The 144,179-nt window shown below is 45.3% G+C and overlaps 2 protein-coding genes across 4 annotated transcripts; one reads left to right on the forward strand and one right to left on the reverse strand.

Moving 5' to 3' along the window:
- The first annotated feature begins 7,451 nt into the window (after window positions 1-7,451).
- Window positions 7,452-59,987, forward strand: LOC144681886 (microtubule-associated tyrosine carboxypeptidase 1-like). The gene is made up of 7 exons (XM_078543991.1): window positions 7,452-7,783; window positions 33,690-34,304; window positions 36,938-37,081; window positions 49,751-49,883; window positions 50,808-51,113; window positions 54,722-54,819; window positions 57,127-59,987. Exons 2-7 carry the CDS (start codon window positions 33,747-33,749, stop codon window positions 57,289-57,291), a joined length of 1,404 nt encoding a protein of 467 aa, XP_078400117.1. The 5' UTR covers window positions 7,452-7,783; window positions 33,690-33,746; the 3' UTR covers window positions 57,292-59,987.
- Window positions 59,988-62,378: 2,391 nt separating this feature from the next.
- LOC144681887 (endonuclease/exonuclease/phosphatase family domain-containing protein 1-like) lies at window positions 62,379-98,406 on the reverse strand. Of its 3 annotated transcripts, none has more exons than XM_078543992.1 (8): window positions 98,189-98,406; window positions 90,640-91,499; window positions 83,156-83,207; window positions 76,542-76,652; window positions 73,376-73,510; window positions 69,358-69,478; window positions 66,046-66,240; window positions 62,379-64,562 (listed from the first exon to the last, which is right to left on the reverse strand). In XM_078543992.1, exons 2-8 carry the CDS (start codon window positions 91,479-91,481, stop codon window positions 64,447-64,449), a joined length of 1,572 nt encoding a protein of 523 aa, XP_078400118.1. In that variant the 5' UTR covers window positions 91,482-91,499; window positions 98,189-98,406; the 3' UTR covers window positions 62,379-64,446. The 3 variants fall into 3 exon arrangements, with proteins under 3 accessions (XP_078400118.1, XP_078400120.1, XP_078400119.1); XM_078543994.1 differs by lacking the exon at window positions 76,542-76,652 and adding an exon at window positions 76,701-76,742; XM_078543993.1 differs by lacking the exon at window positions 98,189-98,406 and adding an exon at window positions 97,215-97,306.
- Window positions 98,407-144,179: the final 45,773 nt, after the last annotated feature.

Below are 144,179 nucleotides of genomic sequence, written 5' to 3' on the forward strand. Positions count from 1 at the left end.
GAGAGGGTAACTGCTTAACAGACAGTGAGATAGTAACTGGTTAACAAACAGTGAGAGGGCAGCTATTCAGTTTTTAAAGCTTCATTGCTTTTCTCTGATCTCCATAGTATAACATCATTGGAAACTTGCAGAAATGCCCTATGCAATAGTTAGCTGTGTGGCTCCCACTGATATAAAGAGAAAACTAGCATTTCTGTAGCACATTTCACTATCTCGGGACATCCCAAATTGCTTTACAGCCAATGAAGTATTTTTGAAGTATAGTCATGGTAACAATGTAGGAAATGCAGCAGCCAACTTGTGCACAGAAAGATCCCACATGTGGCATTGAGATCATGACCAGATATATTTTTTTAATGAGGGATAAATATTGGCCAGGATACTAGGCAGATTCTCCTGCTCCTTTTCGAATCAGGCTGTGGGAACGTCTTGGTTCACCTCACAGGGCAGATGAGGCATTGGTTTAACATCTCCTCTGAAAGAATAGATGATGTGCTCAAATCTCTGAAGTGGGACTTGAACCCTTGACTTTGTGAACAGATCTTTATGGTTTACTTTGATTATTAAACAACAACTCTGCCTGGTTTTCTCTGAAAGATTGCTATGTTTCACTGGGATAAAACCATTTGCATCCCTCAACAGTCTGTTTTAAACATTACTAATACTGCTACCTTACACTTCATGCCATTTAATTCAGTGTGAAGTGTTTTCTTAGAATTGAACACACAAACCCAGCGCCAACTCACAAGTGACAAAGTACCAATACAACACAGGCACAGATATCAGTGGATGATACTCAGATGATATTAACTGAAATGTGATTGAATGAGAAAATATTTGGAAACCACATTAGAAGTTTTGCAGATAATTATAGAAAGGAATATATATATATATTATAGCTAAAACAAAAAACTGCAGATGCTGGAGATCTGAAATAAAAACAGAAAGTGCAGGGAAAAAACTCAACAGGTCTGGCAGCATCTGTGGAGAGAGAAACAGAGTTAACATTTCGAGTCTGTATGATTCATCTTTGGAAATTTAAATAGGCTGATGTTCCACTCTACCATAACAGTGCATTGGCAGAGTGGATGATACACTGAGCTACCCAATCATTTTTTCACCTTAGAAACCTGGATTTGAGCCCGACTCAGACCGATGGGATGAAAGATTTCTGTTTGGCTTTAAAGGTGCAAAATAATTTGGAGCAATCTTGTCTAGCTCCTCATGGGTACTGGCTCTACCTCAAAACTGCCTCGTAAATTGGGGCAATCCAGGTTTAGATCCAGCCAAGACTGATATAATGAAAGCCTTGTGCTGGTTTTAAGGCTTGCATGTGAAATGCAGTGAATATTCAAAGAGCTCAGATCTTTGTGAGTGTTGACACATAACACAATACGGTCCTTGATTCAGAACTAATTGGTGCTAAATGGGCCATCTCACACGGGGTGAGCAGGTGATGACTCTGGGAAGTGGATCATGTTAGTGCTTTTCTGATGTGGAAGGTAAGTCATGCTATTAGTGTAGAAGGAGTTGAACTGTCACTGATCATTTCCCCATCTGGTGTGAATGCATTTGTAGTTGACACTGGTTGCATCAGATTAGAAAATCCCCAGCATTGACACCCCTAACCTGGATGAGCACAAAGCATTCGCTAAAAAAAAAACTGTAGTGCTACGACTGACCTCAGCAGACAAAGAAAATACAAACAGTGCTTAAATTTACCCAATCAATATGCTTAATAACAAATTTAAAATGCTGATAAGATCAGGTAGAGGACAGCCTATTGGTCCAGCCATCTAAATACTGTGGCTACAAGAGCAGGTCAGAGGCTGGGAATTCTGCAGCAAGTAACTCACCTCCTGAGTCTCCAAAAACCTGTCCACCATCTACAAGGCACAAGTCAGGAGTGTGATGGAATACGCTCCACTTGCCTGGGTGAGTGCAGTTCTAACAACGCTCAAAAAGCTCAACATCATCCAGGACAAAGCAGCCAATTCGTTAGGCGCCCCATCCACCACCTTAAACATTCACTCTCTCCATCACCGACACACAGTAGCAGCAGTGTGTACCATCTACAAGATGCACTGCAGCCGCTCACCAAGGCTCCTTCAACAGCACCTTCCAAACCTGCGATCTCTACCACCTAGAAGGACAATGGCAGCAGACACATGGCAACATCACCCACCTCCAGGTTCCCATCCACACCATTCTGACTTGGAATATATCACCGTTCCTTCACTACCGCTGGGTCAAAATCCTGGAACTCCCTCCCTAACAGCATTATGGGTGTACCTGCACCACGTGGACTACAGCGCTCATGAAGGCAGCTTATCACCACCTGCACAAGTGCAACTAAGGATGGACAATAAATGCTGGCCTAACCAATGATGCTCACACCCTGAGAACGAATTTAAAAATGCCAAAAATGGTTGCTGGATGATTTACATTGCTCTAGCTTTAACCTTGAAAAATGGGAGCTCACCATTAACCTACCCATGAGTATCAAGAAACAGTGAGGTTTGTACCATAAATACAAATACACCTCAGCGTAGACATTTTGGCTGATATTTAATGTTGTAAGGACCCTGTTAATGACATGATTTACGGCCCTGACAATGAAACTCAACCTTGTAGGCCTGTAAAGGGAATAATTGAAACTATAGAGTCTCACATCAGCAGGTAGTAAGCTGTTCATAAGGGGGTTCTTCTTAATGTTAAATTGTAAATTCTTAACACTTTGTCTTTACTTTTCCTTCCTTCAGAAACAGGTGAATTTATAATGGGGAACAAAGAAATGGCTGACTAACTAAATACATACTTTGGTTCTGTCTTCACAAAGGAGGACACAAATAACATACCAGAAATGTTGGGGAACACAGGGTTTAGTGAGAGGGAGGAACTGAAAGAAATCAGTATTAGTAGGGAAATGATGTTGGGGAAATTGATGGGATTGAAGGCTGATAAATCCCCAGGGCCTGATAATCTACATCCCAGAGTACTTAAGGAAGTGGCCCTAGAAATAGTGGATGCATTGGTGGTCATCTTCTGAGATTCTATAGACTCTGGAATAGTTCCTACAGATTGGAGGGTAGCTAATGTAACTCCACTATTTAAAAAGGGAGGTAGAGAGAAAACAGGGAATTATAGACCAGTCAGCCTGACGTCGGTAGTGGGGAAAATTCTAGAGTCCATTATAAAAGATTTAATAGCTGAGCACTTGGAAAACAGTGGCAGAATCAGACAGAGTCGGCATGGATTTACAAAAGGGAACTCATACTTGACAAATCTACTGGAATTTTTCGAGGATGTAACTAGTAGAGTTGATGAGGGGGAGCCAGTGGATGTGGTTTATTTGGACTTTCAGAAGGCTTTCGACAAAGTCCCACATAAGAGATAGTGTGTAAAATTAAAATGGCATGGGATTTGGGGTGGTGTATTGAGATGGATAGAAAACTGGTTGGCAGACAGGAAACAAAGAGTAGGAATAAACGGGTCTTTTTCCGAATGGCAGGCAGTGACTAGTGGGGTACCGCAGGGGTCGGTGCTGGGACCCCAGCTTTTCACAATATAGATTAATGATTTAGATGAGGGAACTAAATGTAATATCTCCAAATTTGCAGATGACACAAAGCTGGGTGGGAGAGTGAGCTGAGAGGAGGATGCAGAGATGCTTCAGTGTGATTTGGACGAGCTGAGTGAGTGGGCAAATGCATGGCAGGTGCAATATAATGTGGATAAATGTGAGGTTATCCACTTTGGTAGCAAAAATAGGAAGGCAGATTATTATCTGAATAGCTATAAATTGAGAGAGGGGAGTGTGCAACGAGACCTGGGTGTCCTCGTTCACCAGTCGCTGAAGGTAAGCATACAGGTGCAGCAGGCGGTAAAGAAGGCAAATGGTATGTTGGCCTCCATAGCGAGAGGATTCGAGTACAGGAGCAGGGATATCTTGCTGCAATTGTACAGGGCCTTGGTGAGACCACACCTGGAATATAGTGTGCAGTTTTGGTCTCCTTATCTGAGGATGTTCTTGCTATAGAGGGAGTGCAGCGAAGGTTTACCAGACTGATTCCTGGAATGGCGGGACTGACATGTAAGGAGAGATCAAGTTGGTTAGGGTTATATTTGCTGGAGTTTAGAAGAATGAGGGGGGATCTCATAGAAACTTATTAAATTCTAACAGAACTAGACAGGATAGATGCAGGAAGGATGTTCCCGATGGTGGGGGAGTCTAGAACCAGGGGTCACAGTCTGAGGATATGGGGTAGACTATTTAGGACTGAGATGAGGAGAAATTTCTTCACCCAGAGAGTGGTGAGCCTGTGGAATTCACTACCACAGAAAATAGTTGAGGCCAAAACATTGTATGTTTTCAAGAAGGAGTTCGATATAGCTCTTGAGGCGAAAGAGATCAAAGGATATGGGGAGAAAGCGGGAGCAGGCTATTGAGTTGGATGATCATAATGAATGGCGGAGCAGGCTCGAATGGCCTACTCCTGCTCCTATTTTCTATATTTGTCTTTTTCTCTCTATTTTAATCCACTTTCTTTGCCTTGCTTGATTTCTCTTTCTGTATCTGACTCTAATTCATCCTATTTCCATCCATGCCATTTGCTTTGCTTCTTTCTCTATTCTTAAATTTAATTGGTTCAGGCAGAAGGGTCATTGGACTTTATGTTCAGGGGGCTCTAGATGCCCATTGACCACGATCTGCTGTTATCAGAGAGAATTTTCACCAACTTGTGGTCAGATAAATGGCCCAGATCTTCCAGTCAGCAGTGATGCTACTGTGGTTACAGCTGACCAAGATTCAAAGTGCATCCTTACCTTTTTCTGCTTTGCATCTGGGACTTCCTGAAGTCACCAACTCCAGTAACTCCCCTTGAGGTCAGCATGCTTGTATTGTTATTTTTAAAGATCTAACATTTTCTTCAACTATTTCTAATTTCTAAGACTTTTAATTGCTGTATAAGTTTGTGGTGGGGGGGATGGTGAGGTGCGCATTATTGAGAGGGGAGGTAAGCATTGTTAGGAAGGGGAGTGATGGGGGGGGCGTGAATATTATTGGGTCTGCGGGGTGACCATTGTTGAGAGGGTGGGTGAGGGGGGCTGAGCAACGTCAGGAGTGTTGGGGGGGGTTCAGCATTGTTGGGAGGAGGGTGAGCATTGCAGGAGTGCGAGGGGGTGAGCAGTTTCAGGGATGTGAGGATTGTTGGTGGTATAGGGGGGATGAGCAGTTCAGGGATGAGGGGAAGGGGTTGAGCAATACGAGGGTCCGGAGGGGTGGTGAGAAATCTCAGGAGGGGGCTGTGAAGTGTGTGTGTTGGGGGGCGGGGGGGTGGATGAGCATTAGTGCAGGGGTGTGAGTATTGTCAGGGGTGCTGAAGGGTGGGCACCATGGGGAGGGGGTGAGCTTTGCTGGGGTAGAGGGCTGGTGAGCATTATCTGGGGTGCAGGGGTGGTGTGTGCAATGTCGTAAGTGCAGGGGGTGGTGAGCATTGTCGTGAAGGGAGGGTGATGGGGTGCTGAGCACTGTTGGGGGTGTGACAATTATTGGGATACAGGAGTGAGGTGAACATTGTTAAGTATGGGGGTAGTGAGTATTACACTGGAAGGGTGTGGCACGGGTGAACATTATCAGCGGTGCAGGGTGGTGAGCATTGTCTGGGTGGGGGGGGGTGCCGGTTAAGCAGTTTTGGAGCTGCAGGGGGGAGTGGGGGTGATGGTGGACGTTGTCTGGGGTGCAGAGGGGGTTGAGCAGTGTTGAGGTGCAGGGTGGTGAGCATTGTCTGGGGTGCGAGAGGGTGAGCAGTGTTGAAGGTGCAGGGTGGGTTGGCGTTGTCTGGGGTGCAGGGGGAATGCGTTGAGCAGTGTTGGATCTGCTGGGGGCGTGAGCAATGTCAGGGGGCAGGAGGTGAACATTGTCAGAGGTGCGGGAAGTGAGTAGTGTCGGAGGTGTTGGGGGGTATGAGCATTGTCAGTGCGGGGGTGTGAACGTTGTCGGAAGGAAGTTTTAGTGTGAGGGAGTGAGCAGTGTTGAGGTTGTGGGGGTGAGCATTGTCGGAGATGTGGGGAAGGGGGGGTAACCATTTTCGGGTGGGGGTTGGAGGGTGGACAGGATGTTTTTTAGGTCTTCATTAACAGCTCCTGCTGTTAATCACTCTCCTCTGCTGGGAGAATAAGCATAGGGTAAGTAAAGTAAGAGTAAGAATAAATATAGGGCATCAAGACCAAGTGTCCATCATTAAGGTCAGTGTCAGATACTTTCTTGGAGTGGCCTGGGCAGAGTAATTCTACCCATCAGAAGCTTAAATTTTCTGAGTAAATACAGTGCATGTGTGTGGGTCAGGTCTTCCTCAGGGTGCCAACACACGATGGTGAGCGTCTGAACATTCACCGCTGTTGCCATCAGAAATTCCAGGCCAATGGCTCAAAATCTGCGGTCAACAGTGAAGCAATGGCACTCGTCCCTGACCTTAAAGAAAGCTGCATTGCCAGAACTCTCTCAACATGTTAGTGATTGTTGCTTGGTCAATGGGGGTGGGGGGGGGTGGGCAGAGGAGGCCCAAACACAGCCTATGGCCCAACAGTGTATGAAAGAGCAGCAACTTTAGGATCTTCCTCTTAACCAGAGCTTGTTGTGGCCAAACTCAGAGCGGTAATAACGGCGCAAAAAAACTTGCAAATTCTGGACCAATTAATTATCTGAAGGTTGAATGCCAGCCAATTCATGGCGCTAAGCCAGGAGATACCTGGCGTCATTAATTTCTGGGTCATGGTTTTTTCTGACCTACCTGTGCTTGCAGAGCGGAGGTAGTGGTGTAGTGGTGCACTGGACTATTACTCCAGATGCCTCAGGTAATTCTCTGGTCAGGGGCCCATGTCCAAATCCCACCATAGTAAATTTGAATTCAATTAAAAGTCAAATAATGACTAGGAAACCATTGCCAATGGTTGTAAAAACCCATCTGGTTCACTAATGTCCTTTAGGAAAGGGAATCTATTATCCTTAACTGGTCTGGCCTACATGTGACTCCAGACCCACAGCAATGTTGTTGACTCTTAAAAAAATGGCCTAGCAAGCTGCTCAGTTCTCAAGGGGGATTAAGAATGAACGAATATAAAACAAATACCTGGGCGCCTCGAAAAGAAACATCACTCATAACGCAGAGTGGCAGGGAAAATCGGACTCGGAGCCTTTCCAAACTTTAGTGAATATTTATTGCCTCTTAATATTGGCCAGCGCGTTAATGAAAGATCCCATACATGTTATAGAGGAGATTGAGTCATGATGATCAGAAATGAGCCGACTCAGCAGCAGATTGCTGGTCCCCAGGATCTGGCGCTGGGGAAGCCGCTCTCCATTCATCCGTCAGCAGCAGGAGTAACATTCCCCGCCCTCCCAGCTCCGGCTGCAGTGTATGTGTGGGGGGCGGGGGGGAGACAAGGACCTCAGAGCAAGTCCCCCAAGTACCGCCCGTTCTCCATCGGGAAGATGCAACGAGTGCACTGCGATGGTCTGCTCGCAGTCTGAGTTAATAATAGCGAGCGTTAGCTGTGGCTGTCAGCCTGTGTGTGATCAGCTGCTTCCCTTTATATCCATTCCCTTAGACTGTCTTAGATTAGCGCCTCCACCAGCCTGCATTTGGGTTCCTCCGCAGCCCTTGGAGAGAAGATAAAAACTGCAAATGGAAGGTTTTTAAACCAAGACACCCTCCACCGTGTGTGTGTGGGGGTGGGAGTTCATTTATTGGGGAACACACTCTTGTAACGACTGATTTATGTAAGTGGGACGATTTTATTTTCGCTTTATGTGGATAAAATCTGATTAAAGAAAGTAGCTCAGATCGGAAAAGCAATTGTCCAGACAAATGTTCCACAGTTGTTGATTTTTTTTTGTTCTTGTTGTAGATATTTTTAGGTAATTGCCGCAGTTTGTGCCCATATAGGGAAAATTCTGTGGCAGACGGGCGACCGCTCGATTACAAATGTCAAAGTCGACTAAGGGAGAGTTACCACCAACCTTTGACTGTGTGTGTGTTTGTGTGTGTGAGAGAGAAATGGTGAAATGTTTATTGTGGGAGCGAGTCCCGTTCTGCGCTATACAGACCGACATTGTCCAACAATCTGTTAGCTGAACAATCGGCAGGCGGGCCATTGCGAGGAGGGCGCGTTTAATACAAAGCTCTTGTACACTTGTGTCATCTTGTGTAATCTTGCACGGGAGATCGCTCTGATTATTTTTATACTGACGTTGCTTTGTTAAGTAGCAGTTCAAATGCTGAAATCATCTGGACAATTAAGCCGTGTAAATTTTGTTTTGTTTAACACAATGTGTTTTTATGCTCTCCTTACCTGTCTCCCTTTAAACCAGGAGTAGACACCCTCCCTGTACCCTATGATTATTCTATTGTCTGTTACTGACCCACCCACTGCCGAGAATCCGATCAGGTGGTCTCGGTGGCTGGAATGTGTAGCAGTTGTCAGACTGCGGGGGTGGGGGCTATCGGAGATGGTCAGGAGTCCCACAAACTAAAATCTTTGTAGTCCAAAGTCGACCAATCCGAGCCCCCAAATCAGCTCAATATTATGTCGTCTATCCAAGCTTTAGAACAATTCAATAAGTCCTGTATTTTAAAGTTGCTTGGTATATTATTTTATCTGATATCTCGACAATCAGATCTCAGCAATGCATAAACTACGGATAGCAGCGTGGCCAGTTTGGGTTCGTGGATTTGAAACTGTGAGAAAAGATCTCCAAATGAACAATGTGTTTTAGTCAATATTGAAGCTGCACAAATGTTTTTATTCGACATCTAAACCCTGTTATAGTTTATAAGACATATCAACACATCTTTGCATTTAGAACGCGCAATCTTCAACATATCTGAATTTATTGGAATTTATGTTTGCAAATTATGAAAAGAAATGTTTTTTATATTAAATGAAGTAGTCAGGATTTCTGGAGAGAGGGGTCTCCAGAATCACCACCCCCGCCTCGAGTCCTGTGCCGGATTTGAAGGTATTACAAAGAAGCAGCATTTTAAAGAGGAACAGAACAAAGGGGCGCGGGCGGGGAGAGAGAACACAACGTGGACACAGGAGAAGGCATTTAATTACGGAGAAATGCTTCTGTGGGGTTCAGGAGGTGGTTACATGGCAGATGTGATATTAACAGGAGGCTGTAGGGTGCATATTGAGGGCATGGAACAGCTGTACGAGACAGGGCGAGGGAATAGCTAAAGATTGAAAAGGCAGATTGGGAGTGGGATAGAAATTTGAAATGGTTGGAGAGCGGGGAGCTTTGGTTCGGACATGAGGGCAAAGCCAGTTGTTTAGATAAACAATTCACTAATCTCTGTTTGATCTCGCTGATGTAGAGGAGACCACCACCTGCAGCACCTACCCCAAGTACTAGATTGGAGGAAGTACAAGGTCAATGGGTTCACTTGCATGGGAAACTGCCAGGGCGAGAAGAGAAGCTGTGAGAGGAAAATGATTCAGAGTGTCATACAGGGACTGCTGCTTCTGGAATGCTGGAGTGTGGGGGAAAGATGTAGGAGTGTGTTGGAAACAATGGAAGATGATTTGCCGAATACAAAGTTTGACGAGCTAGAAGAACCCTTGTCTTCATCTTCTGGCATGAGATGCAGCAAATACCAACTCCCCTCCTCCCACTGCCTTGCATCCTAAGTACCCCTTCTGTGTGAGATGGTGATCAGTATTTCAGTGCATTAAAACATAAATAGGAGAAGATGAAGACCATATGAACCATTGAGCCTGCTCTGCCATTCACAGAATCTTTACAGTGCAGAAGGAGGCCATTCAGTCCATCGAGTCTGCACTGGCTCTCTGAAGTGCCATTCTACCTAGTCCCACTCCCCTGCCATATCCCTGTCACCTTGCACATTCTCTCTTTTCAGATAGCAGTCCAATTCCCTTTTGAATACCTTGACTGAACCTGCCTCCAACCGCCCTCTGGGTGAAAATATTTTTCCTCACATCACTTTTACTCCTATTGCCAATCATTTTGAATCTGTACCCTCTAGTTCTTGATGCTCCCTTGATTGGGAACAGTTTCCCACTATTTTAACTCCCAAATTTTATCTGCATGCCCCACTTCAGTTACCCACCTAAAATGGGCGGGAGCCAACAACTGCTGTGCAGGCAGGAGTGGAATGTCAGACAAATAGGAGGACAGGACCAAAGAGATGTTTTTGGCCCATAAATAAGCTGTAGAGCGGGGAGAGTCTCCCAGGTAAGAGGGTTTGTGATCATGGCAGATCTTGGGCTTCAACTCCCCTTTCCCGCCAACTCCCGATATCCCTCGATTCCCTGAAAGACCAAAAATCTGTCTATCTCAGCCTCAAATATATGCATACACAACATCCTGGGGTAGAGGATTACAAAGATTCACAACCCTCTTGAGTGAAGAAATTTCTCCTCATCTCCATCCTAAATGATCGGCTCTCTATTCTGAAAATGTGGCCCCTTGTTCGAGCTTCCCCAGCCAGGGGAAACAACATTTCAGTATCCACCCCACCATAATATTGAAAGTTTCAATGAGAACACCTTGCATTCTTCTAAACTCCAGAGAATATAGATCCAATTTACTCAGCCTCTCATCATGGGGCAACCCTCTCCTCCCAGGGACCAATCTAGTGAACCTCCGCTCTATCACCTCCAATGAAAGTATATCCTTTTTTAATTATGAAGACCAAAACTGCACACACTACTCCAGATCTCACCAAAGCTCTATACAATTATTGCAAGACTTCTTTATTCTTGTACCCCAGTCCCCTTAAATAAAGGACAGCATGCCAATTGCCTTCCGAATTGCTTGCTGTACCTGCATGATAACTTTGTGTTCCTTTGTACCAGTGCACACAAGTCTATCTGCACATCAACAAGTTGTGTGCCTTTTAAAAAAATATTCTGCTTTTCTACTCTTATGACCAAAATAAATAACCTCATACTTCCTCCATACATTTATTCCATCTGCCACCTTGTTGCCCACTCAGGTAACCTATCTATATCTCTTTACAGCCTCTTTGTGTCCTCCTCACAGTTTGCATTCCCACTTAGCTTTGTGTTGTTAGCTGATGAATTACTCTCTGTCTCTTTGATTAAGTAATTAATATAGATGTTAAATAGCTGAGGCCTGGCACTGATCCTTCGGCACTCCACTAGTCACAGCCTGCCAACTTTAAAATGCCCAATTTTTCCCTATTTTCTGCTTCTTGTCCATTGACCAATCCTCTATCCATGCTGATATATCACCCTCAACTCCATGAGCCCTTATCTTGTGTATTGACCTTTTTTATGGCACCTTATTGAATGCCTCTTTGAAATTCAAGTACACTACATCTACTGGTTCCCCTTTATCAACCCTACTATGTACATCCCCAAAAACTCTAATAAATTTGTCAAACATAATTTCCCTTTCGTAAAACCATATTGTCTTGTTCTCATCAAACTATGCTTTGCTAAGTGCATTGTTAAGACTTCCTCAATAACACTTCCCCAATGACTGATGTCAAACTAACTAGCCTGCAATTCTATTTTCTCTTTCCCTCTTTTCTTGAATAGTGGTGTTATATTTGCTAACTTCCAAACTGCTGGGACTGATCCAGAATCTAGGGAATTTTGGGAAATCGTAGCCAGCATGTCCACTATTGCTACAGCTATTTCCTTTGGAATCCTAGGGTGTAGGCCATCAAGTACTGGGGATTTGTTGGATTTTAGTCCCTTGAGTTTCTCCAGCACTTCTTCTCTGTTGATATTAATTACCTTAATTTCCTCTTATTAGCCACTAGATTACTTTCCATTTCTGGTATGTAACTTATGCCTTTTATTGTGAAGACAAACACAAAATATTTGTTCAATGTCTTGGCCATTTCCTCATTCCCCATAATTTCTCCTGTCTCTGCTTCTAAGGGACCAACATTTACTTTAGCTACTCTCTTCCTTTTTATATTCTTATAAAAGCTCTTACAATCTGTTTTTATATTCCTACCCAGTTTACCATCATATTCTATATTTTCTCTTTTATCAACTTTTTGGTGGACCTTTGCTGACCTCTAAAACACTGCCAATCCTCAGGCTTATTGATATCCTTTGCAACATTATAAGCCTTTGCTTTTAATCTAATACTATCCCTAACCTTCTTAGTTAGCACAGGATGGATCTTTCTCGCTGAGTTTTTGTTCTCCAGTGGAATGTATTTTTGTTGAACCTTTTGAATTATTCCATTAAGTGTTTCCTGCCTGTTTATCTTCCACAAAACAATTTAATCTATTTACCCAACCAACCTTAGCCAGCTTTCCCTTCATGCCTATGTAATTGGCTTTGTTTGAGTTTCTTGTTGGAGATTTGAGTATTCTGTTTTCAAAATTAATGTGGAAGTCAATTGTATTATGATCATAATGATCACTATTTCCCAGTGGATCTTTTACTATGAGATTACTAATTAACAATGCCTCATTACACAATACTAGATCTAAAATAGCTTTATCCCTAGTTGGTTCCAAAACATATTGTTCCAGGAAGCTGACATGAAAGCATTCTACAAATTCATCCAGACCAGCTTTGCCAATTTGATTGGTCCATTATACATGAAGATTAAACTATTACATTGCCTTTGTTACAAGCTCCAATAATATCTCATTTAACACTCTATCCAATGACATAATTACTGTTAGTGGGCCCATAAACTATTCCCACCACCATTTTCTAACATTTGCTGTTCCTAATCTCCTCCCTTACTGATTCTACTTCCTAATTTTATGAGCCAAGATACTTTCTCACAAATGTCCTTATGTCATCCTTTATTACCAGGGCTAGCACTCCTTTTCCATTCTTCCTGCCTTTTTGAAATGTTGTGTACCCTGGAATATTTATTTCCCAACCTTGGTCACCTTGTAACCATTCTCTGGTGTGGCATTTAGATCTAAACCATTTATCTCTATTTGTACCACTAGTTCATCAATCTTATTGCGGATGCTCCACACATTCAAATAAAGTGACTTCAATTTTTTTAAAACGAATATTCCCTGTAAGGACCTTACTCTCTGCTATTATCGTTAACTTTCTGTCCCTTCCTGTCGCACTCAGCTTGTCTTTACCCTCATCAAAATACTTTCCTATTGCCTCAGCTTTTATCTTTGGATTTCCAAAGCCCTCGACCAAAACCCTCCTCCCCCTCTATTAGTTTAAATCTATTTTCCCACATTCTGACCATATTTGCTGGTTCACTCTTATGTTTGTATGCTGTCTCCCTTCCTGTCACATTCTGGTTACCATTACCTATATTGCCACCCTAATCCTTCTACATCACATTCCAAACCTATGACCTCCATCACTTGGAAGAATAAGAGCAGCAGATGCATGGGAATGCCATCACCTGCATGTTCCCCTCCAAGCTACTAGCCATCCTGACTTGGAACTATATTGCCATTCCTTCACTGTCGCTGGGTCAAAATCCTTAAACTCCTTCCCTCACAGCACTGTGGGTTCCTACAACACAGGGACTGCAGTGGTTCAAGAAGGCAGCTCATCACCACCTTCTAAAGGGCAATTGGGAATGGGCAATAAATGCCAGCCTGTCCAGAGACGTCTGCATCCCAGGAACGAATAAATTTAAAAAACTATTGCCTTGACCTATCTAATTAGCTTTCCAAACCTCCCCTCACGTGAACACTGCCCCTCCCCACCCACTGCCCACTGCACTATTTAGTTTAAACCCCACTGTACAGTGTTATGATCCCAGCTGATGTTACCACTGCACAAGCCTGATCCCAGAGTCAAACCCAACTTGGTAGATCCTAACTTTTAATTTGTTTGTTTAGATACATGGAGAGTGGCTACTGAACAGAGTCAGATGATGAACTTTTAACAAAAAGAATAAAACATTTATTTAACAAGAAAAGATGAACTATATTACAATACTCCTTCACCCACAATGTACCTTTACAGATATATATAGATTTGTAAGGATAGCACAAGTTACAAAAACTATCTTACACTCTTAAGATAAAAGCAAAATACTGCGGATGCTGGAAATCTGAAACAAAAACAGAAAATGCTGGAAAAGCTCAGCAGGTCTGGCAGCATCTGTGGAGAGAGAAACAGAGTTAATGTTTTGAGTCAATATGACTCTTCTTCAGAGCTCTCAGATTCCTTCCGCAAGGGTTCACCTCCAGTTTCAAACTTTCCTTCCGATGTTCCTCTCCCCTGGGTCACCATATGCATTCAAGCTGTCTTCCACACCCTCTCTCACCGATTCAGCCGTCAACAGTACCACTGCTTCACATGCCCATAGCAAAGAGTTGCAGACCTTCAGTTGTCTCTTTGGACCTTCTGACTCCTCACAAGTCTTTACCTCTTTAAGCTTGAAGCTTGGAGCCTTTCTCTACTCCTCACTCTTAACTTCACTTAATTGGACCTTTGCCAGGTTTCTGTCCTTCCTTTGACTAGAAGGTCTTCTTGGGACTATCTGACTCTTTTGCTCCAGTCTCTCTCTGACAGCTACTTTCAACCAACTTTAGCTTGGGACTGGCTATCTGCCCCTTCTCGGTTTCTTCTGTAAGCTGTCTTCAAACTAAACTCAACACTGCTGTTTCTTTAGTTTTTCTGTGTATGTGTGCATTGGTGGGTCTTGCCTCTCTGGACTCCTGTTGCTAGGCAACAGCACAGTTTTTATACTCTTGTTTTCTCAGTTTCTCTTTAGGAGTCATAAAACTCACTAGAAATGCAGGCACCTTTTAAAGTGAAACTAAAACTCAACGTGACATTTTCTTAACACACAAATACAGAAATACAAATCAAACTTAAACTTTAAAGTTAAAACTCATCCCTAACACCCACAAATACAAATATAACTTACTTAAACTATCTCTGTTTCCTAAAAACAGCTCTACTTATACAACTTGCCAGGACATTGGTCCTCTTCCCCCAGTAATGGTAACACTGCTCTGTGAATTGAAACCCATTTCTCCCACACCAATCTTTGAGCCAAGCATTCAACTCTCTAATCTTATTTATCCAATGCAATTTGCTTATGGCTCAGCTGGTAACCCAGAAATTATTTCCTTTTGAGGTTTTGCTTGTTAATTTAGTCCCTAGTTGCTCACACTCCCTCAGCAGAATCTCTTTCTTAGTCCTACCTATGCCATTAGTGCCCACCTGGACCATGACTAATGGATCCTTTCCCTCCCACTCCCAGGTTCCTCTCCAGCCCAGAGGAGATGTCCTTAACCTTAGCAACGGGTAGGCAACACAGCCTTCAGGGCTCATGCTCTTAACTGTAAATAACAGTATCCATCCCCTAACACTACTGTCCCCTACTACAACTAAATACCTTTTTACTTCTTCCATTTGAATGGCTCCCTGCACCATGGTGCGTGGTCAGTTTGCTCATCCACCCTGCAGTCCACACTCTCTTCCACACCAGCTGGAAGGACCTCAAATTTGTTGAACAATTGCAGGATCTGAGGCTTCTCCATTGCTACCTTCTGGGTTGCCATACCTACTTCATGTGCAGTCGCACTCTCCTGACCCTGACCACAGTCCAGATCAGAAGTACCTAGCCTGAGGGATGTGTCTGCCATATGGAAAATTGTGTCCAGGTAATTTTTCCTCTCCCTGGTGCATCACAGCGTTTGAAGCTCGGACTCCAGATCATCAACTCTGATTCAAAGTTACTCGAGCTGCAGACATTTATGCAAGTGTGGTTGCTGTGGATCACACATCACCAAACCCACATTCTGCAGCTGCAACACATCACTTGCCCTGCCATATTTATTATCTTTTATTTAACTAGTTAGGTTTCAAGTTCAGAAATATCACTGAACTGTTATTTATGATTATATTAAGTAGTTTAAGTAGTTAAGCTATAAATTTAATGCAATACTTGCATCTCCCCAGCATCAGTGTCCTCAGATACTGAAGCAGTCCATGTGCAAATGCAGCAAGACCTGGACAATATCCAGGCTTGGGCTGACATGTGGCAAGTAACATTTGTGCCACACAAGTGCCAGGCAATGACCATTTCCAACAAGAGAGAATCTAACCATCACCCCTTGACATTCAATGGCATTACCATCGCTGAATCCCCCACTGTCAACATCCTAGGGTTACCATTAACCAGAAACTGTACTGGACTAGCCATATAAATACTGTGGCTACAAGAGCAGATCAGAGGCTAGGAATTTAGGTGAGCACTCACCTCCTGACTCCCCAAAGCCTGTCCACCATCTACAAGGCATAGGTCAGGAATGTGATGGAATAGTCTCCACTTGCCTGGGTGAGTGCAGTTCCAACAACACTCAAGAAGCTTGACACTGTCCTGGGTAAAGCAGCTGCTTGATTGGCACCCTATCCACAAATATTCACTCCCTCCACCAACGATGAACAGTGGCAGCGGTGTGTACCATCTACAAGATGCACTGCAGGAACTCACCAAGGCTCCTTAGAGAGCACCTTCCAAACTCACAACCACTGCCACCTAGAAGGACAAGGTCAGCAGACACATGGGAATACCACCACCTGGGAGTTTCCCCCCAAGCCACTTATCATTCTGACTTAGAAATATATCTCTGTTTTTTCGCTGTTGCTGGGTCAAAATCCTGGAACTGCCTCCCTAACAGCACTGTGGGTGTACCTACACCACATGGACTGCAGCTGTTCAAGAAGGCAGCTCACCACCACCTTCTCAAGGGCAATTGGGGATTGGCAATAAATGCTGGCCCAGCCAGCGACACCCACATCCAATGAATGAATAAAGAAAAACAAGTTTAATCTACTGCCCCTATTTAGAGCTGTAAGGACTGGTAATTTAGCTGGTTAAACTCCAGCACAAAACCAAGACATACTTGGGAGTCCACAAGTGTTACCTGTGCCTAAACCTACCCTGTCTGTTGGGGCCTGTCTCTATGGGATAGAGTATGATCTCCTTTGGAAAGCAAAAAGTCTACTCTGGATGGAATAATCAAAGTTTGCTTTGGAGACTCTCAAATAGAGTAGTGTCAGAACAGAACACCAAAAAAAGATGGTCAGTAGACTACTTACTATTGGAGGCATCAGATACTGTCCTCCTCCTCCCAGTACCTATAAATGTGCGTAATCTAACAGTGGTGATGGAGCAGCAATCATGACGAAGAACTTTGACTGATATTCCCACCCCAGTGTGTGATTTGAAGACTAACGCTACCACTCTGACTACAGCCTCTATGGGACTTTTATTATGTAGAATCTAGAAGTGACTGCATGTGTGCATGCATGTAGGTATGCATAGCCATGATGGAAGGCCCATGGAGGACCTTTCCACCTTGCCATCAATTGAGGCTCTTAAATGGGCAATTAATGTCCACTTAAGGACCTCATCCTGCTGCCACTGGTAATAATCCTGCATTAGGTGGGCCTGTCACCATGTGGGGAGCGCCATGAGCAAACCTGTGCAGGGCTACTTGTGGTCTCTTGGGGATCTTGGGGTTGGGGGAGTGATCTCTCATTTTAAGGCTCTAGGTGCCCGATTGAATTATTTGGCATTGGGGTGGAGGACCCATTGAGAGCCACTCCCCTGCCCTTGGGGCCAACCCCATACACTCCCCTCCCCCATAACGCCCGCCCTGTGAAAGCTTTCCTGCCTTCACTTACTTTTGGCCTGGGTTGCTCCATTATGCTGGGCCTCTGGCATATGTCGTTTCCCCAGTGGCACTGCTGAGCAAAAGAGCTGCAGACCTCTGATTGCCAAGCAACAGATTTAGCTAGTTGTTTCACGCTGCTTCTATGCAGTAGCAACACGAGTGGTATTCACTACTAACAGGATGCTGCCATCAAGCCAAAAAGACGTTCTGCCTATCACATATATGAGTAATGTGGTATATGAATTTCAGTGCCATTGTGATGCTAGGCTGTATGTCCCAAAGACTGGTGGATCATATCAGTCAGCATGTCCCTTCAACAGGCAAGATACAGACTCTCCTAACCAGCCCATGCTTGCAAAACTCAAAACACAGTGTCCGACATTCCACGATTGGACAATGTTTGCTAAACAATCCTCAGAGCGCTAAGAATTACACTGACAACAAATTTAAGATTGTCAGTCAGGGTCGCAGTGTGGCATATTTGCATGTACCTGGAAGCTACTTTTATTAATACACATGGCCCTGTTTTTTGCAGACAGAAAGAAGATGTACATTGCGCCCGTTTCAGTTAAACAAATAAATTATAGCCATTCGCTGGTTCATTCCTCAGGGCAATGCCTTGTTCAACCAGAGTAAAGCTGCCTGGTTTAAATTTTAAACAATGTTTGGCAGTTAACTGTCAGTCACTATCAACTGGTGCATTCTCCATGGCAGTGCCTCTACCAATCAGAGTCCACTTGCCAACCATTTACCACTCTTCTCAAACAGTATAAATCGTTGTTCCCTTCATATTTGGTATTCTTGCGAATTATCCTGATGAGTGCAAGATGAAAAGCTTTGACAAAAGATCTCTTTTTTTCAGATCCTTTGGCATTACTTGAAGAAGTGCAGGGGAGCTCTCTGCTATCCTGGGCATTATTTATCCCTTAATCAACACCTAAAACGGGTGTTTTATTAATTTCATGATTTTATTATTAGTAGTAAATATTTATTTTATTAAATATAAATTATTAAATAATTTTACTAATTTTGCCAATTGCTATGCTTCAAAAGCATTTCACTGGGTGCAAAACACTTTGCAATGTCCTGAGGTCATGAATTGCATTATATAAACACGAGTCCCTACAGTCCTTCCTCTCATCCAACACTCAATAGACTTTTTGATTCCATTTAAGATAAAAGAACACTTGACAATTCTGAGAGTATTGAAGCTGCTTTTGGGAGCTGTGGTGTCACACTGTTTAACATTCCATGGATGGTTAAGAAGTTTTTTATAATCATTGAGGGGTGGGGAACGGGGGTCGCAGGAGTGGGTGGACGTGTGATGTGCAATGAATGACTTAGTGGATAAATGTATGGTGCTGCTGTGCCATATCGGTGAGAGGATTGTGCCAGATTCAATCCTCGCTCTGTGCTCAGGCAAGGGAAGTATTTTGGGCATTTCAAATGGCATTAGCTGTCTGGAGGACAAACGTCGGGCAGGGTTCCTTGATTACGGTTCAGTGATTTTTGCTCAAAAGTACAGATGTACAAAATCAGTCTCAGCCCCAGTGTTTGAATAGCCTCCTGGCATCCATTGTCTGGGCTAGGCCATTAATTGCAGCATCAGGAGACTATAGGTAAAGCAGAGAAAACAAAATATAAACTGGAAAGAGGAAATAAAATCAAATGAGAGTTTACAATGATTAGAAGTGTACTGACAGTTTCACAAATGGATGGTGATACCACTATCTGACTGTGTCTGCTCTGTATAACCAGGGAGCAGATCTGAGGGGCTTTACCTGAGAGAGGGAAGGGGTCATGTGTTTAGCATAGATTAAATAACACAGTGGAGGTCTTGTGGCACAATGGGTGGCATCCCTCCCACTGAGCCAGAAGCTCTGGGTTTAAGTCCCACTCTAGCAGTTGGTGGCCAAATAGGTGCATTCATAACACAGCCAAAAAGGTTGAGTATCAAGTTGTAAATCCTTCCTTCCAACATATGCCAAGATTGGGAGAGATTTGTGATCAGCCAAGCGATGAAAAGGGAATTGGTATCGCTACCATCACTATTCATAGCTCCGGACAACAACTTGCTTGTAAAATGCATGTTGCCACAGCAATTCAACTCTTTGGGGTTTCAATTGGCTGGATGGCCAGTATGGATCAGATTGGTGACAATGGCACAGGATTCGATCCTCGTTCCAGCCGGGGTGCATTTGGGACCGCCTCCTTGCCCTACCCGTGGTGGAGGTCATGGTGCTGTGGGTTGGACCTGCCCATGGGCAGAGAACTAAAGAGAAAGTAGCATAGTGGCTATGTCATGGAAGAAGTCATCCAGAAATTTGGATAATAATCCAGAGACTTGAGTTCAAATCTCACTACAGCGGCTTGTGAATTATGAATTCAGCCAATTGACTAGATCTGGAATTAAAAAGCTTATGTCAGTAATAGAGAGCATAAAGTTATCAGATTGTCATAAACACTCAAATGGTTCATGGACTTTATGGAAAGAAATCTGCCATGTTTGCCTGGCCTGGTCTCTAAGTGACTCCAGACCCACAGCAATGTGGTTGACTCTTAACTATCATCTGAATAGGCCTTGCAAGCCACTCAGTTGTATCAGACTGATACAGAAAAGTCCAATAAGAATTAAGTCAGAGGACCATTTGGCTTTGACCTAAGTATCAGGTTTGGACATGGAAAAGGCACATCCTGGCAAGTTGACCTTGCAATGTCCTCCTCACTAACATCTAAAGACTTATGCCAGAATTGGGAGAGCTGACTCACAGCCTGACGTGGTCATACTCACAGAATCGTAGCCATTAGCCATTGTCCCAGACTCTTCAATCACTGTCCCTGGGTATGATCTATCTTACCGGCTGGACAGGCCCACCAAAGGCACACGGCAAAGTGGTATATAGTCAGGAGGGAATAGACCTGGGAGTCCTTAACATTGACCATGGACACCATTAAGTTTCATAGCATTAGGTCACACAAGGGCAAGGAAATCTCTTACTGATCACCACCTACCGCCCTCCTTCAGCTAATGAATCAGTATTACTCGCATGTAGCACACCACTTACAAGAAGGAATGAGGGTGGCAGCAGCACAGAATGTAATCTGAGTGGGGGCTTTCAACATAAGAGTTGCTTGGTAGCACCACAACTGACAGAGCTGGTCACACTGGCCTTTGGCAGGTGGTGAGAGAACCAACATGAGGAGAAAAACCTCCTTGACTTTGTCCTCACCAAACTACCTGTTGCAGAATCCTTGTGGTGAGGAAGTGTGTTCCTCATACTGAGGACACTCCAGCATGATGTTTGGCTCTGACATTATGTGAAATGGGATAGATTCAGAAAAGACTGAGCATATTAAAACTGGGCATTCATGAAATTCTGTTGTCCATCAGCAGGAGTAGAATTGTATTCAACCACAATCTGTAACCTCACTGTCTGACATATCCCTTACCCTACCATTACCAGTAAGGAAGGTGGCCAACCCTGGTTCAATGAAGCATGGAGAACAGCATACTGAGAACAGCATCAGACATACCTAAAATGAGGTGCCAACCTGGTGAAGCTACAGCATGCATACAAAACACATGCCTTCCAAATGACAGTAGCAATAGAGAGAGCTAAGCGATCCCACAACCAATGGATCAGATCAAAGCTCTACAGCTTGTCACATCCAGACATGAAAGGCGGTGGGCAATTTAAAAAAAACTAGCAGGGAGAGGAGGCATCATAAACATCTTCATCCTCAACAATGGTGGAATCCTGCAAGTGATAAGGCTGAGACACTTCTAACCATCCTCAGCCAGAAGTGCCAAGTGGATGATCCAGTTTATCCTCCTCCTGTGATTTTCACCATCACAAATGTCAGTCTCCAGTCAATTCGATTTTGTCCATGTGATATCAAGAAACTGCTGAACTCATTGGACGCAGTAAAGGCTATATGTCGCAAAGACACCTGGGCTGGAGGGCTGAAGACCTGTGCCCCAGAACCAGCCAGGCCTTTTAGGCAAGCTGTTCCAGTATAGCTCCAAAATTAGCATCTACACGGCAAAGTGGAAAATAGCTCAAATATGTCCTGTCAACCAAAGGCAGGACAAATCCAATCTGGCCAATTACTGCTCCATCAGTTTACTCTCAGTTGGCAGCAAAGTGATGGAAGATGTCAATGATAGTGCTATCAAGTGGCACGACCCCAGCAGGAACCTGCTTATCATGGTAAGTTTGGGTTCTGCCAGGACCACTCAGCTGCAGATCTCATTACAGCCTTTGTCAAAATGTGGACCAAAGAGCTGAGTTCCAGTAGTGAGGTGAAAGTGATTACCATCAATTTGATTGAGTTTTAACTCTTTCGAGTTATCAAGAGTCACAGATTGTAACTCTTTCGAGTACATTCACAGTTCTTGGTTTCCGGGAGTGGGACATGAACCCACAACCTTCTGATTCAAAGGCAAGGGTGCTATGAACTGAGCCACAGCTGAGTAAAATTGAAGTTAATGAGGTTCAGGTGGAAAGCTCTCCATTGGTTTGAGTCATATCTAGCATAAAGGAAAATGGTTGTAGTTATTGGTGACCAACCATCTCAGCCCCAGAACATCACTGCATGAGCAGCAGTATCCTAGGCCTAACTACTTCAGGCCCATCTTCAGCTACTTCATCAGTGACCTACTCTACATCATGAGGTCAGAAGTGGGGATGTTCACTGATTTTACGGTATTCAGTTTCATTCACAATTTCTCAGATTATGAAGCATGTGCACACACGTTCAGCAAGACCTGACATCCAGGCTTGGGCTAGTAAGACGCAAATAACATTCATATGAAGACGCAAGTGCCAGGCAATAATTGTCAAAAGCTAGTCTCAGTAATGGTGACCATGAAACTATCATCGATTGTCATAAAAAACTCTTTATGCCCTTTAGGGAAGGAAATCTGCCACCCTTACCTGGTTTGGCCTACATGTGACTCCAGATTCGCAGTACTGTAGTTGACTCTTAACTGACCTCTGAAATGGCCTAGCAAGCCACCCAGCTCAAAGGCATTAGGGATGGGCAATGAATGCAGGCCTTGTCAGCGACACCCACATCCCATGAATAAATTAACTAAAAAAAGATCTCCTAGCAAGAGATAATTTAACCATCTCCCCTTGACATTACCATCAGCAAATTCCCCACTATTAATATCCTGGGCGTGGTGGGGGAGGGGAACCAGAAACTTAAAGGGGACAGTCACATAAATCGCTACTGTAGGTACAAAGAGCAGGTCAGAGACTGGGTATTCTGCAATGAGTGACTCAACTCTTGACTCCCCAAAGCCTTGGGACAATCTACAAGGCACAAATTGGGAGTGCAATTGAATACTCTCTGCTTGAATGTAGCTTTATCAACAATCAGGATGCTCAACAATATGCAGGGAAGAAGCAAGCCACTTGTTTGGGGCCACATCCACCAAATCAAGCATTCACTCCCTCCACCATCAACACACAGTGGCAGCAATGTGTACCATCTACAAAATGCACTACATTAACTCACTGAGGTTTCTTCAACAGCACCTTCCAAACCCATGACCTCTAACACCTAGAAGGACAAGGGCAGCAAGCATGTGGGAATGCCACTAGCTCCAATTCACCCACTGTACTGACTTTGCCATTTCTTCATCATCACTGGGTCAAAATCCTGGCATTCCCGAACAGGGAGTTCCTTCACCAGATGGACTATAGAATTTCAAGAGGGCCATCATCTTCAAGGTCAACTGGGGATCTTCTAACTTTTTCAAAAATCTGTAATTACAGGCATCTTTTGGTTTTGTGATCAGGTTCCTTTTATCGTTCTTTCTTCCTTCCCTTAATAGCCAGTTAGTATCATGGATGAACAGGTAAATAAGCAGCCCCCTGACTCTGCTCTGAGATCAGGAGTGAAGAGGCCAATAAGTAGTGTCTCTGACACTCGTTCCAATCCTCTTTTTGTCATTGGGGAAGGTTTGTTTCTATCCACTGCTTTTCCAGGGATACAGTTGGGAACAGTGACTCACTACTTGGATGACTGTGGTCGTCAATCAACATCAGGTCACCCCAGGTGTAACCTGTTGGCGTTTAAATGGAGCGCACTATCCAACTGTACTAGATTGTAGATCTATAATATAACAAAAGAACATAAGAACATAAGAAATAGGAGCAGGAGTAGGCCATTCGGCCCCTCAAGTCTGCCTACCATTCAATAAGATCCTGGCTGATCTGCCCCAGGCCTCAACTCCTCTTTTGTGCCAGCTCCTCATAGCCCTCAACTCTCCAATATTTCAAAAATCTATCTACCTCCTCTTTAAATACTTTCAGTGTTCTACTCTACACAACTCTCTGGGGTAGAGAATTCCAGACATTCACTACCCTCTGAGAGAAGAAATTCCTTTGCATCTGTTTTAAATGAGTGTACCCTTATTCTGTAACCATGTCCCCTAGTTCGAGATTCACCCACTAGTGGAAACATCTTCTCAACATCTACCCTGTCAAGCCCCCTCAGAATCTTGTATGTTTCAATAAGATCATCCCTCATTCTTATAAACTCTAATGAATAAAGGCCTAACCTGTTTAGCCGTTCTTGATAAATCAACCCCTTCATCCCAGGAATCAGCCTAGTGAATCTCTTTTGAACTGCTTCCAATGCCAGTATATCCTTTTTTAAATACAGGGACCAAAACTGTACATAGTACTCCAGGCACAGCCTCACCAACACCCTGTACAGTTGTTACAAGACTTCCATATTTTAAAACTCCAACCTCCTAGCAATACAGGCCAAAATTCCATTTGCCTTCTTAATTACTTGCTGCACTTGCATGCTAACTTTTTGTGTTTCATGCACAAGAACACCCACTCTGTGCTGCACTTTTTTGGAGTCTCTCTCAATTTAAATAATAGTCTGCCTTCTGATTCTTCCTACTAAAGTGCATGACCTCATACTTTCCTACATTAAATGCCATCTGTCGAGTTTTTGCCCACTCACTCAACCTGTCTATATCTCCTTATGTCCTCATCACAATATGCCCCCACCACCTATTTTAGTATCGTCAGCAAATTTGGATACATTACACTCTGCCCCCACCTTCAAGTCAATAATATGGATAGTAAATAATTGAGGCCCTAGGACTGAGCCTTGTAGCACTCCATTAGTTACATTTTTCCAACCTGAAAAAGACCCATTAATCTCGACTCCCTGTCGTCTGTGTGTTAACCAATCCTCAATCCATATTAATACATTACCCCCAATATCGTGAGCTCCTATCTTGTGCAATAACCTTTTATGTGGCACCTTATCGAATGCCTTCTGGAAATCCAAATACACTACATCTACCGGTTCCTCTTTAACGACTCTGCTTGTTATATCCTCAAAGAACTCTAGCAAACTTGTCAGACATGATTTCCCTTTCACAAAACCATGTTGACTCTGTTTGATTGCGTTAAGCTTTTCTAAATGTCCTGCTATTTCTTCCTTAATAATGGGCTCTAGTATTTCCCAATGACAGATGTTAGGCTGACTGATGTATAATTTCCTGTTTTTTGTCTCCCTCTCTTTTTGAACAGGAACATCACATTGACGGTTTTCCAATCTGCTGGGACCCTCTCAGAACCCAGTGAGTTCTGGAATATTTTGACCAATGCCTCCACTACGTCTGCAGCTACTTCCTTTAAAACTCTTGGATGTAGGCCATCAGGTCCTGGCAATTTGTCTGCCTTTAGTCCCATTAGTTTGTCAAATACTTTGTCCTTCATGATAGAGACTGTTACAAGATCTTTCCTCCCATTAGCTCCTTGCTTATCTGATATCTTTGGGATGTTTATAGTGTTATCCACCATGCAGACCGATACAAATTTTGGTTTAAGTTATCTGCCATTTCCCTGTTATCAATCCTCCAGTCGCACCCTCCAAGGGTCCCACGCTCACTTTAGCCACTCACTTTCTTTTTAAATACCCGTAGAAGCTCTTGCTGTTTGTTTTTATATTCCTTGCCAATTTACTTTCATAATCAATTTTCTTCCTCATTATTAGCTTTTTAGTCATCCACTGCTGGTTGCTAAAAAATTCCCAATCCTCTGATCTACCGTTAGGTTTCGCCACTTTGTATGCCTTCGTTTTTGATTGGATACTCTCCTTGATCGCCTTCATTAACCACGGGTGGGTCATCCTTCTCATCGGGTCCTTTTTTGACAGGGATACATTTTTGCTGAGCTTTATGGAATATCTGCTTAAATGCCTGTCACTGCTCATCCACTGACCTTCCCCTTAGTCTATTTTCCCAGCCCGCTTTAGACAGCTCTTTCTTCATACCTCTGTAATTGCCCTTATTTAAGTTGAGGACACTGGCTTGAGACCCGAGTTGCTTGCCCTTAAACTGAATTTGAAATTCTACCATGTTGTGATCACTACCCCTAGAGGATCCTTAACTACGAGATCTCTTATTAATCCTACCTTATTTTACACATTACTAGATCTAAAAATAGCCTGTTCCCAGGTAGGTCCTTAAACGTATCGCTCTAAGAAACTATGCACTGATGCATTCTACAAATTCATCTTCCATTTTACACCTGCCAATCTGATTTGTGCAGTCAATATGCAGATTAAAATCACCCATGACAATTGTAGTGCCCTTCTTATACTCCTCCATAATTTCCTGATTTATACTTTGTCCTAGAGTGAGGCAACTCTTCGGGGGCCTATAGACAACTCCCACCTGTGACTTATTTCCCTTGCTATTCCTTACTTTCACTCAAACTGATTTCATGTCACAATCTATTGCACCTATATTGCTACTCACCACCGCACTGATACCTTCCTTTATTAACAAAACTACTCCACCTCCTTTTCCTTTTTGCCTATTTTTCTGGAACGTCGAATACACTTGAATATTGAGTTCCCAGTCTTGGTCACCCTGCAACCATGTTCCTGTAATAACTATCAAGTCATATTCATTTATTTCTATCTGTGCCGTCAACTCGTCTATCTTGTTACAAATGCAGCGTGCATTCAGATAAAGAGCCTTAAGCTTTGACTTTTTACAATTATTACTAATTCTGGCTCTAATTTCTGCTGCACTCTTCTGCTTATATTCCCTGCCCCTTCCTGTCACGCTTTGATTATCATTCGCCTCTTCACTACGCTGCACCTCTGCTCTCTTGTTTCTTTTTGATTTTTTAAACTTCCCTTCAATTGAACCCTCCCCCAACTAATTAGTTTAAAGTCCTATCTACAACCCTAGTTATACAATTCGCCAGGATACTAGACCCAGCATGGCTCAAATGAAGCCCGTCCCAACGGAACAGCTCTCTCCTTCCCCAGTACTGGTGCCAGTGCCCCATGAACCAGAACCCATTTCTTCCACACCAATCCTTGAACCATGTATTTACCTCTCTAACCTATTTACCTTACGCCAATTTGCACGTGGCTCGGGTAGTAATCCGGAGATTGTTACCTTTGTGGTTCTGCTTTTTAATTTAGCCCCGAGCTGCTTGTAGTCCCTCAGCAGAACCTCTTTCTTAATCCTACCTATGTTATTGGTATCTATGTGGACCAAGACAACTGGATCCTTCCCCACCCAGTCCAAGTTCGTCTCCAGCCCAGAAGAGATGTCCTTAACCTTGGCACCAGGTAGGCAACACAGCCTTGGGCTCTCTGTCTTTGCTGCAGAGAACAGTATCTATTCCCCTAACTATGCTATCCCCTATTACTATTACATTTCTCTTTTCTCCCCCAACTTGAATGGCGCTATGTACCACAGTGCTGTGGTCAGTTCGCTCATCCTCCCTGTAGTCTGTCCCTTCTTCCACACTGGGAGCAAGAACCTTGTACCTGTTGGACAAGGACACTGGCTAAGGCTCCTCCAAAGCTAAGTTCTGGATCCTCATACCTGCCTCACCCTCCTGTCCCTGACCACAGTCCAAATTTGATGTAATTAATCTAAGGGGTGTGACAGTCTCCTGAAACACAGTGTTCAGGTAACACTCCCCCTCCCTGATGTGTCGCAGTGTCCACAGCTCAGACTCTAGCTCATCAACTCTGAGCCAAAGTTCCTCGAGCAGCCAAGACTTGTTGCAGATGTGGCCAGGGCGGATCGCACTGACGACCACCAGCGCCCACATACTACAGCTGCAACGCATCTCCTGCCCAGCCATCTCTATTCTATTTAATTAATTAATTTGTGTTAAATATTTTAAACATGAATTTCTTAACTGTATTCTTCAGCTGTAATAACATCTCCTGAGTTAGATCACTTGGCCAATCAAAAGAGACATGGGTCAGAATTTTACCTTTGGCATGCAATCACGAGCCTGACACACCAGAGCGCAAAATGACACACAATGATGTCGGGCGTGCGTTCTGACGTCACCGCGCACCGTCACGATATTTCATTCGCCAGGTGCACACCGGAGTCGGCTGCAAGCCCGCCGATGATTGAAAGGCCTATTCAGGTCATTGACACGGTAATTAAGTTGAAGTTTACGCTGCCCATCCAACTTAATGGTTGGCGGGCAGGCGAAAGGCCAAGCGGCCTTTAAATTTTTTAGGTAACCTCATCCACGAGCAGGATGTGGTTTCCTGAAGCTATTCAAATTAAATAAAAACTTTCTCTTGAAATTAAAAACATGTCCCATCTCATGTGACACAGCCACATGAGGGGACATGTTTCATTGAATTTTTATTGCATTCACTATTTTTTTCAAAAAGCGCTTCAATCTCCCTGAGGCAGTTTCATACCTCAGGGAGATTGAAGAGCTCTTTCGCGCGCATGTGTGAACTGCGCGCCAGGCCTGCTCTCCCTCTTCCCCCCCACCCGCACAGGTAGCACTCAGCGCTACCGCTCGCGATCCACGCAGGGCGGGCCTTAATTGACCTGCCTGCATGAAATCGCAATGCGGAGCCGATCGCAGGTGGCGGTCGGCTTCCTGACTGCCCCTGCCCGCTCCCGCCGAGCCTGCCTGATGCAGGAAAAATTCAGGCCATGGAAGAGATACCCACCAATCACCTACCTGTTTTCCTGTGATGTCACACTTTGGCTCCGACAGGTAGGAACAGGTTGAAGGGGCCTTCTGTTGCTGGTCTTTACCTTGTGCCACCACTGACCTTCATTGGACTATCTCAGTGGCTCATAGCGATCATCAATCATAATCTCTTTCCATCAATGTTATTGGCTGGATCTAATCATGTGATTGTTTTGCAATAGACTGCCAAGACTGTGGACTAATGGCAATAAATGTAGATCAAAAACAAAAGGAAAAGAAGACTTGCATTTATGTAGAGCTTTTCACAACCACCAGACATTTCAAAGCACTTAACAGCCAATTATTATTCTTGAAGTGTAGTCATTGCTGTGATGTGGGAAACGTATGTCGGTCAGGTGGGGAAAAGGCTTCAGAAGGCTTATTTTGTACACTAATCACCCATTGGCCTTAGTCAAACATGACTGTTTCCCTAGGAACTGCTGCCCATTGGTTTCCACTATGATGATTGATCCTTGGGCACAATGTATCTGCCATTAGCCCTTGGTAACCATTGTTTATTAATCCCTGTTAACCATGTGACTGTAACACGGAATGCCATCACAAAGACAAAGTGACATCTCGGAGCAGATTGAACTGATTACAGTGAAAAGTAATCCTTCAACTATTGCCAGAGTCATAGCTTACAATTTGAGAGGAGTGGGGTTACCATTTTCTTCTCAGTTCATACATGCAGTATTGGCAGATGAATAATGAAATAGCAGGAAATTAACAAAACACCACATGTTCAAATGGAACACCATGAAGGATTAACCATTGATTTAAATAAAAAACCCTGCCTGTTTTTAATGGTCAATGTTTGTCCGGTTCTTGACAAGTTATTGCCCTGACTCTGGCTCCACCTTGTCAAAGTGGGAAAGTGATCCCCTGTCAAACCACTGTCATTTCCATTCTTAAAGTGAACGCTTGGATTAGGCAGACTCATTCATTTTCCCCCTCTCCCTCTCTCTGACTCCCCTGAATGATAATGGCTGTTTATTATGACCTTGTTATCTGCAGTGGGGGTTGGTGTTTATGAAGGAAGGTGACAAAAAAAAGAAATACTTCCAGCTGTAAACTCCTCGGTTGGGCAAGTATGCTGTTTTTTTTAAATGGTGAAAATAAATATAAAAACGAATCAGAGAAGCGCGGAAGTTGATATATGCTAGAGTAATGTGAGGCCTAGGGCAACGGGTACTGTGACTAGAAATCAAAACTTTCTACAAAGATCACAGATTTATGGAATTCAGCAGAACAGTGGGAACAAGATCAGATAATAGAACCAAGGAGATAACAGAGGCTTTCTTGTGAAGGTTGAGAATGGACGTCTTGTCTTTGAGATGATCACAAGGCCCTGGAAAAGCAGAAAATTATCCTTATTAGCAGCCCCAAGCAAGGCTGCCCAGCTCCGTCTTACTCTGTCACATGCTTGCTTTCCATTATTAGACAGATCAGCAAAGCAATCATACAAGGAGAAGGAAGGAAACCTTTAAAAGGAATTAAAAATACCTTGAATGGGATCTTTCTGACACAGGGCATTTTATTGCAGCGTACAGTTAGGGAATTTCATGTATTAACACACCATTATTTTTCTAGTAAGATCCAGCCCGTTATACAAAACAAAGAGATTTTCTTTGGAAATCATAGAAACTTCTGATAGTTTGAGGGATGAGTACCAACCATCGCTAGCGTTTCACATAAAGAATAATTACTCACTGTCTGTTCCTCTTTCTGCCCCTGTTATTCACACCTGGCTGGCTACATTTTACCATTGATCCCAGCAGCCTGGCGTTATATTAACTATTTCCTTAGCTCTGTGTTATTCCTGTAGTCTCCAATTATGTTCCTAGTCTAGAGTGTTTTTTTGCAGGAACTAATTGACAGCTTTTGCTAAGAGTTTGTTCCCCATATTCCCTGAATTGTAGCTGAAAGGAAATTCTTCTAATACCCACTGTGCAACTTGAAGACTAATTTAAGCCCTCATTTCACCCAGTGTTTTCTTAACAGCAATTGGACTTTGGGGCCTCAAAGGCGCACAGTTTCATCTTAGCAGCAAATCACACATTGTGCAATGCATAACGGACTCAAAGCATTAACTCTGTTCTTCTCTCCACAGATGATGTTAGACCTGCTGAGTTTTTCCAGCATTCTCTACTTTTGTTCCTAATTTCACTGAGTTGGAAAGGGATTTGGCCCAGGTAGACTAGAATTGAAAATCAGCAGGTAAAACAGTAAATGAGCAATGGGAGGACCTTAAAGAAGATAACATCCTGTGCATAAGACTTTGGGAAAGATGTCAAAGCCTTAAGAGCATGTGCAGAGGGTATTTGCTACAATGGTACCAGGGATGAGGGACTTTGGTTATGTGGAGAGATTGGAGAAGCTGGTGTTATTCTCCTTAGAGCAGAGAGGGTTCCAGGAAAATTTGCTGCATGTTAAAAATCATGAAGGGGTTTGATAGAGTTAATGAGGAGAAAGAGTTTCTATTTGCAGAAGGGTCAGTAACCAGAGGACACAAATTTAAGGTAATTGGCAAAAGAAGCAGAAGTGGCAGGAAGACGGAAAAGAAGTGCATTGCTGTGATTTGAAATGCAATACTTGAAAGAGTGGGGGAAGGAAAAAAACAATAATAATTTTAAAAGGGAGTTGGATAAATACTTGAATTGGATAAAAACTCGCAGGCCAAAATGAGAAAGCAAGGTAGTGGGACTAATTGAATGATCTTTTTCCACAGAGTGGGCGTAGACATAATGGACTGAATGGCTTCCTTCTCTGCTGTATCATTTTAAAATTCAATGAGGTAATTCAAATAACAAGGAGATAAAGGGTAATTATAACCTAACACACTGCAGAAAACTGATTGGATGGGTTGGGCCATCTGCGTTTTACATCTTGCTCGATTTTTTGTTCTGTTGAAGCCAATGGGAGTGGACCTGATCCCATCACATTGTTGTTTATTCAGTTTTCAGCCATTTTAGTACCATTATTTGATTCATGTTTTGACTTCCAATGGATGTAGGCCTTCATTACATCCTCACAGAATTATCAAGAAGTCAGTGGATTCCAAGACAGTCCCACAGTTTCACCTGGGACACAGGCCTCTCTCTGATTGTTTATGTATCAAAGCCGCACTAGCCCAGCAGTGAGAATGCCAGGAAGCGATAGGAAATGTTGTCATAACAGCTGCTGCAGTGTGAAAGCCAGCAACGCCCATCCTCCACCAGACGTAGACATGTCAGAGTAGAAGCAGATTTTAAATTTAGACCACTGGGACAGCAGCCAATTTAATCCGCACACCTGCTATTGTAACATGTGTTCCCCTTAACTGGTTAGTGACTGCATACTGTTTGTGCCTCTCTGTCTCTCTTTATTCATGACCTGCCTCTTTGATCAAGATTTACCTGACCTAATATCTCCTAATGTGGTTTTGGTTTGGTACCAGATTTTTACATGGGACACAAAGCACAGAAACAGGCCATTCAACCCAACTCTGCCACACTTGTAGACTTTGTCTGATTACACTCCTGTGAAGTGTCTTGAAATGTTTTGCAACAGTAAAGCTGCTGTATAAATGCAAGTTGCTGTTGTATAATACAACACAGTAAGACTCAACCAGGTGAAAGAATTACTTTTTGATAATCCTATAAATGTATATATAATATATTATAAGAAGCCGATCTCCTGATATTTGAAATTGCTGACCTCTCCTTGCATTGGAGAATAGGCCGCTGCCTAAGCACAGGAGGATTAAACGACAATGCAAATTTGTTACCCGTTCCTAATTGCCCTTGAACTGAGTGGCTCGCCAAGCCATTTCAGAGACCAGTTAAGAGTCAGTCTGTCTGGAGTCACATGTAGGCCAGACCAGTTAAGGACAACAGATTTCTTTGCCTGAAGGGCATTAATGAACCAGATGGGTTTTTACAACAACTGGTGATAGTTTTATGGTCACCCGGTTGCCTAGCAAGCCACTCAGTTCGCAAGGGCAATTAGCGATGGGCAATAAGTGCTGGCCTGGCCAGTGACACCCCCATCCCAAGAACGAATAAAAAAATACCATTATTGAGACTAGCTTTCAATTCCAGATTTTTAGTTAATTGAGTTTAAATTCTACCAGCTGCCATGGTGGGTTTGAACCCATTTCCCCAAAGCATTAAGCCTGTGCCTCTGGATTACTAGCCCAGTGATATTACCATTATACCACTGTCTCCCCCTTTAATGGCACTGTCTTCTCCTGGGCTCATGGGGTTTCAGCCAGAGACTGGCTGAAGTTACGCATCCCTTGGGGATTTCCAGAGCCAGCTGTGTTCAATCTGACCTATCCTTATGAGGCTAAACATTCTAGTTGCTATAAAGTGGGCATCTCGATGTGCATTGTAGAATGATTGCTGTTATGCACAGCTCAATGCCGATTTAAGTTCTGATTAAAGGTCACAGACGTTAACTCTGTTTCTCTCTCTCCACAGATGATGGGAGACCTGCTGAGCATTCCTAGTATTTTCTGTTTTTATTTCTGATTCCCAGCGTCTGCAGTATTTTGGTTTTGTCAGAGAAAATAATTTCTTTGTCCCTTTTTCTCAGAATGTTCAGTCGTGATTGCCACCTTGCCGGACAGTCACTTGGGCCTCTAAACCAGTGGCACTGATTCCAATTGTGTAGCATTCCTACTGTCACCTTGCTAGAGATTGAACCAGGGACCGTACTGATCTATGTGGCTCATTGACTCTCGGGGTAATGCATGGGCAGGCTTGTGTCAGAAGGCCGTATTAAACCCCCAGTTTTACTCTCTGTTGAATTCAGTGGATCAAAAAACCAAACGGTGTAAATTGGGCACTAAAATGTCTGGCTATGTGGGCCATCAAAGGAAGCCTTTGTGTTTTTTGAAATGTTTTAATTTAAACCTTGGATTCGGACCTAATGTCGGACTCCTTTTAAAACTGGCAATTCCACTTCCTTGGGCAGAAGTGAGGTGTCAAATTAAAGTGGAAGTTGACCCCAATTGATATCATTTCTTCTTTCCATTGCGCAGAAGGGTAGATCGAGGGTAAATTTCAACTTCCCAGCATACTGCTACCTGGCTTCGAAGATGGTGCTTGATCCAGGAGCGCAGACTTTGGCCGGGCCTCAGGAGAGCAAGAGGGCGGGCCCGTCCAAAGTACTCAAGAAAGCGGCCGAGAGAAAGAGCGGTGAGAAGAACGGGATTCGGTCGCACAGCAGCCTTGCTCCCACGCACCCAGAGGTGCCATTCAGAGCTGTATCACAGACGTCGGGGCCACTCACTTGCAGCTTGAAGGTCAGCAGGTCGCTAGGAGCTGGCTCAAGCCTGGTCAGTAACGGACACTGCAGCTGGATGAGGCGGAGCGAAAGTTCATACAGCGTGAACAGCACTGGCTCGGATTGCTCCCGGGCCCGGATGAGGAATGCCACCTCTCTCCCTCACATAGCCAGGTACAATGCACGAGAACCACCGCCTGTTAAAAGCCCGTGCCTCTTGGTTGCACTAAGACCAATAAATGTCGACAAAGAGAAAGAGATATTCTTCCAGTCCAAGTACGCCTACAATCCTCAGTTTGAGTATTCAGAGCCCCTCAGCAGCAGCATAATGAGCAAGTACAGCGTAGCCTCTGACCGCTTCATCGAACAGGTGAGAACAACTTCTCGAGTCACTAGATTCTGTTACTTCTGTGCTTTTGTTACCTCCAGGCTCGAAAATGCCAAAGCCTTCCTGGCCGGCCTCTGATCTCCCATGTGTCATAAATTTCAGCTTATTGACAAATTCTGCTGCCCAATCCCTAACTCTCGCCAACTCCCATTCATCCATAACCCTGTGTTCTCTGATGCATGTTGGCTCCAACTCTGGCAATGCCATAAGTTTAAAATTCTCATCCTTGTGTTAAATTCCTCCATAACGTTTGATCTTACCTATCTCTGAAACCTCCTCCAGTCCTACAATCTTCCCAGATCTCTCTCTATTCTCCTCCAATTCTGGCCTCCTGTGTACCTCCAATTTTCATCACTCCACCATTTGGACTTTGTCTTCAACTTTCAAGACTCAAAGCTCAGGAATCCTCTCCCTAAACCTTTGCATCGTCCTCTCTCCTCCAAGAAGACTTTTCTTCCAACCTGGCTCTTTTAGTTTGATCACCTGCCCTAACATCTCTTTTTGTGGCTCGGTGTGTTATTTTGTTTGCTGTTGATCCAGTGAAGTACCTTGGGATGTTTTACTGCGTTAATGGTGCTGCATAAATGCATCTTGTTCTTGTAACAGAGTGCTAGTCACCACCTTTATAATGAGCTGGGTGGGCATCCCAGCAAAGCAAGGTCCGTATAAATGATTCTGACGGCAAAGTGGGTACATTGCACTGCATGGCATGGTGCTGGATCATGCAGATCAGGAAAGCTCCAAATTTAACCCTTGTTCCATGCTAAGTTAGCTTGTCTCAGTCCTGCTAGATGATAGGTGAGGAGAATGAGGTTGGGGAGGGGGGTAGTGATTACAATTAAGCTGCAGTTTAAATGCAGTTTCTGCCTGGGAATTGGCTTATTTTAGTAGCACATTTCTCTCATGTCTTGTGGTTCAGCTGCTGCTGTCGATTTTCTAATCCACCTGCGATGATCCACAGTTTCCCATATAATTCAATTTAAGGTTTAATTTTAAACTGCAGCATGCAGAAAACTTTGTACTGACAGGAGAATTGGATTAGCTGCCTGAAGCTTACTGATCACAGTTGTGTTTAATGAAGTTTAGTTTGATCATTTTAATTCTCTTTGGGCTGCCCTGATGGCTCAGTGGATTTGATCAATGGGTGGCCAAGGTTTACAGCACTGAAAGCGCCAGATTTGGCCATTGGTCTTTGCTCAGTTCAGTGGACGTGGCAGGACTAGGTGGCGCAACTGCAATTGGTATCAGCGCCCTTTGGTTGCCACATGTAGTCCAATCCAAAAGCAGATAAACAGCAAGGTCAAGGGGCACAGATTTAAAAAAGGGAAACCTTTACTGAGGTTCAGTTATTGCATGGCCTCAGCTTTGAAATGGTGGCACAGGTCTTACATTTATTTCAGCTTCGTATGTGCATGTGCTTGTGTGTTTCTGCCTAAGCATGTGTTTCCATTTGTTTTTTACTATCTCTGTCCATTTGTCTCCATTTTCTTCTGTCTTGTATCTTATTGACTATCTCTCGCTCTCTCTCGCCCTCCCTCCACCTCTATCTCTTTATCATTCTAGTCTGCATGTCTCTCTCTCTTCCCCTCTCTGCTGTAGATTTCCAGTTTGCCATTTGCCTACTCTTGGTAAAATGACTGTAAACTTAGATACAATGTCTCTTGCCCTTAATTCCTGACTTGTATTTATTTTCCTAAAGCGTTTGTCCCTTTTTTTTTTAGCTACAACTGTATTTGAGAGGGCCAATGGAGGAAATGGTGGTGTAATGGAAACGTCACTGGACTAATCATCCAGAGACCCAGTCTAATTCTCTGCGGACATAGGTTTAAATCCCACTATGGCAGCTGCTGAAATTTAAATTCAATTAATAAATCTAGAATTGAAAGCTAGCCTCAGTAATGGTCTCCATGAAACTATTATTGATTGTTGTAAAAATTCAACTGGTTCACTAATGTCCTTTAGGGGAGGAAATCTGCCATCCTAACCTAGTCTGGCCTACATGTGTCCCAGAGCAATGTGGTTGATTCTTAACTGCCCTCTGAAATGGCCTAGCAAGCCACTCAGTTCAAGGGTAATTAGGGATGGGCAATAAATGCTGGCTTTGTCAGTGATGGCCACATCCCATGAAAGAATATTAAAAAAGTTTTAACAATTGTTCCAAAATCTGTCATGTCTGCTTGTACAGTACACCCTCAGTATCGCCCCACCCTGCCTCCCTCCCAAATACTTGCACATGTTTATTCTGTCCAGCAATGGGGAAAATCTTGGCTGATCTTATTATCTTTTGCCCCTTTGAGCTTGAGGACACCATTATAGCGCTGCCCCCCTCAATCTAAATTGATAGAGTGTACCCCTGCATGAAGCTGAGACGTTCTGTTTTGTAGAGCTCACTACCGCAGCTTGTAGATATTCATTGAGCTGCAGATTAGCAAGGATAAATGTTTTCACTGACTCTTTATTGACTCATTCTTAGAAGAGTTGAGTAAGAATTCAGGAGTCCTCTATCAGATAGGCAGAAACTCACGCAAGGCCAGATGGGAGGCCAATAACTGGATAAGAGCCCGAATGAGATGCTGTGGAGTAACCACAATTCGATTCCCTTATTTTTCTTCCAGGCTGTACGGATTATGAAGAGTGTGGTGCAGATGTATGGCAGCTACGAGAACTTCGAGGTGGCCACAGGGGGCGCTATGCTGTCAAAGAGTAAAATATGGACCTGCATCAGAAGTTACATGCGAAAGGAGGGGTGCTCTGGAGAGGTGAGGGAGATGAAATGCCTGTGTCCTCGCAAAGCCTGCATGTCTATGCACAAATATTTCTGTTTCTTCTGCATGTGTGCACATTCTGATGTTCAGCTTCACCTAAAACCACACATCTTATTTGCTTCCCCATACACCAGTAAATTTGACCCTTATTTTTCACACTGTTTCTCTTCCCCACTGTGTGCTTTCATCCTTGGCTATGCTACCTTACCAAGGCCGAGATTTATCATCCTTAGTCGCCCTTAAGAGCGGCCATCTTCTTAAACTGCTGAAGTCCGAGGGGAAGATAATGCCATTAGGTAGTGAGTTTTAAGATTTTGACCCAGTGATCATGAAGAAACAGTGGTTATATGTTCAAGTCAGGTTGGTGCATGACTTGGAGGGAACTTGGAGGTGATGGTGTCCCTGAGCTCCTGCTGCTCCTGTCTTTCTAGATGGTGGAACTCACAGTTGTGGGAAGTATACAGGAGGCCCTGACTTCTTGCTGGGGTGCAGTTCCACAGGGGCCAGCAGCTCTCCAGTACACTGTCTAGGGGCCCATTCTCCAGATGCAGCCCGGAGAGCCAGCCAACGGGGGCTTTCAAAGAATGATAAATGTTGGAACAATCGACTGAACAAGGCAATGGCAAAGATGCACTAAAAGGAGTAGTTTGACTGAGAAACCATTTTTCCCCGCGATTTTTCTTACAGCCATAACATCTCCTTTGCAGGAAGGGCGAGTGGATAGGATCCATCAGCAGGAAGCCTGATTATGTTATTATTTTTTCCGTAGCTCTCTAGAACATCAAGGACTATTACAGCGCTGCAGCTGGCTCTGAGCTGGGATTGGCTGTTTTTGTTCTCTTAGTTTCTCAGGTGGTATGGAAGTTGCTGTCAGCTGGTTTGTGCTTAAATGGTCAGGATAGATTTTTAAAAGAATTTAGTATTAGTATTTCACCGGCAGTGAGATATCATCTCTGCCTGAGATTCCTTAAATGTGAATTAAATACAATACAATAAACAAAGCTGTTCCATTGAGTCCCATTGAGAATGTGACATCGACGAAAGCTCCTATAAGCCAGGCCCTCAAAGGGATGAGAGTAGAGCTGTAAAGATACACCTGGTCAAACAAGGCGTATCTCCCTGATCAGCCGCTCTAGGCCCAACCTGAGGTGGAATGAGAAAAAGTTCATACCAGGATTGTCGCTTGGGGATAACAAATAAAGATAATTTTATTATTTTTTTATGTTTGGAATTCCCCTTTCTAAGACTGTGGGCAGATCTCTGTTGTTTCCAGCTGGTGGGAGACCCTGTCCCCTGCACCACCATGCCCCCCAATGTACCCCATGCCCCGAACACCTCTGCCTTCCTTCCTGTAGCACTGGTATAGATTCCAAACTGACTTGTGGAACAAGCCGAGGTCTGAATTTGGAATGTTCCTTGGCCCAATTACCCTGGCCTGCTCTACGGGTCAGTTAGGAATCTGGTACCGGAGCTACCTTTTAAAGAAGATTTTTTTTTATCCTTTCATGGGATGTGGGCATCGCTGGCAAGGCCAGCATTTGTTGCCCATTCATAATTGCCCTTGAGAATGTCCTGCATTTATATAGCACCATTCACAAACCTGGGATGTCCCAAAGCACTTTAAAAGTAGCCAGTGATGTACTTTTAAAGTGCAGCTGCGGGTGTAATGTTGGAAGTACAGCAGTCAATTTGCACACTGCAAGGTCTCAAACAGCACTGGAATAATGACCAGATAGCCTGATTTTTTAAATAGCTATTTTTAATGACATTGATTGAGGGATAAATATTGGCTGGAACCCCTATACTTCTTTGAAATAGTGCCATGGGATCTTTACATGACAGGCCAGATGGGTTCTCAGTCTACTGTCTCAGAACGACAGCACCTCCAAAAGTGCAGCACTCGCTCAATCCTGCACCAGTGTGCCAGCCTTCTCAAATAGATGCAAAAGATCTAATGGCACTATTTCAAAGAGTGAAGGGAAGTTCCCCCAAGTGTCCTGGCCAATATTTATTCCTCAGCCAACATCATCTGGTCACGATCACACTGCTGTTTTTAGAACCTTGTTGCGTGTAAATTGGCTGTTGCATTTCTAGTGTTACAGCAGTGAGTATACTTCAAAAGTATTTTATTGGCTGTAACGTATTTTGCCAAGTCCTGAGGCCATGTAAGGTGTTACATTAATGAAAGTTTTTTTTAAAATTTCCTTCCTTAGAGTTTCTTTTACATTCAGTTCTTCATTTTCCTCTTTCTGTATGACTCTTTTCTTTTCTCCTTTTCATCCCCTCTCTCTCACTCTGCATCATCGCTTTCAAGAAATACATAGTATTTCTTCAACAGGGCCTCAGTGGAATAAGACATTGCCAACTTGAATTTGAATCCAGGAGCTCCAGACAAAGCAGCCCCGAGGGTTGCTCAGATTCTTTGCTGTATAAATTACTGTCTGCTGTTGTTGAGTTACCAAAGCACGGGGGCGTATAGCAGATGTGACTGCCCCTTCTGGCATCACAAGTAAATGTCGATGTGCATCGTTGCTGCAGTTCCAGCAATGAAACTGGGAGTCTGACAACAAGCCAAAATGCTGCAACTTTCCATCATTCTGATTAAAACAAAATCTGCTCAATCCTCTTGGATCCTTTCGAGATTACTTAGCCAGGAACACCTCGGGTGACAAAGAATTACCCCGCCTGAAATCAGTGGTGTTTTTTGATTGTTGTTGCTGAGATTCATTAACCATCGCCTACAGGTTCTGCTCCTCTGCTAATGTCGCCCTTGATCAATTGCCAGGAAACATCCACCAGGGAGCAGGCAGAAGCAGACAGCCACATTCAACCCTCATGCACCTGGATCTCCATGGTGCAACTTTGTCTGATTTAGGATGCTCTGACTGACTTGAACTTCTGCTCTGCTGCTGTCTGCAGAGTGGGGCTGCCCTGTATTTTAATAAACTGCTGTTGCCTCACTGACCTCCACCTGAACCTCATCATCAAATGGCAAAAGAGTTCCCTCGCACCAGTCCTTCTGGTGAAGCCATTCTCGCTGTCAGAGAAAATCTTTTTGGAATGTTTATAATGCGTAGTGAACAAAACAAGTCTAGCTGACTGACAGGATACTCCAAATCCCCAATTTTCTATATATTATATCATTCTATATATAAATATATATTAGCACAAATAAATATATAAATATACTTACAAATATAAATATATATTGTATATAAGTATGAATACCGATAACAGAATGATTTTTCCTTCCCTTGGTGTCTTTAACTGCAAGGCGCTGCTGGCCTTCTCCCTGGTGTTGGGGTTGCATTCCTGATTCCAATTCCTACCTTTACTATAGTCTGATGCATTTTCTTTTTGCAGGTTCTTTAATGATAACATGCTGACATATATTCTGTGTGCAATCAGACAGCATGCCCTCTCCAAGTTCATCTTGTCCCTGAGATCCTTTTCCCACTAAACTGCTAATAGACCAATTTCCCTTCCTGACTACCAAGTTAACAGCTATTCACAGTTGTCTCACTTCAGGTGTTGGCCTCTCCATCTCTCTAATCTGTTGCAATCAGCCTTCTCAGAAAACCAACCTTGACCCCACTGTTCTTCCAATCTGCAGCCCCATCTCAAATGCCATTTCCTCTCCAATTTCCTTGAACGTGCTGTTGCCTCCCAAATCCATATTTATATTTTCCAGAACTCCAATTTTGAATCCCTCCAATCAGGTTTCTGCCCGTCGCAGTGCTGAAATAGCTCTCAGCAAAATTGCTGAAAAAAGAGACATGTTGAAGCCTTTCATCTTGCACTCATCAGTCCACTTCACAAGAATACCAATATAAGGAGGAAAACAACAATTTATACCATATGAGAAGAGAGTGCTGATTGGTTGGCAAATGGACTTTGATTGGTAGAGGTGTTGCCATGGAGACTGCACCAGTGATGGTGACTGACAGTTAACTGCCAAGCATTGTTTGACATTTAAACCAGGCATCTTGACCCTGATTGGTCAAGGCATTGCCCTGAGGAATGTGTCAGCGAATGGCTGTCACTTATTTTGTTCAGCTGAAACAGGTGCAGTGTGTGTATATGTTCTTTCTGTCTGCAAAGAAGTGTGACACATTTACGTGCACTGAAGCTCCATATGTTAATACACAGGGCTCTGTTCTTTGCAGACAGAAAGAACATGTACACACATGGCATCTAAACAAAATAAGTGACAGCCATTCGCTGACACATTCCTCAGGACAATGCCTTGACCAATCAGGGTCAAGCTGCCTGGCTTAAATTTCAAGCAATGCATGGCAGTTAACTGTCAGTCACCATCACTGGTGCATCCTCCATGGCAATGCCTCGACAAAAAGAGTCCACTTGCCAAACATTCAGCACTCTCTTCTCATACAGAATAAATTTTTGAATTCCCCCTTATATTGGTATTCTTGTGAAGTGTCCTGATGATTGCAAGATGAAAAGCTTTGACATTTCTCTTTTTTCAGCAATACTCAAGTTCTGTACTATCAAATGATTATTTGTCTTACCAAAATCACAACTGACATCCAATATGACTGTGGCAAAGGTAAATTTTCTCTCTCCATCCTTCTCTGTCTGCAGCCTTTGGCTTGCTTGACCACACCATCCTCCTCCAATGCCTCTGCACCAACATCCATCTGGGTGGGACTGCACTCTCCTAGTTCCGTTTTTATCTAAACGTAGCCAGAGAATCAATTGCAACTACTCTTGTTCTCATTTCCACACCGTTACCTCTGGTTTCCCCAAGTGATCTATCCTTGGTACCCTCCTATTTTTTATCAGCATCCTGTCCTTTGGTGACATCATTTGAAAGCATAGCATCAGTTTTAACATATACAGTGATGACACCCAGCTCTGCCTCACCATCACCCCTCTTGACTCCTCCACTTTCTGAAAATTATCAGGCTCCTTGTCTTTCATTCAATACTGGACGAACAGAACTATTGGAAAGACCCAAACCATTGTCTTTGGTCCCCACTACAAACTCCATTCCCTAACCATTGATTCTATCTCCCTCCCTGACAAGTATCTGAGGCTGAATCAGACTGTTTGCAACTTTGGTGCCATATTTGCCCCTAAGATGAGCTTCTTGCCATCACTAACATTGCCCATTTCCACCTTTGTAACATGGTATGATTCTACCCCTTTTTCAGTTCATCTGCTACTGAAACCCTTATTTATTTCTTTGTTACCTATGGACTTGATTATTCCAATGCACTCCTGGTTGATACAAGCTATCCTCTCCAAACCTAAGGTCATTCAAAACTCTGCTAACTTGCACCAAGTCTGGTTTACTCATTCCCCCTGTCCTCACTAACCTACATGGGTCCTGGTTAACCAATGCCTCGATTTTAAAATTCTCATCATTGTTTTCAAATTCCTCCATGACTGCTTCCCTCCCTATCTCTGTAATCTCCTCCAGCACCACAACCCTTCAATGTACCTGCACTCCTCTAATTCTGGCTGCTTGTGCATTCCTGATTTTCATTGTTCCATTATTTGGTGGCAGTACCTAAATCTGCCAAACCCCTAAGCTCTGGAGACCCTCCCTACACCTCTCAACCCATCTTTCTTTCTTTAAGGCGCTCCTTTAGACCTCCCTCTTTCACCAAGCTTTTGGCCATGTGCCCTAATATCTCCTTATGTGGCTCAATGTCAAACTTTGCTTTGTAATGCTCTTGTGAAGCACCTTGGGACTTTTATTATGTTAAAGGTGCTATATAAATGCAAGTTGTTGTGTGCAACTGTGTATTGTGATAATATACAGTAGCAATGATGCATTGTGGTAGTATATATGAAGCATTATAGTAGCCTATATTGTACATGTTACATTGTGATAGAGTATAGTTCACTGTAGCAGCATACAGTGTTGATGGAATATTTATGGCAGTACAGTACTTGGTACAATGTTGTTGTACAGAATATCGGTGGCATATTGTGGTAATATACAGGATTATACAGTTTATTATAATAGTGTACGATGTATTTAAGTATTGTGTGGTAGTATACAGTGTCCATGATGTATTGTGTTAGTTTTAGTCCATTGACTTAAGAAGAACCACAAATTTTGTGAGATTTAAAATGAGCAGCCAATCTACTCCAACCTGTGTTCTCTCTTGCATTAGAGTGAAATCCATTCCTGATATCAGTGACAGTAATCCATCACTTTTAATGTTTTAACTATATGCTCACTCGTGAAATAATATTTTAGATTGCATTCAGCATGAGTAACAGGGCATGAATCACTGAGTCTGCAGAGTGGATACAGTGGAACACTGTCTCCTGATCAATGGATAAGTGGTTTAAGCTTTCCTCAGAGCTCAGCAATTACTCACAGGTAGGCAATGTATACAGACAGCACTTAAACACTGAGTTCAGGGCCAAGCCTAGGAGGAGACATGAAGAAGGCGAGGGAGTGCAAAGTTTACTGGGTAATCTTATATCATTCCGATCAGTGGAAGTGGTAAGTTGGGGGGTTGGTGGGGTGTGGGGAGAGGGGAGAGAGGGTGGACAGGCAGAGAAGGTGGGGGAAGAGAGTGAAGGGGCGGGAAGCAGCACTGTTCAGCCTATCTGTACTTTAACGTGGTATGTTTCACGACAAAAAGAAAAACTTGCTTCATATAGCTCCTTTCACAATGTCAGGAGATCTCGAACTGTTTTATAGCCAATTATATAGGATTGCATAGGACAAAAGGCACAGGAACAGGCTATTCAGCCCTATCAATCCATGCCAGCACTTATGATCCATTTTTTTTAATAGGATCCAAGCCGGTTGATGAAGTCAAAACCAAGACACAGAGCTTCTTTTTATCAAGAGAGTTTACTGACTTTGTTCAGTCTCATGACTCTCCTCCCACACACCCAGTGTCCCAGCTGCCCCCTATTTATATGTGATTAAAGTACTTAATTAAACAATGCCCTTTACCTGTGTATCCTAACAATGCAATTAACATACCATTAATACGCATGAGCCTCCTCCCAACCTAAACCTACTATCGTAAACCTCTATTCCATTCTCCCTCAAAGTCTTGTCTAGCTTCCCCTTAAACGTACCCATACTCTTCACTTCAACCACTCCCGATGGCAGTGAGTTCCACGTTCTCGCCACTCTTTGGGTAAAGACATTTCTTCTGAATCCCCAATTGGATTTCTTGGTCTTGCTTCCTTTTTTGAAGTGTTGTCACTGTAGTGATGTAGGAAATGTGGCCGCCAATTTTTGCACAGCAAGATCCCGCAAGCAGCAATGAGATAATGGCTAGATGGTTTGCTTTAGTCCTGTTGCTGAGGGCATAGACAGCTGTAAATGAAGAAATAGATGTTTGCTGCAACCTTGGCTGAATTAGTTGCTTCCAGCGGGGGTAACAGTTTGTCTCTGCATGAGCTCAGTTGTGATGTTACCATTGGTAGAATGGTTTCACCTCTGGACCAGAAACATAAAGAGGCACTGGTGTCCATGTAACAGTACCCCTGTGTGGGACACCCCCAGCAGAAGAGAATCGGAGGGAGGAAAAGGCAAAAATAATTTGCTGAGCAGATCTGATGCAAAATAATCAATAAAGCACAGTGAAAGGAGTAAGTTTCAGTTTATTTCAGATTGAATTACAGTGAAGTGGATGCATGGATTGGGGTCTGTGCATCAGGTCTTCATTCTTGATTGGATGTTGGCGTGTTGCTGTTAAATAAACTCGAGTGTTTGGTTCCCAGGAGTGGCGGTGCTGCAGTAATTCAGGCACGGCCAGTTCAGTAACCAGGACCCACAGCACTCTGCTCCAATTACAGTTCATCCAGAGGTCATTGCCAGGAAGAATGTGTTTCTAATTGAATCCATGGTTCAGTACATAGCAACACACACTCTCAGGGCCCCGTGTAAATACTGACACACCAGCAGGGACCCCTTACCTCCCCTGTAAACACTGACACACTAGTAGAGACCCCTGTAAATACCGACATTCTGGAGACCCCAATGACAAACTCCTGGGATCTCGCTGTAAATAGTGAGATACTCCTTTGGACCCCCTGTAAAAACTGACACTCCCCAAGGAAACTCTGCAAATGCTGACATTCTGGGGACCCCCAGTAAATAGTGACAAACACCTGGGGATTCCCTATAATTACTGACACATTCCTGGGGAGCACTAAGATCCCTCTAATTTTTTTCCATCTGTGCACTGAATGAATTTTGTCACCAATATCAAGATAATGTGCAGACATGCACCAGCAAGGGAACATAGGAACAGGAATAACCCATTCAGCCTGTCGAACCTGCTCCGCCATTCAATTAGATCATGGCTGATCATCTACCTCAACACCACTTTCTTGAATTATCTCCATAGCCCTTGATGTCATTAGTCTCGTTTTAAACATGCTCAATGATTGAGCTTCCACACCCTCAGCACTAGAAACAGAAATCCTATTTGCCTTTGTTTAGATGTGGCTGTTAAAAGGATATGCGGTAAGTAACCTTCATAGGTTTATTCAAGCCAACAAAATCCCACTATTAGCTCTTTTAAAGCCAACCTAATAAACGAAATTAACAAAAAGTATTAAGTCAATTAAGTTAGGTTAGCTGTAAAATCAAAGACAAAGTTTAAAGAAAACTTACAAACATCAAATCAAAATGTGATTAAGAGGGTCGATAAAGCACCCCAGACCCCGCGATGCCCACCGGGCATGGAAGGCCTCGACGGTGCCGGCAGACAACGTGTGTTCCTTCTCCAGGGACACCCAGCCGCGAACGTAGCCATGGAAGAGGGGCAAACAGTTGGGTGGGACGACCCCCTCGATTGCCCGCTGCCTGGACCTGTTAATGGCTAACTTGGCCAAGCCCAGGAGCAGGTTCACAAGGAGGTCCTCTTCCTTCCCGGCCCCCCTCCGCACTGGGTATCTGTAGATCAGGAGTGTGGGACTGAAGTGCAAACAAAACATTAATAAAAGGTTTTTAAAATCCCACTATTACCCAGCTGAAATACATTCAAACTTAATCAGATTCAAGTTAACTAATTAGCTCACCAGTTGACAATCTTCTGCAGCGTTTTAAGGGTGTGAGCACTTCAGAAACTCATTCTATACAAAAGAAAGAGTTTACATTTATATAGCACCTTTCAGGACATCCCAAGGTGCTTTCCAGCCAGTGAAGTACAGCTATCCCTCATTTGGCATTCCTACTGTGTTCCTAAAAAAAAACAACTAAATAAAAATGTGCTAAACAAAAATCCCTTTCCCATAAGAAAACGTGTAATAAAAATGTGTTATGTTTTGACTGGTAATTTTTACGTTAAAAGCCAATTGACTGCCTTGAACCTAACTGGCCCCAAAATTCTCCTACAAACTCTTAATAACTTATCAACTCTTAGTAACTTACCTCCTGCTCGCTGCTTCCTGCCTCCAGCTCACCGCCTCTCCCGCTCACCGCCTCTCCCGCTCACTAACTTTACCGACTAGCCGCCTCTCCCGATTGTCACTTCCCTCCCAAACCTTCCCTCTCACCTCCTCTCCTGAGCACATTTGATTCTGTAAATCCTTGCATCTCTGCAGGGGATAACCTCAGCCAAATTACATCAAATAAATAATTGCATCAAATTGCACCTCAGAAACAAATATTTGCACCCACAGAGCTCACAGTCCCTCAAAAACTACTCTCAGTTCGCAGTGATTCGGACAAACTTCTCAAATGGCGGCTCCTTTTCTCTACCATCTCCCACTTCCTGGGCACTCTCTCTCTTTCTGCAGTAATTGGGCAAGCTGTCAGCCAGTCAGCTGTTGCCATGTGGCCGGCTGCAACAAGTGGGATTGGGCACCAATGGAAATCTGGCCAAGCATGGCATCACAGCTTCACGAAGCATTGATTGGTGGAGCAGCAGAGCACTTTCCACATGCCATGTTGGCATGTTGGATTGATGCATGGCTGCTCAGGCACGCAGCTTAGAGGGAATTTAGCCAGGGACCATCAGGAATTAACCCTTACTAGACCCCAGTAAAAGGAGGTGAAAGATAGAGTTGTTGTGAATGAATATAAGTAAGTTAATAAGTTCAAATATACATTCCCTCAAATCATTTCTTTGTGAAAGATCCCATGGCACTATTCACAGCGGATGGGAGTTCTCTCTGTTCTGACCAATACTTACCCCTTAACAAGCACAGAGGTGATGACTAAGCAGGACTAAGTGCTGAATATGAGAATTTTGGATGAGCTGAAGTTTCTAGAGGATTTAGGAAATGAGAGGCTGGCCATTGGAATAGTCACATCTGCAGATGACAAAAGCAAAAAATGGTGCAACAGCAGATGGAATAAGGCAAGGGCAGAGGCGGGCATTGTTATGGAGAGGATATGGGGTCAAATGCTCAACTCAGGGTCAAATACAGGATCAAGGTTGTAAAAGCCTCAATCAGCCTGAGATAGTAGCTTAGGATAAGGATGCAACTGCTGGCAAAGATATTGAATTTGCTGCAGGGACTACAGATAATGGTTTTAATCTTATCAATGGATAACCAGGAAATCACCGTTCAGCCACAACCGGATGTTGGTTAAACATGCTGACTACATAGGTCAGGGGTGGCCAAACTGCATTTCTTTGACACACAGAGCGTGGCTCATTCCTTGTGCTGTAAAACCCGTTAAATCATATTTTGAGGGAGGTAAACAGCAGGTGCAGCTTCAGCCACAAACTGGTTCACAGGAGAGAACTGGAGAGCAGGCAGCAGCACTGGGAGGAGGAAGTCGGGGGGTAGGGTTAATATCAATGATTCATTCCAGCATTGTTGCAAAATTTTTTTTGTAGTTTCCTGTCAGTCTTACATAGGGCCTCATGACCCTCAGTGCCATTTCTCCGGCTCCCTAACTCACCCTCTCACTGCTGACCCTCAAACTTGCGGCCTGTGTCCGGAAAGGGAGGAAACAGTTTAATACAGAACAGGAATGTAAGAATCTACTGTATTTAGATTCAGGGACTCTGATTCAAATTCATTGTTCAGTAGGTGACTACAACATTTTTTCCAAGTAAAATCAATCTTTTTTATCCCTTCACCGATTTTCCACATTGGAAGAGCAAAGGCGCCAAAGTCAGTTAAGCAGTGAGCTTGTGCTCGTTCTGATTAGTGTCAATGAAGCAGATTTGTCTTTGCCATAATTGGAATTGTGTGTGAAGGAAGCCTGGAAGTTAAGAGAGGAAAAAGCTGAAGTTTTCCTCACAGAACTGTGTGCAATAGTAATAAAATTGTGTCCGTAAAGGTGGTCCGTGTCTTGGCTCTCAAATGTCTGAAGATTAACATATGCAGCTCTAAGGCTCATAAGGTTTGGCTACCCCTGACATAACTGTGGAGGGTTCAGGAGAACGAGAAATGTTGCTGAGATCCACACGGAAGCTGACCTCATGCCTGTGAATGGAGCTTTCAAGAGGAAGCATGTAAATGAGGATGAGAAGTGGACCAAAGATGGATCCTCAAAGGACTCAGGAATTAATACTGCAAAAGCTGGAAGACAAGTCATTGCTTATTCAAGAATTATTCTGGCTATGATCAGATAGGTATGGTTGCAACCAAGCAAGGGTAGTTCCACTGAGCTGGACAATGGTGGAGAGACTTTGGAAGAAAATGGTATGGTCGATTGAATTAAGGGCCGCAGAGGAGAAGGAAATCTAAACACCATAGTCACAGTCATAGAGAATGTAATTTGTGACTTCCTTTAGAACTGTTCGGTGTAACAGCAAGAAATGAAATCTGATTAGAGATATTCAAATTGGTTTGCAATAAAGATGGACATGGATTTGGGAGGTGACAACGCACTAGATTAGAGATGTGACAGTACTGACAATATTTACAATGTTAACTAGCACACTGGCTAGGAAGGGAAGGTCAACATTTTAGTTTAGAATCCACGGTTCGGCTCCTCCCTGTCCCTGTAATCTCCTTCAGCCCCAAACCCACCGAAATATCTGCACTCCTCTAATTCTGGCCTCTTGAGCATCCCTGATTTCAATCACTCCATAATTGGTGGTTGTGCCTTCAACTGTCTAGGTCCTAGTTCCCTTCCTAATCTTCTCCGCATCGCTACCTCACTTTCCAGCTTTACAGCACTTCTTAAAACCTAACTGTTCGACCAAACTTTTGGTCGTCTGCACTAATGTCTCTTTATGTGGTGCGGTGTCATATTTTATTTTATAATGCCTTTGTGAAGTATCATGGGACATTTTATTACTTTAAGGATGCCATACAAGTACACGTTCTCATTGTTGTTGTTAATCGCTTCATAAAGCAGATTATCTGGTCAATTTTATCTTGTTGCTGTTTGTGATAGCTTGCTGTACATAAATTGGCTTCCCTGTTTCTTACCTTACAATGATGCCGACACTTCATAAGTACTTCACTGGCTGTAAAGTACCTTAGGATGTCCTGAGGTGGTGAAAGGCACTAGGGAAATGCAAATCCTTCTTTCATTGAAGCAGATGGTATAAGGAGGTTCAAGAATCAAGCTAGGTATCTCTTTTTGGAGAGAAAAGGGGTTGAGAGATGTGGTGAGAAGACAGGCAGGGAAGGTTAAAATCAGTCAGAAAGGCCGGGACAGGCTTGCTGAGCCTATTGACCATTTCCTAATGCCTCTGCATATGATATGGCTGGCTAACCGGAGCTCTCTGTCTCTCTTTGCAGGTGGTGGTGCGGCTCAGTGAAGATCTGTTGTCTCAAGCAGTGATGATGGTGGAGAACTGTCGGCCCACGCTGACCATTAATCTCGCAGGGGCTCGCCAGTACTGGCTGGAGGGGATGTTACGCCATGAGATAGGTCAGTTTTACAAACAAATCAGGTAGGACCAAAGGGGAATATTGTGTTTTATTATTTTTTCCCCTTTCCTATAGATTTTGTCTGCCCTTTCTCCTGAAGATTTTGACTCCTGACTGTACATATGGCTCATTGGGCAGCGTCCACCCTTTATCACTAGGCCCAAGACTCCATGTGTAAGCCTGGGCAATCAGAGTCTATTCCACCAAGGGCATTATCACAGTTGAACCTGGCTGCCCATGTCATGCATCTACACAGGCACCAGTGATGGAGTCACTGGAATTGAGGAAGGAGCCTAGGTTGCTGTTTATATCATTTCTTCGCCATAGTCCAAAGGCATCCAGACCAATTGCAGAGGCCCTCCTGCTGTCCAAGCTCAGTGCAGCATAGACCGAGTCTCAAGCCTAGCCTCTTCCTGATGTTTAGTTCCTGTTCCATGCTGAGCCAGTGTACAGAGCCATTCTAAAGAACATTTCTTTACTGGCCAGTGTCAACATTCACAGTAGTTTACAAGGACAGTCACTACTTTTCCACCAGATCACTCTGCAAGCCACAAGGGAGAGTGTGTTCACTACATTTTGTCTTCATTACAAAGTGTTGAACAAACCTTTATTTATTTAAAGCACTATGATGTAAGTTGTGCCAAGCCATATCATCACTTTGTGAACACTTTTGTTTTCTCTGCTGTTGCCTTATGGTGGGCTGGGAGATGCCCCTCTCTTTTAGTTACCCAAGGTCTCCTCTTGGTTCCTGCAGGTGATGGAGATGGGTGCACCCAACTGGTGACACCCTGGTATCTGTAAAGTTCTGCTGTTTTTGACTGAAATTGTGTTCTCTGTTTTGTTCTTGAGGATGATGCCAATGAGGGAGCTCTCCCTGTGATGTGAAAATTTGCCTTCCCTTTTTTAAAATATTGTTTAATATCAGGCACGCACTACATTCGCGGCGTTAACAACAGCCACCAGCCCTGGCACAGTGCGGCGGGCAGGAAACAGTATGGCCTGAAGCCAGCCAACCCGACCGAGGAAGGCCTCGCCAGCCTGAACAGTGTTCTGTACCGCAAGTACCCTTTCCTGTGGCGGGCAGCCCTGCTCTACTACACCGTCTTCCAGGCCAGTCGGATGCCCTTCTGCCAGCTCTTTGAAGATATCGCCAAGTTCGTCGAGGACCCAAACACTCGATGGGAGTATTGCGTGAGGGCCAAGAGAGGCCAAGCAGATACTTCACAGCCAGGTCATATGTATTTACAACTTACTTCTTTTAAGCTGAAACAGGAGTGGTGACATAGTGTTATATTATTATTGGGCTAATAATCCAGCGTCCTGAACTAATTATCCAGAAATCTGAGTTCAAATCCCACCAGAGCAGCTGGGGAATTTCATTCATAAAAGTGGTATCAGGAATGGTGACCATGTAACTATTGTTGTTAAAACCCATTTGATTAGGGATCCGTACCCAGTTTGACCTATATGTGATTCCTAGATCCACAGCAATGTGGTTGACTTTTAACTCCCTTCTGTAATGGGCCAACACATCGCTCAGTTGCCAAGGAGGTGGCTCATCACCACTTTCTCAAGGTCACTTAGGGATGGGTAATAAATGCTGGCCTTGCCAGTGATGCCCACATCCTATGAATGAATAGTGAAAAACAATACTTTAAGGAACACTTGCATTCTTTGCAAAGGGAGGGTAGGAGTTACCACTGATGAGTATTTCCTTATTTTGGACATGCCCAGATCAGGTGTCACAGAAACACTTGCAGAGTGAATCACTGTATCTCTGCTTCAATCTCAGAAGAGCATCCCCTACTACATCTGAGTAACCCTTGCTGTCATCCTCTGTGTGGCACACACAACGTTTACTTGTCTCTTGCATGCAAATTGATGACCTCCAATTCTACTGCCTTGCCCCTACCATTGATCCAAATGCTGTCATGAATACATTTCACTGTTTTTTTAAAAATTGAGGCATGAATAAGTTGAAAACTTTTCTGATTCAGTTTGTCTAAACCTTGCAGGATCTGGTTTGACCCTGAGCTGACCTTTATAGTCCACATAGCAACAATTAGTAAATCTGATATTCTTTCACTTTAGGAACATTACATGGTTTTTCTTCTATCTTTCTCTTTGCCACTAAAAGCCTAATCCTTTTCCTTGTCAAATCGAGGTTTGACTTCTTCATGCCCTTCACACTCGCCTCTCCTCCTTCCTTTCACAATCACTCTAAACCCCTGCGATCCACGCCTGTTCCTATTCCACATCATCGTGCCGGGCTATAGTGGTTCCCTGGAGCTTCAGAGTATTGATTTGAAAATCCTTGATCTTGTCCCTGTTTTGAGTGTAATCCTCCACTCCACCCACGGCTCCCATTGTAGGGAGTGATATGCTCCCCACACCCTTTTTTCTTTATCAACGGCTGATTTTTCATCCGGTATACCCTGGCCCATTGGAACTCTTCTAAATCAACCCATCTCATTGTTTCTCTCGCTTAATTCAAAATCATCTTAAAGATGCTGATCATTCTTTCAGCCTCCTCCGCCATTTTGTCTTGCTTCTCTGTTAAATGCCCTAAGGTATTTTAAGTATGGGGGGCTGGAAGCAAATTTAAATCGCTGCTGAATTAGGAGCAGTTCTGTGTTGTGACCCTGCTTCATTTTCCTCTCCTTCTAGAGCAGCTGAGGTTGATACTATGGGGCAAATGGCTTCCTTTTGTGCTGTTAAAATTCTGTGACTCTGTGAATGATGCAGACCAATATACAAAACAGATGGACAGGGAAAGAGCAGCTTGTCTCTCAAGCCTGCCCCACACTACAATGGTCAGAACATCATGACTAAGCATTTAGTCCCATCCTGCCCTGACCCTCCCCACCCTCAGCCAAGCAAAAAGAGAGAAAATTCCCAGAGCTAATAGGAAAGACAATACTCTGGAAAATTCCTCTCCAGCTCCCTCAGGTGATTGAACAATAGTATTGCTACAGCTATCTGGTTGAGAATAAGTACCTGAACACAGACTATGATTTCCTCTGAGGAACGACAGTATGACTCAGTGATGCATCGGCAGGGATTTTTTCAGGCCAACAGAGGTCTCCGCCCACTGGTTGGAAAACCAGTGGGGAACCCTTGTTAGCTCTGTGGAGGATGCCCAACAGAATCAAGTGCCTTTCAGGTACTTAAGTAGCCGCCATTGGGCTTTCCCCACGACTGAGGCCCACAGCAGCAGAAATCCCACCGCCTGAGACATGCTGGCTAGTCAGAGGCTGGCAGCTCCTCATGCCCCCAGCACCAGCAGGAGCATCAGGCTGCTGATGGCAATGCATCCACCAGAGGCCCAGGATCATCATGTACCCCAAGCTGAAGGTGAATGATGGCAGGATGGGATTGCAGAGTGGGGGGTCACAGGAGAGGGGGGTGTTAGGGGTGTTGGAAGCTACGGCAGGGGGTGGTTTTCAGTGGCCACCCCTCTGCCCAATGCCAGGTCCCTGAGTACCTGATAGCAAGGGTCTTCCATCCACCGGAAGGCCGCAGGCAAACCCAACAGGGAGACCAGTGGAGTGAGTGGCTAGGGGGCAGAGTTTGTGCAGGGACCAAAGACATTGACTTTGGTATTCCCAATATTTAGTTGGAAGAAATTTCTGCTCGTCCAGTACTGAATGTCAGATAAGCAGTCTGACAATTTAGGGATAGTGGAGGTCACAGTGGCATAGAGCTGGGTGTGAAAACTGACACTGTGTTTTTGGATGATGTTTCCTAGCATGTAGATAAGAAATAGGAGGCAGCCAAGGATAAATCAATGGGGAAAACCAGATATAATGTCATGGGAGCAGGAAGCATAGCCATTCTAGACAATTCCCTGGTTATGATTAAATAAGAACGGGACCAGGTGAGTGTAGTCCCGACTGTGGAGAGCAGCTGGAGGAGAATGGTGTGTTCAATCATATCAAATTCCTGAAGGGTTTAACCTGAGATCAGTGGCACCTATAGACTGGTATTAGAAGTGCGATATTCTCACTGAAGGTTACAGGGCATCAGGTGGCAGTAGATTACAGGGAGGAGACTGTAGCTGCAGGGTTTTAATTGAAATTAGAAACATAGAATTTACGAGACAGTAAAAAGACCACAGACATCTAATTCATCTTCTACAATCCTGGCTGTCCCATGATATAAAATAAAGATGTTGTTGACTAATCATCACCACCAATCTCTTTGAATGACAACAGACCCAGACAAGAGGTGAGGAAAACCCCAGTAGTGGAGAGCTTTGGTCCAAAGTCACTTGTTCTTTCCCCAAGCATTGCTACACTCGCCATGTGTCTCAAAATGTTATTTTCTGAAAGAAATCTATTTATGAACATACAATTGTATAAATTAGGAGCAGGAGTAAGCCATGCGGCCTCTCGAGCCTGCTCCGCCAACCAATAATATCATGGCTGATCTGATAGTAACCTCAAAGCCACATTCCTGCCAACCCCCGATACCCTTTCACCCCCTTGCTTATCAAGAATCTATCTAGCTCTGCCTTAAAAATATTCAAAGACTCTGCTTCCACTGCCTTTACAGGTGCAGAATTCCAAAAGCACACAACCCTCAGAGAGAAAAAAATTCTCCTCATCTCTGTCTTAAATGAGCGACCTCTTATTTTTAAAGCGTCCCCTAGTTCTAGATTCTAATTTAATTCTAGATTTAACTGTTATTTGAATTAATCAATTGGACCTGAATCTGCCATCTCCCTAAATTGTCCTTCATTGAAAGGGAAGTGATGTCAATAATCCTTGAAGGTGAATTTGGGGTCATTGATGGCTATTTGCTCTCAGCCTTGGCTCAATTTCTCCTTTCCCTTTGCAGGCTGTTTCAGTAAGGACCAGGTGTATTTGGATGGCGTGCTGCTGCTGCTTCGATACAGGAAGAGCATTGACTTCAAGATGCTGGCGGCACTGGGAAAGGTAACCACATCTAACCTGGTGGGATGAGAGAGGAGCTTCTCATCACGGCAACACAAATGGTTCTTGTTGGCCGGGGTTGGGGATGTGTGGAGGCAAGGCACACATCAAAAATAAAATAAAGTAGTGTCCTGCACAACAGGGAACACCACTACTGATGGTGGGAGCAGCAGGGTCTGTCTTTATAAAATGCACCTGAATTTATTGGGTCATTATTTCTGAAAACCAAAGTTACTGACTCTCCAGTGTGTGGTGTGCATAGACCCGCCCCTACATCCACCCACCCCATTCTGTTCATCAAATGTTGGGGCCCATTAACCTCAGTCATGAGAAGCTCTGTTTGCAAACCACTCTGCTGTTTTTTTTTGGCTGGCATTGAGGCACTTGACAGAAGGTGCACTTTAAGAATCTCTCCTCCACTTGACATCACCCCCCTCTGTCCCAGGATGCCTAGTCTATAACCAGTCATCCCTTGCGCTGTATGGTTCACACCAAGACATGAATGGGGAGTGGGTAAATCGAATCCAAGCTCCACAGTGCTTCAGCTCACAGTGTCATATGCCACTCACTTTACTTCCCTGTAAACATAGGAATTCACCCTCTACTATCCTGATAGTCGCATGATGCAACAATAATAGATTTATTGATAAATCAGGGCAATAAATCTCTCTCTGTGGAATGAAGTCACAGGACCAGATTCCTCCCTCCATCTCACATGTGCACGTGCAGTACAGAAGAGCCAGGTAATTCCCACAGATTGGGAAAGATACTGAGAGTGAACTATCACTGGGCCTCTATTGGGCCTCGTCTGGTGGATAACTGAAAGGCAGAACCTGGAGGAAGCAATCGGCTTATTTAAAAAATTCTTTCATGCGATGTGGCATTCTTGGCAATGGCAGCATTTTTTGCCCATCCCTAATTGCTTGCAAAGAAGTGGTGGTGAACTGCCTTCTTGAAGCACTCCATCTGACGTGTGTACACCAATAGTGCTTTTAGGGAGGGAGTTCCATTTCCCATATCTAGAACAAGCAGTGAGAGATCCAATGAGTAATGTTCCTTTTACCCTCACTAAACAAAAAACCTACCTCAGGAGACTAATCCTTCCTATATTTACGTGGTATTATCTATTGCTTCTAATATACATCCTGAGGTCTCTCTGGATGAGCAATTGCCAATTAGTGCTAAATTAGGGGTATGTTTCCACTTTAAGTTGTATTAATTTTCACAATAAGTGACTTATTTTTGTACCAGTCGGAATTAAGGTACAGTAGGTGGTGACGTATTACTTCTGGCAACTGTTTAAATCTCACCTAGATGAATGGGAGAAAACTCTTGTCCGATTGGTAGTCAGGTGGGAGTGTAAGCTGTGAGGAGGACACAAAGAGGCTGAAAAGAGATGTAGGCAGATTAAGTGTACAACCACATGGTAGGTAGGGTATAATGTGGGGAATTATGAGATTATTCACTTTGCCAGTAAGAATTAAAAGCAGAGTATTTTAAAAAATACATGAAACTTGTGAATGTTGAAGTTGAGAGAGACCTGGGTGTAGTCGTACAAGGAACACAAAAAGTTATTATGCAGGTGCAGCAAGCAATTAGAAAGGCAAATGGTATGTTGGCCTTTAATGTAAGGGGATTGGAGTAAAAGAATAAGGAAGTCTTGCTACAATTGTACAGGGTTTTGGTGAGACCACATCTGGAGTACTGTGCGCAGTTTTGGTTTCCATATCAAAGGAAAGATACACTTGCCTTGGAGGCGGTAGAGCACAGGTTCATTAGCTTTGTTCCTGGGATCAGAGGGTTGTCATATGATGAAAGGCTAAGTAAATTGGCCCTAAACTCTAGTTTAAAAGAATGAGAGGTGATCTTATTAAAACAAACAAAATTCTGAGGGTGCTCAACAGGGTAGGCACTGAGAGGTTGTTTCCCCCAGCTGAGGAATCAAAAATACAGGGGCGCAGTCTCAGAATAAGGGGCTGATCATTTAGGACTGAGATGAGGAGAAATTTCTTCAAAGGGTGGTGAATCTTTGGAATTTGGAACCAAAGGGTTGTGGATGTTCCATCACTGGATATATTTAAGGCTGAGATAAACAGTCCTAAGCCCTTAAATTCTGTTCCTAAATCTCCCTGCTTCTCTCTCCTCCCAACGTGTGGTTTGGTGCCAATTTTTTTCTGTTAACACTTCTGTGAAGCACTTGGGACACTTTACTACATCAGCATGCTAAATCAATGCCAGTGATCTTGCTCTTTACTTTATCTGTCACACTGGCGGTTCAATAATATTTTCTCCCTCCCCACCTTGTTCCAGGTGTCATTCGAAGATGTAGAGCATTTGAAGAAATGCGCCATTCTGCAAAACACACGCATTCCACACTTCATGAGAGATCAGGCCCGCTACCTGGAGCAGTTGCACCACATCACTGCGGTTAATGGACTGACAGACGAGGAGCTGCTGAGGCTTATCCCCAAGTAGATTGTGCCAGAGATGGAGGCGTCTGGGATAGCTGCTTCATTGCAGTGAAACACACACACATGAACACAAAAGGCACAGTGGCCTTAAATTTTTCTGGCGATGCATTTGAGCATCGATGGACATTTGTATGAAAAATTGGGAATTGTTTCTATGGAAGCTAAAGCCTGGCGCTGCAGCTTCACTCTCTGACCTCTGTCCTGTGTGCCATGCATTTCCTATTTAAACTTGTATTTATTGTTTGCAAAGGTGCTGCTTTTTAAAAAAATATTTTAACTTGTTGGAAAAGGGAGGGGGGCAGGGGAAGAGTGAAACAAAAAAATGTAAACATTTCTGTCAGCGTTGTCCATGTGCATTATATCTGTGATTGTGACAGTGCTTTGCTCGGACTGAGCAAAGGCATGATGTTGGTAGAGTCATAACAGATGGTAAGAAGCCATTTGGCCCATCAAGTCCATGCTGGCACTCTGTAGAGCAAGCTTGTCTTCTGCCAGAGCCATTGTGTCTTTAAGTCAGTTCTGTACCTGTAATTTTGAAAACACTTCAGGTGCAAATGAAATTTAAAAATAGGAACAGAAAAAGTTGGAGATCACTTAGATAATGACGTGAACTGTGAGGTGGATTGTAGGAGACAGACAGACTGGTGAAATGAGCAGACATATGACAGGTGTAATTTGACGCAGAAAAGTATGAAGTGGTAAATTCTAGTCAGAAGAATAAGAAGGGGCAATTTTAACTAAATAACACACTTTTAAAGGACAAAGAGAACTGGGGATGTGTTTACATAAATCTTTGAAGATCGTAGGACAAGTTGAGAAGGCTGTTAAAAAGCATGTCGGATCCTTGCCTTTTTTAATAGGGGGATAGAGTACAAAAGCAAGGAAGTTATGCTAAACCTTGTATAAAATACCAGTGTTCAAATCTGGGCAGCACACTTTTGGAAGGATATCATGTACTTAGAAAGGATGCAGAAGAGATTTGCAAGAATGGTACTAGGGATGAGGGATTCAGCTATGTTCTCCATAAAGCAAAGAAGCTTAAGAGGAGGCCTGGTAGAGGTGTTCAAAATCACAAAGCATTTTGATTGGGTAAATAAGGAGAAACTGCATTTCCAGTGGCAGAATAGTCAATTAATCAGAGGCAGCATGGAGAAACGTTGAGTTGTTGTGATCTGGAACACACTACTTGAAAAGATGGTGGAAGCAGGTTCAATGATATCATTCAAATGATAATTGTATAGATACTTGGAAGGGGCAAAAATTGTACAGCGCTATGGGGAAAGAGCAGGGGAGTGAGGTTTATTGGGCAGTTCTACTAAAGTGCCAGCATAGGGATGAGGGGATGAATGGCCTCCTTCCATGTCATATCATTCTATGAATGTGATGTTTTGAAAGTCCAAAACTGGGGCAGGGCCGGACTAGGATCACAGTCAGAGTTCTACTGACTGTTGATGGAATTGAACTGAAGATCATTTGCAGCCTTATAATGAAGGCCTCCATATCTTAACATAAAGAAGTAACTGGGGATAAAAATGGTTGTTTTAAAATTCTGGCTTCTGATGCGCAGTTTCAATTAAACATTTCTGGGTGTATGGCTTAAGAGTGCCGAGTCCAGAACTGGATGGGTGGCAACTCCAAAGGTCACTGATGCTGACAAGCATTGTAATGAAGCCATCTGAGCCTCCCTCTTTACTGATATGATCATAGTAGAGGTTTCAGGATTGGGCGTGATATATGCCTTTTGGGACATGCATGCACAGATCCCCGCATTTGGTCAATACCCCCTTGTTTATACCATTCAAAACCAGGGACAGTGTTTGCCTTAGGGGCCCCCACCCATCCCTGTGCGATGGGTTCCTTTTGTGGACTGGATCCGCATACAGGGACCCCTAACTGTGGAACATCACGGGTTGCATGGCCCTAACACACACCCTAACCTGACCAATGATGGGAAGATCCACACAGGCCAGTGAAGTGTTAGGCCAAAATCTGAGCCTGTCTGTATTGACCAGAGACCATCAGTTGGTTGTGTGGGAGCGGATCCACTCAGGGCTTCTGTCTAATTGCCTGGCCAATTGCTGCCCCTGCTAAACATGGATGTTGGACGATGTGCCGGGGCCCTGCGATTGGTTCTGACACCTCGTACAGAGGGAGGGTAAAGTGATCCCTTTAAGTCTGGGCTTCACAGAGGGTCGCCAAACCTCCAGGGTTAGTATTGCAGTCTCCAGGAATTGAAGGCTAAACTCCAGGACACTGATGCAAACAACTTTGGGAGAAAAATCACTGTCATTTAAAGAATTGTGTGGTGTTCTTTTCATTTTCTTTTGAACATTTTAATCCATTAGGCTATAGAACTATGGAAAATTTGGGGAAGTAAAGGCTGTTTGATTGGGCGGGGTGGTTGGAGTTGGGAGGCCATGTGATGAAACCTCCAACAATACATCCAACCAGCTGACAGCCATAGGTTCACAGGCAATGAAACCCTACACCTTTTATTAGGCATTTCCAGGCAGCCGGATAAGGAGAATGTACTTAATACAGTGGGAGAGCAAAATTCAATATCACAATGAAAGAATATTCTCCAAGTTTTGATGCCAACTTTATCTGCAACATTGAAACAAACAGAAATGACTGAAATTTTTTAGGTGATGTCTGGAGTTCTGTATTGTGTAATGTTTAATAAACTTGAATTGACTGAGAGGCCCAGTGACATGTCCCTTTATTCGTGACGTCATATATTAAAAACAAGACACCAATTGTGGCTCCAAAGGTTAAAAGTTGAATAGTGGTTGTACTTAAAAAACATAATTTCATTTGCCGTTATTTAAAAAGCGAACAATTATTATATATTCTAAATTGTGTTAAACTTTTTGGACTCAGCACTCCAGTAGAATAGTATGCTGCCCTTTCGTAAGAACATAAGAAATAGGAGCATGAGTAGGCCATTCAGCCCTTCCAGCCCGCTCCACCATTCAGTGAGATCATGGCTGATCTACTTCAACACCATTTTCCTGCACTAACCCTGTATCCCTTGATGTTTTTCACAGAATCACAGTGCAGAAGATGCCCTTCGGCCCATCGAGTCTGCACCGACACATGAGAAACACCTGACCTACCTACCTAATCCCATTTACCAGCACATGGCCCATAGCCTTGAATGTTATGATGTGCCAAGTGCTCATCCAGGTACTTTTTAAAGGATGTGAGGCAACCCGCCTCCATCACCCTCCCAAGCAGCACATTCCAGACCGTCAGCACCCTCTGGGTAAAAAAGTTTTTTCTTACATCCCCGCTAAACCTCCTGCCCCTCACCTTGAACTTAGATTCCCTAGTGACTGACCCTTCAACTAAGGAGAACAGCTGCTCCCTATCCACCCTGTCCATGCCCCTCATAATCTTGCACACCTCGATCAGGTCGCCCCTCAGTCTTCTCTGCTCCAACGAAAACAACCCAAGTCTATCCAACCTCTCTTCAAAACTTAAATGTTTCATCCCAGGCAACATCCTGGTAAATGACCTCTTCACCCCCTCCAGTGCCATCACATCCTTCCTATAATGTGGCGACCAGAACTGCACACAGTACTCCAGCTGTGGCCTCACCAAGGCTCTATACAACGCCCACATGATTTTGTACTTTTGTAATCTATGCCTTGATTGATAAAGGCAAGTGTCCCATATGCCTTTTTCACCACCCCACTAACATGCCCCTCCTTTAATATGTAGAAATCTATCGATTTCAGTCTTGAACATACTTAATGACTGAACTTCCACAGCCCTCTGGTGGAGAGAATTCCAAAGATTCAGCACCTTCTGAATGTAGAAATTCCTCATCTCAGTCCTAAATGGCTTGCTCCTTATTCTGAGAATGTCCCCCCTAGTATTAGACCCTCCCCTACACCACAGCCAGGGGGAACATTCACCTCGGGGACCTGGATATGAAAGGTTCCCTTCATCTGAAATGAGTTTTCTACAGACTCCACCCAGGGAGCATGAGTTAGAGGTACTAAATTGTCCATAAATTGCTAGCCCACTTTCAGAAGGGGCCACAAGGCCAGTCATTGTGGGGAATGCCACACTGCTGAAATAGCGGGGTTACCCTGAGGTTAGGGTTTGAACCTGTAGCTGGGAAAGATGAGGTTTTATTTGATATGTAAGTCCTAGGCCCCTATTTCATCTGGGTGTGCTTCCTGTTGACACCTTGAGGAGAAAATAAGAAAGAACAGCAGAAAATAGAATACAGATAATTTTTTTATTTTTAAGTCCAATTTTTAAAAGAGTCAATGTAGATTCCTGGTTACTGCTGTAATTCTGCGGACATTTTCTTGTAAATATGGCAGCTTACTGTCACCTATCCCTCATACAGCAGTGAGGATACAAAATACAGTCAGTTATCTCAAAGAGTCTCCAAGATCTGTGTCAGAACAATCTTTCATTATTGATCTCTTGAGGTAGGACTTCCTGTTATAATTTCAATTCCTGGAGAGGAAGAATGGGCACAACACAATGTTGCTGATGCTAGTGATTCTCAAGAGAATTCTAGCACAGTGGCCGAGCAGGATGCTAGAGTTTGCAAGGGTAGGTTCTGCTTTGGTGCTACCTCAATATTCCCAAGTGTCCAATACAGATCCCATGACATTAATTGAACAGGAGAATTCTCCCTGGTGTCCCAGCCAACATTTATCTCTGGACGGACATTACTAATAACAGATGATCTGCTCATTTATCATGATGTTGCTTGTGGGAACTTGCTGTGAGCAAATTAATTGTCATGGGTTCCTACATTACAACAGTGACTACACTTTTTAAAGCACTTTATTGGTTGTAAAACACTCTGGGATGTCCCATGGACGTGAAAGGCACTATATAAATCCTAAACATCATTTTGCTCATCCTTTTCTGTCCTTTTGAGCACACTGCCATTATTCCAGGCGCTTACTGCATCAGAAATCCCTTTGAAAAATGCAAGTGTTGGAAAACTAAGAATGTATCAGAAATTGCTGAGGACTAATTGATGACGATAACGAGCAACAAGTTTGGCAGAGGTGATGTTTTAAGCAGTAACAAGAGAATTAATTAATTTAGAAAACTGTCGAGCTTTGTGGTGATTTTAATCCCAGCACAGGCGAGAGAAACAAGCGATAAATAACAGAACAAACTGCCACTCAACAAACACAGTTTTTAAACAAGTGCACAACTTTTGAATAACTTAAAAAATATGATAGGTGCAAATGAGTTATATTAAGTCAATATTTGAATAGTCTTTTTATCTGTGATCAGATAGTGCAAGAGTTTAGTTTTCATTCTGTGAGATAGTGGAGTGCTCATTGTATGGTTTTGACTTTTATTTTTCTTTTCTCACCCCATTTCCTGCCTCCTCCCTAACCTCCACCTTCCTTGAGGATGTTGAGTTCTTGCTAGGACACAATTTGATGGAAGACAACCAGAGACCATTACCCTCCACCGGCTAGACATTCTTAGTTATTGAACTGGAAGGGCTGGAAATCACAGCTGTGTCCTCAGCCAATGGCTGTAGTTGTGCTTCCAGCTGCAGTCGTGGATTTATGGTGAACATTAGGAACCCTGGCCGATAGGTACCCCATCCCCCTCTACTAAACTGTGGTCAACATTTTAAGTAGTCTGTCAGTCTCACTGAGGCTGTGTTGACATCTCTGCACCCATATCAAAAGGTGTTGAGCCTAACCCCAGTGGCTCATTCCATAAATGCACTGCTCAAGGGGGCATGAACAACGTAAACTAGGCTGCACTCGTGGTTCACACTGAGACAGTCTGGAGTTTGTCGATCTCAGTCAGCATAGGCGTTGGATTCTACTGTTCATCCCAGTCCCCTTGGACTATCAGACAGAGTTCCTGATCCTGGTCATTCTCCAGCAACCTCTGGAGGATGTTAAGTGAGGCTTTGATGTCCACAGACCCCATCCATCCCAAACACACCTTCACAGTCAGGCTCGCTGATGGTGAATGACCATTTGAGTTGGGTACCAGAGAGCTGCCAATGTTTGTGATCCAGTAACAAAGCATGAGACAGTGTTTTCACTGGAGAAGAGAAAAAAATAAATGTTCCATTTAGTCAAAGAATCTGAAGAATTAAATGTGCACTTTCTTCAAAAAAAGGCACTGGGCTAATCATTTTTTGAACAGGGAGGAGGAAAAGCCAGAAAATTGTGTCAACACAAAATAAAAGCAAAACACCGCAGCTGCCAGAAATCTGAAATAAAAACAGAAAATGCTGGAATTACTCAGCAGATCAGGCAGCATCTATGGAGAAAAAAAACAGTCAATGTTTTGGGTCAGTGATGACGCTTGAAGGGTGTTGTTGAACACCACTTGGAGGAAGCACTGAGGGCAGCAAGGGCACAGAATGCACTCTGGGCTACGCCATTTTGTTTCTGTTTTTCTTTGATAAAGAACTGATGACATTGTTAAAAATAGGAATGGCCGACAAGATTGGACGAATGTGCACCACATTGTGGAATGTCAATTGGAAAGCCTATTGTCATCCGTTAAGGTCAGTAACCTATAGTAATCTCCGAGATAGGAAGAACCAGGGCTGTGATTCCACCCCTGGTATCCAAGGGCTGATGAGATCCTGTCGGATCACTCAGCATTCCTGCCCAGGAACCTAAAAGCAACAAGTGGAATCCAAACTAAAAATAAAATACTGCGGATGCTGGAAATCTGAAACAAAAAGAGAAAATGCTGGAAAATCTCAGCAGGTCTGGCAGCATCTGAGGAAAGAGAAGAACAGTTAATATTTCAAGTCCATACGACTCTTCTTCAGAACAAGTAGAATCCAGGTCTGATCCAATTTGAGGCTCTCATGATGTGATCTAGTCAGCCTCCAACTAGATTTCAACCAGATAATGATACATGCTTCAAATTCAATATCTTCCATATCCAGGGAGATGTGATGATCCTGGGTTATACATGGCTCTTGAGTTTTACTGCAAATAAAGGTCATCTGTTGGTGTCTGAATTCGAAGGTTCACCTGGTCTAGTTATTCAGTGAATGACCCTGCGCCATTGTTGAGTTAGCTTCTTGGATTAGAAACAGACTAAACAACAAACAGTTTTAAATAGTCATGGTGGCCCATTTTCTCTGTCGTTCTTAAAGCAGATTCAGTGCAGAACAGTTTTGTCTCTAATCAATGAAGAACTCCATCCAAACTGGGCAGTGGTGTGATACCATTCCCCCCCATTTCCAACCGTCGGGAATCCAGGGGCTGCTGAGACCCTGTCGAACCACTCCCCATCTCCCTATAAAGAACAGAATCAAAGAGAAGAGGAGTTTTTAACAGGCTGCGAGGGTCGGGGAAGCATTCAAGGGCAGCCTCACAAAGGCTAATGCCAAGTTCTCAATAAGATGGATTTTAATTCAAATGACTTTCATGAATCAAATATTTCCTGGCTTAACAATACTCATTGCCTTAGTGCACTGAAGCATATAGAACAAGAAAGTTAAAGGTTGAACTTTTTGGACTCTAAAGGGGCAATAGTTCTTTCCTTGAAGAAAGTTGTGAAATAGCAGAAGGATTTCCAGGCTGTTTACAGCCTGACAAGCTTTTAAGCGACTGCTCCTTCCATGGCCACAACCACCTTTACACCAGTTAAGAGGATGATTAGTCCTATAACATGGGAAGGTGTTGAGGGCTTCTGCAACCCATACAAATCAGCCTGTTAGGGCTGGAGGTGTGAGTGGAAGGGTGGGTGGTGAGTACAGAGGGCACCCACATCTACCAGACGTGAGCCTCCTACTGTATGTTAATTCAGAATTCTGAGCCAGAGATTTAGGGCTGGAATTTTAAATGGGCCAGGATCGGGGTCAGAGGTGGCTGGGTGCACAATTTGGCACTACTGGTCTCTGTGCCAGGAAGTGCCAGGAAGCCAATTTAGTCCAATTATTGTAAATTAAGGGGCCTATTAAGGCCCTGTTCCTGCGCCGACTGGAATTTCCAGTTGGCATTGCGGGTAGCCTGTGTTGGCCTGGACATGGTGAACTCAGGGTGGGAGTGAGGGAGGAAGCACAAAAGGTCAAGCATGGGACCTCCCACCACTGCACTCCCACCCCCAGCCCAGACCCACAACAGCTCCTGGAAAACAGCTGCGGCTGCTCGGCATTCCCTGCAGGTATTGTTCCTCCAGGATCATGGCCAGACAGCTGTGGCATTTTCAAAAATAAAAATAAACTTACCTCCACTTGTCCCTCACCGTCTCCATGTTCACAGCATCAGCTCCCACTTCCCTGACTGGACGACAAGCCCGCTCCCTGGCCTTTAATTGGTTGGACCTTCAAAGATTGCAGTGGGAATACCTAAAGCATGCCGTGCAGAATTGAGACCTTAGCCTCCATTTCCAGTTCCTGACCCCTATTTGACAATCCATCCCCTGGTATGTGGTCTCCCCTCATCAGGACTATCCTGAGTAGGGTTCAAACCCTCTGTGCCTTCCCGTTCAGCGGTGGATATGCTGCCACATCACCTAAGGCATGTCCAGGACAACAATGAGGACATATAATAGGTTTCTGGGGCCTGGGATGGAGATGGGAAAATGACTGGGATTCTTGCACCTGAACAACCAAAAATTGGAAGGCCATGATACAAATGGCATCATCGTGTCACCGAATGAGTTAGCTTGAGGCATGTTCACTGTCTGTACAATATCTCATCAGATACGGATACTTTAAGATTTGGGGAAAATGTTATTTGCTCCTTCTGAGGAAGGGGTCGTGATATTTTCCTACCTGTGTAAGCAGTCTGAAGCTGCTTGTTCCACCAGATGTTGTCCTGAGTGATGTCACCATTCTTGTTCTTGCAGCTGATGTTGGTGAATATGTCACAGGGAACACAATGTTCAAAGTGGTTTTCTCTCAATATATTGAACTCAATGGCGTTAGGCTGCAAACCAAAATGCCCCAAAATGATGAGCTGCTTCTGGTCTGAAAGACAGGATAAAGGAGGATCTCCTTCAGCTCAGCAATTTAATCTGATCAGCAGAATCAGTCAAAGCTTAATTTCATGCATCCTCTATTTCAATCTTCTCATAGCATCATAAAGCGTCGAAGGAGGCCATTCAGCCCTTTGTGACTGATTTCTTTGAGAGAACTCTCTGATGGGTCCCACACCCCAACTCTGCACATTTTTCCTCTTCAAGTATTTATCCAATTTCCTTTTGGAAGTTGCTGTTGAATTTGCTTCCAACATCCCTTCAGACAGTGCATTCCAGAGCTTGCTGGTTAATAAAGAAATTCTGCTCATGTCCCCTCTACCACCAACCCCCTCCCCCGACCTGTTTCTTTTGTTAATTATCTTAAATTTTCAACTTTTTGTTTTGTAAAGTATGCAGCCGTGGACTCCCCATTCCCTAGAGCAGTGGGTTCAAGGCTGGTTCTAAGATTCAGCACAATGGTGAGAATGAGTGAGCTTTAAAACAGCCAATCTATTCACAACTGTCCGTTCTCCACCCTGTACCAATAGTTAAAATGAACTCCCTTCCCTTGACAGGCTAATTGACAGCCGCTCCCCAGCAGAGACCGAGAGTGGCAAACTTGGCTAATTCTTCTCTCTCTAGCTTGGGGATACTGAGGCCAATTATGAAATCCTTGCAGGTCTGAGAGCAGTTAGCTCAGAGGAGACTGGGGTTCAACCTGGAATCATCCTGGTCTGTATGGATGAGGGTCACACTGAGTGGTGGATAGACACAAAGCCATTGAAACAATTACACAGGTGACAATCCTCTGGTGTTGTCGGGAACTGGAGTGAGGGCTTGGAGGCTGCAGGAGATAAAATTTTGCAAGGCTACCACCATTTCAACATCATAATGGCTGGCAGCCCAACACAACCCTCGATGTAACAGTGAAAATGGGCATTTTCAGCCGTTTACACAGTTTGGAGATTCTGCCAATCTCCCATAGAAAGGACAACAGAACAGTTGAAGGTACCCTGTTAACTTTGGTTGATGCCTGTTACACTGCTCCTGGGAAATGTTGGGGAGGAGAGTGTTGAGTGATGGGGGAATGCTTGTATCCTGATACCTCTCTACAGGCAAGTGAGCAACATGGGTCCTCACTGGGCCACTGCCCTAGCCTCTGGAGGCAAAGAGCAGTGCAGACTGCCTATAAACTGAATAGAAGGAAATAAGAGTTAATTTGCTTTTCAGTGAATGTCTTTCAACTCTAAATAGTCATATTGCAGTGAGGATGTTGTTTACAATCTCCTTTTTCGCCACCTATGCCTCTCACATCTAAGCTTTGCAATTTGCCAGCTTAATGTCCCTTCTTCTGCTTCTGTTTTAGTTGTGTCAGTATCACAGATTAATATTCGTATTCCATCAACATTTATATGGGTAGCGCTAGTTAAACCAGGCATGGCCTGCTGAGATGGTCATCCTGATAATGAAAACCTTTAAAATGGAAGTAATTCAAAGATGAGTCTCAAAGATTGCATGTGATGGGGCTGTAGCTAATTCCTTTGGCAGCATGTTCCATTGTGGGATTGTTCTTGGAAAGAAAGATTGTAGATACATTGTCTTGGAAACAAATGGGGCAGAATTTTCCAGTTGGCGGGCGGGCTCAGCGGGAGCGGTTGGGGGCGATTGTGGAGCTGATCGCTGCTAGTGATCGGCTCTGCGCCGCCATTTTATGTGGGTGGGCCAATTAAGGCCCGCTCAGCGTAAGACGCGAGTGGTAGCGCTCAGTGCTACCTGTGCGGGCAGGGGGTGAGGGGAATGTCGGGGCCAGTGCTTCTTTGCGCATGTACGCGAAAGAGTGCTTCAATCTCCCTGAGGCACAGGGCTGCCTTGGGGAGATTGAAGGGTTTCTGAAATGATTAAATATAAGGTTTATAAATTTATTTAAACATGTCTCCTCATGTGACTGTGTCACATGAGATGGAATTTTTTTTATGGAAATTTTTTTATTTATAAAAGCTTTAGGAAACCTCATCCCGCTCGTAGATGGGGTTTCCTAAAAAACATGAAGGCAGGTTGGCCTTTTCACCTATCTGCCAATCTTAAGGTTGGATAGGCAGTGTTAATAATTACCTTAATTAGATCCTTAATGGCCTTAATAGGCCCCTTACATATCGGCGGGTGCGCAGCCGACTCCGGCATGCGCCTGCTGAACAAAACATCGCAACTCAGCGCGATGATGTTGGGAGGCACGCCCGACATCATCGCACGTCATTTTACATGTCGGCGTGTTGAGCCCGCCACCATATGCCGACTGAAAAATTCTGCCCGTGGTCTTTGTAGTTTGTGTGGATGGCTACCTCGTATTATGTCATTGCCGGAGGGCACCAGATACTTGTTTCTGTCAGTTCCCATCAGTCCGTTTGCTATTTTATAGAACATGGTCCGTCTATCTTCTCCCTCTTTTGCTGTAGTGATTCCAAATCTTTGGTCAAGGATGTGACACTGGTGTATTTCCCATACTGATCTGTGCAGAATTGTACAGCATGTCTTTGGATTGCTTCAATCTCTCACCATATAAAGGTCCCACACATAAAGTTGCAAATTCCAGAATTGGACGAACAATCTGTGCAATCCAATCCTCTAGCCCTGGCCCCCCCATGCATCTTCATCTTCCGCGCTGGTGCGAGATTCTTTTTCATATTTCATATGTGCTTTCTCCCTAAATCCCTCCATTATTCTGTGTATATTTGTGTCTTTTTTTTTCACTCTTTCTATTGCTCTCTGACTTTTTCACTCTTTCTGTCTTCTCTCCGCCTTTAAAATCCTCACACCCATCTCTTCCCAACCCCTTTTAACTCTCTCATTCGGGCTCAGCTCAGTATCTGGCGCTTTCTTTTTCTATAGCACACCTCAGTACATTTCCATCTGTTAAGGGAGCTAGGTGGATGCAAGTTCCTGTTGGGGCATCAGCCCTGCCTACTCCTGCATTAACAGGCCTCTTAAGCACTGAACTGCTCCACTCACCAGCCTTGTCACAACCACTCCCTTTCCACACAACCTGATGAGTTTGGTGTGTCTTTTGTTTTTTAGCCCAATCATGTTTTGATGAAACCAATAACCGTTTTAACAGAATGTAACAGAATACCTGCGAGGTGTGTTCGGAGCAGGTCCATTTGCAAGCTTTTGTGTGCGATACTGGACACAACTCCAGAATCTTGTTTGGCCTTAAGATGGACATTGATGAGGTTGAGTGGGAGCACACCTATCTGCACAAGTCAGAGGTGGGACAAAGACAGAAAGAAAGTTCCTGTTAATCTTTCAGAACCATAGCCTTGGCAAACACATGATGTAGCTTTATCCTAGAGAGAACAGCAAAGGCCCCAATGTTCCACTGGCAGTTATCTGGATGGCTATGCTGCAATCACATCCAGGGCTTCCCATGAGACCAGCCTACTGGAGCATGCACATGCCAGGGTAAATGGGAGCATGGGGCAGGTTGGCACAAATACCACTTTGCCCCATTTTTTGCCCCATGCCAATGGAAATGCAGTCGCCAGCTTGCCCATGGTGGTATGTTGCTGGAATGGTGTGTTGCCTGAACCTTACCTACCCTGCCAGTAACCTGCCCTAGAGCAAGGGATCTGATCCAGGAATAAATGTTCATTCGCTTTCGTGACCCAGACCACTGGTGAGGGATGTAGCCCACTATTGTGCCCCACATTTGTCTTTGTGGAGGTCTGTATGCCTCACCTTTCTTGGCATACCAGTGACAACTACCTCACCAGGTGTCGGTTGAGGCCTGTGAGTGGAAATTCTGGCTTAGGAGGTCCTCACCTCATTCTGCCATTTGCCTTATATGTAGGAGACAGAGGCTCCGCCCCAATATGGTCATCAGCATATGGAGCAACGGCATAACCAGGTTTGTACCATTTCTGAGGGGAGTTTTCCAAAGTTGCAATGGGACATTTGCAGAGCACTGACCAATTTCAAGGCCACATAGTTTGCCTCCTATTCTTGGCCAGTCGCACTGTGTGAGGTTGGAGAGCTAGATGTGCTTTCTTGAAATTTGATCGAAAGGACACTACACGACAATCAACATTGGGTTTGTAGAAAGCAGGATTTGGACTGCATTTGGACTGGACAGTAATCTTATGCATTGAAATGAACAAAGTTAGAGCCGCTTATATTGCCTGTCCTCTCAGATCAGTTTATCACCATCCAGCAACCACCCCCCTCTCCCCCCCCACCGCCATCGCACTGCACCTTTGCCAAGGTCCTTCCATGAGATGCACCTTCTATTCTCTTGGTCCCCTTCCCAGATAACCCCTCCTCATTGTTACCCTTGCTGGTCCCCATGCGTTTGCCTTACACCAGACATATCCTCTTTGTAGTCACCAGCCCAGTCTTGATCTGTCCATCCTCTCCTAATACTGTCCCACCCCTAACCTCCCTTTGCTCCCAACGTTCCTTGAACATGTCATTGTCTCCTTGTTATGTGCCCACCTCTCCCAAAACTTCCTGCTTAAATCCCTTCAACCCTATTACCAAACCTGGTCAAAATCACGAGCATCCAGTGTGACTGTGGCTGGGATGCATTGTCCTTACTTTGCCCTCCTTGATGTCTCATGGTATCAACCATGACCATGTCATGTTCCTCCATCAGAAAGTATTTTTCTCATACACAGGATAGTGGAATCATGGAATTCTCTGCCCACCCCCACCCCCGCCCTCAAAATAAAACACTGCAGATTCTGAGCCAATTAAAATGTTCAAGGGTGAGATGGAAGGTTATTTTTGAATAAGGGTGTCAAGGGATCTGGAACAAAATGGAAAATGGAATTGAGGTACAGATCAACCATGACCAAATTGAATGGAACAGGCAACAGGGACTGAATGGCCTATCTTGCTATGATCCTACTTTGATAGGAGAGAGAATGGAGTGTGGGGTCAGCTTTGGATTGCTTTCCAATAAGACTGAATAGCTCCTCTTGTGCTGTAGGCTTCAATTGCTTTATGGATCTTGTTTTATAACAAATTGTCTGCAGTATTTGCCACCATAACAAATGGCACTGGACTCTAAGATAAGTGATTATGCGTGATGTGCCTTCAGATGTTTCTCAGACATGTAAAAAGGTACAATATAAATTTTAGCCTTTCAATGTTTCTCTTTTTCAATTAATTTGCCCTAAATTCCAGTAGGTGGCAGCATCCAATGACACAATTCTATAGGAGTGAGCAGACATGGACAATTGTGTATTTGGTTTCTGGATGGATATCCGTAGTGCGTTGCTGATGTGTGATGATCTTTATTTTGCCAGGCTACTATGCCAAGTTTCTAATCCTTCAGTGTAGACATCAAAGAACTTCATGGTATCTATTGTAAAAAGTAACAGATGCCATAGATGAATTTTATTATTGGCCTGGATTTTAATGGTGTCCCCAACATAGAAACTGTCCCAAGGTGAATATAGAGGAGGGAAGAATATAAACAAGGACCAATATCAAACCATAATGGGAGAGTTAGGGGAGTGGTTGAGTGATGAGTTTAGATTAAGTTCTCACAGGTGGAGAAAGAAGCGGTGGTGTTTGATGGGGATGTGGGACAGGGTTCCAGACAGTTGGGCTGAGGTGGCTGAAGGCCCTCCACAAGCAGGGAGAATACAGGCAAAGCCATAGTCCAGAGACTGAAGGGTGTGACAGGTTGCAGAGGGAGGATGGGGAAAGGCCATGAATGAATTGGAAGATGAAAATGAGGATTTTAAATTCAATATGCTAGGCAGGTCAATGTTGTTTGGTGAGGAGGGTGAGGTGGACTCATAAGATCATAAAAAATAGGAGCAGGAATAGGCCATTTGGCCCATCAAGCCTGTTCCGCCATTCGGTAAGATCGTGGCTGATCCGACAGTGGCCTTAACTCCACTTGCCTGCCTGCCCCCCACAACCCTTAATTCCCTTGCCCCTCAAAAAATCTGCCTAACTCCACCTCGAATATACTCAATGGCAGAGTCTCCACTGCTCTCTGTGGAAAAGAATTCCGAAGATTAATGACATCTTGAGAAGAAATGCCTTCTCATCTCCATCCTAAATGGGAGACCCCTTATTTTGAAACTGTGCCCCTTAGTTCTGTTTTTATAGTTTTATTTATTCATTTTTTACCCCTAGATTTTTTATCCCTAGAGGCCCTCAATATAAAATAGCCACCTAGAAATCTAATAGAGAATTGGGAAGAAACTCCTTTACCCAGAGAATGGTGAGAATGAGGAACCTGCTATCACAGGGAGCAGTTAAGACTTCTGGTATTAATGCATTTAAGTAGAAGCTAGATAAGCATATGAGGGAGATAATATTAGAGGGTTATGCTGATGGGGTTATTCGAGGAAGGGCGGGAGGAGGAGCATAAAGACCTGCATGAAATGTTTGGGCTGAATGGCCTGATTTGTGCTGTATTTTCTTTGTAATTCTTTGTAAGCAGCCTTGGTGATAGGCTGTAGGGGTTGAAATTTAGCTTTCTGTTCTGATTCTGAGCTAAGGTTGAAAATGTCCTAATTGAGCCACAGGAGATATAGAGCCAAGGTCAAAGGAGCTGCTATAGAACAGAGGAAACATATCTCATCTTCCCTTAACATTTGCAAAGGTGCTACAAACAGAAACATGATGGGTGATCAATTAATCGTTTTATGGTGGTGCTACTTGATGAAGGAGTGTTGGCCAGAACACAGGGTGAGCTCCCAGCTCCTCTTCATGTGGTCCATTCACCTGAATCACCAGAACAGGGCCCCAGTTTCATGGGATCAACCAAAGGAAAGCACTTGTATCAGAGCTGCAATAAGTGTGACAGCTTGGACTGTGTGTTCTGGAGGGGGACTTGAAATGACAGTCAGCTGAACTAAGTTGATACTGTCCAGAGGGTAGAAGGAAGGAAGGAAAGGGTGAGCAGTAAGGGATGAATAAGACACACATAGATCCTCAGAAAGCTGTCAAAATATAGGCCTTGTTTTTCTGCACCAGCCCCTATCCTCTGGTCTTTTGATGATCTAGGGTGGACAAGATAGGGAGATTGCTCAGGGACACTCTATGCTACACCCTCCCTTCCCCATTCCTTGATGTACAATTTGACAGAAATGGCCTTAAATAGCAGCCAAGCCTTTTCAGCCATATCTTACCTTGAAACGCCCTAACAAAGGCTGACTGTATGGCTGGTGTCCATTCTCCTGCTCTAACAGCTTCTCTAGGTTGACGGCCCGGTCCAGCTCGAGGCCTGAGTTAGTGTCCCAAAGGAAGGCCACCCGTTCTACATCCTGTGGGAAGTTTGGGAACATAAATGAAACATTCGCGCTTTCCCTTAAAAGAAAGATATCAAAATGAATTGTACTCAGGTGGCATTGCACAAAGTAGGGCTCAGAGATCTGGGGTATAGTTAGAAACTCAGACTCAGTAATTGTACTGCACGCTACTTTGGAATTATTATTTAGGAGTTGGATTTGCATAAATTCTGTGTGGAGACTTTCCCAGATTAAAATCCACGTTTCCTTTTATATGGAAGAAAAAATAATGGTCAGTCAGCAGCGCAGGAAGAGGCTGATAATGAGAGGCCTCATCTAAATTTATTAAATACTAAATAAAAAGAAAGATTTACATTTGTATAGTGTCTTGCACAACCACAGGACATGCCATAGTACTTTACAGCCAATGAAGTACTTTAGAAGTTTAATCACCGTTGTAATGGAGGATACACAGCAGTCAAGTTGCACACGGGTCCATTGTCCTGTCCTTTCCTCATGCACTTCTACATTTTTATTTTTCAAATAACTTATCTGCTTCTCATTCCAAAAAAAAAAGATCTATTCCAGCTTGTATTTCTGGAAGAGTCCTGGGAGAGCAGATATATATCTTCAGGGTTTCTGCTGATTCACACTGAAGTTAAGGTAGGATATCAAGAGAACCATAGAAATTCTGTCCCACAAACTGCAAGTGATAATGACCAAGTTGTTGATAGAGGGATAAACATCGGCCAAGACACTAGGGGTAACTCCCTTGCTCGCCTTCAAAATAGTGTCATTAGATTGTTTTTTGACCAACTGAGAGGGCATACAGGCCCTTGATTTGATAGCTTATCTGAAAGACAGAACCGCTGATAGTGCAGCACTCCCTCAGTACTGCACTGAAGTGTCAGCTTTGATTTTTTTGTGATCAAGTCCTGGAGTAAAATTAGATAAGGTAAACCTGTTATATTGCAAAAGGCCAGGTGGTGCAGGATAGAACAGGTGCCAATCTTTTATAAGCATTTATTTACAGAGATAGACATTACAAACATGCACCTCCTGACCTGACAACCACCATTTCAGTCTGTTCCTATTTACAGGGGTATAACTGAGCCCCCAAGTAATACCCACCGCCTGCATAAAATTAAAGATAATTAATATGCAATTAACAAAACCTATTACATCAAATTAAGATAGCAAAGTAGGATCAGAGCATACCTAAATGGAGATTAGAATCATGGAGGTAACAGCTCAAAAGGAAGATACATACATTTTGCTTTCAGACAGTGCTCACCTTTATTCTGCTATTAACACTTACTTTGAGCAAGCTTTGTGTCTTTAATACTATCATTACCACTCCCTTTGCCCGTATTCCATGACATCCTTGTCATTTTATTTTCCCCACTTTCTAACCTATCCCTGACCTTCACTTTTGCTCCACCTGCGCCTCCCCTACTATATCAACAGTGTAAATCCCATCACATTCCTACTTCTCTTCAGTTCCAAAAAAGAGTCACATTGGACTCGAAACATTAACTCTGTTTCTCTTTCCACAGATACTGCCAGGCTTGATGAGTATTTCCAGCACTTTCTGTCTTTATATTATAAATGTTCTTTCTTTCATTCAGCTTATCTTAACTATGCCAATAATTTGCTAGAGTAATCTAAAACTACTCTCACCACTCTTTTCTTCCACTGTAGTCCTTTATCTTCCTCTGTTTCAACTGTGTACCTACTCTTTCCTTAAATGATGCAATGATCTCTGTGGCAAAGCATTTCATGCACCATCAACCCTTAAACCAACTGAGCTAAGCTGCTGTGAGGAAGGGTGGAGGAAGGAAAAGTGCAACAAGCAAAGAGACAAACATGGAAGTTTCTCCTTCCCTCTCTTCACTCGTTCAGCAACTGTTTTAAAGCAATAACCACTTGTCATAGCCTCCTCACCAGATGAAATAATCTATCCTCTTGTGCTTTGTGTTTGGGGCATTGAATCTGATTTATATTTCTTGAGTAAATAGTCATTGAGCGAGAAATTTGAACAAAGTACCCAAAAATATTGGATTGTTAACAGAATCATAGAACTTTACCATACGGAAAGACATCCTTTAAACCATCATTCATATTCCAGCTTTCTGAAAGCGACATTCACTTGGGTCCATTGTTCTCCTCTTTCCTCATGCACTTTTACATTTTTATTTTTCAAATAATTTATCTGCTTCCCTTTCCAAAACAAAACATTCCAGTCTGTATTTCCACCCCTGTTTCTAGTAGAACATTCCATCTCTCAACAACTCAAAACAATTTTCAGAGCAGCTCTTTCACTATCCAGCTGTAACTTTGGTTGAAGATTAGTGAGCCCTGGGGGAGCAGGTATATATCTTCCGAGTTTCTGCTGATCCACACTGAGGTGAATGTAGGAAATCAAAAGAATCATAGAAATTCTGTCCCAATATTCTAAGTCCAGATGAACCAATGAGTTACACAGGTTTAGTATCACCTCTTTGGCCCTTATTTTCTACAACTCCTGTTTATAAAACCAAGGATCCCAAGTGACATTTTTTGTATCAATTATCTACTTGTCCCAAATGTAACCAATTTTTTGGCTTTTACAGTGTTTAAAATTTATATGATTTCAGGATAAAACCAATTAAGTCTTCCATTTCCATAATAAATGCTGACCTAGCCAGCGCTGCCCGCATCCCATGAACAAATAAAACAGTGTCACAGATTGCTGTTGAATCAGAGATTATGGTCTATCCCCCCATGATTTGCCCCATCTTATCCCTCTTAATATCTCTGCACTCCTCAATTCTGGCCTCTGTCAAGCTTTGGAATTTCCTCTGTAAAATTCTCCACTTCTCCCTTCTCCATCAAAAGCTACCTCTTCAATGGAGCTTTTGGTCACCAATCCTAACACTTGCTTGTGAGGCTCGGTGTGAAAGTTTGTGTGTTAATGCTCCTGAGAAATGCCTTGAGACGTTCTGCTTTGTTAAAGGCACTGTATATGTTGCTATTTGTTTAAAGTGGGATTGATAATTTATGTAAATTATTTTGCTTGTGAATTTACCTGTTTTCCTTGTCCTAGTGAGGTATCTAACACAACATACTTCCACCTGCCACGGTCCCCTTTCCATTCTTGCACTGTAACAATGGTGGGTTTCTCAAGCTCCAGGCATATCTGGGGAAACCAAGCATTGGAGCAGGTTAGTAATGTGACGGTGCTTACCTGACACCCTCTACTGGTGGAGGTGTTGAAGGGCACAGTAACCTGACGGGTAAGTGAAGAAGAAAGACTTTTATTTCTGGGACTTCTTGTCAAATCTGTGACAAACATTTCAAAACACTTCACATACGATTCATTTCAAGTGCAATCACTGTTATATTGTCAAGTACAACCCATTATTTTGCACACAGCGGGTTCCCATAAACAGCAGGGAAATGAATGACCCTTTGAATCTCCTTTAGGCGGTGCTTTAGGTACTGGCATAGGTGATTTAAGGGATGAATACAGGTTAATTCAGTGGGAGAACCCACTGCTCAAATCAAATCAGCTAACATACACCCAAGAGACCAGGTAGGCCCTTGGTTTAACTTTAATCCAAGAATGGGATCTCCAGCACAGTGCTTGTCAGTCATGCTGCAGAGTGTTAGCCCAGGTTAAATACTCAAAACTGTCCAATATGGAAGCAAGTACGCTATCAACTGAGCCAAACTTCCAGGTACTACCAAATCCTTCCTGTCCAACCACCAACAGGTACTGATCCCTCTTGTCCAATCATCAACAAGCACTGACCCACAAAACCCTTCCTGCGCAAACACCGCTGGGTACTGATCCATCAAATCCCTTCTGTCAAAACACCACTGGGTACTGACCCACCAAATCCCTCCTGTCAAAACACCGCTGGATGCTGACCCACCAAACCCCTCCTACCCAATCACTGCCGGGTACTGATCCACCAAATCCCTCCTGTCAAAACACCGCCAGGTACTGACCCACCAAATCCCTCCTGTCCAATCGCCACCGAGTACTGACTTACTAAATCCCTACTGTCCAATCATCGCTGGATACTGACCCACCAAATCCTTCCATTTTTTATTCATTCATGGGATGTGGGCATCACTGGTTTGGCCAGCATTTATTGTCCATCTCTAATTGGCTTCAAGAAGGTGGGGGTGAGCTGCCTCTTGAATCACTTCAGTCCATGTGGTGTAGGTACACCCACAGTTCCGAGGGCAAGAGAGTTCCACAATTTTGACTCAGCAATATCTTTCTAAATCAGGATGGTGTGTGGCCTGGAGGGGAACTTGCAGGTGATGGTGTTCCTTCGCACTCGCTGCCCTTGTCCTTCTAGGTGGTAGAAGCCATGAATTTGGAAAGTGCTGTTGAAGGAGCCTTGGCAAGCTGCTGCACTGCATCTTGTAGATGGTACACACTGCTGCCACTGTGCTCAGGTAAACGGAGCAAAAGTTTAAGGTGGTGGATGGGGTGCCAATCAAGCGGGCTGCTTTGCCCTGGATGGTGTCAAGCTTCCTGAGTTATATTGAAGCTGCACTCATCCAGGCAAGTGGAGAGTATTCCATCACACTCCTGACTTGTGTCTTGTAGATGGTGGACAGGCTTTGGGAAGTCAGGAGGTGAATTACTCACTGCAGAATTCCCAACCTCTGACCTATTCCTGGAGTCGCAGTATTTATATGGCTGGTCCAGTTCAATTTCTGGTCAATGGTAACCCCAGGATGTTGATAGGGGGATTCAGTGACAATAATGCTGTTGAATGTCAAAGGGGGTTGGTTAGATTCTCTCTTGTTGGAGATGTTCATTGCCTGGCACTTGTGTGGCGTGAATGTTACTTGTCACTTATCAGCCCAAGCCTGAAAGTTGTTCAGGTCTTGCTGCACATGGACACGGACTGCTTCAACATGTGAGGAGTTGCGAATGGTACTGAGCACTACATAATCATCAGCGAACATTCCCAGTTCTTATCTCATGATGGAGGGAAGGCCATTGATGAAGCAGCTGAAAATGGCTGGGCCGAGGTCACCACACTGAGGAACTCCTGCAGGGATGTCCAGCCTACCATCGACAGGTATTGAACCACCAAATCCCTCCTGTCCAATCAGTGACGGGTACTAATCCACCAAATCCCTCTAGTCCAATCAGTGATGGATATTAATCCACCAAATTTCTCCTGTCCAATCAGTGGCAGATCCATCTACTCTTGATTATTCTCTCTGTTGTTGAGGGTGAGACTAGTACATTTTTCTTCTCTCCTTCCCTCTCTAGCCCTGTCCCATTTTCACAACTCATGGCAATAGGACTGGAAAGCAAATTTCTCCAAGGCCTGTACGCTTCAGGTTTTGTAACCAATAGCAATGGGCAAGGGGCTGAGTTGATGGGAAAACCAAGCAAGTTGCATAAACCTGCTAATTCCTGCCTCTTCGTGGGTGGAAGTACCTGGTCTACACTCAGTGGCAACAAGACTAAGGTTCATCATGTAGCAAAAGTGGAAGAAGGAGGGGTTATAAATGTGAGTGATGGACTGTCACTCAGTGGCTTGATGGGTTCAGGTTCCAATATATTGCAGCATCATGTCATAGGATCATAGAATGCTAACAACTCTGGAGGCCATTCAGCCCATCATGTTCATGCTAGCTCTCTGTAAGAGTTAATAAGCTAGTTCCGCTTCCATGCCTCTTCCCAGTAGCCCTGCTTGTCAAATAATTATCTACTTCCCCTCTGAAAGCAGCAATTGTGTTTGAAGCAAATTCGATCTCAGGCAGCACATTCCAGATCCTACCCACCCGCTGAGTAAAAAAAAATTGTTCCTCTTATTGCCTCTGGTTCTTTTGCCAATGACCGTAAATATGTGTACTCTGGTTTTCAACCTGTCAATAGGAACACTTCTTCCCTATATGCCTAGGCTTCTCATGATTTTGAATACCTCTTTCCTATCTCTTTTCTACTCTAAGGAGAACAGTCCCAGTTTTGCCAATCTATGCACATAACTGAAGTCTCTAAACCCTGGAGCCATTCTTATAAATCTTATCTGCACCCTCTCCAATGCCTTCACAACCTTCCTAAAATGTGATGCCCAGAATTGGAATCAATATTCCAGCTGAGGCTGAACCAGTGTTTTATAACGTTTCATTATATCTTCCTTGCTTTTGTGTTCTAAACCTCTATTTATAAAGGCCCACGATCCCATATGCCTTATTAACCGCTTTCTCAACCTGTCTTGCCATCCTCAGTGATATGTGCACATCTACCCCCAGCTCCCTCTGTTCTTGCATCTGCTTTAAAATTGTACCCTTTATTTTATATTATTTTTCCTTGTTCTTCCTACCAAAATGTATCACTTGTGTAAATGCTTTAATAGACTTCATTAAGAGGGCTCCTTCTTAGATGGGAACTTCCTACATTATGTCAGTTCCATGCGAAAGAAACCTCAGTTCAGTAGCCTCATTGTGGCCAGGCATTTGTTTTAAATCTTTGAAATGGACTGAACCTGGTTTTGGAAAAAAAAACTGCAAAATAAACAGGGAAACTCAACCTGAACAGACCCATAAGGGATCTAGTGAAAAAACATAGAAAAAGAGACTCACTGATGGGACTCCCCCATCTCCCTCTCTAAGCCTGGTAGTCACTCCAGGGTAACCTGCTGCAGCTGGGTTGCAGGAAGTACACTGTTTATTATGAGAGCCGTGGAACAGGAACTGCAGGAATTATTTACAAAAGGCCAGGGAAGGCTTTCTGGATCAATGGCTCCCGATGACTGTGCAGGGAGGAGCTCCCTCGGCTTCTGTGAGTCACTGATGGTATTTGTTCTTTAACCATTTGCAAACTCCAGATTGTGCTGTCTGGCATCCCTTGTGCCTCAGTTTGTGAGCAGACTGCCCCATATCGTATGAGTCACTCAGGCCAGGAAGGTCTGGGTTAGTTGGTCTGAGCGGAGTTTGCAGATCTCAGCTGTAGGTTGTTGCGAGTGACGTCCATTTTCCTGAGATAGGGAGGGCTTTCCCTTCCCGCTCCTGGTCATTTGCCAAAGATTGCTCCTGAACGCATGTGGGCATTAAGCACAGTACCAGGCATGTCTGTATTTCTCCCCACAGTGCAATAAGCTACCTGTGACTCAACAGATAGGCGGCCTCAGGAAGAACATTGACCAAGATGCCAGAGGGCAGGTGTTGCCTAAGGAATTGCACTACACCCAGCAAGGAGTTGGCGGTATCAATAGACATGCACAGTGGAGTCTTGAAGTTCCTACTTTAGTGCTTTGGGCACACACTGAGAGCACATATCAGGAAAATCTGCATTCCTGTTGGGAAAATTCACAGGCCCAGAGTGCAGAATTTCCTGATCTGCACTTTCAGGGTGTAGGGAATGCTGAATTGACAGATTCACACTTGTCTCTCTCCCTCTTTGTCTCTCTTTGAGCCAGGCTGTTTGAAATATTTACATAAACAGTGAGTGCTGCAGTTTTAGTCCCACTGCAGCCAGGATTTACTGTAGAAGGGAAAACAGAAGCAACATGCACCTGTGACAGAGAACAGGTTAGGTCAACATTGTACAAATATTCAAAGGCATTATAAATATTCACATCTGTATTTGGCACCAGTGTGACACATGGTTGGAATCCAGTTAATCATGAGGAGAGAGAGCACGTTCAGGAGCCACACTGAATAAACTGCATTCCAGCTAGATATTTGTTTAATTAAGCCATCTGAGGTTAACTAATGGATTGCAAATCTTAGGCGACTGAGGTGAATGATCAAAGGAGCTAAATTTATTCCAACCAAAGATTAGGATGGAAGGAATGTGCATTGGAAGTGACTGACGAGGTGGCTGCGGAGAGTTTGTGTAAAACATACCAGGAGAACATGTTAAACTGGAAAAGGTCACTTGGTCGATCAGGCCCACTCCTTCTACTCTGTCACTCACTCAGTTGACAGAAGGTTATTTTGGAAATATTTACCAACACCTTAAGCAAGAAAATGCCCAAGCTTCTTGCTTTTGGGGTCCACTTAATGCATATCCTGGAGTCCCAGGGAGATCGAGATATATAAACTCTCAATTTGTCCTCACAAACTTGCAGAAATCTTGAGTTCCTGATGTGTCAGATTACTGAGTAAAGGGCTCCAAGATTGCGTTTCCCTTTTTTAGTTTTATGGCCTAATGGGAGTAACAAAAAATATCCATCCCACTGTGGGAGCGTTTGAGTCCCCTCTCCAACTCCAACCTCTGGATTGCTTCTCCCTCACTCATTCTGGATTGCTTCAATCCCAAATCTCCTCCCACTCAAGATTTCCTTGCCCTGGATTGTGCCTCCCTGGGTTACCTCACCCCCGTTGCTCTTCCTACCCAGCCACACCTGTACCACACCTGCCAACCCCAGGATTCTTTCCCTTCTCCCCCGCCCCCCAACACCTCGCCCCACCCCCAACCAGCCGGGTTGAGGCTCCAGATTGTCTTTTTTCTCCCTCCTCCAAATTCCCTCCCTCTCACAGGCCCAAGCTGCGGTCCATCTCAGTGTGTGAGCCAGCCTGTTTCTCACAATGGGCATACTGCAGCGGGACCTGAGAGTGAGGCCTGAACAGTATGGGCCTCCCAGGCTGGATTTGACCAAGCACTGAGACCCCGGCTCCCAACTTTCCCCACATCTCGGAACTCCTGAATTTCCTACTTTCTTTTGATTTATGGGGAAAATGATTTGGATGGCTTTGAAACCAGATTTAATTTACTTTGTGAATAAACCTCTCAGTGAGTGAGGGGTGAGCAAACTGGCTATCTCCTGATTGTGCGTTTGCCTTGCGTGATATTCGTCACTGTTTATTGAACATAGCACACTTCAAATAGAAAATCTGCAAATGCTCAGCAGGTCAAGGTTCAGTGCAACATATGACCACTACTTACTAACCCAAGAATAACAGGAATGCTTGACTGTAAGGTCATACCTCGTGACCTCAGCCATATCCCACCACCAATACTGAGAAGCTCTGAATGGAAAATTACATTTGTGTTAGCTTGTACAGAATGGCCAGAGCCTTGGGGGAAAGCACGTAGTGAAAAAAAATAAAGACTTAACTGGCAGAAATTACCCTGAGGAAAATTCCCCTTTAAAATGAGTAAGCTGTTGGGAGTATTTTGACCCGCGAGGTTCCAGGGATCAGGAACTTCAGTTATGTAGGTAGGTGGTGAGGTTGCGACAGTTTTCCTTGGAGAAGAGAAGGTTGATAGGAGATTTGACAGGAGCATATCAAATCATGAGGGATCTGGACAGAGTAGGTACGGGAAAAACTGTTCCCATTGGTGGAAGAATCGAGACCAGAGGGCACAGATTTAAGGTAATTGGCAAAAGAAGCATTGGCGACAGGAGGAAAAACTTCTTCGTGCAGCAAGTCGCTTGGATCTGGAAGGCATTGCCTAAGACTGTGGAGGAGGCAGGGTCAATTGAGGCATTTAAGAGGGAGCTGGATTACTAACTGAAAAGGGAGAACATGCAGAACTATAGGGAGAAGGCCAGGAAGTGGCACTAGGTAAATTGCTCTTTCAGACAGCCAGCATGCACAAGGTGGGCTGAATAGCCTCCTTCTTTGCTACAGCCATTCTGTGATTCCGAAGACTTCCCTGTGTTTGCAATGAAAACTCAGTAAGACTCAATAAAGCAAATAGGTAGGAATTACCTTATCTAAAGCATCTTCATGAAGTACCTCCTGTATCGCCAATAACTTGATGCTGCAAACGACACAATGTGACACCAGTCACTTCAACTAGAAGCCAAGAGCAAAATTTTCCCGATCTCGTGGAGAGAGATTTGGAGGTGGGACAGGGAGCAAAATGAGAGCATCTCACATCTGGGCGGCTCACCTCTGCAATCCGCTTGTGTGCAATCTTGCCCAGGGTAGGATCTGATTAGAACTGGTTACCCACCCAGCAGCGATGGGTAGCTACTTAGGCTCCATTATGTGTCCACTTGGGGGAAAATTGGTGATACCACTGGGATCTGTGCCAGTTTGTATTGTATCAAGTGTGATTAGTGCCCACTAAGGTTGGGTTGAGACCCATCCAAAGACATTCATCACCAGAAAGTAAATGATGAGACTTTTCGCTGATTGTTTAGAATGGGGTCCAAACCCCAGTCATGGAGGTGATTGGCATTGCACTGTCTCATACCACAACACTAAGCTACAACGTGCATTTAAACAGCATCTTTAACATAATAAAATGCTTCACAGCACCTTTGCAAGGTGCTTCACAGGATCATGACCTGACAAAATTTGACACCGAGCCATGTTAGGAGATAGCAGGACATACGACCGAAAGCTTGGTCAAAGAGGTAGAGGTTTAAGGAGCATCTTAAAGGAGGAGAGAAATTCAAAGAGGTTTAGGGAGAGAATTCCGGAGCTTAGGACCTAGGCAGATGAAGACATGGCCACCAATGGTGGATCGAGGGAAATCAGGGATGCATAACACCAGAGTTTGAGGGACGCAGAGTTCACACTCACTTTGTTTGCATTAAATTATTTCATTTTAGTTGATGGTGGGCATAACAATATCCCATAATGTATGTCATGGTTTCAGATCAGAGAAATGCTAAAGAAACTGAAATGTAAAGAGCATTGGAAAGGGAGTGGGGATGGTGTGGTTTCAGGGGTGGGGGGTGGAAGAGCCAGATTTATTTCAAGCTCCTAATGTTATCATGACCCTACTTTACAAAACTGCATAATTTACTTTAATTGATTTTGAATTTTTAAAGTGACTCCCTCCCATCCCCACATATCCTTCTACCATAAAAAACCTGATGAATTCATTCCTAGCCATTCGCAACACTGGCCCTGTACTTTAAAAAAAATATATTAAATATACACATATCGACCTCATTGGAAAGGCCATCATATGTTGTGCATCTCTAGCCGCTCTTCAGAATGTGATTGTGAGCGGCCTTCTTGAATAGCTGCAGTCCGTGTGGTAAAGGTAGTCCCACGGTGTGATTATGAAGGGCATTCCAGAATCTTGACCTGTTTTCAACTGTCTATCAGAACTTCCACTGGATAAATATTGACCACAAACTGGGTCTAACAAAGGCTGTTCAGAGCCTGCAGTTACCCAGATAACACGGCATGGTTATAAAAGCAAAATTGCTTTCAGCTTTATAGATTTTAGGATGAAAATCAAATGTGTTGTGTTAACCCAACGATGTTAACTCTCCTTTTTGTAATGAGAGAATTGAGATTGCCGAGTGCTGTGTTGCACCATTCCCTCCAACACTGGCTGCAGTGTGTACTGTCTATTTGATGTACTGTAGCAACTCATTAGTCTGGACCAGTTGGGCAGAGTGGCCTCCTTCATTGCTATGAATACCTTGTAATATGTATTGATATCATTTTCTGTATATTAGGTCACACGGCAAGGCACTGAAGAAGAATATAGAGTTTCCTGGTATTTGGCCGAACATTTTTCCCTAAACCAATTAGATTAACTGGTCATTTGGCTTAATGCTGTTAACAGAAGGTTATTGATGTGGAAGGATTATTGTACATGTCTAGATATCAACAATTGCTACTGTCATGAATCATGATATTACAGATTTTAAGGACATCTGTTTTAAAGGTACATTTCTGCTGTCAGACCTTTATATTGAGGTTTAAAGCCTTTTTCAAAAGGAAGTATGGACAGACTACATGGCACCTTCTGGTGTTTATTCAAACTTGGTCAGACTTATACCTCTAATGCTGGCTATGAAAGCCCTTAAAAATGCAAAGACCCCCTCAAGGGATTTCCATTCTAAAAGGTGTGAAAAAAACCTTTTTACTTCTGAAGGACTTCAAAGGACCTCAACACAATCAACTTTTTTGCCTGGTGGAACAATGCTTCATCAAAATTAACATAATAGCAGCCGTTTTGCTTTGGTTGTAATAAAACAGGCTGAAAACAGCCATTTTAGTGTGCAGAACCTGAGGAAGAACTCTGAGAAAAAAATTAAGATAGGGTTCTTGACCAAGGGAGGACAAAGAGGAAGAGGAAGAAAAAACTGCTGTTTTGCCAAAAAAGTCCAGGCAAGCTGCAAGTGCCATAACTGCAGAATTAGTGAGGAATAAGAAACCTCTCTTTCTCCCAGGAATCTGCTGACCTGCTGAGTCCATCTGAAAAGGCAAATCTCTAAATAATTAACTGCAGAAGCCATCGCAGATGCTAAATTGAACCTCAGGTTTCAACCCCTTCACTTTGGAAAGGAGGAATTCAGGCAATGGGCCTGCAACGATATCTCATAGAGCCTGATTTGAAATCTCATCCTTAAGTGATTTTTTTAAGTTTTATCTGCTTTTAATATTTGTATCTGTATTTTAGTTAATGACTTTTTCACTTTTACCTAAGTAACTATCAGCAGTAGTTTTGGGGATAAACTAACCTTTATCTTATTTAAGACTACAGCTTGTCTGCAGGGTTACCTTTAAATTGAACCACTCATAAATTAAAAGGGTGCTACACACACACACAAACTCTTAGCTCATGGACCGCTTTAAGGAAATGCCTTTTATGTGGTCGAGACACTGCACTTCAAGAAGTGAGTTTGATTTAGATGTTTTGATATGATAAGGTCTCGTGCAAGTACAGAAATTCCTTCACTACCTTCTTTCTATAAGGCAGCTACTCATCATGTGGAAAAGTCATCACTTGCGCCACATTTCGGCTGTTTTATAATCATGCTCTCCTGTTCTCCCATCCTGATTCTTTCTCAAAGCTCAGCAATATCCTGAATCTGTACTGGGTTTTTAATATAATAAAATACCAAAGGTGCTTTACAGAGGAGAGACACTGACTGACTGAAAAGCACTTCAGAAGAATTGGCCGAAGCCAAAACCAAAACAAAGCAGATGACACAAAGATTGGCTGGGTGGTTAACAATGAGGTTGAGTGTCTTGGGCTATAGGAAGATACAGACGGGATGGTCAAATGGGCAGATAAGTGGCAGATGGAATTTAACACTGAAAAGTGTGAGGTGATACACTTTGGAAGGAGTAATTTGACAAGGAAGTATTCAATGAACGGCATGACACTAGGAAGTTCTGAGGAACAAAGGGACCTTGGTGTGTGTGTCCATAGATCTCTGAAGGCAGAGGGGCATGTCAGCGGGGTGGTGAAAAAGGCATATGGGACACTTGCCTTTATCAATCGAGGCATAGATTACAAAAGTAGGGAGGTCATGTTGGAGTTGTATAGAACCTTGGTGAGGCCACAGCTGGAGTACTGTGTGCAGTTCTGGTGGCCACATTATAGGAAGGATGTGACTGCACTGGAGGGGGTGCAGAGGAGATTCACCAGGATGTTGCCTGGGATGAAACATTTAAGTTATGAAGAGAGGTTGGGTAGACTTGGGTTGTTTTTGTTGGAGCAGAGAAGACTGAGGGGCGACCTGATCGAGGTGTACAAGATTATGAGGGGCATGGACAGGTTGGATAGGGAGCAGCTGTTCCCCTTAGTTGAAGGATCAGTCATGAGTGGACATAAGTTCAAGGTGAGGGGCAGGAGGTTTAGGGGGAAAAACTTTTTTACCCAGAGGATGGTCTGGAATGCGCTGCCTGGGAGGGTGATGGAGGCGGGTTGCCTCACATCCTTTAAAAAGTACCTGGATGAGCACTTGGCATGTCATAACATTTAAGGCTATGGGTCAAGTGCTGATAAATGGGATTAGGTAGGATAGGTCAGGTGTTTCTCACATGTCGGTGCAGACTCGATGGGCTGAAAGGCCTCTCCTGCACTATGTGATTCTGTGAATAGGTTTTGAGGAAGTTGTTAAGGCTGAGATGAAATTAATGCCGGGGTGGGGGGGTTGGGTGGGTGGGTGGGGGCGGGGGGTGAAGTTCAACTTCTGTGGCAGTACAGAGAGGTCGGTATCAGACTAGCCATTTGCTTTATATATGGGCTGGGTTTCCAAACCATTGATTTCATTCCCACTAAGTTGAAGACAATAAGGGAGCAAATTCTAGAGGATGCGGCCCAGGTGACTAAATGAGCAACCTTGGGAATGTAGAATCCCCAAGGGCCCAGAGAGACTGAACTGTCGGACACAGACTGGGACACAGTTGGGGGAAGTAGCAGAGGTAGAGTGAGAAGAGACCATGGAGGAATTTGTAAATGATCTCAAGGATTTTGAATTCAGTGGGTTGGGTGCCAATGAAAATTGACAAGGACAAGGGGTGATGAATGGGACCAAATGTAGACTGGATTGGAGAAGTTGAGGTTATTTAGGGAAATGTGGACCGTAGTCCCTGTTGTCCCCTTTGTTAACTGAAATATATGTAAATTCCATTCCTCACAGAACTCATGACCAGAGGAGCCTTTGTCAAAATGGCCACATTCAGTCATTCATTGGCCAGGATAAAATGGGGGGGGGGGGGGGGGGGGGCAGTTGAGCGGCTGACCCGCTCCGCCCCACAGCAATAAAGCACGGCGAGGCGGATTAACGAGGGTCAAGTCGGACTTCCACCCCTCACTGGGGCTGAAGCCCAGCTCTCTGCAGCTACTGGCCAATTCAATTGGCCAGCAGCTCCATTAGTTCCAGCAGCGCCACGAAGGCATCAGTGGCCGCTAGGAGGACTGCAGCAAAAGGAGACGATGGATATCCGGAGCAGTTAAGTCTGGGGTCTTGGGCCGGGAGGGTTAGAATAGGTTAGAGTGAGGGGCGGGGCAGGAATAGGGTGGGTTTAAGAGAGGGAGGGGGTAGAAAGGATGGGAGAGTTCAACTATAGTGGGGGGGCCTGCTCTGTAATCAGCAAGGGGCAGCCCCCGAAGTGCGAAACCCCCCTTCCTTCCTGCCCTTTAACCATCTCAGAGGCCCATTTTGTGGTGTGGGCAGTGTATTATGAGGGTCAATTGGCTTGATAACAAGCCTAATTGACCCTTAAGTACTTATTTAAATATGGCGGGTGGGCTTCAGATTTTGGCACCCACACACCCTTCATATAATTGGGGTGAGCTTAGGAGTGGGCAGGAAGGTGGTGGGGCGGGCGCTTGACCTATCTTACATGCCATCCCCTCCACGGGAAACACGCCTGCTAGGGGCATGTAAAATTCAGCCCTAGGCATTTCTCTTGGGAAGGAGTTGTGGGGGTGGGGCATGGGTCAGGCTTCCACAAACCTCCCACTGGAGTTGCAGCTGCAGATCACAAAAGCCCCAGTGAGTGGTCAGCTTCATGTTTTGGAACTTTGACAGTGATACTGTCTTACCTGATATGGTGATCTGTAAGAGATAGGGGACAGTTCTGAATATTATTTTGTTCTTCCTCCAATCTTGTTAAAAACCTTTAAACCCTGTAGTAACACGTTTGATTAACTGCCTCATAAAATTTCTTTGTGCACTATTTTAAATTTTGCCGCTAGCCAATTTATTACAAGCCAATTAACAATTGTGTTAAATAGTGTACAATGGAATTAAATAGTGTACAACCAGTGCGCTAGGAGAAGAAACAAACCCATTGTGTATTTAACACCCACCATTATCACGACATGCAATTTGGCACAATGATAAACTCTGTAATTTCTTCTCTTGTCAGTTGTGGCTCTCTTTCCTATGCAACTACTAAGAATTTGTATTAACAGTTACAGAGGCAGTGAAAATGGTGTTTCTTGAGCAAAGCCGAGTGTTACCAAACAGCGAGCATCGCACATTTACCTGGCCCTATTCACTGTGCATGAATCTGAAAACTCTGGAGTAGTTTCCATGGCATTCTCCTCATCTCCCACTGTCATGAAGCTATTAATGTATATAATATTATTGGAAAATATTTTTCTTTTAAAATAGAGGTTTAGTCTGTGGGTGTGTCTTAATTGGATTAAAGCCAGCTAGTCTGGGTGCTTTGATGTGTACTAGTTTTGATATGTAAGAGAGATAGCGTGCATTTGCATTTTTTGAATAGAGTATTCAAGAAGTAGGGTGAAAATAGATAACAATCCAGCAGCTGCCAAGCAATATGTTTATTTTACTAATAAAAGTGGTATTATGAAAGGGGTTTTATTGTTCGAGAGAATTAGTTCAGAGGTTGTTGATACAATGAGAATTAACATTCAATGGGCTGAGGTAGGTATAACAAGACAACCGTTTTAGGTGAGCAGAGCAGAGGCAATGTGAGATCAAAAGACAGCTGTAAGCCTCCAACTGGCTCCACAGGAACCAAAGTGAAAAGAACATCATTTTGATTTTGTTTGGTAAAAATGCTTTGCCTGGTGTTTGGTTAAGTCTATGGGTTGCTGTTGCCTTAATGGAAATTAGTTTGGGAAGTTGTTAAACGTTATGATAGTAGTAATTTGTAGACATGTGCATATATATTTTAACCTATGTAAATTAATAAAATGTTTCATTTAGTTTAATGTAAAACCTCGAGAACTTGTGGTCTGATTCCTGAATTTAGAGTCACATCTCAAACATAACACTTAAAATTATAGGTTATGACAGTTGTTTGAAGTTTCGCTCTGGGTTTTTAAATAACTCCGCTTTACCAATTGCATTGGTCATAACACTTACCATACACAGGCGTTTTAGCTGTTTCTCCATGGTTTCCAGCAAAATTTTGGTGGGGAATTGTTTTTTGATTATTTATTTGGGATGTGGGCATCATTGGCCAAACTGGGATTTGCTGCCTATCCCATCTGTGTGGCTTCTGAGGCCATTTCAGCGAGAGAACCAACCATGTTGATATGGAAGTGAAGCCAGACCAGGTGTGCACAGCAGGATCTTTCCTTAAAAGACTTTAGTGAAGCATCTGAATATTTAGGACAATCTGGCAGCTACCCAGTCATACTTACTGATGACAGGTTTATATTTTCAGATTCTTTCTTGGACTGAATTCAAATTCCACAATGCCCATTCAAGTTCTCTGTATTATTTGTCCAGTGATACAAGCAACTACATGACTGCACCCTCAATCAGATCAGGAGAATTTCCTTACGGAAATTCCAGGTATCTGTTTTCCGGGAATTGATACATTTAAGGGAAGGCAAGATAGACACCTGATAGAGAAATGAATAGAAGTTGATAAGGTGAGATGAAGCGTGGAGGGACGAGACTCGCGTGAAGCATAAACACGGGCATAGACCAGTTGGGTCAAATAGTCTGTTTATGTTTAGTAAATTCTATGTAATTCTATGAATGAGTGATGTTATTACAAACCCATTTTCAAGCAGCATCAAGCAGATGACTTCCCTCACTCCTGGATTGTTGACCTTGTCCAAGGTGAGGTTCTGAAGGTTCCAAGTGCCAATACGGACAACCTGCCTTCCATCAAAAATCCCGGTGAAGGCCTCAGCCGCAGGCCGAGCTAAAGAGGGCCGATTCCAAACCCCGGAGTTCAGGCTTAGGTTCTGTAGGCTGTAGTAAGACAAGATTTGCTTGGGCCTGTCCTCTAACTGAACATCTGAATAGGAGGAGACAGGTCTTGGGAGGGTGACAGTGAGTTTGGGTCTGATGGTACTCAACAAGAATGTGTCCATCCCAGTCACCTGAAGTAAATCATCAACGTGCTTGAAAGGCCCATGCACAGTGCGGTGACAAACGATGCAACAGGCAAGATCCTCTGTGATTCCCAGTGAGGCCATGAGCTCCTTCTCTGGAGCGATGTTTATGTTCAATTTGGTGGAAAACAGCAGATCAAAACTGGACAGATTTTCCATGGACTGGGAGGACTCCCTGCTGCTCACACAGATCTCTGGCCTGATCAGCTGAAGTGTCGTGGCCCCCACTCCCGTCACCAAAGCCATGTCCTCGATTTTGCGGAACCCCCCGATCATGTGGCGGTAAAGCACGATGTTGTGCGCCAGGGTCCGGTTAATCCCCTGCAGCGTCATCAGCTCTTCCTCTGTGGCTGTGTTGACATTAACCCGGTGGTAGGCTGCCAAGCTGTGGGCAAAGCTGCACGTGGTGCTGAGGTGTGGCCCTTTCTGCCACTTTCTGCCCTTCAGGTGTCGGGGTCCCAGGTCACATTGTGGCCGGTGGCAGCTCAACTGGTAGCCCATGGCACTTTGCCTTTCTGTCTGAGAAATTCAAACGCACCATCATTAGAATCTATCAAATTAATTTACCAATGTACAGCAGAAGACTCACTAAATTAGTCAACGTTAATGGCACTACAACAACTTGGTTATACTTTAAGCAAATACTAGACTGGGGACCACAGAGGAGAAAAAGGCTTGGTAATAAATACGTGTACAGATTCTATACACATTCCCTCCTGCTTTGATTGATGATATGAGGCTTTGGGCGAATTCCCTATCTCAGTGTCACTAGGTAGACAATGATAGAGGAAGGATCCCATCCCAACACATCCATCCAGAAAGACCCACAGTGTCTCATCCGTCACAGTATCTAATTGATCAATAATTCCAGGGATTTTTCTTCCATGATCATACCCGGAAGCCTGCCCCAAGTACAGATCATCCTTTAAAATAGGGAAGAGGAGCCCAAAGGATGCCTGGGTTGGAGTGAGGATTATAACATGGCAGCCCTGACCCACTACCTCTTTGGGTGAACTTACTCTTGTATGTGGAATCCTTGAAATTGGCCCTGAAATTGTCTTTTACAAGTTTGAACCTTCACCCTTGTCCTGCAGTCACCCATTGCATCCATGATTTACAGTAGATGATCACAGGGCTTCTGTCAAGGGTCCCACAGTCATTATTCAAGAACAATTAGAAGGAAATACCTAGTTGTTTATGAGTAGACACACATCATTCCTTATAGGCACCCGATAAATCTTCTCTTTCAAATTAAGCAGATACCTGATGGTTTGAAATGGGCAGGGGGCATTCATTCATCTCATCTAGCCCACTCCAGCCAACACAAGCATTTTACGTAGCCCAGACTCACCCATTCCACTTATACAGCGGGATGAGGTGAGTAGCATAAGGAAAGCTTTCTAACAAAAAGTCATGGTCTCTTTCCTGACCCTTTAAAACAATTGCAATTTCGAGATCGGCTTGGCTTTTCAGGCCATTTCAACAACTAGCTGACTCCAATGTGCTGATCTTTGTGGGGGCTCACTGGAATCAGGTTGCCTGCATTAGTCTGTACTATTTAGCTCTCACTGCTTTGATCCAATGGTGAGCACTTCCACAACCTTAACTGCACTGGAAATACCTTGATTCCCAAATGGGGATCCAATGACCCCAGGGGTTCTGCATGGGCCCCAGTTTCCTGACCGTGTGGATCAGGTATACAGTGTGCAATGTAATAACCCCAGCACTTTCCTGCCTCTACCTCGATTAAGTCCAATTCAGAAAGGCCTGTGGACAGCCTTCCTGCCCCGCTGCCAATTGAGGCCCTTGAGTGGACAGTTAATGCTTAACCCAGTGTCTCGTCATGCAGGAAGCATGACAAGCAAACAAGTGCAGGATTGCTTGCAGGTTCCTGGGGTTGGTGGTGGGGGGGTTGGGTCCTTCGTTCAAAGGTACTCCATGCCTGGTTGAGGGTCCCAGCATGGGAAAGGGAGGCTTACAGAGAGCCACCACCTTGCCCTTGTTGCTGAGCCCCCTTCCCCCACCTCCCCCATGACCCCACTCTGGCCATCACTCATCTGTGGCCTGAGATCCAGTGGTGATCTTAGGCATCAGGTGGGTGTCATAGTAACAGCTACCACCTCTTCCCAGGTGGCACTGCCATTCAATGGAGCTGCCATCTTCTGATTAGCTGGCAGCTCTCAACGGATGGGGCCTCTGCCCTCCCCCGGGGACCCCTTCCTGGGGAAAGCCCGCCACTGTCCAGACAAGTGCCCAAGTTGCATTTAATATGGTGGGCCTTCCCTAACAGAGGCAACATGGGTCTCTCGCTGGCTCTCCAGCTGGCAGGTGAGACCCCGATAGTCTGCATTAAATACCACCCATGTCTCTGGAGTATTACTCCAGGCCTCTGGATTGCTAGTCTAGTAACATTACCACTATGCTATCGTTACCCACTCCTGGCATTGATTTTCAACTTGCCACCTGGGTACAAAACTGGCATGGAGGTTTGGCTACCCATTATAGAAACCACCCGATTTCTCCTGATTTTCAGGAATAAACCCTGGGGTTGGGGGGTAGAAGGGCCAAAAATGAAGGCCTACAGACATGAACAATTGATGTCACTTGTGAAAAGGGGTGTGCAGAACATGGAGCAACAAAGCCAACTGTAAAGTAGAAGGGCTTTTAGTTACAATTAGAGAATCTAAACAATCAATTCTGTAATTGCAGCTCTCCTGTTACATTCCCCACCCTCTCACTCCCAGCTGAACCATCTGCAGGTTAAACAGCGAGAAGCCAAACCCTTGACAATAGGCGTTTTGAAAGAGTGCAGCTGATCTCCGATGTTTGATTTCCCTTCTGTTGGCTGCACTCCTACATTGGCAATTGGATTCACTATCCTTGGCACCCCGGTCACAAAGCAGCTTTGGGACCTCTCCACGCTCCCTCAGACAATCATCCTCCACCCCTCTGATGCATTGAAATATAAACGTGTGGTAAGAAATAGGGCCTTAGAATGTTTACACGTTACATTAACAATAATATTTTGCTGCTGCAGTTGTTAAGTGATTTCTCCAAAGGCCTGTACATTATTCATCGCTTCCAACATTAGCTTAAAGTTCAGGCAAAGAACAGCATCAAGGGTCTAAAAATGTGGGTCTACAAATCTTTAGCTGGGTTAAGGCTGTTAATCCTTCCCTATTTAATTAAGAAATTGTTGTTCTGTTCAGGGAGTGATGTCAGTGCACCACACACTGTCCATCACATATTCAGCCAACTGCTGAGCTGCCTTTATACTATGATTAGAATGCCCAATCATGGTGTCAGCTACCCATGCGTGGGCTTAGGTTAGATGGCTGTAACTCAAAAGTAAACTAGATGGCTGGGATGGCAGTCTGGAATTCCCTCCCTCTCACTGTTGTGGGAGAACCATCACAAAGACAGTGATGGTTCAAGGAGCAGGCCCATCACTAATGTCTGCTGCACAGCCATGTGACTGCACAGCAACCTAAAAGTCCCCTATAGGCCATGCAAAGGTCAGCCCCTAAAGGTTACCGCCTATGCATGGCCACAGAGAAAAAAAAAATTCAAAGGGGCCAAGCACTTAAATAAATTGCTCACACGCTCCCAAAAAATAATTAGAAGGAACATTGCCCACCACCGTCACCTTGTTAGGACAATTAGGGGTGCACAGTAAATGTGACCTTGCCAACAATGACCAAATCCTGAAAACAGGATTATCTTTTTTAATGGCTATGGCTGGTAGGCCAGAAGGCCTGGGCCAGTTGTTTTGCAAGCTGCAGCGGGCTATACTCAAGCTCTGTGTTTGGGATGGATACTCTCACAAAGATCAATATGGCAGAAGAACGACTTGCAAAACTGATGGGTTCTCTGGGTAATGCATATGCCCAGTTGTTGAACATCACTGAAACACAGGGACTTGGTTCCTCTGAAAGAAAGAACTTGAATTTACTCAGTGCCTTTCACGTCCTTAGGACATACAATGAAGTAGTTTTGAAGTGCTACATCCACTTGCCTGGGTGAGTGCAGCTCCCATAACAATCAAGAAGCTGGACACCATCCTGGACAAAGCAGCCCACTTGATTGGCACCAAATCCACAAAAATTCACTCCCTCCACCAACGACTAACAGTGGCAGCAGAGTGTACCATCTACAAGATGCACTGCAGTAATTCACCAAGGCTCCTTAGGCAGTACCTTCCAAACCCACAACCACTACCATCTAGAAGGACAAGGGCAGCAGGTACATGGGAACACCGCCACCTGGAAGTTCCCCTCCAAGTCACTCACCATCCTGACTTGGAAATATATCGCCGTTCCTTTACTGTCGCTGGGTCAAAATCCTGGAAATCCCCCCCTAACAGCACTGTGGGTGTACCTACACTACATGGTCTGCAGTGGTTTAAGAAGGCAGCTCACCACCACCTTCTCAAGGGCAATTAGAGATGGGCAATAAATGCTGTGCCAGCCAGCGAAGCCCACATCCCGTGAATGAATTTAAAAAATGTAGGGAGTGATACTAAGAAGTTTGGACACTGCAAGCTCTCACAGAAAGCAATGAAATATATGAACAGATCATCTGGTTGTTGGTCGAGGGATAAATGTTGGCCAGGTCACTGGGGAGAGCTTCCCAAGCTCTTCTTCAAGTAGTACCATGGGAATCCATTAGGTTTAATGTCTCATCCAAAGATGTCACCTTTGACAGTGCAGCACCCCCTTGGTCCTACATGGATGTGACTAGTCTAGATTTTGTGCTCAAGTCTTAGGAATGGGGCTTGGGTCCACCAGCTTCTGGATCTGAGTCATGACTGAGAATGTTTCTTCTGCAGTACCAGGCAATGTTTAAAATGCATTGTCCTTTCACACTGGTAACTGAGGGCTAGATGCCCCGATGATAGGAATATACACATCGTAATTACACCCCAAGGTCCCATCTTACATTGTTTATTATATGTAAAGAGAAGGTTTGAGAGTCTGAAACTAAAGAAGCCATTACATTACTCTACAAATCTGAGTGTTTATTTGAGTGTTGCAGTATTAACTCAGGCTCACAGGTTCCTTGCACCTTTGGTTGTCTTCTGCTGTAGTTCGGGGCAATGCACACCCTGAGAAAGCGACACAAAGCTCCCTCCTTGCCTCGCTCCACCATTTTCTATTTGAAGTCGCCCGCCTGAAGGTTGATTGGTTCCAAGGACAGTTATAGAAAGCCATGAAAGTGGGTACCCTATACCACAGGGAGGTAGGGCAGTTTACACTGGGGCATGTGATCGCCTACACAAAGCTCCCACCCTCGGTGCCAGCAGTAACCATGATGATACAAAAGCAAAAATGCATCAATATAGGCTGAAGCTGGCATCGCCCACCAGCCACAATCCTTTCAAGGTATTACAAACTTTACGGCACAGAAACAGGCCATTCGGCCCACCAGATTCCAGTGAGTGTTCCTCCCACCTCTCTTTATCTAACCCCATAAACACATCTCACTTGTTATATATGAGTGACATTACCCATCCACTAATCCTCAGACACTATGCTTTTTCTAATTTTTTATATGTAGAGGTAACTGTGCCTCTGCTATCTCCTCCCTAACTTCCTTTAATATGTGGGGATGGATTCCACCTGCTCCGAGGTTTTATCTTCTCTAAGTGTGATTAGTTTATCAATTCTCTCCCCAATTTCTATCTTAAATGTCTTTATATCCTTTTTGATCTCTTCTAATCTTATGTCCCTCATGCTAGTTTCCATGATAAGGACCAAGGTAAAATAATTATTCAGTATTTCTGCCATCATTGTCCATAAGTTTATCCTGTGTATCTCTTAGAAGCCCTAACCTGTCCTATTTTTCTTTTGTCCTTTATGTGTCTATGAAATATTTCACTGTTTCTTTTAATATTCCTTGATAATGTAATTTTACCTTTAACTTTACCGTCCTAATTTTTTTGACTTCTTTCCTAATCTGTTCACATTCCCTTTTTATTCTCCCTTGTTGTCTGTGTAGTGTGTGCCTTTTTCCTTAGTTTTCATTTTTGCTTTATTTATCCATGGTGTGTCACTATTGACTAGTTTTGTTCTTGCGTTTTTTTTAGTGGGATACATTTCTCCTGAACTCTATTGATTACTATTTTAAATGTTTCCCACTGATGTTCTATTTGTTTGTCAGTAATTTTTTGAGTTTATTTTCCCTAGCCCATTCTCATTCCCCTTTTTTTTTCCAATTTATTAATTTATGTCTTACTTATATCCTCCTTAATCTTTATCTTAAACTTCGTGTTATACCGCAGGGTGCGTTGAACAGCCAGGTCTCCAGAATACATCGCAGGGCCCAGAGACTTGCACCCGACCGAAAGAGGGAGAGCAGGTAAAGCAATGGCTGTCCTAATAGAGCAGCTATTGTTTCTACGGGGGGGGGTGGAGGGACACAAAACAAAACAAAACTCCCATAGTGGCGATGCCAGTAAACAAGGTTACGTTGCACCACATCTCAGGCAACAACATACACCCCAAGGCTGCCTGATCCCAGTTAACAAAAAAGGGCTGGAAACATTCGGCAGGTCAGAGAGCATCTGTAAAAGTCAAGGTAGTCAGCCTTTCAGGTGCAAAGAACCTTCCTCATGACTAAAATGTTGCAGGATCCTGGTTCCTGCTATGTTTTGCTAGTCATATATGGGAGTGTCATTGTGTCTGGCCAGGATCTATCTCCTGAGCACCCAGTTTAGCTTTGAAAGAATGTGCTGAGATTTGTCTCGAATGTAACATTCACTCTAACCCACACTTGTAACATTCAGATAAGCAGTATCAGTCACCCCTGCCCATGTCAGAAAAATGGGACGCAGCCTGTTATAACTGTATTGAACGCGGGCTGTGACTGAGTTATAATCACTCAGTCACTGTAGTGTTCGGATTTCTCTTTTGAATTAACATCTTCTTTAAGGGACATTCCTGTATTTTCAAAAAAGAGCCTCGAAAATGGATCTGACCACTTCTCAGTTCCAAACTCTTCAGCTTTGGTGTCGAATGCGTTTGAGGGAAGGTGAGCAACAGGGTTATTGGGGAACTGGGTCCAGAAGTCTGAACTGAATTCCATTAAAAAACGCCAAACACTGAAAGCGCCCTCCGTCCTGCCCAGCTCCCTTCCCAGCTTGTAGTGGAATCAAGCTGCGTATGGCTCGTCTCCAAAAGTTATCTGACTTTAACAAGTGCAAAAGTTACCTGATCGGTATTGGTAAATTAAGCAGCGGATTCCAGACTTCCTGAGCACAATGATCGAGTTGCAACCACTTGTCGGGAGGATCTGTGATGTGTGTACACTGAACACTTGCAGACACACAAACACATACACACACTCAGTCCTCAGGCTCGAAGCAGGTTTGGAGTCTGAATGTCTCACTGGAGATCTCTGTTTGGAGTGGTCTGACTTACATGCTGCTCTCCCCCTGGGCCAACTGGCAGCTGAGAGGAGGAGTGGCTTTGCATCCAAACAATTTGGTATTTAATTTTTTGAGGAACGCCCCTTAAGGCCACAGTTCCCTTTCATTACTCGGGCAGCATTTTGAGATCTGAATTGAAATTCAGTTTCCAAATTCGAATTGAATACACTGTCAATCCAATCTTTTTGCTTGGTGTTTAAATCTCCTCAGATGCTGTGCTGGTTTACAGGCCCCATCCAGGGAATTGCCTTCAGCTTTGGCACCTCATGAAGAATTGATCCTGAAGGGGAGGGGGAGGGGTGCAGTGCAGATTTAACAGGATTATAGTGGGGCTTGAAGAGTTGAACCATGAGGACAGGTTGCATAAAATGATACTCCCTTGAGTTTAGAAGATTGGGGGGGCGGGGTGAGATCTAATCCAGGTCTTTGAAATGTAAAAGAAATTTGATAGGATGAATACATAAACATTGGCTGGGATTTTATCAGCATCACAATGTCGGGACCAAATGCAGGTCCCAAGCCTGTCTGCGAATGGCAGGACCACAGCAACATTCTGAGAGCTAACTGAAGCCTCATCAGCGTCACCGACAGATGTGGTGATGAAGCTGCAAGGTGAAAGAGATGGCACCTCAAAGAGCCGGCATAAAAAATATTTGGTCTGGCAGGCAGGTCCTGGTGCTTGGAGGGGCGAACCCTCCAGAGGTGATGTCAGGTCATTGCCACCAGAAGGCTCCTCCGTAGCACATGGAGCCTCTGGAAAGGATGGCTCTCACCAATCCCCCTACTCCAGGAAGCTCTGGGAGGCCACCTCGATGTAGCTGGTGATCTCCCCACACGGCAGGAAGCCGTGCTGATGCCAGTAAAATGCCAGCATCCTGGTGAAATGGCCATCAATATGGCAATTCATTGCCTTAATTGGTCATCTGCTTAAATTGGTGAGCTGCTGCCATTCCCTTGCTGGGAATATTCTGTGTCAGCGGGAACACATTGAACCCAACCAACATCTTCTGACAACATTTTACTTCTCCTCCTGCCTCCCAGCTCATCTCCAAAGGACTGGTAAAATTCCAACCACTGATTCAGGGGGAACCGCTGCCAAACTGTACTGACAGGCTGTTATAGATTGCAGCTTCCACTGTAGTGTTACAATGATAATGCACAAATTTTATCTTTCGGAAAGGATGCTGTTTGGTCATGTTAACCATCTCACATCTGTTGAAGGGTCGTGAGGACTTGAAACGTCAACTCTTTTCTTCTCCGCCGATGCTGCCAGACCTGCTGAGTTTTTCCAGGTAATTCTGTTTTTGTTTTGTTTCACATCTCTGCTTCTTGCCGAGCAATTTTACAGATAACAGAAATAATTGAGCTAACAGAGGAAGTCATAGAACGGGTTAATGTGTGGAATCAGTACAGAGTGAATTGTGTATTCTAGGTAAATTTTTAAATAGGAGTTTGTTTACTTAAGACAGAAGTCAATGAATTCTAAAATGAAAAGCAAATTTACCATCCATTGCTATACTGATTTCAAGGATGGCAATGTGATGATTCTCCTGTACTGTTAACACTGACACCACCCATGGTGGAACAGAATTGAAGCATTCCACAAACACTATACTAATTGGCCTCGCCTCCTCTAATTAGCACTATCCCTTTAAAGCATGTACTGACTCATGTTGGAATAGAAGGTTCTGCATGCTTCGCTCTCATGCCTTGCTCAAGTGACTGTTCTTGGTTGGTCACCCCACTGCCCCATCCACCCCCTACCTACCTCACCCCACCTTTTTCAAAATGGAAGTACGGACGGACAACCTGGTGCCTTTCAGTGTTTGCTTAACCCTTGTCAGACACTGATCTCCAGAGCTAACTATAAAGAATCATTAAAATGCAAACACTCCTCCAGTGGTGTCCATTGAATCTTCTAAAAGGTATGGAAAACCCTCTGGCTTCTGTGGGAACAGGAGGCAGGAAGGGACTTCAAAGGGCCTCAATGTAATTAACTTCCTTGCTTGTTTGAAACAATGGCTTATTGGAAATTAACATAGCAGCAATTTTTGTGTTTTTGAACTGTATAAAGGAGGCTGTAAGAGTGTGCAGAGAACCAGAAGACCTCAGGAAATCAGTTCCAGCCTATGGCTTTCTAGAACTAACTATGAACAGCATGTGAGAGCTGGGTTTCTCTCTGCCACCAAGAGTTACAAAGAAAATTCATCCCTGATCTGCAGAGAAGAAACCAGACAATCTTCAAATGTTGGTACCTGCAATTTCCAATAAAGAAATGAGCCTTTACTCTCTCCCAGCATCTGCTGTACCTATCGAGTTTAACTACTAAGGAAAACTCTGACTCTTCAACTACAGAAGCCATCACAGCTGCTAAACCAAACCTCAAGTTTCAACCCCTTCACTTCAGAAAGAAGGAATTCCACCAATGAGCCCAGAATGATATCTCTCGGAAACTGATTTGAAAGCTCATCTTTAAGCACTTAATCTGCATTTTAATTTTTGTATCTGTATTTTAGTTAATAACTTTATCACTTTTACTTAAGTAACTTTCAGCAGTAGTTTTGTAATAACTCAACCTTTATCTTGTTTAAGAATAAAGCTTGACTGCTGGGTTATTTTTAAATTGGACTGCTTGCAAATTAAAAGGGGGTTACATACACAGGCATACACATTCCTAGCTCACGGACCACTGAGAAAATGCTTTTTCATGTGGTTGTTACACCTGTCACATGGGGTTCAAAAGCACATTCACTTCTCGAAAATGATCCAACAACTTGGTGCACATTAGTCCCAGAACAGATGATCTGTCTGTTACAGATATTAGGGAGGTAAACATTTGTGTATTTTGTTAAATTGTGACCCTGTTTACATATTTGTTGCTGCAACTGTCTTGTTCTAGCAGCTATAGGTGGGTGCTGTTCTTAGACTGGGGAATATATCAATGTGTGTTTTATGTTTGGAGCAGATTAATTTGCCCTCAGGAGGGACCTGACCATTCAATTTAAGTGCTACATGTAAACCAGGGTGAAACCTGCCGCTAAGTAGCTGCATGCCTCAACGGGGGGTCCATGTTCATTTGAGGCTAGCTGCACTAGCACTATTTAAAACCAGCCTGTGACTTGTAATGGGATGGCTGATTCTGGTCGCAGCAGATGCTGGGAGTGGCTGGGAAAGACATTCTAAGCAGGAAGAGCACTGACTAATGGTGCAATAAGGCAGAATGTTCCAAAATTCTCAGATACCGCATTGGAGGTTTTGCTGCAGGTGGTGGACAGGAGGCAAGAGGCTCTCCAGGCAAGCTCTCAGAAAGCAGTGGGACCAGATAACCATTACGGTCAATGCAAGCAGTGTTGCCCCTGAGGACTGAATGCAGTGCCGCACGAAGTTCACTGAACTCGCATAAATGATCAAGGTCAGTTAATTCATCTTTAAATGCCAACTGCATCACTAGTCTCCCAAACTGGTCAATTCACCCCTCTCTCTACCCCACATCAATCATCTACCAACAATTTCTATCAATCAGGTCTCATACCTGACATTCATATGCTTCACAGCACCCACACACACTTAGTCCTGCTACAAGTCTTGCACCCACATCTCACACACTACCTTGTACACACTACTAGCTATTTAGCCATGACAGTCATATGACCCAAATGCATTGTACCACACGCACTGACACACTTCCCTCTCTCTTGCTGGGCAATGTGGCGTGTTACTGACAGCGTGGGGTCAGGCAGAGCTGCATGTCCTCACCCCCATGGAAGAGACTGTGTTGACCATCACTGGAGTATCCATGTCTGAGATGCTGGCCAGTGGCGGAGCTGAAGTCATTGCAGATGACAGGTATGTTCATCCTCCTTCTCACATCACTCTTCCCCTCATCCCATAACCTCTTCAGATTTACAAGCTGCAGATGGTTTAAAAATTCACTTCTTGCTTTCTCTCCCTCCTCCTACAGCACCCCTACCCTTGTACTTTTCTCCTTTCAGATACCCAATATCTTCGTCTGACCAGGACATGGTGCAGGAGCCAGAAGTGGAAGAGAAAGAAGAGGCTGATGAGGAAGAAACACCGTCACTCGCTCTGATACTTGTAGCCACCAGCTCAGAAACTGACACTGCATGTAATGTAGAGGATAGCTTAAAGATGGAACTGAACTCGATGAGACACAGGACATGAGTGATCAGCAGGAAAGGGCAGTGCACGTGCCAGCTTGCCAGAGGATGAGGCCCTACATGAGTTCTGTTGCAGAGAACTCAGGTGATGACTTTGATAGGGCAGTCTGCAGAAACAGCCTGATGGGTATACACAGTGAAATGCTTGGTTCACCTGCAGGCCTCTCAGAGAGTCTGCAGTCACTGTCAAGGAGCACAGAGGAATCCCACACCAGCCTGTAGAACACATTGCACTGACCTTGAAACCAATCCTTTCTAGCGTAGATGTGGTGGCCAACTCAATGGGAACACCTGCGGACCAAACCATGATGCAGCATCTGTCTCAGCTTCCAATTCAGCATAAACAGAAGCCACACTGAGCACTGCAATGGAAGCTCAGACTGAAATCATGTAAGCTCAGGCCACTGCCACTGTGGCTGCAGGTACCATTCTCAAAGGGGCTTGCAAGCTCCCGCAGCAGGCCAGCAATTTGCCATTCAGCACATTATTAGGATCACTGAGGTGTCACCCCAGCAAACTGGTAGTAGCTCCATGGAGAACTAATCTGCTGTCCTCTCTCAAGAAGACAGCATTTGTCCTTCCACCATCAGGGATCTTGCTATTGGCTGTGATCCAACCATCCCAGACAGCTGGTGCCCATGCTGAAGTGGTCCAGTCTGAAGCTGGGCCGACTATACCCAGAGCTGCATGAGGTTGTACTGCAAGTTCATTGCCAGTCTCCCCCATTGAAAGCCAGCAGCCTTCCACTAGTCATGCTGCAGTCGCTGGGTAATGCTGCAAAGGAGCACTAGGCTAGGCAAAGGCACCCATAGGGCTGGCACTTAGGAAATGCACAAAGATTAGTTGACTTTTATATGGAAAGTATGTCTTGTTTGATAAAATTGGTTTGGAATGTTTGCTTTATGATGGCTTTTATTTGAGCATTCTAGCCAAGAGGACACTGTGAGGATCCATAACAGAGTGATGTGGATTGTTGTTAAATGGCAATACATTTACAACTGCTTTAGGTGGATGAGACTACCATGGACCACCCAGCCAGAAAGGAGACTTGTTGGTTGCCTCCTTCTCTTCATCAGCTGCTAACCATAACCTGGTGCCGAGGGCTGTGCCCTCATGATGGTGAGGTTGTGCAGCATGTGGCAGACCACCACGAATCGTGACCCATACTCTGGTGAGTACTGTAGGGCTCCTCCAAAGTGGTCCAAGCTGAAGAATTATTGCTTAAGCATCTCAATGGTCTGTTCAATTACATTTGTGTGGTACTATGGCTCTTATATGTGTTATATATCTTGTTGTATATACCCATGTATGTGTGGGTTTTGTACCTAAATCATGAGCCAGGCATCAGCAGATAGTTCTCGTCACCCAGCAGCTACCCTCTGGTTTCTCTAGGTGGCTCCAATGCTGATGGTGCAGTGAAGTGGAGGAGAATACAGGCATCATAACTGCTGCCAGGGTAGGTGGCATTGAAAAGGATGATGGTCGCAAACCAGATGGATGCTGAGGGAGTGGAAACTGTTGCTGTTATGGTCCATCTCTGAATTTAATTGCGGTGCCTGCAAAGTGGGGCCTGTGCACCATGGGGAAGCCTCTTTTGCTGACATGACAGCATAACATGTGACATGTTTAGGGGGAATTGGTGGCGTAGTGGTCATGTCACTGGGCTCCTAATCCGGAGGCCCAGGCTAATGCCCTGGAAACGTGGGTTCAAATCTCACCACAGCAGCTGGTGGAATTTAAATTCAGTCAATAAGTCTGGAATATAAAACTAGTCTCAGTAATGGCAACCATGAACCCATCATCAATTGTTGTGAAAACCCAACTGGTTCACTAATGTTCTTTAGGGAAGGAAATCTGCTGTCCTTACCTGGTCTGACCTACATGTGACTCTGGACAGCAATGTGCTTGACTTCTAACTGCCCTCTGAAATGGCCTAGCAAGACACTCAGTTCGAAGGGCAATTAGGGATAGACAACAAATGCTGGCTTTTCCAGTGTAGCCCGCATCCCATGAAAGAATAAAAAAATGCACACTCTGCCTGCTTTCCACTGGAAAGAAAGAAAGCAACATACTCCTCTTTCTCCACATACAGAGCATCTGTTACCTCCCCTACACAGTAGTGGAAGTGAATTGTGAGATGCCTGCTTCAACCTGGAAGGACCCTGACCTAAAGGGGTTCATGGGCCCTGGACACATTCCCAGCCTCTGGCAGTGCTGTAAGTTTGCCTGCACCAGGTGGCAGATTTCAGCAAACACCTCCTCCACTGCCTCCTACTGGCGGACTGCCACTTGGAGGAAGACCTGAGGGTGGGCAGGGGGGCATGGAAGCTAAATGTGCAACTGCTGACCCCAGAGAACATTGAGGAGCTCAAGAGGGAGTACAAAGGTTGGAGAACCGTGAAACCCCTCTTTGAGTCCCTGACACACTGGTGGGAAGTGATCAAGGGAAGCATCAAGAGGTTTTTCATCCGCAAAGGCACCCAGAAAGCTAGAAAGGAACAGAGGGAAATGTCCCGACTCCAGGAAAAGATGCAGAATCTGCTCCGGCTGCAGTCGATGGGGGTCGATGTCAAGGAGGAGCTCCAAGAGGTGAAGGGCCAGCAAGCCTCGCACTTTGCCTCGGAGGCCTCCAAGATCATCTTCCGTTCCAGAGTCCGCTCCGTGGAGCAGGATGAGACGTGCTCACGTTTCTTCTTCCAAAAGGTACACAGAGAGCGCTCTGTGATCAGCAGCCTGAAGGAAGAAGACGGCTCAGTAAAGTCATCACGGTCCGACATTCTGAGGATCAGCAAATCCTTTTATGCCGGTCTGTATGACGTGAAGCCCACGGACAGCACGGCCTCCCAGTCCTCCCTGTCCTCTATCACGGAGGTCTTAGACCACAGTACGCGGGAGAGCCTAGACAAACCGCTAACTCCTGACGAACTGACTAAGGCCCTCGAGTCCTTCGAGAAGAGTAAAACCCCCGGAAGCGACGGCCTGCCGGCGGAGTTGTATTCGGCTCTGTGGGACTTGATCGGCCCAGACCTGCTAGAAGTGTACGAGAGTATGCTCCTGGCCGGCAGCATGTCAGAATCCATGAGGAAAGGCATCATCACCCTCATCTACAAGCACAAGGGGGAAAGGGAGGAAATTAGAAATTGGCGACCCATTTCACTGTTGAATGTGGACTATAAGATTCTGTCCAAGGTCATCGCCAACCGGGTCAAATCCGCTCTGGAATTGGTGATTCACCCTGACCAGACCTGCTCTGTGCCAGGCAGGAAGATCTCTGACAGCCTGGCGCTGCTCAGGGATACGATTGCCTATGTACAGGACAGGGGTGTGGATACCTGCCTCATCAGCTTGGATCAGGAGAAGGCCTTTGACAGAATATCGCACACCTACATGGGGGATGTGCTCTCCAAAATGGGCTTTGGGGAGGGAATTCGAAATTGGATCCAACTGCTCTACACTAACATCAGTAGCGCAGTCTCAATCAATGGGTGGGAAACAGATAGCTTTCCGATTAAATCTGGAGTCAGGCAGGGCTGCCCTCTCTCGCCTGTCCTTTTTGTGTGCTGCATAGAACCCTTTGCCGAGTCCATCAGGAAGGATCCGGGCATAAGAGGAGTGACGATCCCAGGCAGTGGAGGCACTCAGGTAAAAGCCTCCCTGTACATGGACGACGTCGCCGTCTTCTGCTCGGATCCGCTGTCGGTGCGCAGACTGATGCACGTCTGCGACCAGTTCGAACTGGCCTCGGGAGCCAAGGTAAATCGTGGGAAGAGCGAGGCCATGTTCTTTGGGAAGTGGGCTGACCGATCCTTTGTCCCCTTCACTGTCAGGGCTGACGGCCTGAAGGTGCTGGGGATATGGTTCGGAGGGACCGGGGCATGCGTTAGAAACTGGAAGGAGCGAGTGGCTATGGTGAAAAGGAAACTGGGCATGTGGGAGCGACGCTCCCTCTCCATTGCGGGTAAGAACCTGGTCATCAGGTGTGGGGTACTCTCGCTGTTGCTGTACGTGGCGCAGGTCTGGCCCATTCCACACTCCTGCGCGATGGCGATCACTCGAGCCATCTTCCGCTTTATCTGGAGGTCGAAAATGGATCGTGTCTGCAGGGACGCGATGTACAAGCCTCTAGATAAAGGGGGAAAAAACGTGCCCAACATCGCCCTCATACTGATGGCCACCTTTGTGTGTGGCTGCATCAAGCGGTGCGTAGACCCTCAGTACGCAAACACCAAGTGTCACTACGTGCTGAGGTTCTACCTGTCCCCGGTGTTGCGAAGGATGGGTCTGGCCACGCTGCCGCGGAACGCTCCAAGTAGTTGGACCGCGCCGTACCACCTGTCCCTGGTGGAAAAATTTATGCAGAAAAACACCTTTGACCACAAGTCCATCAGGCAGTGGTCAGCACGTAACGTCCTAGAGGCCCTGAGGGATAAGGAGAGGGTGGACCCTGTGGGATGGTTCCCCGAGCAGACTGTCAAAGTCATTTGGCAGAATGCCTCATCGCCAGAACTTTCCAACAAGCACCAAGACGTAGCTTGGCTGGTGGTGAGAAAGGCCCTCCCCGTCAGATCCTTCCTACACGCCAGGAGTCTCACCCCCTCTGCACGATGCCCTCGAGGTGGCTGTGGTGGGGAAGAGACCGTTGTTCACCTCCTTGTGGATTGTGCCTTTGCAAAGAAAGTCTGGAGAGAGATGCAGTGGTTGCTGTCGAGGTTCATCCCGAGCAGTTCTGTGACACAGGACTCTGTGCTCTACGGGCTGTTCCCAGGGACACACACCGAGACAAACATCGACTGCAGCTGGAGGATCATCAACTCGGTGAAAGACGCGCTTTGGTCTGCCCGAAACTTGTTGGTCTTCCAGCACAAAGAGTTGTCCCCGACCGATTGTTGCGGACTGGCACAATCCAAAGTCCAGGACTACGTGCTGAGGGACGCACTAAAGCTTGGGGCAGCTGCCGCAAAGGCGCAATGGGGAAGGGTCGCTGTCTAAGACCTTTCTACCACAGCGCACCGAGAGACTGGGAACTGTTTAGAGCCCCTCGGGCTGTACAGATCAAAATGAAAGGCTGTAAATGATTGTAATATTGTTTGTACTGATGCACCTGGTGATACATTTTGTAAAAGTTTAACCTGGATTGTACCCTTGTAATGTTGTTTTTGAAATGGTTTTGAATGTGATTGAAGATTTTTTATGAATAAAGTATATTTTTACAAAAAAAAAAAAAAAACCTCCTCAGTGGTTTGCACCATTGCTGACATTGCAATAGGAGAATAACTCGCTGAATACCCTGGGTAGATGCAGCTTCCTACTGAGAGTCCTCCTCCTACCTCTTCAAACAGCTCGCCCTCCTCTCTTCTCACTTCTGCTCATCCTCCCCGCGATGTTGCCTGCCAAGGGGGATGAAAACAACAACACCTGTGACTGGGAGCAAGTGGTCTAAGCAGAACCCTTGAAGTCAGAAGCGAAGCTGTCAGCACCTGCCACGTCACTCCCTAAAGAGCTCATCAACTTTAAACAGCAGTATAAACTTCCAAACTGGGCAACAGCCAGCTGAGATCAATCAGCAATTAACCTGAAAGTAATTGATGACCCCTTTAAATAGCACTAGTGTTTTGGTTGGGGGTAAGGGTGGGTCGGTTGGGATCCTCCCTGCTGCTGACTGCATGTTCAGCCATGCAGGATTTAGAGAGAGGGTGTTAGATGGAGAGTTGAGGTCAAAAATGGCACCACTAGTGTCAAATGTCACCATCGCCCTACTCTGCATATTTCCAGCACATGCTCCCAGTGCCTGTGCTAGTGACCTCACCAACATGACAATTTGTGCGGCTATTTTGGATCCAAAACAGCATCTGTAGTACCAGAAATGGGGAGCTATGCTTCCTAATTTTGCAGTCAATTTGTTTTCGTGATGTTGGTTGAGGGATAATTATACTCTCCAGGACATTGGGAACAGGAGCAGCTCTGAGGAAATTCCCGTCCTAAGGGCAAAGATCAATCTCCTCTGAAGGAATCCTGTTCAACCAACTAAAACTCAAATGAGAATGTTGGCGACATTTTTACTATTGGTTCTGCAAACTGCACAAAATCAAGGACGGCTTAAAGGGTTATAAATGCGTTACTCAGAGAACTTTTGCATTGCAGCAGGTGGGTGGTGAAAGGATTGAAGCAACTGCTGTTTGAGCATTTGAGGCTGGGCCTGGTACAGCCTGAAGTGCTGGATGACCTTTGTCCACGAACATACGAGTGCTTGAATTGTAGCGTTTGCCAACCCTTCCAGAATAGCCGGGAGTCTCCTGGAATTGGCATTGATCCCCCAGTGGCCAAAGAAAGCATTCTGGGAGATTTTAAACAGAAATCATTGGTGAAGGGAGCAGGCTGCACTTTGCCAAGGCAGAGATTTTTTTTCTCTTTCCTGTGTTTGTTTGGTCTGTGCCATCATTAATGCAGGTAGCTGACACTGCGGCTCTGCATGTTCAGTGCCTGCGGTGTCAACAATCGCAGCCTGAGTTTACATGTAGGATCCTCCTTTGAGAAAAGCAAAAATTGTTGGAAAAACTCAGCAGGTCTGACAGCACCTTTGGAGAGAAAGAGTTAACATTTCAAGTCCAGATGACTCTAGTCATATTAACTCTTTCTCTCCACAGATGCTGTCAGACCTGCTGAGACTTTCCAGCAATTTTGTTTTTGTTTCAGATTTCCAGCATCCGCAGTATTTTGCTTTTATTTTAGGATCCTCCTTTACCCAGGACAGCCCAAAACCAGGGGCTTGTCTGCAGAATAATGTGCACTTCTTGTGTTAGCTTCTTTAGGCAGGGAGATATTTTGGCTACTGTGGGTGGAGATTCAAAGCAGCTGTACACAAGTGACGGTTGGTGAGTTTAAGCTTCCCAGCTGACTAGTCATCCGATTTCAACCTCAAGTCTAAAACCAATGCTGGAATTACAAAGCAGTAGGTTTTATTTTAATAAAAACAGGTTTGGGTTGGAGCCTCCTTTGCTGAAATGGCAAAAAGCTTATGTTTTCTCCCCGATATTGCTGTTTTTCCAGCGTTTTCAGGATACATTTTGGGTGCCTGCACCCCGAGAATAAAATTTTTTTTAAGAACTGATCTCTGTAGCTTTTTAATCTAGTGGGAAAGGTGTTAGTACACTTTGTGTAGTTGCTCACAGTAATCTGAAGAAGTTCTAATTAAATAAATTCAAATAAGTGCGTTTGGTAGTACAGAACTTGAGTATTGCTGAAAAAAGAGACAAGTTGAAGCTTTTCATCTTGAACTCATCAGGACGTATGCAAAAATACCAAATGTAAAGGGAGCAACAATTTACGCTTCATGAGAAGAGACCGCTGATGGTTGGCAAGTGGACTCTGATTGGTAGAGGCATCTTTTTTCAGCTTTTTTTTCAGCGTGGTTAAATTCACTGTGGTTGTTATCATTTTTCTACATTTGCTGCCCTTTTCATTATTGGTCTGTATCGCTTAGCTTTTGCAACTGTGCTCCTGGAAGCATTGGAAATCCAAGAGAGCCCTTGAGTCCATCGGGTTTGTTAACTTTTCTTACCTGTTGACATCTAGCCTATTACTTAGGACAGAGATCCCCTGGAATGTGTCAGTATCTTCAAACATTCCCAGACCTGCTCCTGCCATGCTACTGGCTTTTCATTACATCATTTCTGCTGATGTCGCCCAGAATATGTCCAGCCAGAGTTGGCAACCCTATTGAATAAGAAGTGAACTTGCAATCTCACCCAACTGTGCTTTCTCCCAGGTCTAGTTCATTATAGCTAATCCTTCAGGTAAAAATTCATTCTCTTGACCTAGACATCTCTGGCAAGGCTGGCATTTATTACCCACTCCTAGTTTCCCTGAGAAAGCGGTGTGGGTGTTTCTTCTCAAACCACTGCTACCTTGTTATTCTTGCTCAGGTGGCTTGCTGGACGAGTTAACTGGGGAAGTTAAGAGTCGACCACATTGGTATAGGACTGGAGTCACAGATAGGCCAGAGCAGTTAGCGATAGCAAGTTTAATCCATTAAGAGACATGAGGAAACAGACACACCTACAGACCTACACACACAAACACATCTACACACACACACACACATCTACACTTAAACATCTATGCATACATACATCGACACACACACAAACAGCTACACACACACACGGACATCTACACACAAACAGACATCTACACACAAACATCTACGCACACACATCTTCAGACACCTACACACAGACATCTACGTACATGGCTACACACACTCATCGACACACACCCACACACACACATCTACACAAACACACACACATACACATGTACACACACGCATATACACACACCACACACACACACGCATATACACACCCACACAGATCTACACACATACACATATCTACACACAAACACATGCACACACACACACACACACACACAGATAGACAGATGCACACACATACAGATACACATTTACTCACCCAGACACACACACACCCACTCTCTACAATCAGATATAATAAGTGCAATAAACGTTGGAAGTTCACAACAGTTTGTCATCACCTGGATCAGAAACAGGTTGGGCAGCTTTGAGTGAATCAACCTGCTCAGTATGTTAAATATTGACCAAATTGGAGGGTGCATTTAGTGGGCATAAGCCTGCTCTGTTTAGATTGTTAATCATACAGCCTGCATTAACTCCAAGGGAAATTTATCGGAGCTTACTTATTCAAAACCTTTCTGATGATGTTGCAGGCTGTTATTGGTTGCTTCAATAAACAATGAACAATACACTTGTTTGTGTTTGAAGTTCAAATGTTACTAGTTACCAAGATGAACCCTGAAGATTCAACAAATGATTTCCCTGGGAATTCCATGATTCGGAGTCTGCACAGAGGCTTCAGACTGAGACCATCCTGTAACAAACTTTTTCACAATGACCTGCCAATTTAATTCCAAATGTATTAATAAATTGTTACTTATGCTTTTGTCTCATCCCATTCTGACCATTTTCTCTCATACACATTCAATCTCCTCTCTGGTTTGTGTGAATGGTCTTCTCTGATAATTTTTTACCTCATTGTCATGAAGGTGTGTTTAACGCCAAATAATGATTTTTAATCCATCGGCTGGAAACCCGAATGGAACTTTGAAAAACAGACTTTTAAAAAAGAACTGAGCATAAAATGACTTGAACTCACAGACCAAGATGGCTAACCCAAATTTCCATTATTCTGGGCAGGATCTTCCGGTCGGGGAGCGGGGGCAGGGCCCGCTCACCGAAGCGTAAAATGACGCGGGATGATGTCAGGTGGATCTTCCGACATCACCCCGCGTCATTTGCACTTTCAGGTTGGTGGGTGCGTAGCCGAGTTAGCTGCACGCCCGCTGACCTGTCAACGGCCTATTAAGGCCATTGAAAAACTAATTAAGGTCGTTAATGGACCTGCCTGTCCAGCCTTGAGGTTGGTGGGCGGGCCGGGAGCCCTGGCGGGCTTTGGAAAAAGCATGAAACCTCATCCATGGGCAGGATGAGGTTTCATGAAGGTACTTAAATTTTTATTAAAGGTTTCAATAAAAGTTATGGACATGTCCCAACTCATGTGACAGTGTCAGATGAGGGGACATGTCAGGGAAATTTTTTTATCATTTATATTAAAAATTTTAATTCCGAGCCAATCTCCCTGAGGCAGCATTTAGCCTCAGGGAGATCTGGGCGCTCTTTCGTGTACACGTGCGAAAGAGCGCACTCCAGGCTGAGGGAATCCCCTCCTCCCACACAGGGAGCGCATAGCGCTTCCGAGCGGACGTCATGCTGGGCGGGCCTTAATTGGCCTACCCATGTAAAATGGTGGCGCGCCCCTGATCGGCAGTGCCGATCGGAGGTGCACCCGCCTGCACCCGCTACCGCGCATCCCCCCTGATGGGAGAGAATTTTTCCCTATATGTTCCACTTTCCAATTCATTGGAGTGGAGTCAGTCTGACTGCAAAACCCATAGAAGACAATGGGCATAATTTTATACTCCTCCTGCCGGTGGGATCTTCCAATGCTGCCGAAGTCAACGCACTTTTGAATGGCTCACCGCATTTTTCTGACCCTGCCATAAAATTCCGCCCAATGGCTTCAGGGGTGTCTGTAGGACTCACACCTTCTGTCGCATTAGCAAGGCACCAATGGCAATCACTTGAGGTATTCAACTGTTGGAGACAGGCAATTAGGATGATTCACTTGGACAAAGTTAGCTTCTAGAGCTAATCATGTCACCTTTGGAAAACAGACAATGCCTTTTTTTTGAACCCCCTTGGCAGTTGGAGAAGGAAGGTCATATGACAAGTCAACCCTTTGAATGTTTTAAGCACATGTTTTCTCAGCAGAACTGAAGATACACAGCTTAGGGAGAAGACTTACGTGGGATCCCTCTGTCTCCTTTTATCGCTAAACTTCCTGTTAAGCCTCAGTTTGCTGACTGTGATCATACAGGGCTGCCCTGCTGCAGAGATTTCTTAAAAGAATCCAACCAAACACTACTGTCTCCTGAAGAACAACCAACGTATTCGTACACATCAGTAAATCAGAAGCATCAAGACCATCAATTCAGCCTGAAGCCAGCCGAGTCACCAAACCACAGCTGAAAACTCCGGACATAAGGAGGCTACAAAGGGATATGGATAGGTTAAGTGAGTGGGCAAAGATCTGGAAAATGGCGCATAGTATGGGCAAATGTGAAATTGTCCATTTTGGCAGGAAGAATTAAAAAGAAGAATGTTACCTAAATGGTGAGAGATTACAGAACTCTGAGGTGCAGAGGGATCTGGGTGTCCTAGTGCATGAATCACAAAAGGCTGGTAATTAGGAAAGTAATTAGGAAAGCTAATAGAATATTATCATTAATTTCGAGGGGAATTGAATACAAAAGTAGGGAGGTTATATGTCAGTTGTACAGGTCACTGGTGAGGCCACATCTGGAGTACTATGTACAGTACTGGTCTCCTTATTCAAGGAAAGATGTAAATGTGTTGGAAGCAGTTCAGAGAAGGTTTACTAGGTGAACACCAGGAATGGGTGGGTTGTCTTATGAGGAAAGGTTGGACAGACTAGGCTTGTATCCACCGGAGTTTAGAAAATTAAGAGACAACTTGACTGAAGCCTTTAAGATCCTGAGGGGCCTTAATTGGGTGGATGTGGAGGGGATGTTTTCTCTTATGGGAGATTCTAGAACTAGGGGTCACGGTTTAAAAATAAGGGTCACCCATTTAAGACAGAGATGAAGAGAATTTTTTTCTCTCAGAGGGTTGTGAGTCTTTGGAGCTCTTTTTCAAAAGGCAGTGGGAGCAATGTCTTTGAATATTATTAAGGCAGAGATAGATGGATTCTTGATAAGCAAGGGGATGAAACATTATCGGGGGTAGACCATGATCTTATTGAATGGAGGAGCAGGCTTGAGGGGCCGAGTGACCTACACCTGCTCCTAATTTATATGTTCGTATGTTTGTATATTACTTGTTTTTATGAACTCTAATTTGGCCAGTCTATCCTTCCCCACTCTGTATTCTGTATTTGTGTGTGCACGAACTTTAAATATGCGTGTGTGTGTGTCTGTGTATTTGTGTGAAAGTCAGTGCATATTTTATTATTCTACTTAGATCAGTTTAAGTACAGTAAAGCTAACCTTTTTGTTAATCTCAAGAAAACCTGACCTTTTTGCTCTTTTATGATCACAGCGCATAACCAGTTAAGCACTCACTAAATTGGCAAGTATATCCTTTTCAAACAAAAAAACCTGTTGTAATCAAACAAGGAATGGACAAAAGGGGGGAGCCATTCAATCCCCTCCTCACCTGGTCACAGCAGTATTTTTGCAGCAACATTTTAGTTTGTGCTTGCTGTGTCTCTGCAGAGGCATGGCTGAGATCAAAAATTCAGGGTCTGGGGGTTTGTGGAGCCACCAGTCTGCAGCCCCCCCAATATGGTGTGGCACAACCTTTGTGGTTTTGATCCTTGGTATTGGAGTTTTAGAGGAAAGCTGCTGCTTGCAGAGATCAAACATTTATAGTGTGTGGTGGCAGGCGAGCTGGGTTTGGCCAACTCAGGTTTGAGGGTCAACCTGGAGATTTGACCAGTTTGGCATGAATTGGACCAAGCTGGAAAATACGCACTTCCCCAATCCAAATGCCGAGCCGTGGATGGCACAGACTTGGAGCTGAAACTGGAAGCTAAAGACAGGTGACCAAATGCTCCAGGGAATGAAATGGAGGCGGTCAAGCACAACTGCATGGGCCAACCTCAAATGATTGGGTTCGGGGGGCGGTATGTCTTGCTATTGAACGCTTCCTCCTCATGGCATTGTCTCCGCTCACCCTCCCCCATTTCTGATTCTGCCACTAGCGTGTGGTTCTGTGGAGGAATAAATGTAACGGAGGTCCACAATTTTCTATGTCACAGAGACCACAAGGGGTTGCTAAAGTTACTCCCCAGGTCATTGGTCTTCCCCAGGAATATTTTATATTACTGTCTTATGGCTCGTTATTTATGTTTTTAACTTTTCTTTTTGAGTTATTGGAGTTAGGGACTGAGGACTAAAGGCAGTGTCATAACTGATGGCCAGTTGTGCAGTTGGCCTTTGCCAGCTTTTGTAAAGCCAGCAGCACCTTCTGAAATGAAATCAAGGCTAGTTGGAACATCAAGCTCACTCCATCCATGGACCATATCCAATTTATCCCATTGTGGATTCTGCTTGACCCACCTGATGTCCTGAGGGGAAGGCTCAGCATTTAATATATTGTCTGATAGCCATGGGGTAACACTCACAGCAGCTCAGGAACCAATCTGCAGCACTTGACCGGCTCAGTTTCCACCATCATTTCCAACCCCCAAAGAACCGCTCTCTGAAGGAGTTCATTTGGAGCAAGGTCAATTGCTTTTGCTGGGGGGAGTTTATCTATATATTCGCTACCTGGGATCAGAGTTTCTTTTCAACTTTAGCCTCATTTAAGACATGCTAATTCTGAATGTGTGTTGAGTATCTCATAAGGTGTATTTGGGTGGGTCATTTCCTCTGAAGCTGTGGAGCAGTGTTCATGTCTGTCGATGTCCTCTCTTATAAACTTGTATAATTCTCACCTGAGTAAAGATTAGGGTCTGAGGTACAGCTTTTTTTTTGGTCATTCACGGGATGTGGGCTTCGCTGGCTGGGCCAGCATTTATTACCCATCCCAGTTGCCCTTGAGAAGGTGGTGGCGAGCTGCCTTCTCTGCAGCCCACGTGGTGTAGGTACACCCACAGTGCTGTTAGGAAGTGAAAGCACACGCTTATGTCTGTTTCCATAGCTAGCTTTTTCTGGAACAGGGCACTAGCCTGTTACCAGAGGCTATTTCTTGAGGGGCACCACTCCACATCAAGTATAGCTGACCAGGAGACTCTCCCACCCTTACCACCTGACATAGACATGTTGGAAGGATTTACAGGTTGATAAACAACCTATTTAGCTGCATTATTAACCCATCTTCTGTAGCCATTCAGCCCTGGAGTGGGATTCGAACCTGGAATCCTGGCTCAGAGGCAGGGGTGTTACCCACTGCACCTCAGCTGCTATTAATGTATATAAAATTCAGGAAGGTGCTGTTCTTGTTATTATTTCATGGGATGTGGGCATCACTGGCAAGGTCAGCATTTGTTACCCATCCCTAATTGCCCCTGAGCTGAGTGGCTTGCTGGTCCATTTCAGAGGGCAGTTATGAGTCAACTACGTTGCTGTGTGTCTGGAGTCAGACGTAAGGACAGCAGATTTCCTTCTCTAAAAGATTTTAGTAAACCAGGTGTGTTTTTACAACAATCAATGATAGTTTCATAGCCACCATTGCTGAGACTAGCTTCATATTACCAGTTTATTAATTGAATTTAAATTGCACCAGCTGCCCTGGTGGGATTTAACCCATATGCCCTCCTGGTGACTTGATGGATCTGGGGTACTCTGCAGTTTGACCTTGCGAGGGTGTCACGGATTGTCGTTGTGCACGACACAACCTGGCAATTCAAAGGGTCTCAAGCCAGAGGTTAAAATCCTGGAACTTCCTCCCTAACAGCACTGTGGATGTACCTACACCACATGGTTCATGGAGGTAGCTCATCACCACCTTCTCAAGGGCAAATAGGGATGGGCAATAAATGCTGGCCGAGCCAGAGATGCCCACATCCCATGAATGAATAAAAAATAAGAGGAAACACAAGCCTCATCTGACAAGGAGGATGGGGGAGATATAACATGGAGGAAGACAAGAACATCAAGCTGCTGCCCATGGCAAAGTGATGGAGGCAGACACACGGAGAGGCAAGGGAAAACCTTATCCTTACCAGCTTCCAATGCCCTGGTCTCCAGTATGGGACAGCCGCTCACAATTCTTACTGTCTGACCATAGATGACACATGTAGAGCCCTCACACTGGCCTTCCCCAGTTATTAAAGTGATACACGCATCTCAAATGTCGAGCGAGTTCACAATGCCCCTTGGACAAACACTGATGGGTTTTCAGACGGTGCGAATGGGTGACATCAGGAAGCCTTCAGTGAGAAAAAGGAAATCCCAAACACAGTTTAATGTGACACAATCAATCACACAATAATATCACCAGCAGTACCACCCCAGTGTGTCTAAGTGATCTTTCTGACGTGCTTGTGAGCACTATGGTGAGGTGTGTTCCCAGCATCTGCTGACATGCTGGGGGCAGGCTGCTGCTCGCAATGCCCCATGACCTTTGTTGACCGTGGCAGGTGTCCTCTGGCACTTCTGGCCGAGAGGGCCCCGGGACACTGAGGGACCCTGCACCAGTGCAGGAGCCTCCTCTGTGGCCACTGCCACTGAAGGAGTGAGGGTGATTGGAAGAGGAGGTGGGGAACTCCTGTCAACGCTCAGGGTGTGAAAGGCCTATCAGGGTACAGCTGTCCCAACCTCTCAATGCAAGCTGGCACCTCCCCATTTCCCTTTGATGGAGGCACACTTGGTGGGATGTCAACGCACATGTCAACCCCTCACTGGCCCACTGCCTCAGTGAGCTCATGGTGCCAGCGGTGGTCTGCAGGTTAGCACTAACACCAGGCATCCACTGAATAGCCTCCTGGTCTGCATCGCATGATGGTCGCCACGCTCTCTATGGAGTAAGCCATGCACTCGCCCATATGAGACATGGCAGAGCCCATTGCTCATGCAGGGCTGCTCAAAGCCTCATGCAGCTCTGCTGGATTCTCCTGTTTGTCTCTGCACTTCCAACAGGTTCAGCTTGGCCCTCATCAGGGGCTTTTCATCAGTGGGGGCTGCAGCATGGGTCTGGACTCCCAAAGACCTTCAACTGCCTGTGGCCTGGGCTCTCACAGCCTCTATTATCTGTGTACCTGGAGGTGCTCACCAGAGTGTGACCCAGAATGGAGTTGCAAACGTGTCGCCCCCCCCCCACCGAGGTGAGTGGATCTGCAGTGGCTGTGGGATCGGGGGAAGATGAGACACTGCGTCCTCTGAGACATCGGGGTTGTCATCTTCAGAGGAGGCCTGAGGGTGTTCACTCATGGGCTGCCCAAGCCTCTCTCCTGCAGTCGCACCCACACAGGAGAAACAAACACAATTAGCTGTTTCAATGTAGAACGGTCTACTCCACTGATGGGTGCGGGAATCTCCCTTTGTAGCCGGAGTTGATGGTTAATTGTGATTGTGTCTCCCTATAAGCCTCAATGGGGAGATGAAGGCTGGTGGCGCTCTCTGGTCTGATGGAAACTTTATGGTACAGCTGGCAATGAGTCGGACTCCACAGCTTTCAGATCGAAACTACAGGAGCTATTCAAATAGACAGACAAGGCTGGCTGCCTTTTGAATATGGTGCCAGCTCCTGCAGTGCCAGCAGGTGGTGCGGGCCTTCCCCATGCCAAACCCACCCCCGCTGCGTGATTTGGTGGGCCACCTACGTCACCTATATTAATTGGCCGCCTGCCACCGCCCCACCCACCTCACCTCGCTCAGACTTCCGGGTCTGTGAACAGGACCCGCTTCAGGTAAACCAAACTCCGCCTGTAATGTAGGGAATGGAAGCAGAAAAGGAGCAAGGCCTGTTTTGCCAGCAAAGCAGGTTGTCAGCTCATTACCTCATTGCTATTCGTGGGAGCCTGCTGTGCACAAATGGCTGCCATGCCACCTGCATTACGACAGTGAGTCCACTTCAAAGATACAAAAGCAAAATACTGCAGATGCTGGAAATCTAAAATAAAAACCAAAAAGTGCTGAAACTACTCAGCAGGTCAGGCAGAATCTGCGGAGAGAAAAAGAGTTAACATTTCAGGTCCAGAAGGTTTCTATCTTTCTTCAGCCCTGATGAAAGATCATCTCTCCACAGATGCTGCCTGACCTGCAAACTACCTCCAACATTTGTTGTTTCCACTTCAAAAATATTTCACTGTCTGTAAAGTGTTTGGGGCGTCCTGTGGTTATCAAAGGCTATATATAAATGCAGCGTCTTTCTCTAGTAGCACACAATGTAACATTCCATTTGTGTACTGGCTTAAAATAGTCATCAAACATTAATGACTGTGTTAAAATGATGTGAAGGAATTTTTCATGGTTGTATTAAACAGTGAATGCCTCTGTGAATCGTCTGTGATGCAGCAGCTCCCTCTGCTGACAGAGAATGGCTACTACAGCAATATGGGCACATTGTGGCAACAGAGATACTGGCTTTTATAATCTTCCTCTTTCTCCCCCTGCTGCTTACTTTCACTCTTAAAATCAACCTTTTAGATTGTGTGTCCACTAAAGTTAACTTTTGGAATTTATCTTTGATTTTTATTAGAAGTAAGAAGAAGAGACAATATAAATTACAGGGGACCATTCTAAAGAGGGTACAGGAACAGTTAACCTGGTGGTACATATACACAAGTCATTCAAGTTCGTAGGGAAAGTTGAGAAATTGGTTAATAAGGGCCTTTTAAATAGGGGCATAAAGTACAAAAGCAAGAAGTTACAATGAACTTTTATAAAACACTAGTTCAGCCTCAGCTAGGGTATTATACCCAATTCTAGGCACTGAACTCTAGGAAGTTTGTGAAGGTTTCAGAGTGGGTGCAGTAAAGATTTAACAGTACAGTTCCAAGGATGAGGGACATCAAGTAGGTGGTTAGATTGGACAAGCTGGGGTTGTTCTCCATGGAGAAGAGAAAGTTAAGAGGAGATTTGATAGAGGTGTTCAAAATCATGAGGGGTCTGGACAGAGTAGATAGGGAGAAGCTGTTCTAATTGGAAGAATGATCGAGAATTAAAGGACACCGATTAAGGTGATTGGCAATGGAACGAGATGTGACACGAGGAAATATTTTCTTTACGCAGAGTGGTTTGGATCTGGAATGCACTGCCTCAGAGTATAGTGGAAGTAGATTAAATTGTGGCTTTCAAAACGAAATTAAATAAGCACTTGGGGGTTACCATTGACCAGAAACTGAACTGGACTAGCCATATAAATACTGTGGCTACAAGAGCAGGTCAGAGACTAGGAATCCTGCAGTGAGTAACTCACCTCCTGAATCCCCAAAGCCTGTCCACCATCTACAACGCTCAAGTCAGGATTGTAATGGAATACCCTCCATTTGCCTGGATGAGTGCAGCTCCAACAATGCTCGAGAAGCTTGGCACCATCCAGGACAAAGCAGCCTGCTTGATTGAGACCCCATCCACAAACATTCACTCCCTCCATCACCGACGCACAGTAGCAGCAGTGTGTACCATCTACAAGATACATTGCAGTAACTCACCAAAGCTCCTTTGACAGCACCTTCCAAACCCGTGACCTCTACCATCTACAAGGACAAGGGCAGCAGATACATGGGAAGACCACCACCTGGAAGTTCCCCTCCAAGTCACTCACCACCCTGACTTGGAAATATATCGCCGTTCCTTCACTGTCACTGGGTCAAAATCCTGGAACTCGCTCCCTAACAGCACTGTGGGTGTACCCACACCACATGGACCGCAGCGGTTCAAGAAGACAGCTCACCACCACCTCCTCAAGAGCAATTAGGGATGGGCAATAAATGCCCAAATCTCAAGAAAGAATAAAAAAACCTGAAGAGAAAGAGTTTGCCGGGCTATGGGGAAAGGGTGGGGGGTGGGACGAGCTGAATTGCTCCTGCAGAGTTGACACAAACACGATGAGGTGAATGACCTCCTCTTGTGCTCTAGCCATTTTATGATTATATGATTCTAAGTAGCAAATATAAGAAACTCCTCCGATGTTTGTTGTGTCACTAACACAAGGTGAGCAGAAGACTTCTCCTACATTTCTTTGGATGAATAGAATTTTCTACATTGAGTTCCAATTCCCAAGTTTATCCCATGCTACTGTGAGGGGTGGGTGGAGGCCTGGGGAGGTGAGTGTGTGGAGGGGCTTGGTAGTGAAGAGAGCTGAAGGCAGATTTATACCATTTTAAAGTTGGTGTTCCACTTTGAGACTATTTTCATTTGACCGAATTGGCTTACTCCTGCTTCAATTTCTTATGACCTGGAAGGGGGTTGGCTACATTTTGTTGTAATTTTGCCATCAAGTTAGATTCAGTTTACAAAGGATTAACTCCCAGCGGCGCAAGCCATCTAGTCTATTCATTCAAATGATTAATTGGAATACCTGATAAAGCATCATCAAAATTGTGCACTCTTGCCAGCACATCAGATTTGAGACAATGGAAGCCATCAAACACACCCCAGAGCTGTTAATACTGGACTGGATTTTCATTCAACATGCTCAGCATGAGGGGCTTTGCTAAACAGAGAATATAGCTACCACACTAACACAAAAGCCCAATACTGCAGATGCTGGAGATACTCAGGCAACATCTGTGGAGGAGAGAACAGATGGATGGAATTTTGAACTAAAAAGGGACAGGTGGTGGTTAAAGTCTTAAAAAATCAACTTCCCGATCCAAGCCCACCTCTAAGATGCTCACCTCTGGTTTTAACTGAGGCTCGAAGATGGGCAGGCAGGTACTCTGTTTCAAGGAGATGGGTTGATACTTTAAATATGTTAAATTGGCTGCAAACCTCATTTTCATTCAGATTTTCAACTTTTGCTCTGGTTGGCCGGATTTCCCAAGCCTTGGGGAAAACCGACAGCTACAACCAGGCACGCGCTTGCTGGGTCCAGGAGGGAAATGCCTTTACACTTTCCTTCTGGATTGAGTGTGCCTGTATGAGCGACTCCTGTGAATGGGCACTGCCCACCCCTCTTCACCCAGACCTTTGCCCATGAGGTCTCCAACCCCACCCCCACTGAGTCCCTCACCCTATCACAGAGGTTCCCTTTTGTTCTTTCTCCCTATCTCTGTACTTGCTTAAAACTTGATACATCCCAAATTTCTTCCAGTTCTCATGAAAGGTCATCGACCTGAAACTTTAACTCTGTTTCTCTCTCAATCCACAGATGCTGTTAGACCTGGCGAATGTTTCCAGCATTTTCTGCCTTTATATTATATTGTATTAAATAGGGTGGAATTTTACACCAGTGGGGTTTTACGGTCCTGCTGAAGTCAATGGGCTTTTGAATGGCTCGCTGCATTTTACTGCCCCCTGCTCCCGCTGTGATGGGGCCGTAATATAACTTCCCTTAGAGGGAGGGGTTTACCCTTTCACCTGATCATTTCTGGAAACTCCTCTGAGTCAGTTCTCAGCCTATTGCTCTGTGGAACAGGCTGCACATGGTGCAGCCAGAGACTGCGTTGGGACCAAAATGGTGCCCATACTACACATGCACACTTCTGGTGTGGGCATGAACGCACCATTTTGGATAGGTGGTTAGCGTAGGCAAGAGTTGGAAGAGTAGGAAAGAGTATTTGGAAAAGAAATAGGCAGATTGTGACATCAGACCTCATTGCTCTAACTAACGCTGTCTTTTAATGTCGCACAGCTGAATGTGGGTTCAGCAACAAGAAGGAACTCCCACCCCTCCAGCAGCACCACCTAACGGGACCCTTAACTACTTTCAGGTAGATTCTTAATGATTTCTATTGGCTGTTGCTGAGTTAGTAGAAGAGTTGGAGGTTAGTACTGCTATGTAAAGTTGCTGGAGTCTACATGGACTGGTGTGGCACATGGTGAAGGGCTTTATTCTGATTTTAAGGGTTCAGCTCAGACCACATGCCCCCAGTCATGGGTGCTGGAGTTTCTAAAGCTGTGGCCTGCAGCATGACAGGAGAATGAGCAGAGGCAGCACAGAGCAGGACAAGATGCTGAAAGAGAGAGGAGGCGAACAGAAGGGGCCATACTCCCCCAGGGTCAACAGGGAGCAATTCTGTCAATCTCAACTTCATCAAGGAACAACGTTTGCAACATCTCCGTTTTGTGAAGGAGATCTTTATTGAAACCTGTTACTGCCTTAATTGCTGCATCAGATCAGTTCAAGGACAGTGCTGACAGTGGCTGTGAAGGTGACTGTGGCCAGGAATTATTTTGTGCCAAGCTCCTTCCAGGCTGGAGCAGGGGTCATCTCTGACACCAGTGTTATATAGGGGAGGTCATTGGAGTTCAGTATGCAAAGGAAACTGAAAACGTTTCATTCTCTCTTACCAGAGCATACAGGTGATGTGAGGATGTAGCTTCACCAGGATAATAAGCTTCTGCATGGTGCAGTGGCATTGACTGCACACACATCACTTTGCAGGCGCCACATGTAAACGTGACGATCCAGTTCCTCAATCTTTAGCTGGAGTGTGACCATACTTAGTTCATCATGCCAGTCAATGCCCTGTATCCTGGCAGCAGTCTTACACTCCAGTCTGCTGTACTATTACCATTTTAGCCACCATGAGAAACCAGAGGGCGTCTACTGGGTGACAAGAACTACCCGCTGATTATCTGCTTCATGATTCCTGTGCACAGCCCATGCACGTGTGGGCAACATGACTTTCAGAGGGAGAGACTGCAAATGCCCTCAGTGGGCAACCTGGAGCAGCTCTGAGCCAAGAAGGCCCAGCCTTGGTCAGCACCACCTCCTCGAGTTGGACAGCAACATGGCAGGCAACAGAGAAGGTGGAGCGGTGGTGGTGGGAGAATGATGCTGTCATTCTGAGCGAGGCCAGCAGATTCATTCTCCGAGTGCGACTGCCACTCCCTGGTGCAGCTCCACAACAATCTAGTAGCCTATTGGAGGATAGATTGCTGGACTGCAGTGAGAGCCTGCAAGTCTCTTTGAACACTAGTGTCCACAGCCATGATGGCAGCAGTCTGAGCCTGCACAGCAGCAAACTGTGCTTGCACTGTAACAAGTTGATCTTGCCTGACTTCAGTCTGATCTTGCACTGCAGCAGTCAGACATAGCGTGGCTTCTGCTTGTGCTATAATGGAAGCTAAGACATCAATCATGGAGGCTGCATCAATGCTGGGTCTGTAAGTGTTCTCACGGTGTTGGTTGCCATTTCCATATTGGAAAGGATGGGCTTCAACTCTGCACAAAGCTGTGCACAAGGCTGGTACCAGACTCCTCCATTCTCCTTTACAGTGACCACAGGCTCCCGGGCAAGCTGCCAATGCACCAATGTTCCCTCGAATATCTGTCTGCTGCATGTGACCTGCTCATTGCAATGCATGGTCCCTTTGAGATTGCCATGCAACCACACAGTCTCGCATCTTAAAGGGAGTGTTGTTTGTCACAGCCTGTCTGTTCCTGCATGGCACTTTCCTGATTGCTGTGCAGCATTTCTGTGCGCATTTCCATCAAAGCTGTGCGCTTTTCTGTACAATGCCCTATTGAAGCCCCCACCTGAGTCCTCCACAGTGTGTGTGACCTTGTCTTCTGGTGAGTTGGCACCTGCACTACCCTTTTGCCCTGCTCTGACTGCAGGCCACATGCCTGATGTCTCACTACGTCCTGTTTCTAAGCTGCCCTCTAAGGCCGGAGTTCTCAGCCAGTGATCTGCAGCCCATTCAGGTTCTGTGAAAGATTTTCAGGTGGACACTTGTTGGTTTTTCCCATAAATGTCTGTAGCCTCCGTATATTGAGACGAATAGAATAGTCTCAGTGATACAAAGACTGTTCATGTGCAGTCAATTCAAATTCTTATCATTGGACACCATTTGTACTTTAGACAAGTCCCTTTGTGCATCACTGACTTTTACAGCAGTGTTTATCTCAGTAACCTTTTTTTTTGATCTGGCCTTATTTGACTTCAGGCTCATAAACCATCAGCACTTTAACTAATAAATTCAATAGCGGGAGTTATAACTTCTTTTCTGGGTGATTAAAACCCAAGGTGTGGGCTGGGAATCTGCAGGGTAACCAGGCGTTGCTGGGCCAAGGCAGCATATGACGGTTCATGTGTTGGAAAATAAACCCTTTCTTTCGCTGATAAAACTGTGCTTGAGATGGGGAGGAGGCACCATCAGCGGAGAGTGTGTGAATGTCATGTGGCCTTGGGTGTGGGGGCAAAAGACGGCATAAAGAAAGAGGCTTGCCAGTCTCTGCTGGCAGCAAGGTCGTAATAATCAGGATTTGGTGTGATTCTCTCCTTCAATGTCTTCATCCTGAGTTAATAAGGCTCAGAGGTTTATGTTTATGGTCATGTGCTTCGCTGACAGACAGATAGGCCGAGAATGGGCACTTGCCTCCTTTGGAGATACTGCCGGTTATTTGTGATGGGCTTGTTGTCTTTGTCGCCAAAGAATTTGCAGTAAAGAGTGTGGGTGGGTAACGTTTGCTCAGGCCCTGCTTACTCTCCATTTCTCTCAGTGCCATCGGCTTCCACCATTACCGACACGATTAGATAGTGATTTTCACCACTGTGTTAGGGTTTGGTATTAAAAGAAGTTCTGTTCCCAAAGTGCAGGATGTGGAGCTGGAATTTTGACCAGTCAGACCAGTACAGACACAAACGAGCCTGTAGAAAGCACTGTGCTTGTTGCTCCTGGTTTACTTCCTCATAAACAAATGGTTGATGGGGTGGAGGAGACCTTGTACCGCAAATGGCCACGTCATACAAATTTAGGATTCACTAAATTCTTTGCTACATAAGGTGTAGAGGAGCTATTTCCGCAGCAGCAAGATAAATGACAAAGAACAGGGAAAATTTTTGGAAACACACACAGAAGGAAAATCGAGTAAATCCATCAGCTTCAAAACAACAAAACCCAGAGAATGATAACACAGAACTTCCTTCATCAAATTCAAGTCTAAAGGACTGAAGAACATCGAGGTGGTGGAGCGATGAGTAAAAAGCATAAAGCTGCCATTGACCTTGCAAATTAAGGAAATATGTAAACAGGTACTTGAGTTTCAGTGCAGGAGGTGGAGACATACCTGTCACGATCAGGCAAAAGGCGTTTCCTCAAAGTGGCCTGTGAGCTAAGAATTTGTGTGTGTATATATATGTGTGTGTGTGTATGCACATGTGTGTATGTATATGTGTATGTGCATATGTGTGTATATATGTGTATGTGTGTATGTGCATATGTGTGTATATATGTGTATCTGTGTATATATGTGTATGTGTGTATATATGTGTGTATGTGCGTATGTGTATATACATATGTATATATGTGTGCTTGTGTGTACATAGAACCCTTTTAATTCGTGAGTGATTCAGTTTAAAAATAACCAGTAGCAAAGTTTTAGCCATAAACAAGATAAAGGTTATTTTGTTACAAAGCACTGCTGTAAATTACTTAAATAAAAGTAATAAAGTTACTAACTAACTACATACAAAGATTAAAAGCAAATAAGAATGAAAGATAGCTATAAAGATGAAATTCAGTTCTTTAAGATCTTGTTGCAGGCATATAGCTTGCAATCAAAGTGTTGATTGTCTTGAGTGAAGGATTGAAGCTCAAGAGTTGTGTTTCGCATATGTGATGGCTTTTGTAGTTGAATAGTTAGAGTTTGCCTTTGTAGGTGAACTTAGCAAGTCAGCAGGTTTTTGGGAGAGAGGGGTTTCTTGTTCCTCACTAGTTCTGCGGATACGGCACTTGCAGGTTGCCTGGGCTCTTTTGACAGAACATCAGTTAATTTCTGAATACATTCCTCTTAGCCCTCCATTGGCCAGGAGCCCTCTTGGACTCACCGAGTTCTTCCTGGGGTTCTGCGCAAAATGGCTGCTCTCAGCCAGACTTTATACAGTTCAAAATTCAAGATGGCTGAAAAACTCAAACTTTTGAATCGTGCTTCCATGTTAGGTATTGGGTTAGTCCAGGTCTGGGGCCTAGTCCCATCCATTGTCTTTTAGCCAAGGTAATTAACCGTTCAAAATGTCTCAGCTTTAACTTGAATGGCTTCCACTCTTCCAGGTTTGGTGAGATAGGAAAAAGCTATTTACATCTCCGGGGAAGCCATTGTCCAAGAGTTTCTGTTTATCCTTGTGGAAATGCGCATTGAATATCAAATGACTTCACACATTTGGATATTTGCAATCCACTCGGACCCTTCTGGAAGTTTGACAAACATCGCCGTTATAAAAGTTCAGGTGACTTTTGGCAGCCATTTTTAAGGCTCCTTGTGTCCATTTTAAAGAAAGATTAGACTTTTTATAAAATCTAGAATATCACGCTCATGACATACTGCTGTAACCGCAGTAGGTAATTTGTGGACAAGTATTGTTCAATGAACCTTTGGAACGCTCCAAATTAGAGAAACATTTAATTACCAAGCATAAAGGACAAGCAATGTTTGTTTCTTGAGCGAAAGGCAAAGGAATTGGAGAGCAGTAAAGCTGGAATGAGATCCACAACTACCATTGATAAAAGGCTTGGAGTCTCATTCAACATAGTTGGGCAGAAAATTGCTAAAGGAAAAAATCCCAGAGGATTGCTAAAGATGCCATGTGTTATTGAAATCAAAGGGATATATTTGGAGAGCAAAAAACCCAAAGAACTGGAAACTAATCCCATGCTAAATGACACCGTCAAACGATGGATTGATTTAATTGCAAATGACGTAGTTTGGCAGTGCATTGATTGGCTGCGTGTCAAAGACTTGTTGTACAACTTGATGAATCCAGAGATATTTATGAAATATTCCATCTATTTGCCTATTATTGGTATGTGTGGCATAAGGAAATAAAATATATTTTCTTTTGCAAAGAACTCAAGACAGCAACAAGTCAGACGATTTTATTGAATTATTGGATGTTTTCATGGCTTTAGCAGAATTCAGCTGGACAAATTACTCTGGAGCCTGCACTGATGGGTCTGCAGCAATGACCAGAAAGCACCGATTCGGAGCAAAAAACTGCTAAACCTTATGCATTTGGGTACGTTGCTATGTACACTGAGAGATGCTTGTTCTGCATGGTATTAAACCAGATTTTCATAGCGTTCCTAACATTCATGAAATGTATTCAATCTGGAGCAACAAACTCCAGGGTGGACTTTGAGCCCCCATCAGGGCCAGGAACGGAGATGGGCGAGTGCCAAAAATAGCACCCCTGGCCTGCGTGCCAGTTGCCCGGCTCCATCCTGCCCACAGGCCATTTTCCTGGAGGTGGGATGGGGTGGCGGCACAGCGCCACTTCAGCTTGTTCAGGGCCACTTGAAGGAAGCCAGGTGGGATTTTTCAGTCAGCCTCCAGTTTCCTGGAGGTTCCTAGGGGCCCTGTCTGCTTACCTAGGTGCACCAGAGGCTGCAGGCCATCTTGTGGCGAGTGTCCCTCCCACCCGCAGTAGTGTCCCGGCTGCAAAGGTTACTTTTAATTTAAATTTTGAAAAAATTGGAGGGAGATCACTTCCATTTTGAAGTACCCTCTCTGTCGCCCATGGCAACTGGCTGCTGCTATGAAGCTGGAAGGCCTCTAATTGGCCCTCCAGCTCCAAAAGCACACCCACCATTCTTAATTGGGTGGTGAGCCCACCCTCATGGCTACTAGCTGTGCAATTTGGAGAAAATCACAATGAGTAACCGTTTCCCACACAGTGCGGCTTTCTGAAACACTTCAAGCTGCGGTGCTGGGCTTCAGAAACCCACAGTGGAAGTTCAGCCCCGGCTGTTTTGCTGGACTTTTAAAGGAATGGTTGCAGAGCAGAATTCCATTCTCTTGCATACAGAGCCGAGATGGCTATCTTGAGGCAAAATGCTTCTCCGTATCCTTCACCTCAGATAGGGGTGTATGCACTTCCTTAGCCAATAAGAACCCTGAACTTGCCAAGGTGAGTGACAGGCTAAACTGGTTACCGCACAGATATAGTCAGTGAACTGAATAAGCTGATAAAGGCTTTGTAAAATGGGAGAACTACTGCTCTTAACCCAGTGTGATAGAATTGACAGATTACAAAGGAACCTGCAAGTCTGGAAAGTTCCTATCTGTGGAGGCACTATGGATCTGTTTGAGCTCTTACATTGTTTCATTTAAGAAAAAAAAAGTTGACTTTGACATAATCAAGCCATAACTGGTAGAACATCATTTTAGTGCATGCAACAACGCTAATGCTTACTTTCCAGAACTCACGACCAATCTGCTACATCCCTACAGGCTACAAACCCCGTTAGTGAGAATATTGAAGCTAAACTGCCCAATCTCAAGCCATTAGCCATGGTCATTTCATCAGAAAGTTCTCTCAGAAATATTGCTGGGGACATTTTGGTGTGAATCCCCTGATGAATACAGCAATGTTTCTGCAGCACTGGAAGTATTGGTCTCATTTAGGGCAACCTACTAAGCTGATTTTCAGCAATAGCATCAGTGAAAGTATCGAGCCAGGATGAACATTGACCATGAATGCTTGTATGCTTGTTGAAGGCATCTCAACAAGTGGACAGAATTGTTGCTCAGGACCAACGACAAGTTTCACATTAAGGGCGGAATTTTCCTGCCCGCTGGTGGAGGGCGAGATAGGTGGCATGTGTGGACAATATGGCGCGATCAGTTTCACGACGGCGGGAAGGCAGATCATGATCGTCCGCTCAGCCCACCGATGGCGGGCTGCGTTTCCTGCCAACGGTCATCTGGGAGCTCATTGTAATACATTAGCATATCATTAAAAGGCCATCCCGCCAGGTTCTTGGGCCCCCGCCAAATTGCCCGTCCACGTCGGCGGGACAGCATGTTGACGTGTTTCGCAATAGCACACAGGCGCCGTGCACTTGGCGGCCTTCACTTTGGGGGATCTGGAGGTGAGTGAGCAGCATCATTCTCCACAGCTCACCAGGGTCGCCCGTAGCTTTGCAGGCTTCAGGGGCGATGGGGGGCTGGGGGCAACTGCCGCCCTGCCACGGAGGCGACTGTTGCTGGGGGCGGGGGGGGGGGGCGGAGTGCGGGGTGGTGGTGGTGGGGGGGGGCACTACTGCCCTGGTGTTGGATCCCACACACAAGAAATTGAGTTATCGAGGTGAGAGGCAGGGTAGGCGAGGGAAGTGGTGACGCAGTAGGGACACCCTGTATAAACTGACCATTCTTCTACAACTGAGACAGTTCAGGCTCGGCCACAGTGATATGATTGGGGTCGGGCTCCTAAACTGCCCACCTACACAAGTAACGTGGAGGCTCCAAAGGGTCACATAGCATTTCAGACCCCAGACCTTACCTACACCCGCCCCCCTCACCCAGCACACCCCCACCCGTGCCCCCGGCACAGACTTCGAGTCCACCAACATTTTATTGGACCTTGGAGCAGTTGGACTGCACGCGTTGTACAATCTCCTCGCCAACGCTGGCCATGTAACAGCTACTGCTGGAGGCGCTCACAGCCCCTTGCAATCTCAGCATCCCGGTTTGGACCAGTCTCCCTCATGTTGCAGGCTGACAGGGCAGCCATGCAGCGCACTCATCTCTGGCCATCCGAGGGTGACCAGCACTCACCAGGAAGCATTAAGGGGCAGTCACACAGGGGAGACAAGCTGGCTGAGGGGGAGATGGAGGAGCTGGAGGTCTCCTTCGACGAAGAGGGCGCCAACAGGGATGAGGGTGAGGAGGTCCTCGGAGGCGACGATGACAGGGATGAGGCCCTCACACTGGCCAGACGAGGCAGGTACACTTGGGAGGCCCTCATAGCTGCTAGATTTGTGGAGGATGATGACGACATGCAGTGAGGTGACCCCATATATTCCCCCCCCCCACCCCCCCCCCCCCCCCCCCCCCCCCACCACCCCACCTTAAACCAGATTATATTTCACCCCTCTCCTATTTTTACTTAGTTCTGTGAAGGGTCATGAGGACTCAAAACGTCAACTTTGTTCTTCTCCGCCGATGCTGCCAGACCTGCTGAGTTTTTCCAGGTATTTCTGTTTTTGTTTTGTCATATATCCTCACTGCATCTGTGAAGGTTTGACTCGAGTCTGGCTTATTGCAGCGCACATACCCTCTGTGAGAATGCTCCTGTCATGGGGATGCAGTGGAGGCCCTAATAGTCACTTGATTGCAGGAGGATGATGATGACATGCAGTGAGGACACTCCATAGATCTTCACATAACCTCTGAGAATGTCTGACTCCTGTCTAGCCGAGGGCAGCTCGCTTGAGCTCTGTGATCAGGGTCATATCATAGAGACACAGCCATGAAACTTTAGAAGCATCTGATGCTTTGTCTGCCTTCATCACCTGAGCCCTTCAGGATCTGGAGCACAGCATCACTGGTCACAGATGCTGAAGAGATGGGGGCCAGCCCCACCTGAAAGTTGCTGAGAGCACACAGAGAGTATGACGGAACTCTGTGACACCTGCCCACTACGTTCTGGCAGCAATGACCAGCACCATCGAGGTGTAGGCATCAGTAATGTTTCTAGGGTGTGTGAGGCCGGACCATCACTGTGGTCTGAAGGCTGCACAGAGCACAGGGAAAAGGCTCTGGACTGAGACACCTGCCTTTATCTTGTGCAGAAAGGTTTCATATCTGAGTGACACGAACACTGCTCATCAGAACAAGGAGCCACAGGCAGAGTGACATTCTTAGGAGTTTATTGACGATAGTGAACATTATGTACAAGTGATTAACTCCTGTGCCCACGCTGTGCAACTAACTCTCCTTAACTTTCCTAACCCTGCCGCTGCATTTTGGTGCTCCTTGTACATCCACAGCGGAGGTGGAGACAGCCTGCTGATTGCTACTCCCTGTCTGTGAAGACTTTAGTGGGCATCCCCTGGAGGGTCGAGACTTGGAGGGCCCTGGCCTGCTTTCAGGATCCTGCTGTGTGGCAGTGCCACCCTTCTTGGCCTGTGGAGCTGGAGCTGCTGAGGTCACAGGAAGAGGGGAGTCGGACACTCTAGGAGTCACCTGGATGGATAGACCCGGAGTGTACACCTGCTGATCCTCCTCCTTATGGTTGCCCAGGGGCCACAGGCTGGCCCTTTGAGGAGCAGGGGTAGCTGGAGTGAGATCGAGCTGCCCCGCACCCCTCTGTTGGAGGCCAACTATGGTGTCAGCGATGGAGTTGAGCCCGTGCAGGAGTGAAGTCCTGGACCAAGGTCTCCATGACGGCCCTACCAGTAATGACCTCGGTGCATTGGCATGCTGGAGCTATCACCTCAGCCTGAAGGTGGACAGACTCCTCCATCATGCCTTGCAATCTGAGGAGTGCAGCGGACATCCCTTCCTGATGTTCCCGAGCTTGCTCCAGCAATTGAGACATGATCAAGTCCAGAGGCTTGTCTTCTAACTCGGACTCAGCAACGTTCTGGCCTTCAGCAGTGCTCTGAGTACCAGACACCTAGGGAGTGCCTGCCGCTGCCTGCTGTGGATCAGACAGTGTGATGTGCTCACCAGGTTGTGATCCCGAGGCTACTCTAAAGCTAGGTCCCACCGAAGTGTGTGTCTTTGCGCTGTTCGAGGGTGTGGGTGAGCGCTGTGATGGGACTTCAAGGAGGGTGCCTTCAGATTCCTCTTCAGAGGTTTCTTCGGGGCTTGAGTGCAGGCCTTGGGTCATGGACTCTGTTGGCCATTTGGCAGATGTGCCTGCAAAAACAAGGAGAGATAATTAGTGCATGGCAGTGACCTGTGAAACAGGACACATCACTCACAGCATGGTTATCTGATGGACGTTGCACTGCTGGACCCTCACTTAGTAGAGCACCGCTGACCTCACCGTCAACACAGGACTGGCCCAAATCAGGGCCGGCCAGCTGGATGGCTCTGTTTTCAAAGTCCATGAGGACCTTGATTTCGGGCATTCTGCCACTGGTCTGCAACCTCTCTCGCTTGTTGTGTGCCAGCTTATCCTGTATGGATAGAGATGGAGAAGATGTAAGCAGGATGTCTGACAGGCCAGGTGATAAGTATGCCTGGTCTGTGCATGTGGTGAGTGGACGGGATGAGGACAATGAAGGTGTGTGTGAGAGAGTGAATGATGATGTCCCTTGCACTGGCAGTGAGTGAGGGTCCTGTGGGTGTGTGATGGGTTTGTGAGTGTGTGAGTTGAGAATGATGAGAAGAGTGACTTACCCTGGTGGAATGGACGAGATCATTCATCCTCTTGCGGCACTGGGTGGCTGTCCTCTTCTGAAGGGCGTTTGCGCTGACTACCTCTGCCACTGCCTCCCAAGTAAGATAGGTCACATTGCTGCTCATCCTGCGGCCAGAGCGAGAGTACAGGACATCCCGGCGGGCCTCCATGGCGTTCAGCAGTCACTCGAGGGTCCCTTCATTGAAGCGGGGGGCTGCGGTCTCTTTTCCTTTGCTGGCCATGTCTCCCAGGCAGCGGTGGTGAGCTAGTGGCAATGAGCACTGTGCTGGAGGCTGCCTTTTAAACATGGCTGCTGACATGATGCACAATGAGGCGATGGCGATCAGGCAAATGAGAGTCCACCCGCCATGGAAATGGTGCATTCCCCTGGAATGCATAAGTTATGTGCCAGGCTTGGGATGAAACAGCGTGAATACCTGCCATCACCATTAGCGGTTGAAACACCATTTTGCCCGTGCACTACTGCACAGTGCAAATTTGGGAAAATTCTGCCATAAGAAAACAAAATGGTATAATGTATATATACATATATATATATTTAAAAAAAAAAAAAAAATTCATTCATGGGATGTGGTCACCGCTGTCTGGGCCAGCATTAATTGCCCATCTCTAATTGCCCTTGAGAAGGTGGTGGTGAGCTGCCTTCTTGAACTGCTGCAGTCCATGTGGTGTAGGTACACCCACAGTGCTGTTAGGGAAGGAGTTCCAGGATTTTGACCCAGCGACAGTTAAGGAATGGCGATATATTTCCAATTCAGGATGGTGAGTGGCTTGGAGGGGAACTGGCAGGTGGTGGTGTTCCCGTGTGTCTGCTGCCCATATATGATATAAGTGTAATTGTGCAACTAATTTTAATACAGAAAAAAATGCTTGTGTTGTGTTACGGGGGGTGGGGTGTCTGAGGAGTTTTTAAAACATGGGAAGGGAGCCATGGAATCAGTACCCTACTCTAAAGTACATGCAGTATTTGAGCTGTTGCCTGTGAGTTTGAGGGTGTGTGATGGTCAGTTTCTTCATCATCACTCTTCCTCAACTTCCTGCTCTTGTATCACTGCCTGGCCAGGATGCAGTCCTTCTAAAGGAGAAAGGCACTAGGGTAGAGTGTTGCTGAGGGGAAGGGGTAAAGGCAAGTGGTCCATGCTTAGACTGTCTGCAGCTTGTAAATCAGAAGAGACTGTGGGATGAGGGCGAAGTGGGATGTGAGAAGGAGGACTTGGTAGGAACCTAATATTATCTTCAAACGTCAGCCCTGTCCCTGGTCAGTCATGGCCACTCCAATGATGGCAAGCACTTCCTCCTCCATCAGGATAAGGCCATGCCAGTCCTGTCGGTTAGGTGTTGCTGCCTGAGGTTACGTGCCACCTTGTCCTGCAAGACAGAAGTGTGTCAATAAGTGTGGTGCAATGTGTTAGGGTGATGCGCCTGCCATGGCTGAATAGTTGGCTGTGTGCACACGCTGTGAGATTTGGGTGTCAGACTTGCAGCAATGCTCAGTATATGAGGGTGAGGTGAAGCTATGAATGTGAGGTATGAGTTGTGCTCGGTAGAGATGTTTGGTCAATGAATGAAGGTAAGGATGGTGAATTGGGCAGTGTCTGAGGTGAATGGGTTATTTGTAAGCATATGGCATTTGAAGATGAATTCACTGATCTTGACTACCCATGTGAGGTCATTGTACTTCTTGCAGGTCCTCGGGGTTAGACTGCTTGCATTAACTGCAACAATTACCTTCTCCTGCTATCTTTACAGCGTCTGTCTGAAAGGCCTCCTGGTCCTTTGGATGGAGAAGCTCTCTCCTCCTGTCCATCTCCTGTACCAAGGCCTTCACTCTGTGTCAGAGAATCTTGGGGCACAGTCTCTGGCCTGTTGTGGCATTTTTCAGTGTTTTTCCTGTTTGGACACATTTCCCTGCTGCAAGCGGAATGCACCTTCCCTTTAAGAGGTGCCGGTTGGTTTTAAATAGTGGAGGCCAACACTAGGTGGTTTTAGACTGACACAAGCTTGGTCTCCCACATGGGGCCTGCAGCCACTCAACAGCAAGTTTAGCATGGGGCTGCAAGCTGTCGTCATGGTAATGAGTCGGCAACACCAAGGCTATGGAAGGAAAGGGCACAGGTTACTCACACATCGCCAGCGGCGAGCCAGTTTTCGAGGGCTGTCTTGTCTCTAACTCCAGTTGCAGACTAAGTTTTGTATGCAAGCCATTTTGTAAAAGTGCTGGTGAGTTCAGGGAATACTAATTTGTAAAGTGAGTCACGTCCATAACTGAGGGATAGAATTAAGCATTTTATTAGGTGGGATTTCACAGCGAGTGATGAAGCAACAGTGTTTACCTTTGAGCTTGAAGAAAGCTGCCAGCACATGCTAAGAAATCAAGAGGGAAAACCTATGAGACCTCATTCTCACCAATCTACCTTTTGCAGATGCATTTGGCTGTGACAGTATTGGTAGGAATGATCACTGCGCAGTGCTTATGAAGACAAAGTCCTGTCTTTGTGTTGAGGATCCCACCCATCAGGATGTGTGGAACTACCACTGTGCTAAATGGGAGATATTCAGAACAGATTTTGCAGTTCAAAGCTGGACGTCCACAAGCAATGGTGGCCCATTAACAGTAGCAGAATTGTATCCCACCGCGATCTGTAATCTCATGGCCTGACACATACCTCATTTTACCATTAATATCCAGCCAGGGGATCAACCCTGTACAATATGGAGTGCAGGAAAACATGTCAGGGGCCGCATTGAGCATACCTAAAAAAGAAGTGCCAAACCAGTGAAGCTACAACACAGAACATAGCGTGGAAGCAGCATGTGAGAGACAGAGGTCAAAAACCCCACAATCAATGATCAGATCTAAGATCTGCAGTCCTACCACATTCAGGCGTGAATGATGGTGAACATATAAACAACTTACAGGAGGAGGAGGCTCCAGAAATATCCCCGCCCTCAACGAAGGAGGAGCCCGGCACATCAGTGCAAAAGACAAAGCTGAAGCATTTTCAACTATCTTCAGACAGGAGTGCCAAGTGGATGATCCATCTCAGCCTCCTCCTGAGGTTCCATCATCACAAGTGTCAGTCTTCAGCCAATCCGACTCACTCCACGTGATATCAAGGAATGACTGAGTGTTCTGGATGAAGAAAAGAATACAAGCCCTGACAATGCCCCTGCTATAGTGCTAGACGCACCCCTAGCCAAACTATTCCAGCCAATACAACGCTGACATCAGCCTAACTAGGTGGAAAACTGCCCAGATATGTCCTGTCCACTAAAAGCAGGACAAATTCAATCTGGCCAATTGCCACCCCAGTGGTCTACTCTCAATCATCAGAAAAATGATGGAAGGTGTCTTTAACAGCACGATCAAACAGGACTTACTCACCAATAACCTGCTTACCAATACTCAGTTTGGGTTCTGCCAAGACTACTCTGCTCCAGACCTCATTACAGCCTTGGTCCAAATATGGACATAAGAGCTGAACTCCAGTAGTGAGGTGTGATTGACTGTCCTTGACTGCCCATCAAGGCAGCATTTGACCGAGTGTGGCATCAAAGAGCATTGTAAAATTGAAGTCAATGGGAATCAGGCGAAAACTCTCTGCTGGTTGGAGCCATACCTAGCACAAAGGAAGATGGTTGTGGTTTTAGAGGTCAATCATCTCAGTTCCAGGACATCACTGCAGGAGTTCCTCAGGGTAGTCTCCTCGGCCCAACCACTTCAGCTGCTTCATCAATGACCTTCCCTCCATAATAAGATCAGAAGTGGGGTGTTCACTGATGATTGCACAGTTTTCAATACCATCCACAACTCTTCAAATACTGAATCAGACTGCCCACATGCAGCAAAACCTTCAGTCTTGAGCTGATAATTGGCAAGCAACATTCACATCACACAAGTGTCAGGCAATGACCATCGCCAACAAGAGAGAGTCTAACGACCACCCTTGATAGTTAATGGAATTACCATCACCTAGTTCCCCACCATCAACATTCTTGGGTTTACTATTGACCAGAAAATTAACTTGATCAGTACATAAATATTAAGAGCAAGTCTGAGGTTGGGAATTCTGAAGCTAGTAATTCACTCCCTGACTCATTAAAGTCACGAGTGTGGTGGAATACTTGATATTTGCCTGGATTAGTGCAACTCCAAAAATGCTCAAGAAGTTTGACACAATCCAAGAAAAAGCAATCTGCTTGATTGGCACCTCTTCCACCACCTTACACATTTCACTCCCTCCACCAGTGGTGCACTGTTGCTGCCATGTGCACCGTTTACAAGATGCACTGCACTAACTCAGAAAGGCTCTTTCGACTGCACATTCCAAACTGGTGACTTCTACCACATAGAAGGACAAGAGCAACAGGTGCATGGGAACACCTCCATCTGTAAGTTCTCCTCCAAGTCATTAACCATCCTGACTTTGAAGCATATCACTGAATCTTCATCATCGAAGGGTCAAAATCCAGGAACTTCCCAACTAATAACACTGTGGGAGCACCTTCACATGGTTCAAAAGGCAGTTTACCGCCATCTTCTGAAAAGCAATTGGGGTGAGCAATAAATATTTATCCCCCACAAGGATGATCTGAGGGCTCTCTGCTTCTTCCTTGAACAGAGACCCAAACAGTCCCCATCCACCACCGCCCTCAGCCTGGCTGAACTCATTCCCACATTGAACAACTTCTCCTTTAACTCCACTCACTTCCTCCAAATAAATCTATGGTCCTAGTTATGTGTGTCTTTTTGCAGGGTATGTGGGACATTCCTTGTTCCAGTCCTACACTGGCCCCCTCCCTCACTGTTTTTTCTCAGCACATTGATGACTGTATTGGTGCCATTTCCTGCTCTCGCCCTGAACTGGAAAGTTTCATCAATTTTGTTTCTAAATTTCCATCATTCTCTCACATTCACATGATCCATCTCCAACACGTCCTTTCCCTTCCTCGACTTCTTTGCCTCCATTTCTGGGATAGGCTCTCTACTAATATTCATCATAAGCTCAATGACTCCCACACCTACCTTCACTACACTTCCTCACACCCTACCTCCTGTAAGGAATCCATTCCGTTCTTCCAGTTTCACCATCTCCGCCGCATTCGTTCTGTTGATGCACTCTTCCATATCAGTGCTTCCAATATGTCTCCCTTTTTCCTCAACCAAGAATTCCCCCCATTGTGGTTGTCAGGACCTTCAGGTGGATATGTCCCATTTATTAATTATTAAAAATTTGGCATTGAAAGCTAGTCTCAGTAATGGTGCCATGAAACTATCATGACTTTTTAGAAAGACCCATCTATTCCACTAATGTCCTTTCGGGAAGGAAATCTGCCATCCTTATCTGGTCTGGCCTACATGGGACTCCACAGCAATGTGGTTGACTCTTCAATGCCCTCTGAAATAACCTAGCAAGCCACTCAGTTGTACCAAACCGCTACAGAAAAGTCAAAAAGGAATAAAACGGACAGACCACATGGCATCGACTTAAGCACAGGAAACGACATCGGCACATCGAGCCCTGTTAACCCTACAAAGTCCTCCATACTGACATCTGGGAACTTGTGTCAAAATTGGGACAGCTGCCCCATAGACAAGTCATGCAGTAGTCTGGCATAGTTATATCGCAGAATCATACCTTGCAGACATTGCTCCCGGACACCATTATCATCAGCCCTGGATATGTCCTGTCCCACCAGCAGGACAGACCCAGCAGAAGCTGCAGCACAGAGTGAGGGAGTTGACCTGGGAGTCTTCAACATGGACTCCAGGCCCCATGAAGTCTCATGTCATCAAGTCAAACATGGGCAAGGAAATCTTCTACTGATTATCACCTCTCATCTGGTGTGTTGAACACCACTTGGAGGAAGCACTGAGGGTGGGTAGGGCACAGAATGTACTCTGAGTGGGGGATTTCAATGGCCATCACCAAGACTGGCTCAGTAGCACCACTACTGACCAAGCTGGCTGAGCCCTGAAGGACATAGCTGCCAGATTGGATTTGCAGCAGGTGGTGAGGGAACCAACAAGAGAGAAAAACCTACTAGATCTTGTCCTCACTAGTCTACTTGTCACAAACACAACAGTCCATGACAGTATAGGTAGGAGTGACCACCGAACAGTCCTTGTGAAGACAAGGTCCTGTCTTCACACAGGGCGTGCCCTCCATTGTGTTGTGTGGTGCTAAATGACATAGATTCAGAACAGATCTAGCAGCTCAAAATTGGGCACCTGTGAGGCACTGTGAGCCATCAGCAGAAACACAATTGTACTCAAACACAGTTTGTAGCCTCATGGCCTGGCATATCCCCCACTCTACCACTACCATCAAGCCAAGGGATCAGCAAGAGTGCAGGGCAGCATGCTAGGACCATACATCCCTTTCCAATGGCATCTTTCCATGCAAAGGCAGATGTAACACCTGCCCTTTTACCTCCTCTCCCCTCACCATACAAGGCCCCAAACATTCCTTCCGGGTGAAGCAGTGATTCACCTGTATTTTTTTCAATCTAGTCTACTGTATTCGCTGCTCACAAAGCGGCCTCCTCGACACTGGGGAGATCAAACACAGGCTGGGTGACCGCTTTGCAGAGCACTTCTGTTCAGTCTGCAACTATGGCCTTGAGCTTCTGGTGGCCTTTCATTATAATTCTCCTCCTAACTATCACATTGACACCTCTGTCCTTGGCCTGCTGCATTATTCCAGTGAGTTTCAACATATAGCTTTTAGGAACTGCAACTCATCTTCCAATAGGCACTTTAAAACCCACTCGACTCAGTATTGAGTTCAGCAATTGCAGACCGTAAGCTCTGTCTCCCATTCTGTTTCCTTTTCTTTGTTTAATGTTCCAGGTTTTTTTTTCTTTCAGGCAGCAGCACCTGCTCTAGGCACATCTTTTCTTTCTTTGGGCCATAACTTCCTCGGAGTGGCAATCAATGTCGGATTGCCACTCCGTGCCCACTTACCTATGCCAAATTTCTTCTGTGCCTGTCTCGCCTGACATTCCAACTCAGACTGGGCGAGATCCAGGCAGCACAGCTGTCTCCGAAGTCCAGCGTCAAAGTCCAGCACTGTCGAATTGAAGGGGGACATGGCCCCTTTTTTACGGCACTAGCTGCTGTAAAGCAGGTCAGTTTAAAGGTCCCATTGAAATTGACAGGCCAGGGAAAAGGTAAGTTCCGAAGGTAAGTGAAAAGGATTTGGGGGGTGGGGATGTTCGGAGGCCGGATGGGGATGGGGGGAGGGGGTCGGACATCGGGGGTGGTGTGGGGGGGTCGGACATTTGGAGGGCTGGGGGTGGGGTCGTACATGGGGAGGGGGTGCAGCGGGTCGGACATTCAAGGGGGTGGGGGGTTGGACACCGGGAAGGGGTGGGGGGATCAGACATCAGGAGGGCTGGGGCGGGTTGGACATTGGGAGGCATTGGGGGGAGGGGGTTGGACATCAGGTGGGGGTGGGGGGTTGGACATTGTGGGGGCTGCGTGTTTGGACATCGGGACGGTGGGGGGGGTTGGACATTGGGAGGGCGCGGAGCGAGCTGAACATTCGGTGGGGGTGGGGGGCTGGAGGGTCAGACATTGGGAGGGGTGGGAGGGCCGGACATCAGGAGAGGGTGGAGGGTTGGACATTGCGGGGGCTGGGCTTTTGGACATCGGGATGGTGGGGGGGGGTTGGACATTGGGAGAGTGCGGAGCGAGCTGGACATTCTTGGGGGTCGGGGGCTGGAGGGTCAGACATTGGGAGGGGTGGGAGTGTCGGACATCAGGAGACGGTGGAGGGTCGGACATTGGGAGGGTGGGGGGGTTGGACATTGGGAGGGAGTGGGGGGGTTAGACATCAGGCAGGGGAGGCGGGTCGGACATTGCGGGGGCTGGGCGTTTGGACATTGGGAGGGTGGGGGGGTTGGACATTGGGAGGGCATGGAGCGAGCTGGACATTCAGGAAGTTGGGGGCCTGGAGGGTCAGACATTGGGAGGGGTGGGAGGGTTGGACATCAGGAGACGGTGGAGGGTCGGACATTGCGGGGGCTGGGCGTTCGGACATTGGGAGGGTTGGGGGGTTGGACATTGGGAGGGCATGGAGCGAGCTGAACATTCAGGAAGGTGGGGGGCTGGAGGGTCAGACATTGGGAGGGGTGGGAGGGTTGGACATCAGGAGAAGGTGGAGTGAGCTGGACATTCAGGGAGGTGGGGGGCTGGAGGGTCAGACATTGGGAGGGGTGGGAGGGTCGGACATCAGGAGAGGGTGGAGGGTCGGACATTGCGGGGGCTGGGCGTTCGGACATTGGGAGGCTGGGGAAATTGGACATTGGGAGGGGTTGTGGGGGGTTAGACATCAGGCAGGTGTGGAGGGTCGGACATTGCGGGGGCTGGACGTTCGGACATTGGGAGGGTGGGGGTGTTGGACATTGGGAGGGCATGGAGCGAGCTGGACATTCAGGAAGGTGGGGGGCTGGAGGGTCAGACGTTGGGAGGGGTGGGAGGGTTGGACATCAGGAGAGGGTGGAGCGAGCTGGACATTCAGGGAGGTGGGGGGGCTGGGGGGTTGGACTTTGGGAGTGGGTGGAGTGGGCTTGGACATTTGGGGTTGTTGGACATTCGGGGGCTGGAATTTTGGGGAGTTGTGGGTCAGACATTGGGGGCGGTGTGGGGGGGTCGGACATTGGGAGGGCTGGGGTTTGGACATCTGGGAGGACTGGGGGTGGGGTCGTACATGGGGAGGGGGTGCAGCGGGTCGGACATTCAAGGGGGTGGGGTTGGACACCGGGAGGGGGTGGGGGGATCAGACATCGGGAGGACTGGGGTGGGTTGGACATTGGGAGGCATTGGTGGGGGGGTTGGGCATCAGGTGGGGGTGGGGGTCGGACATTGCGGGGGCTGGGCGTTTGGACATCGGGACGGTGGGGGAGTTGGACATTGGGAGGGCGCGGAGTGAGCTGGACATTCAGGAAGGTGGGGGGCTGGAGGGTCAGACATTGGGAGGGGTGGGAGGGTTGGACATCAGGAGAGGGTGGAGCGAGCTGGACATTCAGGGAGGTGGGGGGCTGGAGGGTCAGACGTTGGGAGGGGTGGGAGGGTTGGATATCAGGAGAGGGTGGAGCGAGCTGGACATTCAGGGAGGTGGGGGGCTGGAGGGTCAGACATCAGGAGAGGGTGGAGGGTCGGACATTGCGGGGGCTGGGCGTTCGGACATTGGGAGGGTGGGGGAGTTGGACATTGGGAGGGGGTGGGGGTGGAGGGTCGGACATTGCGGGGGCTGGGCGTTCGGACATTGGGAGGGTGGGGGAGGTGGACATTGGGAGGGGTTGGGGGCGTTGGACATCAGGCAGGGGTGGAGGGTCGGACATTGCTGGGGCTGGGCGTTCGGACATTTGGAGGGTGGGGGGGTTGGACATTGGGAGGGCATGGAGCGAGCTGGACAGTCAGGAAGGTGGGGGGCTGAGGGTCAGACATTGGGAGGGGTGGGAGGGTCGGACATCAGGAGAGCGTGGAGCGAGCTGGATATTCAGGAAGGTGGGAGGCTGGAGGGTCAGACATTGGGAGGGGTGGGAGGGTCGGACATCAGGAGAGGGTGGTGCGAGCTGGACATTCAGGGAGGTGGGGGGCTGGGGGTTTGGACTTTGGGAGTGGGTGGAGTGGGCTTGGACATTTGGGGTTGTTGGACATTCGGCGGCTGGAATTTTGGGGAGTTGTGGGTCGGACATGGGGTGTGGGGGTTGGGGTTGGGGGCTAAGTATTGGACCCATATGGGGGGGTGTGTCGGGTGAGGAGTCTTGTGCGGGTGGGGGGAATCCCATGGGGGGCATTGACGGGTAGGGAATACCATTATGGGGTGGTTAGTCAGGGGTGGGAGAGTCCCCTCAGGGGTTGGGGCTGTGGGGGGATTCTCGTGGGGGAATCAGCCTGGGTCTTTACAATAGTTACCCAGAAGTTTGAAAAGGTTTTAATTCTTCTAACTTTTTCTGCGTAACTATTGGTGTAACACTGGTGGAACCATCCGAAATTTGCAATTTAATTCCCATTTTCAGATGGTTCCCAATGCAACGCAACTGTCCAAAGGAAGTTAGCACATCTGGGCAATTACCATGCAAACCCTTACCTGGGAACTTCCCAGAGCGATTCCCCAGCACATCTTTGGGATACCTCCCAAATCCGACGCTGGGGAGCTCGGAGGTTACGGCCCTTTGTTCCTTTTCTTGCTCCATCTCCATTCCGTTTGGCCCTGGAGGACAAACTTCTGTCCATCTCTCTCATCTTCCACCCTTTCACAGACCTTCCTTTTGACCTTATTCCATCCACCCCTTGCTCCAAACTTATTACATCATTAACTGTTCCCAGTTCTGTTTCTCTACACATGCTATCTCACGTGCTGAGGTTTTTTCCCCCCATCATGAAGGCTAAAGGCACTCGATACAGCAAAGGGAATGGACCCTAATACTATCCTGGCAATAGTACTGAAGACTTGTGCTCCGAAACTAATTCCGCCCCGAGCCAAGCTGTTCCAGTACAGCTACAACACTGGCACATACCCGACAATGTGGAAAATCACCCGGGTATGTCCTGTACACAAAAAGCTGGACAAATCCAATCTGGCCATTTACTGCCCGATTAGCTTCCTCTCATTTATCAGCAAAGTGATGGATGGGGTCGTCTACAGTGCTATCAAGCAGCACTTACATGGCAATAACCTGCTCACTGATGCTCAGTTCGGGTTCCATCAGGGCCACTTGCTTCCTGATATCATTACAGCCTTGGTCCAAACATGGACAATAGAACTGAATTCAAGAGCAGAAGTGAGAGTGAATGCCCTTGACACCAAGACATCATTTGAATGTGGCATCAAGGAGCACTAGCAAAATTTAAATCAATGGGAATCAGGAGGAATATTCTCCACTGGTTGGAGTCATACCTAGAAGATGGTTGTGGTTGTTGGGGGCCAATCATCTCAGTTCCAAGACATTGCTGCAGGAGTTCCTCAGGGAAGTGTACTAGGCCACACCATCTCCAGCTGCTTCATCAATAACCTTCCCTCCATCATGAGGTCAAAAGTAGATATGTTTGTTAAGATTGCACTATGTTCAGTATCATATGCAGCAAGACCTGGACAACATTCAGGCTTGCTATGATAAGTGTCAAGTGACATTCGTGCCACATGAGTGCCAGGCAATAACCATCCCCAATGAGAGGGAATCTAACCATCTGACCTTG

This window comes from Cetorhinus maximus, chromosome 6, assembly GCF_964194155.1.
Source record: "Cetorhinus maximus chromosome 6, sCetMax3.hap1.1, whole genome shotgun sequence".
NCBI lineage: Eukaryota > Metazoa > Chordata > Chondrichthyes > Lamniformes > Cetorhinidae > Cetorhinus > Cetorhinus maximus.

Excerpts from the sequence above, each read along its gene's own strand:
- LOC144681886 (XM_078543991.1), top strand. The coding sequence starts at position 33,747 with ATGGTGCTTGATCCAGGAGCGCAGACTTTGGCCGGGCCTCAGGAGAGC. Across the intron at positions 34,305-36,937 it reads CTGACCGCTTCATCGAACAG|GCTGTACGGATTATGAAGAG; the intron begins GTGAGAACAACT and ends TTTTTCTTCCAG. Across the intron at positions 49,884-50,807 it reads GATGTTACGCCATGAGATAG|GCACGCACTACATTCGCGGC; the intron begins GTCAGTTTTACA and ends GTTTAATATCAG.
- LOC144681887 (XM_078543992.1), bottom strand. The coding sequence starts at position 91,481 with ATGGGCTACCAGTTGAGCTGCCACCGGCCACAATGTGACCTGGGACCC. Across the intron at positions 69,479-73,375 it reads CTTTGTTAGGGCGTTTCAAG|ATAGGTGTGCTCCCACTCAA; the intron begins GTAAGATATGGC and ends TGACTTGTGCAG. Across the intron at positions 64,563-66,045 it reads GCTTCAGACTGCTTACACAG|GGAGATGGGGAGTGGTTCGA; the intron begins GTAGGAAAATAT and ends TGTTCTTTATAG.